The 144,179-nt window shown below is 36.1% G+C and overlaps 2 protein-coding genes and 2 long non-coding RNA genes across 53 annotated transcripts; 2 read left to right on the top strand and 2 right to left on the bottom strand.

Annotated features, from left to right (window-relative positions):
* Nucleotides 1-7,428: 7,428 nt before the first annotated feature.
* LOC127865491 (uncharacterized) lies at nt 7,429-19,732 on the top strand. Its single transcript, XM_052405346.1, has 4 exons — nt 7,429-7,987; nt 17,934-18,922; nt 19,613-19,662; nt 19,697-19,732. The coding sequence occupies exons 1-4, from the start codon at nt 7,647-7,649 to the stop codon at nt 19,730-19,732; spliced, it is 1,416 nt and encodes a 471-aa protein (XP_052261306.1). The 5' UTR covers nt 7,429-7,646.
* A 5-nt stretch (nt 19,733-19,737) lies between these two features.
* LOC127864442 (uncharacterized) lies at nt 19,738-46,908 on the top strand. Of its 50 annotated transcripts, none has more exons than XR_008041979.1 (16): nt 19,738-19,947; nt 20,564-20,621; nt 24,013-24,812; nt 27,708-27,867; nt 28,758-30,511; nt 32,326-34,245; nt 35,046-35,119; nt 36,965-37,028; nt 39,287-39,432; nt 41,801-42,010; nt 42,055-42,450; nt 42,495-42,582; nt 42,715-42,846; nt 43,067-43,110; nt 43,331-43,374; nt 43,595-46,908. It is a non-coding gene; the product is annotated as an uncharacterized LOC127864442 (long non-coding RNA). The 50 variants fall into 50 exon arrangements; XR_008041971.1 differs by lacking the exon at nt 43,331-43,374 and adding an exon at nt 43,463-43,550; XR_008041988.1 differs by having other exon boundaries at nt 42,495-42,538; nt 42,715-42,802.
* A 1,662-nt stretch (nt 46,909-48,570) lies between these two features.
* On the bottom strand, nt 48,571-50,933 carry LOC127864441 (uncharacterized). Its single transcript, XM_052404069.1, has 3 exons — nt 50,729-50,933; nt 49,468-49,686; nt 48,571-49,188 (listed from the first exon to the last, which is right to left on the bottom strand). The coding sequence occupies exons 1-3, from the start codon at nt 50,787-50,789 to the stop codon at nt 48,926-48,928; spliced, it is 543 nt and encodes a 180-aa protein (XP_052260029.1). The 5' UTR covers nt 50,790-50,933; the 3' UTR covers nt 48,571-48,925.
* A 23,995-nt stretch (nt 50,934-74,928) lies between these two features.
* Nucleotides 74,929-77,894, bottom strand: LOC127864449 (uncharacterized). Its single transcript, XR_008041995.1, has 3 exons — nt 77,730-77,894; nt 75,658-76,868; nt 74,929-75,087 (listed from the first exon to the last, which is right to left on the bottom strand). It is a non-coding gene; the product is annotated as an uncharacterized LOC127864449 (long non-coding RNA).
* Between the last annotated feature and the right edge of the window lie 66,285 nt (nt 77,895-144,179).

Here is a 144,179-nt window from a genome sequence, read left to right on the forward strand (position 1 = left end):
CATAAAACTCAGTGCCAATAACACCAGGTTAAACACACGCAAAATGTACGTTAAATGTACGTTTTGCTCACTTTTTTGAGAAGGATTTAATTCAAGTTTAAACATCAAAACATTGCCCAGCTGGAATAAAATTATAATTCGGCATACTATTCTTGTTGAACCAGGCATTTATTTGTACTATTCTTCTTAACTAAATGTATTTAATACTTCTATACTGACTGTCAGTTTAAGTTTGCTTTCCATTCAAGGCACCTTTATTCATACATTCTTTCTATTCGGGTTAAAAGTAACCTGATCCTGTAGTTGTTCTCACATGCATGACGGTTTACATAGTGACAAGGTTTACTACAATTACAAAACCTGCGGCAAAGAGCTTTTAGGATCATTGTTTGGCAAATATTTGTTTAAGATATGATTTTCTGAGTCAAGTTAGACGTTTTAAATGTTGTGTTATTGTACAAAATATAAAAGTGTGTGTCTTTATAATATGTTTCTTTATTGATGCATATTTTTCTGAATTTTAAGTGTCAAAAAGTGACTTTGTTGAAATTATTCAAAAGGTACAAAATGGCAGCAAGTGCTAAGTCTTTAGTTGATCAGAGTTCTAATGAAGTGAAGGACTATATTTTGTAATGCCTGTGAAGACCAGAATAATGCTGAGACAAGTGCTGATTTCTATTGTAAACAGTGTGAACGATTTTATTGTGGAAACTGTATTGATCCCCATGGTAAAGCATTGGCTAAACATACAGCATTTGGAAGAGTAGATATAGATAAGTGGCCAGTTTCCAAAAAAGTGGTGGATTTTCTACTAACTTGTTATGAACACAAAGACAATAAAGTTGACAAGTTCTGCACCACCCACAGTCAGCTGTGCTGCCCTCAGTGTGTATTCAATTATCACAGGTACGTAAATAGCCTTCAGTGGTTTTGTTTAGTACAAGAAAAAGAAAAACATATGGGCCATGCTCTGTGAAAAGGGGATTTATTACATGAGCAACACTTTTCGCCTAAAACTGGATTTTTGCTAAGAAGATACTTTCTTGAAACGAAAAATATAGAAGCAGAAAAGTGTCGTCCCTGATTAGCTTATGCGGACTGCACAGGCTAATTTGGGACGACACTTTATGCACCGAACCTCCTTTTCACACAGCACAGCCCATATAATATACAGAAATTAGACGTTTTCAACCCATATTTGTCATGACATAACATTCTAAACAAGAGACTTTATGACAAAGTACATGTTTATTTTCAAACCCACCAATCTGTTATTAGCTCCACTGACCAAAGGCCAGCGGGGCTTATGTCATGGTCCTGTGTCCGTTGTGTGTGCGTCCGTGCGTCGATGCGTCCGTGCGTTAACTTTTTCTTAAAAATCTTCTTCTCCTAAACTACTGCTGAAATTTCTCAGGAATATTCATGTGGTGAGCCTCTTTCAAATTTGTTCAAATTATGCTCCTGGGGTCAAATTTGACCCTGCCCGGGGGGTCAAAAAATTGAAAATTTGCTTATATAAGGCCCATTTTGTGCAAACTTTATAAATCTTCTTGTCCATAACCATTGGGCCTAGGGCTACCAAATTTAGTATGTAGTGACATCTTATATAGTCCTCTACCAAGTTTGTTCAAATTATGCCCCGGGGGTCAAATTTGACCCTGCCCCCTGGGGGTTACAAAATTTAAAAATTTATTATATAAGGCCTATTTTGTGCAAGATTGTGAAAATTTTCATGATATTATACAAAATCCTTTTAACACTCTAGAGGTCACAATTTTGATTCAGATTGTATTAATCTTGGTCATAATATTTATCAGGGTTTTTTTTTGGCCCGATTTTATAGCCAAAATTCGGCTATGTTCCCAATCCCAAAAAGTATACTTTTTTCCCAAAATGTGGCAAAAAATTTCTAATTTCCAAAAAAAAATTAAAAATATTTTTTTTAGAAAGAATTCTAATGCGTATTTTATCTCAATTTCAATTACATCTAACAAAGTATTATATGATTTTGTTCTTTTAATTTTAATGATTATAAAGAGTTGTTCCCTAATCAGTGGACTTTTCATGTGGAAAAAAAGGCTAATGAATTTATTTTCCCAATTTCATGAAAATGCCGATAAATTCCCAATTCCAAAGCCATGGGCTATCTTCCCAAAATGTGGAAAAAAAAACCTGTTTATTTTTGTAAGCACAGTGCGATGTTTGGTCATGAGAGGTCAAAATATAGGTCACCTGGTCAAATCTTACAAAAACATCTTGGCCCTCTTTTTATGTATCATTTCAGGGCTATATCTCACATACCATACACGATTCCAACATGAAACTTCATGGGTGTATAGATATCAATAAGAGAAATGCCTTGTACTAAAGAACTAAAACCATCCACTTTTTAAACAAGAGTTACATGTACATGTATTGCCCTTTGTAAATTTTGTATGATGTGCCTTTTCAGGACTATATCTCAGATATGGTACACTATTTTGACATGAACTTTCATGTGTCACTGTATGTAAATATCAATTAGAAGTGCTATGCACAAGAATCATAAACCTACACTTTCTTAAATAAGAGTTATTGACTGTGTTTGTATCATGTAACTTTTCAGACTGTGGCCAATTGTATAAATCTGGATAACTCTTATCAAGAGGATAACTTTTGGTTATCTTCAATTTTATGATAAGATAACCAAAAGTTATCCGCTGGATAAGAGTTATCCAGATTTATTCAATTGGCTGGGCAGGGCTATATTTCAGATATGATACAAGATTTAAAAATGAAACTTCAAGGGTGTGTAGAAATCAATAAGGACAATTATTGCTCTGCATGAAAAGAATTACCGTACACATAATTACTTAGTTTAAGGAGTATACTGTATATCAAGAGATAAGCACCCATCCATAAACAATCTTTTTTGTGGGGATATAAATTTAGCAAATGCACTTCTTATTTATGTCCTTGATTGGTGTACATTAAAGTAAAGAGGCTGCACAAGATTGACTTTACAACTTTCAATACATAAAAAAACTTTACATGGATAAATAATTGTTAACACAATCATTTAATGTTGCTTGATTGGTCATTGTCGGCTTGGGTACTACTTACATGTACCCCGGGTACTCTTAAGTGTACTTACATGTACCCCGGGTACGGTAAATATACTAAAAGGTACCCGGGAATTTTAAGGCTAAATCGGTCGTTGTCAGCTTAAAAAAAAAATTAATTATGTTCACATTTATGTCAATTTTCTGTTAAATTGCCTCTATATTATCGAAACTCATACTCAAAAAGCATGTTGATGCATTTTTTAAGAGAATTTTTTTAAGATAAACAATATTGTTTTAAGGTAATCGGTAGCGCGTTTTGGGCGGGAATACAATTCGGGTACAGTCTAATATCGACCGGATACGTTTAAGCATATTTACCGCACCCGGGGTACAAGTAAGTATATTTAAGAGTACCCGGGGTACATATAAGTAGTACCCGAGCCGACAATGACCAATCGAGCGTTAATGTTAGTATCAGTTAATTGTTTAAATATAAATATTTGAAGTATGATTATTAAATCAAGAAATTTAGTTGCAAACGATAATCTATCTCTTATGACCAACTCAATAGCTTAAAAAGAATTTTGCAATACAGAAATGATCCATAGAGTATATTTATTTAACATTATTATAGGTCTGTTGGAATGTTAAAGAAATGTTTAAAAGCTGAATAACAGATCTATTAACATATTTCTCTTCAGTGACTATACTTATGGCACAAAATTGACTTTGCTTAATTGATCATTTGAATTGATAACGCACTTGAATAATTAAAATGGAAATGCTATACCTTAAAATGTTTTTTGGTCCAATTATGACTTTGAAAATAATTCAGTACCCATGCTTCAATAGCTCCTACAATGAAATGACCCTACCCAGTGAATACCTGTAAATTGTAATATATATATTAGATATAATTGCTCCGCAAATCTCTTTGTGTGAGTGTAAAATCCTGTCAGGCAATTTTCTACAATCCATTGAATTGCTTGTATACCATACCTGACAAGTCACTCAAAGCCTTTGACTAGTAATGGTTTCAAAATATGAAACCAATATTTGAAAATTTCAATTCAAAATGCACTGCGATCAGCAATTAAAGGGACTTGTTCACATGTTTGGACATACATGTAAGGCAAAAGATAACTGTTGGGGTATATTGGGTAATTCACTCCCTGTTTTTGACAACAATAGGGTTTTTGTAAATTGAATAGAGTTTTAGCACAAATTTTCACCCCCTACTTTTGAGCTTAATTGGGTTTTTCGCCCCCGTTTTTTTTAACTCATTTGGGTAATTTAGCGAATGACATATATAATATAATAAAGATGTACTAAGGTTACTATATTATTTATACAAATGAAATTCAAAAAGGTACCTGTACATAACAACAAACAATTTCTGAATATCTGATCAAAGTTCATACATTTTTGCGTTGAATAAGACCGAGTTCATGAAAATCTCTTTACAATGAATGAAGTTATGGCTGTTAAAAGCGATGCTACCCGTTTTCGGGTTATTTTGAATTGAATGAATACCTTGAAAATGAAAGTAGACATCAAACGGGTCTATGAATAATTACAATAATACCCCAAAGGTTGTTAACCGCTAGAAATACTTCCTTCTTTTCTTCATAGGACGGCATATAAACTATCTGGTACAATTTGGTATGGAAAATAAGCAGTCTAAAAAATACGCCCGGTGTTCATAAGAATTGCGTTTTGTGACGCAAGGTTTTTAACAGCAATAACGTAATTATATTTGTATTTGCGTTTTTGTACGCTTTATTTTGAATTTAATTATGTTTTTGGTTATTTGAATTGCGTAATAAGGCAAATACGCTTGTTATATATAGCCCTGGGACATGTTTAGGCCCCTGAAGTAGGGCACATATTAGTCACACTGTAAGTCTATGCCTGACTTCTTGTGTGTGTGTGAGTATTCTGTCTGAAATTAATATCATTTCTGTAATTTTTTGCATTCCTAAAAAGATGTCTGTAGTTGTTTACACTGAAATATTTCATAGTGTACATGCATATTGTAGCATAGCAACTTAACATACACAACGCACACACATTTAATGTGGTATGTGATGTCAGATTTTTTTTTTGGTCCTCGATAAAAAACTGTTCAACACATGCCCCATGGGTAAAATTTGGCCATGCCCCATTACAAAGGTGAGAGATCAATGCCATTCTTTGCCCTCTTGTTTATAAAAATAAATAAATATAATGATGTTCCTTTATAAATCACTGCTTGAAAAGAGAGAATATGTATCGCTTAAATAATTTTTATGGTAAGTGAAAAATATTGTTGTTATACCCCTTTAAGCTACTGTAATCCTTTAGTTCTTAAACAATTTAAACAGGATTATGGAAAACAAATTAATGTTCTTTGGTTGAACAAGTTTCTATGATGTTTTAAAACTTATCAATATTCCGCATAAAATTTTAAATAGCTCAGCAAATGAGATACTCCTTAAAGAAAATTTCTTTGTGTGAAATAGACATGCTCAAATATCCACAACCATTAATTTGTATTATGTATCCTTTAAGCTGAAGAATTTTCAATATGATATTTAAGCAAATTAGCCAATGCATGGTTTATTTAACCCATTCCAATAAGCATTGGAAACTTATAAACATATTTTTATGTCCCCCACTATAGTAGTGGGGGACATATTGTTTTTGCCGTGTCTGTTGGTCTGTACGTTGGTCTGTTGGTCTGTACGTTGGTCTGTTTGCGCCAACTTTAACATTTTGCAATAACTTTTGCTATATTGAAGATAGCAACTTCATATTTGGCATGCATGTGTATCTCATGAAGCTGCATATTTTGAGTGGTGAAAGGTCAAGCTCAAGGTCATCCTTCAAGGTCAGAGGTCAAATATATGTGGCCAAAATCGCTCATTTTATGAATACTTTTGCCGATATTTGGCATGCATGTGTATCTCATGGAGCTGCACATTTTGAGTGGTAAAAGGTCAAGGTCAAGGTCATCCTTCAAGGTCAGAGGTCAAATATATGTGGCCCAAATCGCTTATTTTATGAATACTTTTGCAATATTGAAGATAGCAACTTGATATTTGGCATGCATGTGTATCTCATGGAGCTGCACATTTTGAGTGGTGAAAGGTCAAGGTCAAGGTCATCCTTCACAAGGTCAAGGTCATCCTTCAAGGTCAAACATCATATAGGGGGACATTGTGTTTCACAAACACATCTTGTTTTTATTACTGTTTTTGCACTTTGCATGTCAGATTTGTGTGAAATAGTAGTTTTGATATTGGCATTCTTGAATTACTTTAATTTAAATTAAAAACTTACAAAACTTTTAAAATAAATGTTGTAAAGTTCCTATATATGTATTTAAGTTTCGCTTGATTTGTCATTGTCAGCTCGGGTACTACTTACATGTACCCTGGGTACTCTTAATAATACTTAAATGTACCCTGCGTACCGGAAAATATACTAACACGTATCCGGTCAATTGAGACTGTACCCGAGATGCATTCCCGCCTAAAATCCAATGTCGTCAAAATGCTTTTTGAGCAGGAGTTTCGATAATATTAAGGTCATTTTACAGAATATTGACATAAATATGAATATAATTAATTTGAAAAAAAGCCGACAAAGACCAATTAGCGTTAGGTTACGTTTCAGTATAGTTTTCGTACCCGGGGTACATTTTAGTATACTAAGGTCAGTATCCGGGTTAATTTTAGTAGTACTCGAGCCGAAAATGACCAATGCAGCTTAAGTTTCCCTTCGAATAATTGGTTTATATATTAATGCTTGTGCACGTGCCCATCATGGGTTGATCTGTAGGTCGGTATGTAGACTATTTTTGTTCTGCTTATATCTGGTGAAAGCATTGGTGTACAATCTTGCAAATTGTTATGTTGGTTATTAGTGAAAACCTGAATGCACTTGTTAATGTTAAGGTCAACATGTCAAAGGTCAGTGTCACAAGGTTTAGTGATTTCTTTGGTGAAAAGTAATAAACATATAAAGTTTAAGGGCGGGGTCACATGATCTGGTATTATAATATTAGTTTGCACACAAAATCTAGAGAACCTGTTAATGTTAGATAATATTGAACAATATTTGTGATGTAATCAGAGAACGTGTTCATGTTAGAAAATATTGAACAATATTTGTGATGTTGGCCTTCACTTACTAGATGCCTTATACATTGTTAAATTTCTGTCCATTTATTAATATGCATTCAAACTCACTGCATTTAGTCTGGCCTATCTATCTGGTAAACATGATCTAATTTCCAATTTGGTATCTTTTTTGCCACAATTGGAAATGTAATATATTCAATACCCACGTGACCCAATAGTCCCATTACAGTTTACATAGTAACACTGTTTACTGCTTACAATTGATTGTCATTTGACAGTTTATTTGCTTTCTGTTCAGTTCAAAATACTTGATGGCTTAACCATTTTAGGTTTATCTGGATTTTTGTTCAGTACATATTTTGTGATTGCTTGACTATTTAATACAAAGATTTACATTATGTCTTTTCTGAACTAGTTATTCGTATTCACAGAGATACTGTGAAATTAAGAAATTTGCTGAACGTTTTGTTTGCTTAAAATGTCAATTATCAAAATGGCGGACTTGTCTACGTCTTCTCATGCCAAAGGCTCTGATGAGGTTAAGGATTATATTTGTTTGTCATGCAAAGAGCAAGCACATGCAGATTTTTACTGCAAAACATGTTTGAAACTTTATTGTGGGAAATGTATTCAGTTGCATGATAAGTGGTTTAAAAAACATTCAGCTTATGGAAGGAATGTCATGAAAGAATGGCCAGTTTCGAAACAGGTGGAGGAATTTCTATTGAAGTGTCAAGCGCACAAGGACAACAAAATTGAAATGTTATGTGATGACCACAGTCAGTTGTGCTGCACAAAGTGTGCCTTCAATGATCACAGGTATTTCTGAAATACTTTGGCACATAAACGTGTTTAGAAATCAATGAACTATATAATGTCACAATGTTAATGAGAGTTAAGTATTGTCAAGTTTGCAATTTTGATTTATTGTATTTTAACAAACACATTTTTTCCTGAATTTTTTGTGAAAAGAATCAAATACAATGAAATTTTACGACTACACTTTCTTTCAAATTTTTAGAAATGACTTATGAAATTAATTTGAAATTGTGTCTTTTCTGGACTTGTTATTTGTTTTGACAGAAATACTGTTTAATTAAGATATTTCCTGAACTTCTTATTCATGGGAGTTTAATATTTCCTGTGATGGCATTTATAACCTGTGTCCTTAATAACCATGCATCAGAAAAACAAGAAGTTTGAAGGTGTGTTTCAATTCAAACAGTACAGAACTAAATTTAAGTAAACAGTACAGAACTAAATTTAAGTATATATTAAATGCTCAGGTATGGGAGGTCTTTTAGCTTGGAGTTATTATAGAATAGATTTACATTATACACTGGGTTCTCTGTCCAAAGTAGAGCTCATGTTTGATGTATGATTGTTACAATTGTTTTAACTTGTAAAACAAAGTGCATTCAACACAAATTATGAGCTCTACAATCACTGTCAGACCAGTCACACTGCATGAGCAATTCTTACAAGCCTTTTAGACAAGACTACCTTTATGTGTACTAGAATTCTTGTCTAGTGTTTTGTTTCCAATATTAAATAAATCTCTATCCAGCTGCAATAAGAAATAAAGCTGTCAAGAAACTACTAATGATTACCTAGATTACTTTGATTACCTAGAAAAAGTGATTTCCTGGTTTAAGAGCCCTACATATTGTTATTGTTCGAAGAAGAGGGGGTATATTGTTTTGCACATGTCGGTCCGTATGTCCGTATTGTCCGTCCACCAGATGGTTTCCGGATGATAACTCAAGAACGCTTAGGCCTAGAATCATGAAACTTCAGAGGTACATAATGATCATGACTCGCAAATGACCCCTATTGATTTTGAGGTCACTAGGTCAAAGGTCAAGGTGACCCGAAATAGTAAAATGGTTTCCGGATGATAACTCAAGAACGCTTATGCCTAGGATCATGAAACTTCATAGGTACATTAAGCATGACTTGCAGATGACCCCTATTAATTTTTCAGGTCACTAGGTCAAAGGTCAAGGTCATGATCTTGTCATTAGTGCATATGATTTACTTTACACCCAGTGAGCATATATGTCATAGCCTTAACAGTAGTGGGTAATATAAAAACATAAATTCATTCAACATCTTTGAAAAACCCAGCTTTTACCTTAAATGACCTTTACATAACGCCAACAAACCCGAATGAATACACTCCATTCATTCCATTGGCTGATTTGAACAGAACCCCCCAGAGCATTGGCAACATAACCACGTCTGTAGTATCGGATGAAACACTCACAGAGTAGGGAAATGCTGACTTCTCTTTTCATATTCGTTTTGGCCCAGTTACAGTTAGACATTACAGATAAATTTTGTCTCCAATACGTTCAGGGTCCATGCTTGGTCAGTAAGTTGTCAGGGGAAGATGGACTGTACTATTAATAAATACCTCATTTTGATAATACAATATTGCCTTTTAAGATATCAAATAAAGATCCCATGAATTTTATGGAAATGAATTATTGAAAACCTAAAATATATTGGTAAATGTTGTTTGTCTTGCATTTGTCTTTCAATTACCAAAATAATATAGTTTGCATGCTAGATCTGAAATCATTGAATTGTCTAGCCACACAAACCTGACGTACATGTACGCACTCAGTCTGTTTGAAAATCTTTCCTGTAATCCAGAATAGGCAACTGACATTTGCCATTTTGCTATAAATAACACAGTGTGACTTCAATTTTCTATTAGAAAGTATTGTGGCTTGATGTTCCATTTACAAGATGCAGAGATTTGTAAATAACAGTGTCATGTTCAAATGGGTCTTATGCGATATGCTGCCAGCGTAGCTCCAGTCCAGCAGTCTTTTCAGGATATGCATTTTGTAGAGGATACTCAGGAGATATCACGAAATCTTGAGCTACGCTGGCCAAATATGCTATAAGACCAATATTCGCATGACGGGGATGTAATAGTGTTATTTGAATGTGTTAAAGAAAAATGTGTCTTAATCAAACATTAAATGTTGTCGCTGCAGTCCATTCCTGATCTCCAATTCAAGACGTTTATAATTAAAGCGGGTGCACGTAACCCTAAAGTCTCTTCCCATTCGTAGTAAAAACATCTATTTTTCTCTAAACGATTATTCATGACCTCTTTTCCTACGCCGTTGTTACATGTATGTCAACATGTAAAAGCCGGATCAGCAGAATCAACGGGGATCCGTACATTTTAGATATAAAAAATGGATTGTTTTGCAGATTTTTAGGAAAATATGGTATGATAAACAGAAAAACAGGTTACTGTCCCATCGTTTTGTAATATATTAGGCTCGGCACGAATAAAATAATGGCTCAGCAAGCCTCGCTGTTATATTATTCTAAGCCTCGCTTGATATATTACAAAATGATGGGACAGTAACCTGTTATTCTCTATTTATCATTGTAACCACCGCATTGATATCTGCCTGCATGATATAACGTTGCCTGATATATTTTTGTATTTTGCCACTACTGCGCATTTACGTTGGAGACGCTGACATGATCTTTTAAAGTGTTATCGGATACCCCATCCAATAACACTTTTAAGCTCTGCCCATAAAAATAATTTTTTTAACTCCGCCCACATTTGAGTTCACCATTATTTTGTGCAGCGTTCAATTTTTGCTAAGTCCCGCCCATACTGAGAACTACTTTTTTAGAGGCGTGGAATATCGCTTACGTCGTTAAAATGTAAACAAATTGAACCATTCATATTGTTTTCAGAAAATCCATAACTAGTAAGTAATAATTAAAACTTTAAGTTTATAAAACATGGAAAGCATGAAAGAAATGAGCATTCATCTATGGGAAAAATAAAGCAAATATTAATTTGGGCCTCACTTGCTTCACTTAAAAAGAACAAAAATAATACAGCATAATAAGAAACATTTAACTTAACAAAAATAAACTTAATAGGTTTTAATAAAAAAAATAAACATGACAGATTTGATCAAAAGAAGAATTCAGGACAACTTATACTTTAAAGATGCAAATGTGTTTCTTTTTTGTGTCACTCTTTCAAAATAGCAAGGCAAAAAAGTGAATATCATACACAAAAAATTAATGTCAACAGAGAAAAATTATTCAATTTTTAAGAAAAATTCTAAATAATAAAGATTCTTTCTTATAAGTCAACACCTGCCATATGATATCTAATAATACATGAACTATTCAATTTAAAGTGTCTGAAATCATAATTTTACATAAAACTGGTTCTGTCTCCACATCTTTAACAAAACAGAAAATGTTTGTGTACATTGGTAGTCTAGTACTCTAGTTAACCTGAAAATGAAATAAAGAAACCTTTATAAAAACATAATTAAGCACTCATTGCACAACTACTTTTAAAATGAAAATCTAAATCTAAAAATTATAAAATATTATTAGACTTTTTATTTGAATTAAGATCTATAACATTCAAAGATAAAACAAAAACATAAAAACACTTTACTCAATAATAAATTTGTTGAAAAAAGTTTCACCTTTCAAAAAAAAGTAATTACACTGGTTGATTTGAAGCTGTGCCGGAATGCAGCGGGGGGGGGGGGGGGGGGGGGGTATATAATGTATATCTTAAATTCTTTGAGAGGCAGAGACAGACTGAGACCGGTTAAACTGATAAGGCTTGAACTGTTTTGCCAAGAACTTGGGAGAATGGTCATGAACCATCAAAAGATGTGGTTGCAACTTTCTGCAAATAAAATGTAAAAAATATATTGTATAATTAAATCTAACAAACCCAATATTGAGACAAAATGTCAAAATAGAGATTATTAAAATAACATTTTTATACATGTAGCACAACTTGAACAAATTACAATTTAGACAGGCACACAATATCATTATAAAAAAATGATAATATAGGCATATGAAATGGCAGATAAAAAATAATTAAGAATGTCTTTAAACTGAAAACCTTTTTATAATAGACTAGGGGCTTTTTCTTCATTAGCAAATGGCTTTTTTTTGCACAAATTTGATGAATTTGTGATGCAAATGTTCAATATTTAAAAAGTAAGCGACTATTTTTTTTCACATTTTTTACAGTTTATAGCAACTAATTTTTTTTTCACAATTTTGAACAGTTTGAGACACATATTTTTACAAATTTGAAAAATGTGCAACTTATTTTTTCTCAATTTTGAACAGTAACAACTAATTTGTTTACAATTTTGAACAGTGTGCAGCTTATTTTTTCACAACTTTCAAGATGGAGCGGCTAATTTTTCACAATTTTCAACATTGCGCGACTCATTTTTCACAATACTCAACATTGCGCGACTCATTTTTTCACAATTTTCAATAGTTTGCGACTGATATTTTATGACTTTTAAACCATGCGCGACTCATGTTTTCACAATGTTGAATGGTCACCACCCATTTTTCACAACTGTGAACAGTGCGCGACTCATTTTTTCACAATAGGAACAGTGTGGGACAAATTTTTTCACAAAATGAGGGGGCAAAGATAGCTGCTCAAAGATGAGAAAAGCCCACTGCCAGAAATTTTATCCAAAAAATAGCCCCATTGCTTTTCGGAGCTAAACAACCCATTCTTTTTTCAACAAGCACACAGACCAATAACAGTAGGACTACTGCAGGGCCCTCACACTACTTTGGGGGAAGGGGTCCGCAGCCCTTAGGAGGGGGAATTTTTGCGGCGTTTCCCTTTTTGGGGGATTTTTTTACTTACTCTCTCATTATTTCATTTGTACATGTTTGCACTATATTCATTGCATTTTTCATAATATAGTATGTTTGAAAAGATTCAATTGAAATAGAATTGAGATATAATAATCATGAGACACATCTTTCTATTAAAATAAAATAAAAAAAAAAAAAAAAAAATTTTTTTTTTTTTTTTTTATAGGGGGAATTTTTCCCCCCAAAAGGGGAAAAAAGTATACTTTTCAGGTGGGGGACTGCCGCAGAAATTCGGCGGCAGATTTGATAGATTGAGGGCCCTGTACTGGCACTGACTGTTGGTTCATCAGAATGAAAATGGGTGTCAAAAATAGCAAAAATAATGAAGCATGTGTAATGTGTATGTATAACGATGAAACTTACCAACCACTCGACCAGGAAACATATGGTTGCACAGACTATGTGGGATTCAGGATGCTCTCCCACTGATATCATGCATATCATTGGTCACAATAACGTACACATCATTAATCTCAGCAATATATCTCCAACTCCAAACACACAGCTTGCAAAATCGCTGAATATTGCACAAAAGCAGCTTCCTTAGAAAGTTCAAAATCCACAAGCAGTTGCGTTCTCCACCCACTTTGACTTCCCAGCGAAACCGTTAACATCTCACTACTAAACGTATACTACGGAGATGGACAAGTTGACAAATAAATCACTCTTATCACTTCCAATTAGCGCAGTGCGTTAAAGTCCAGTTCCATTTAGTTATTGTCGTTATTGTTTGAGATTTTCACTCTACACATTCGCTTTGAAAATAGCGATTGGTGTGTACTTGGAAGTACATGTACACGTTGAATGTGTTATTATAAACAATATATTTGATATTCGTTTTTAGTGCAGAAATTGTAATTTTAAGTATCAATTTCTCGCTTCAATTTTTATGTCCCCCACCATAGTAGTGGGGGACATATTGTTTTTGCTCTGTCTGTTGGTCTGTTGGTTGGTCTGTTGGTTGGTCGGTTGGTTGGTTGGTTTGCGCCAACTTTAACATTTGCAATAACTTTTGCAATATTGAAGATAGGAACTTGATATTTGGCATGCATATGTATCTCATGGAGCTGCACATTTTGAGTGGTGAAAGGTCAAGGTCATCCTTCAAGGTCAAAGGTCAAATATATGGGTCAAAATCGCTCATTTAATGTACACTTTTGCAGTATTTCAATATTCAAGATAACAACTTGATATTTGGGATGCATGTGTATCTTATGGAGCTGCACAATTTGAGTGGTGAAAGGTCAAGGTCAAGGTCATTCTTCAAGGTCAGATGTCAAATATATGTGGCCAAAATCGCTCATTTTAGGAGTACTTTTGCAATATTGAAGATAGCAACTTGATATTTGGCATGCATGTGTATCTCATGGAGCTGCACATTTTGATTGGTGAAAGGTCAAGTTCATCCTTCAAGGTCAAATATATGGGTCAAAATTGCTCATGTAATGTCACTTCTGCAATATTGAAGCTAACAATTTTATATTTGAAATGCATGTGTATCTCATGGAGCTGCACATTTTGAGTGGTGAAGGGTCAAGGTCAAGGTCATCCTACAAGGTCAAACATCATATAGGGGGACATTGTTTTTCACAAATACATCTTGTTTTATTTTGTTAAATTATAAGCATTTAAATTTTATTGTTTGTTGCTTACTTGCGAACTATTATTTATGTGTAAATATGCATAAATGCTAGTGGATGTAATCAGGGTGCTACTAATTTGCATATTTTACTACAGTACATCAATGAAATTAAGCGGTTGTTTGTTGTTGTTTGTTTTGTTAATATTTTCTTATTTACTTCAATGTGGCATAATAAATAGAATATATGGTTGGTGACTTTTGATATCATGTGATATAAAAAGTCACCAGTCATATATTCTCTATTTATATCACGGTCAACAGGAAGTTCTTATATCAGTCATGTGTGGAGGATGGTCATATTACTCGGAATCAGCTATAAAGTAATCATTTTTAGTAAAATAGATAAGTTTCAACAAAACAAACAATTTGATACCAAGATGTCATATATTTTAAACATAAAGTGCAACACAAACAGAAAAAAACAAGACATTTTTTGCAAATATTAAGTGTGCCCGTGCTCATGACGTCATTATTAACACGTCAAATGACAAAAGTCATCTTCATTCCCGCTTAAACTGCAGCTTTTTAGCGATTTTGTCATTATTTCTTTAAAATCGGGGACGTTGAGGTATGATAAACAGAGTAACAGGTTATTTTTTATATTTACTAACACTATAATGTGATTTAAAATACATAAACTTTTTACAAACATTTCATGCGGTGGATGTTATGTGACTTTAAGGAAGAAAACAACACAACAATACTTAAACCTTTGTTTTTATTGAATAATTTAGAAAAGTAAATGAGTGTATATTTGTTGAAAATGTGCAGTCCTCTGTGTTCAATATTAAGTACACTTTTAATACTGTAAAATATGTGTGTAAAATAATCATAAACATGTTTTGTATCTTGGATTTCATTAACATTAGGAAATTAACATTTTGAATGTGAAAATAGCTTATGAACAGCGATTGGCTCTTGCTTTGGTGCCATTTAACATTTTTTTTTGGCAAATAATGCGAATACAATAAAAGTATATTTTCCACAAATTTTTAAAAAGTTATAATTTTTTGTTATGTTGTGTAGTATAAAGTAAATTGCAAAATTATTATTCATATATACATCATTGCCACTAGGCTTGCTACTGTATGGTATTTCAATATCACATATAAATAAACAATAGACCAATCTCTCAGATCCTTCTTTAAAACAATTTACAATGGCGTCTTTTCTTTTCCACACATAGATCATGTGACAACAACTAAAGCAAAGTAATGACAATAGTTAAAATAACAACACAACATATTGGGATATAGTAGACCATGAGGTTGCATGTCATAAGCCACTCATCACAGGCTAGATTGTTCATGCTGAGACTTTATGAAATAGAGGACCCTCTTTTAAGAAGCCGTGTTATTTTGGTTGGCATCTGTCCTGTGGTCCGTTTGTATATTGGTCTGTAGACAAATTGTTTCCACATGATGTCTAGGGAATACTTCGTCCTACAACCATGCAACATATTTTATGTTTACATGCAGGAAGATTAAGAGGTAAATCCATGTTTCGGTCAATAGGTCAAAAGTCACAGAAGCTTATAACATGAAGTTACATGTATAAAGGTGTCGCAGTCAGTTTACGTACCTGTTATACCAATCATAACAATATTTTAAACAGATTTTCATTATCATAAAACACTGTACATGTAGGACAATTGGACATTCTTCATATATATTACAGTACTGCCCTTATTAAATGCTTTCATTCATTGACTTTTAATCCACTTAAGACAGGTGGTTGTGAACAATAAATTGACTTTCATCTATGGCTTATTTAAAAATGTGTGGGAATATACATAAACTAAAAGTCATGCCTCTTTTCTTGCATTTGTTATTATTGATAGTGTGGTCAAGGTTTACAATATTAAAATTGAAAACAGTATAAACAACTAGAACATTGTTTTGAGTACATGGAGACCTCTACAATCCAATTTGTCCCACAACTGCACAAATGTCTTAAAATTATGAACAAATATATGGAGTTGCACAAGTTAACCTGATGATTAATATGTTACTGTAGAAGTATCCCTCTATTTGAGTAACGATTCTCACAATTGAAAAAATATCATTTGGTTAAAGGGATTGTCACATAACTCTTCTTATGTAAAAAAAAAACTTAAAAAAAATATCAAGGTGCATAATTTCACATGGTGGGTAATACTTTAAGAATAGTTAATCCCTTTTTCAGCTGTTTTCTTTGAGTTACTCACAACACAATTTTAAATGTGATTTCTTTGCTAAACAGGGGCCATAACTCTGGGTATGTTGAAAAAAGACATACCAAACTATGCATGTGGGTTAAATTACACAATGATAAATATTTATGTAAAGTGTTAGTCCTCTAGTAGCAATACTATTATGCCCCCCTTCGAAGAAGAGGGAGTATATTGTTTTGCACATGTCGGTCTGTCCATATGTCCGTCTGTCCGTCCACCAGATGGTTTCCGGATGATAACTCAAGATCGCTTAGGCCTAGGATCATGGAACTTCATAGGTACATTGATCCTGACTCGCAGATGACTTGAATTGAGGTCACAAGGTCAAAGGTCGAGGTCACGGTTACCCAAAATAGTAAAATGGTTTCCAGATGATAAATCAAGAACGCTTATGCCTAGTATCATGAAACTTCATAGGTACATTGGCCATGACTGGCAGATGACCCCTATTGATTTTCAGGTCACTAGGTCAAAGGTCAAGGTCATGTTGACCCGAAATAGTAAAATGGTTTCTGGATGATAACTCAAGAACACTTATGCCTATTATCATGAAACTTCATAGGCACATTGATCATGACTTGCAGATGACCCCTATTGATTTTCAGGTCACTAGGTCAAAGGTCAAGGTCACGGTGACTCAACTTAGAAAAATGGTTTCCGGATGTTAACTCAAGAACGCTTACGCCTAGGATCATGAAACTTCATAGGTACATTGATCATGACTCGCAGATGACCCTATTGATTTTTAGGTCACTAGGTCAAAGGTCAAGGTCACAGTGACAGAAAACGTATTCACTCAATGGCTGCCACTACAACTGACAGCCCATATGCATGTTTCACAAACAGCCCTTGTTTATTTTACACTCTTCGCATATTTTAAAATGTCATTTTTGTCTAAATAGGAGACACTACTACAATTATGATGAAAACAACATACATGTATAGAGGTGCACATTAGCTCACATGCCTGGTTACTGTACTTGTAAAGTTGCAGGAATACATATTGAGTTATATACGACAAAAAAGTCATGCAGATGGATGGAAAAGTGCAAATCTATATAGCCCCATATTAAGCCCAAGAAGCGTTTATTTATTGTCCATGTATGTTTTTATTTGACACTTTATACTTGTTTGAAGCATTACATAATATCACTGACTATTCCTTAATATGTACATGTATTAATTGTTTATTTCAGCCAGTGCAGTAAAGTGACCCAGATTTCGGAGCTGACCAACTCGCAGCCCACAGGCTTAGAGGGGCTGTCAGTGGAGCTGGAAACTGTCCTGGGGGAAATTAAAACCCTGCAAATCAGTCAGAAGGCCAGCATTCAGTCATTGCAGAGAACATACAAGGAACATAGTGCAGTTATGATAGAGCAAATGCGTGGCAATTTAAATACTTATATAGATGAATGTGATAATAATTCTGTGGGTACATCAGGCGGAAATGAGCAATATTTAAAAGAAGAGATGTGTAGGAGTGTTCTCTCTATCGTGAATGAATTTGATAATATTACTGCGAAGGAACTTAACGAGATGAAAGATGAAGTTATAAGCATTAAAGGGTCAGTTACAAGTTCTATTCATAAATGCACCAGTGTTCACAATGACTTGTCACAATTCCATGAAATTGTTCAGAAAATTGGAGATCATAAGCAGCTCTGCCTTATAGCCAGCATAAAATGTAAGCATATAATACAGCAGGCACTGACTCTGCTGGGAAAGTCAGGCAAGGCGTTTGATGTCCAGAGTAATACTAAGCACAATGTGAGAATACCAAGTGATTCAGGTGAATGTTTTATCACAGGCATATGTGTTCTTCCCGATGGGCAGGTACTGATTGTAGACTCGAAAAATCAGAAAGTCAAGCTGCTGAACCAGCAGTACCAGGTGGTGAGTCACTGGGATGTTAATGCTAGGCCAGTTGACATTTGTTTGATCACACCCAGTGAGGTTGCAGTGGCTGTGAATGACCATGATAGCAAGATACATGAGGTCCAGTTTATCACTGTCAACCAGGGAAAGCTTGTTCCTGGCAGGAAGTTTCAGTTACAACATGAATGTACAGGTATTGCCCATCACTATGAAGACCTTTTTGTCACCTCTGGTAAAGAACTGTACAAATACACGCTGAATGGCAAATTGATCTGCAGACTCTACCAAAATAGGTCATCTGTTAATACAGGTAAGAATCCTGGTGAATCCATCCTCATAACATTCCTATTATGTACAGGGATTTTTCTAGCCATTGTGGGAAATGGAGTCTAGTCAAATTGTGTTATTTTAAATCCATACAATGACAAATTTTATCAACTTAATGAACCGAATTGGGATTTATTTTTTTCAATCAACAAATATTGACCCATAAGGCCTTTATCTTTTTTTTTTAATCATATAAATTATAGTAACATGAGTAATGAAGTATTTTGACTGTCACTACATGGCATGTCTATAAATAGAAACTGTGTTCCTGGGAAAGAGACACTTTCTGACCTTGTCTTAATTTTGTGGTTGTAAAATGATTGTACATGTACAATATGTTTACCTGTTGATTGAAGTGTGCAATTGTTTCAGTATGTGTAATTATTTCCATCTGTGTAATTTTGCTCTAATTCATATCTTACTCACCAGTCGCATTTAAACTTGTCAAACGTAAACACAATAGCTCTGCTACTGAAGTTTATTGTCACACTTAACTATTAAATCATTGAAATGTATGCATATATTTTAGATGTGTAAAGGCCTCTTTATAGCAACATATGCGTAATACAATATCACTGCAGTATGTTTAATAAGATTATTTAACATTTACAGTAATTCAATATCTTGATGTTACTCTGTTTTGCAGTAAGGAAGTGTGCTGTGAGTCCCACAGGAGACAGGCTGTACATCACCAGCTACTACAAGAACAAGCTTCTCACCCTGGCCAGGGATGGCACACTCCTGGCTACATACTCAGACACATCACGAGGGTGGCCACGTGGTCTACATGTGACCCCTGCAGGCCAGGTGCTGGTCTGTGGATACTGGTCCCAAACTGTACTACAGGTGGGCTGGGAGGGAGAGAGTAAGCTGGCTAATCTTGCTACTCAGAGAGATGGAGTGATGTTGCCACGGTCAGTCTGCTACAGCAGCACCACATCATCCATCATTGTGGGACAGGAATGGAGTGACAACATCCTGGTGTTCAGAGTGGAATAGTGTGTACATGTATGTATTAGTTGTTGTAATTTGTGATTATTATTTTAATGACAATTTGTTGTTTAGCATACGAACATAGTAGTGTGTGATGTTACAATACAACATTGTTTGTGTAGTTAAAGATACAAATAATTTATGTGCACATATTGTTATCTGATTACACAATGTGAGGGTTTTTGTTTTGAACATAAGATCTAATGCATATTATGTTATGTTGTCATAACCTTTGTGTCATTATGGTCCTAAAATTTAGATCTTGTAAACTTTGCATGAAAAAACAAAGCATTTCAACTGAAAATTTAATATTTCTACATATATGCACATGAACATAGCAACTGAGGCTATTTTTAGACTTTCATTTCTATAAACACCATGCCATGTAAGAAATGTATATTGATGAATGCTTTTTTAATAAAATATGAAATTGTTTAAGTAATCTTTGGAGGAGTATATATTGATATTTTACGCAACGTTTACAGAAAGGTTACACTTGATGTGAGATTTATTAATTTGCCATATTTTATGATGTTGAACATGTCTTATTGATTGTTATTACATTTATATCAGTGTGTGCGAGTCTTAAATATACATACAAGAAATACATCAAGCTATTCTGCTGCTTCAGTTGCTGCTGGGTCGGGTCAACGATGCTGAGGATGTGGGGGACAAGCATGACGCAGAAGGTAAAAGAGACGCTTTGTCAGGCCTTTTCTTGGCCACTTTGGGAAAAAATGCAATTTTGGGATTTTGAATTTGTTTTGTGCTAAAAGTCCATTGACTTGGGAAAAACACATTTAATATAAGTTTTAATTATACTTCAAATTATAGGAATAAAATCCTATTATAATAGTTATAAACTTTGTTAGATCTAATTGAAACATAATTTAGATATAATTTTCATAAGGAACAGCATATAACACGCTTTGGGTATGGGTCCGTTAAACAGACCCATGAATACTCAAGGAAAAGTACTGCTTGTGTATTTCCTGTTTATTAAGATGAGGTGGCAAAGAATGGTATGAATTTACATAAGGTAAAATATCCTTTTAAATTGTTTGTTTATTGTAAAATCATATATATTCGTCCGCATGTTATTTCGTAATTAAAAAAAGACTTTCATGGACGTGGTAGTTAATGCATGACTTTCTCAGTTTGGAAACAATAAATATGGAATTTGTGTAAGTTATTTTCCAGTGTGTTTGTAATTAATTTGTGGATCGTTTAACCCTTAAAATCAATAAAAAATAATGTCCCGCGAATAATAGTGTTTTTGCAGTGTATAAATAATAAGTGAAGTGTACGAGAATGATATGATATGATTTCACAGAAGGTAAAATGGCGTCTATTCTTGTGTATATCGTGTTTTCAGTACAACTTATTTTACTTGATGATCAATAACTCAAACCCTTTTCCAGCTCGATGCTTTATAACTTTCCGATACAGACACCTCAGAAACACAACACCGCAATAATTTCTGTCATCCCCATGCAGGCCTTGAGTTTTTGTAAAGCTGTAAGATATTTAATTAAGCCTATTTTATTGGAATCTATTCCATCTAATGCCGTATAGAGTCTTATTGCGAGGAGGTGTTAAGTTTTTATTGAGTATACAGTGTTGTTTTTTTTAGTCAAAACAGGCCCCGTCACAAAGGAGCATGATTTACATTAAACCACCATTTTTTCACAGGATATTATGCGTTCTTGTTAGTTTCATGGAATAAATGTGTTTTGTTTAATGGAATTAATGAGTATTGAAAAGTGTAAAGAAAAATAATTAAATTGGAAAATTTGTATGGGAAAATAATTAAAACAAGCAAATTCGTTGAATTGATAGCACACGCCAATATGCTTCTGGACACAAAAGTATTATATTTGACACTCAAAACAACATTGTTTCAAGATACAAAGGGCCAAAACTCCGTTATGAACAGATGGTGTACATTGCCATTTGGCGTGCATCATCCTCTTATCCATATATATTCTCATTTCATGTTTCAATAAAATCGGCCAAAGCACTTCAAAAATATGGCTCCGGACACACAAAAAGCATTTTCAAGATACAAAGGGCCATAACTCTATTATTAACTGATGGTGTACAATGCCATTTGGCGTGGATCATCCTCTTATCCATATGCATACTCATACCAAGTTTCAATGAAATCCGCCAAAGCACTTACAAGATATGGCTCCGGACAGACGGGCGGACGGACGGAAAGACGGACGGAAGGACTGACAGACAACGCAAAACAGTATCCCTCCGCCTATGGCAGGGGATAATAAAAGTACAGAATCTCGTATTGAGCACATCTAAACTCACAAATTCGCACTGAAAGAAGCCCAAACACGTTTTAATAATATTATATTTATTCTTCGATATAGCATAAAAGAAGTTTACAGTATATTTACTGTATTCTGTTATATAAGTTAATATTATTTGCTCTTGAAAGCCCTTTATAAATTTAAGCACCGACAATGGAAGCCATATGTCTTTATCAGGCATTATTATAATAATTTTCATTGTTCAAACATTTCTACGTAAAGGATCAATCTGAAGTTTGGCATGCACATTGAGGATAGATGAAAAATGATAAGGAAGTGCATATTTTTTGCGTTTTAAACAGTTCAGGTTGTCTTATAGGTTACATTATACTAAATAATCGTTTCATGTAGGGCTGTACTGACTAAAAAAATCATATTTTACTCGAAGCCATGTTTTACACTTTAGACTGGTGTTCTGACTTTATCTCTTGGATATATTGGAAGGGAAAGAAAAGGTGCTCGGTATTTAATCCCTGACATATGATAAAGTTAGAGACTAAAGTACAAGTTTGACCTGAAAACAGTTACATTGCACTAGAAAATGGCCGCAAAATTTAAGGCGCAAAAGAAGTAGAGTTTGATTTGAGTAAAGTAAATGTTTGGTTTAACATGACATATCTTTTTTATTGCTTAAATTGATTCAGCTTAGAATGAACTTTCAGAAAAAGTATCGTTATGGTGGTCTCTATGTTCAAAATGTTGCATTTATTTTCTCTTTAAGTTGTCGCATTTACATTGAATTATATAGGGAAATCATTAAGTATATTGTGGCCTTTAACAAATTTAGCTTACACTAACAAGGGAGAGAACTGTCAATATGTACCAGCAGTGAGTTGTTGCCATTAAATTGTTTCATATTTATTAATTTGTAATATGTCTTACAACTTTTATGACATGATGGTTTACTTTGGAATTGTTGTCTAGTGTGAATTTAAACAGAGTTTAACACCAAAGACCTGTAAAGGCATGGTAAAAATGGTGTGTGTGTTTTTGTTACTTTGGGAATACATAAATATGAAGTTGTTGCCTCCCATTTATTATTATCCCCCGCCATAGGTGGAGGGATATTGTTTTGGCGTTGTCCGTCCGTCCGTCTTTTCGTCCATCCATTCGTACGGAGCCAAATCTTGGAAGTTCTTTAGCGGATTGCATCAAGATGATTTTCCTTTTGTTTTTGTTGTTATGCAGGAAAAACTGGCTAAAAACATCAATGAGCCACGCTGTGGAAAAATAGGGCTTAATGCATGTGCTTAGATTGTAGTCCCAGATTAGCCTGTGCAGTCCGCACAGGCTACTTAGGGACAACAATTACCTCTTTAAAGGTATTTTTTGTTGAAAATAAGTATCTTCTTTTGTGAAAATCCAGTATCGTCAGAAAGTGTCCTCCCTGATTTGCTTATGTGGATTTCACATGCTAATCTGGGACGAAAGCTTCTAATATTGATGAGCGGCAATTTGGATTATAAAATTACACTGAAAGTTAAGTAAGAATAATAATTATGAATTTACAGGTTATTAAAGCATTAGCCAACACTTTTAATGTTTTAATACGAAATGGTTTAATTGCATTAATTTTCATTAATTGCTATTTAGGACAAGGCACCAATTAAATTCCAAATTAGAAATTCAGATAATTATGTTTTGCTGTTGAAAACCTTCACATCCAATCAAGAGGCATATATGTAGTGTATTATGCATTGTATTATAAAAATGTGTTACAAGTTCATATCCCCCAATCTAGTGTTGTTGTTTTCAGGAGAGCACCAGCATTAATATCGAGTTGGCCAAGCAACAGCACCAGTCTGGCCTGCAGGAGCCCCAATACAGAACTATCCTTTCCTTCCCCTGATCCCTAGCTTCTCCCACTGGACCACCAGCCTCAAAGGGTCAGCATCGTTACACAAGTCTGTGCAATAAATCCTCAGCACGTCAAGTTTTCACGCGCTGTTATGAACAACCGAAATATCCGTGTCGAAATTTCCCCAAGCAAGCCCGAGTAGTTTTGTTTAGCTCTAGTGCCAGAGTGGGATGAGTGTTACAGAAGCGAGACGTTATAGCAGTACATATGGTAACGCTAACAGTTAACGCAAACAGTTAGTTCCTGCTGTGGACATCACGAAGAATCTCACGAAGGATTAAACGTTGAATAGTTTGTTTAATTCTTTATAAGACAGCTATATATTCAGCAAGGAACGAGAGAAAAAAAGGAACAATTGAAATGATTCATTCAGATGTATATCTGCTGTAGATAGTTAGGACAGTAGTAGCGTTACAGACTGTCCTCAGCGCACAATATATTCATGTGGTGCACCACAGACGCAAATTCCCCCCATTATTGAAAACAAGTTGCTAAAAGTAAACACGTCCGGTTATGTACTCCGAGCCCAAAGGGCATTGCATTGAATTGGGACTAAAGAAGGCTAAAAAACTTGACACCGGTTTTGTTGTATGCTCCAGTACACCCTTCGACTCTCAGCCCGAAGTTAATCAGAACTCAAACTCGGCCCTTAACAATATCCGCGAGGCCAGCATATCAGCTCAGCTTCTGAGCTTCAGGTGAGACCTTACAGTGTTAGTAACTTTGTCAAAGATTGGGCTTAAATTCAGCCCCATTCCTCAAAAAGTCTAATTTTGTATGCCCCCTTTCGAAGAAGAGGGGGTATATTGCTTTGCACATGTTGGTCTGTTGGTCGGTCTGTCGGTCGGTCCATCCACCAGGTGGTTTGTGGATGATAACTCAAGAACGCTTGGGCCTAGGATCATGAAACTTCATAGGTACATTGATCATGACTCGCAGATGACCCCTATTGATTTTGAGGTCTCTAGGTGAAAGGTCAAGTTCACCGTGACCCGAAATGGTTAAATGGTTTCCGGATGATAACTCAAGAACGCTTAGGCCTAGGATCTCTAAACTTGATAGGTAGATTGATCATGACTCGCAGATGACCCCTATTGATTTTGAGGTCACTAGGTCAAAGGTCAAGGTCACATTGCCCCGAAATAGTTAAATGGTTTCCGGATGATAACTCAAGAATGCTTATGCTTAGGATCATGAAACTTGATAGGTACATTGATCATGACTTGCAGATGACACCTATTGATTTTCAGGTCACTAGGTCAAAGGTCAAGGTCATGGTGACCTGAAATAGTAAAATGCTTTCCAGATGATAACTCAAGAACACTTATGCTTAGGATCATGAAACTTCATAGGTACATTGATCATTACTCACAGATGACCCCTATCGATTTTGAGGTCACTAGGTCAAAGGTTAAGGTCACCGTGACCCGAAATAGTAAAATGGTGTCCATATGATAACTGAAGAACGCTTATTCCTAGGATCATGAAACTTGATAGGTAGATTGATCATGACTCGCAGATGACCCCTATGGATTTTAAGGTCACTAGGTCAAAGGTCAAGATCATGGTGACCTGAAATAGTAAAATGGTTTCCGGATGATAACTCATGAACGCTTATGCCTAGGATCATGAAACTTCATAGGTACACTATTCATGACTGGCAGGTGACCCCTATTGATTTTCAGGTCACTAGGTCAAAGGTCAAGGGCACAGTGACAAAAAACATATTCACACAATGGCTGTCACTCCAACGGAGAGCCCATATGGGGGGCATGCATGTTTTACAAACAGCCCTTGTTTTATAAATATTTACTGGTTAAAATTTACAATGCATTATTTGCCAAAAAAAGTGTTTGATAGGTTGCAACAATGAGTTACTTGCCTTATTAAGCTGTATAAGTTGAAACTTAGTACAATCAAAATACAAATAAAAAATTATAAATTGTTAAGTATTTGTGTTCACGTATAACTGATTATGATTTTTATTTAAATTAGAAACCGGATGTTTGCAAAGACAATATCACTATACTGCTTTTATATCCTTATGCACACACTTTTAACGCCAGTGACTAAACTTTACATCTAAGGTCTGTCTTACAAAAACAATTGCATAAAATGTAGACATCAACTAGTATCGATTCAATATCACATACATATAAAAAATTTAACCAGAATAGGCTATTATTACTAGTATAATGGCCCCTGGTAGCAGAATATCATATACTTAATTCACCATAGACTTTCATCTGTTTTTGCATTTCTGTCTAATCCATAGGCAAAACGTGTGTGATCAAGTACTCATATACTTACAGTATTGTGTCTTATGACTTGTTGTATTGTCTATTGCAAGTTGTTTAGTCTCGCGTAATAAGTTGTGCACATTTTAATATGTACAGTCTCATATTTTAAGTTGTTCAGTGTCATGTTAAAAGTTGTATTATTTTACAGTTAAAGTTGCCGAGTATCAAATTAAAAATTATGTAGTCTTTCATTTTAAGTTGTTACCGGTAGGCTTATTTGGGCAGACACTTTGTGCACAATTTATAAAGCCTGGTTTCTCGGTATGAGGCTCAAAGTACATCCCCCTACAGTCTGTTACAGAGTTGTACAAGATGATACCAGGTGAGCCTTGTTATGGGAAAAGGGTGCTTAATGCATTTTATGTACCATCCACAGATTAGCCTGTGCAGTGCGCACTCTGAATTATCAGGGATAATGCTTTCCATTTTTGAGGAAATTTTCGCTTTAAAGAAATTATTTCTAAACAAAAATCATGTCTTGGTGGAAAGTGTCGTCTCAAGTTAGCCTGTGTGGACTTCACAGGCTAATGTGGTACTATACATATTCATTAAGCCCAGTTGTCCTGAATATGGCTCAAGTTTAGTCTGCTTCCAGTCTGTTGGTATTTGTAAATTCTGATTAGAACAAATATGGTATAAAAACCACTATGATTAAAAACTGGTAATTGAGACATCGGTGTACATAAAAATGCAAATTTAACATACATATTGAGCAATTCTAATAGTAGCTCAAAATTTCCCAATTTAACATAGTTTGCCATTTTTAAAGAGTTGGTTACTCATTTTTTCACAAAATTAAAAATTTTTAGTCGTATTTTGTTCACAAAATATCATATCAAACACAGTTAATGTTTTAAATAACTTGGACAAAATATTGTTTTGTTATTGGTAACTGTGAAAATATAGATTTATCAAAGTACAGGCAAACTAGTATTGTAATATGATGGTAATTAAGGGCAAATGGCCTGAAACATAATTTTTACTCCAAGGTGTATGTGTGAAAAAAACTTTTCCATCTTTATAAAGTACACGTAATAGGCACTTCCTTATATGCAAGTGGACTAATAAAATGAGCACTGAAACTGAACATTTCAACAAAAACGCATGTCAAAGAATATATTTTGATTGGATTTGTGCAATGAAGTTCCATGCAATTAAAAAGACATATAATTCTCAAATTAAAAGATAGAATTTTCCCGATGTTTGATAATATTACGCTAATTTTCCTCATTGGTGTGGTACAGATACTTTTTTGGCAAGTTCAAAAGACTATCGGCTTTCTCAATGTTACAGCAACTGCTAAGCTCAGAAGACCAAGGAGTAGTGAAAGGCTCAGCCAAGTCAAAGTCCAGCGATGTGAGGGTGAGACAGCCTTCCCATGTCCTCGTATTGCAACATGAAGGACATTTTAGCTGAAACTAACAAGGGAGAGAACTGTAGATCTGCACCAGCAGTGAGTTGTTGCCCTTAAGTTGTTTAATGTTTTATTTATTTGTATTATGTCTTACAACTTACATGTTGATTGACTTTAAGACTGTTTTCTAATGTGAATTTAAACAGATTTTAACCATCAAAGATCAGTAAAGGCAAGGTAAAATAATATGTGTGTGTGTTTTTTTGCAACGTTGGTGAGACATTAATATTATTATTAAATATTAATATTGTTGCCTCCCATTTATTGAAACATATAATAACAACAAAACATATCTTATGACATTTTAAAAGTAATGTGATTAATAGAATAAGTACAATTAAAAATATTAAATTTTTAACCAAATGGTTTTCCTTCTTTGTGTTTTGCAGCAAAAAATTGGCTAATAGATAAATAAGCTGTGATGTGGAAAAATGGGGCCTAATGCATGTGCTTAAATTGTTGTCACAGATTAGCCTGTGCAGTTTGCACAGGCTAATCACGGACAACACTTTCCTCTTAAAGGTATTTTTCATTAAACAAATAATCCTCTTTATGAAAATCCAGTCTAGTCAAAAAGTACCCTCCATTATTAGCTTATGTGAATTTCACATGCTAATCTGGGACGACACTTTCTAACATTAGTGATCCGCATATTGGTTTATGAAAATACATTTCTGGAAATGGAGTCAAGATAATAGATATAAATGTACAGATAAGTATAGCATTAGCCAACACTTTTCTTGTTTTAACACAAAATGACTTAATTGTATTTATGTTCATGCTATTAAGGACAAGGAACCAATAAAATGCCGGATTAGAAATTCATGTTGTTGAAAACCTTCACAGCCAGTCAAGAGGCATAGTTTGTTATAGATTATAATATAATTGTTACAAGTTCCTATCACCCACTGTGTTGTTGTTGTTTTCAGCAGAGCACCAGCATTGATATCGAGTTGGCCCAGCAACCGCACGAGTCCCGCCTGCAGGAGCCCCAGTCCAGAACAACCCTTCCCCTCCCCTGACTTCTAACTCCTTCCCCTTGACCTCCTGACTGAAAAACTCAGCATCGTTGAACAACTCCGTTCTGCAGGAAATTCTGAGCATGATTCTGGTCAAACGTCGAGTTGTCCACACATAAGCCTGGGTAGTTTTGTTAAGCTAGAGTTCCGCGTGGGCCTGAGAGGGACAAGTTTTACAGACACGAAAAGTTATAGCAGTAGTTATGGTAACGCTAACAGTCAGTTGTTGCTGTTGGACATCACAACAAATATCCTGAAGAACAAAAAGTTCAATAACTTGTTCCAATCTTTATGGGACAAACAGAAATTGAACGGGAGAAAATCAAGGAACAATAAAAGCGTAAGCTTTCCTAGTGGGATGCTTCTGCTGTTGATAGTTTAGACGACAGTAGGGTTACGGACTGCCCCAGATTGTCCATTCAGCGGCCAAAATATCATAATAGAACGGACTTTTGGCAATATTACCGACAAAGAAAGGCAGTAATGACTTGGTTGTGAATACCCAGAGCACGATACATCCATGCTGACACAAAAAGGCAGTAATGACTTAGTGGTGAAAACCCAGAGCATGCTACATCCATGCTGACACAGAAAGGCAGTAATGACTATGCTGTGAACACCCAGAGCATGCTACATCCATGCTGACACAGAAAGGCAGTAATGACTATGCTGTGAACACCCAGAGCATGCTACATCCATGCGGAAACAGAAAGGCAGTCACGACTATGCTGTGAACACCCAGAGCACAATATATCCATGCTGACACAGAATGGCAGTAATGACTATGCAGTGAACACCCAGAGCAAGATATATCCATGCTGACACAGAAAAGCAGTAATGACTATGCTGTGAACACCCAGAGCACAATACATCATTTGCTGACACAGAAAGGCAGTAATGACTTGGCTCTGAACACAGAGCACAATACATCCATGCTGACACAGAAAGGCAGTAATGACTTGGCTGTGAACACAGAGCAACATACATCCGTGCTGACACAGAAAGGCAGTAATGACTTGGCTGTGAACACAGAGCTTAATATATCCATGCTGACACAGAAAGGCAGTAATGACTTGACTGTGAACACAGAGCACAATACATCCATGCTGACACAGAAAGGCAATTATGACTTGGTTGTGAACACAGAGCACAATACATCCTTGTTGACACAGAAAAGCAGTAATGACTTTGCTGTGAACTCAGAGTACGATACATCCATGCTGACACAGAAAGGCAGTAATGACTTGGATGTAAACACCCAGAGCACAATACATCCATACTGACACAGAAAGACAGTAAAGACTTGGTTGTAAACACCCAGAGCACAATACATCCATGATGACACAGAAAGGCAGTAAAGACCTTGTTGTAAACACTAAGAGATCCATACATACATGGGGTGTGCCACAGCCGCAAATTACGCCAACTATTGTGAACAAGGTGCTTAAAGTGAACATGTCTGGGTTTGGTATGAGGACTTAGCACTCCAAGCCCAGAAGGCCTCGCATTGAATTGATGCAAGAGAAGGCTTTGAAAAATATTAGCAGTTTTGTTGTGTGGTCCAGTACGCCCTTCGACTCTCAACCTGAAGAAAGCAGAACTCAAACTCGGCTCTTAGCAATATCAGCAAGGCCAGCATGTCATCTCCGCTTCTTGAGCTTCAGGTGAGACCTTACAGTGTTAATTTTGTTGTTGAAATTAGGGCTGAAATTCAGCCCCATTGTTATCTCAAAAAGTCTATATCCATGATTACTGGCTTAAGTTCTCAATTCATGGTTTCCCGCAAGAAAAAGAATGTTTTGATAGGTTGCAACATTGAGTTAATCAGAACTCAAATTCAGCCTTTGGCAATATCAGCGAAGCCAGCATATCAGCTCAGCTTCTTGAGCTTCAGGTGAGATCATACAGTGTTATTCATTTTGTCGAAATTGGGGCCAAACTTGAGTCCCATTCCTAATCTTAAACAGTTTATTTTTTCCATAATTACTGGCTAAAGTTTTCAATTCAAGGTTTGACCCCAAACAATGTTTTAATGGGTTACAAATTGAGTTTGTTTCCTTATGCAGCTCTATAAGTTGAACCTTAGTGCAATTTATCTTGATAGCACTTATTCTCAATTTTTAAATTATGTTTAGCAAAAACTACAACCATTTTCCCAATTTAATTCAAAACACTATGATTTTTTACGAATTGTCCCAATCCAAAAATGGTTACAATAAACTCTGCATAGAGCTAGCCCCTAGTTATAGCACATTATAAAGTTTTTTATCAGAATAACTGGCTTAATTATACCCGCACAAACGAAGTTTAGGGGGGTATATAGGTAGTATAGGAGTGAACTAGTCTGTCGGTCTGTCTGTCGATCCGTATTTAGTGTCCGTTCTCTAATTCAAGTAGTTTTCATCCGATCTTTACCACATGATGTATAGGCCAAGTTTAAACATGGGCTTTGTCGGGTTAAAAACTCGGTCACGGTGTCACTTAGTGCATTTTAAACATTCAGCATGTTGTCCGCTCTCTAATTCAAGTAGTTTTCATCCAATCCTCACCAAACGTGGTCACAAGTTTATTCTAAATGATCTCTAGGACAAGTTTAAACATGGGCCATTCCAAGCCTAAAACTAGGTCACCGGGTCACTTTGTGCATTTTTAACATTCAGCAAGGTGTCCGCTCTCTAATTCAAGTAGTTTACATCCGATCTTCACCAAACTTGTTCAGAAGTTTTATGGAGATGATCTTAAGGCCAAGTCAGAACATGGGCCTTTCTGTGTGAAAAACTAGGTCAAGAGGTCACTATTGCGTTTTAAGAATAGAGCATGGTGTCCGCTGTTTTTTTGTGAAGACGACATGCAAAATATTATGTGTCAATGCGGCATGTGGGGGTATTCGTCACATCTGTGACAAAGCTTTAGTTTGCTTATTTCACTAAGTTTAATTACTATTTTGAACTCACATCTATTGTTTCTTATTAAATGCCAAACAGTTGTATTGTCTCACATTGAAAGTTGTTAAGTCTCAGGTATAAGTCATAAACTGTCACATTTAAAGGTGTGCAGACTCACACTTAAATATGTAGATTGAAACATTTAAAGTTGTGTTGTCACACATTTTTAATTGCTGAGAATCTCATTTAAAATTATGTAGTCTCAAATTTAAAGTTCTTTAGTCACACAATTAAAGGTGTACAGTCTCACATTCTAAACTGCTCAAGTAATGCCTGTTTTTGATTTACAAAAAATAGATATAACACCTCGCTACAAACCCAAAAATTCCAATTTCAAGTTGGTGCACGTAAAACATTGATACTACGTTATTCTGAATTCTAATTGGTGAAAAATTAATTGCAATATTTTAAATATCAATTATAGGCACGATGTTTGGCATTTAAAAAACAGGTCTGTAAGGTAAGGTGTTTCAAGGCTTATTCATGTGTCACTAAACAATCCGGTTTTAGTTTACTTTCCATTTCCTTTTCAGTGAACTTTACTAGCAAACATGACAAACGTCATTGAAATGAAAGTCGATGACAACCCCCTTCTTGCACAAATACTACAACTTGCTGAAGAAAATCAGCATGAAGACGTCTTGCGTCAGACTACCAAGCCTCCTATCAATATATCCTCCCATGTTGGCTACATCAACACTTCCAACAGCAGAGCCTTGGTGAGTTTGACTTCCGTCTCAGCATCCATGTCGCTTAGCAACAATTGAATGATGGGCGTCGACAAATTAGGCCGGACAAGTCGCTAGAACTGAAACCAACTGATCCAACAGGTAGAGCAGGCGTTGCGTGACACGTTGGTTAATGTGACTGACCTCGATATGTTGTTCTCGAATAATGTGAACCTTAGGCCTGGAGAGCAGTATGCAATTGACGCCATTCAACAACAGTTGTTGTCAGCAATTCTCAGGTTTAAGGGTGGCGACTTCGGCGTCGGGACTCACACCATCTCTGTCTATGGCCCAGTCACAGCAGCAGCAGCAGCAACAAGAACAATAAGTAGTATCTTAGCGGTGTTCTGGGATATGGGGCTTCATGTATGTGCTTAAATTGTCATTCCAGATTAGCCTGTGCAGACTGCACATGCATTAAGTCCTATTAAAGTGTCATTCCAGATTAGCCTGTGCAGACTGCACATACATTAAGTCCTATTAAAGTGTCATCCCAGATTAGCCTGTGCAGACTGCACATACATTAAGCCCTATTAAAGTGTCATTCCAGATTAGCCTGTGCAGACTGCACATACATTAAGTCCTATTAAAGTGTCATCCCAGATTAGCCTGTGCAGACTGCACATACATTAAGTCCTATTAAAGTGTCATCCCAGATTAGCCTGTGCAGACTGCACATACATTAAGCCCTATTAAAGTGTCATTCCAGATTAGCCTGTGCAGACTGCACATACATTAAGTCCTATTAAAGTGTCATCCCAGATTAGCCTGTGCAGACTGTTCATACATTAAGCCCTATTAAAGTGTCATCCCAGATTAGCCTGTGCAGACTGTTCATACATTAAGCCCTATTAAAGTGTCATCCCTGATTAGCCTGTGCAGACTGCACCTACATTAAGTCCTATTAAAGTGTCATCCCAGATTAGCCTGTGCAGACTGCACCTACATTAAGTCCTATTAAAGTGTCATCCCAGATTAGCCTGTGCAGACTGTTCATACATTAAGCCCTATTAAAGTGTCATCCCTGATTAGCCTGTGCAGACTGCACCTACATTAAGTCCTATTAAAGTGTCATCCCAGATTAGCCTGTGCAGACTGCACCTACATTAAATCCTATTAAAGTGTCATCCCAGATTAGCCTGTGCAGACTGAGCATACATTTATCTGAGAATGAGGCTCATATAGTTCACTTAACGTCAGTCCTTTTTCTGCCTGATTGAGGAAAAGTTCCTAGCATAAAATGTGAATTCTCTGATTTTAAATTTATCAAACTTGGTAAATAAAAAGCAAATAAAAGTTAATCTGATATCAGTTTTAATCAAAGGTCAGGGCATAGTTGTGTCTATTTTACTGCTGAAATTTAGCCCTTGAACAACAGTTTCTCCTTGCAATAAAAAAATCCACTTTAATTATTAAATTCTATTAAATTTAAGTAAAACAATTATTTAATGCCTTCAGCACATTATGAAATTATTATCTTCATTTATTTTCAATATTTATTTAAATTGCCGATTTTTGTTTTAAGAGCTAGTTCCTAGCAATCATAGATCGGTACCCTGCTGAAAAACAGGATCTCTGGTCAGCTGGGCCCAGATGCCCAGCAACACTTCCTGGCCCAGGACCTTGGGGCAAATGCTCAACATGTCCTAGCTGCATGGTGAAGCCAGTCTAATTCTTGGGCTCCAAACTCTCCTGATGTGGCGCCAAGTTTACCTCATCCATAAGGTACATTGGTACTGTCATTTACCATGTATAATGTTCAGTTTTTATGCCCCCGGTAGGGTGGCATATAGCAGTTGAACTGTCCGTCAGTCAGTCTGTCCGTCCGTCCGAAAACTTTAACATTGGCCATAAATTTTGCAATATTGAAGCTAGCAACTTGATATTTGACATGCATCTGTATCTCATGAAGCTGCACATTTTGAGTGATGAAAGGGCAAGGTCATCCTTCAAGGTCAAAAGTCAAAAAATACAATCCAAGGGAAGAAATAAGCTTTAAAAGGGAGATAATTTCTAAACCTGCCAAATGATATATTGAAATTGTATTTCAAAGCCGCACAATAAGGAGCATTGTGTTTCTGACGAACACATCTCTTGTCTACTTCAAATTTCAATTAAAATAGTTTGTGCTTTTCATATATTAATAAATCTCTATCATGGCTGCTAACTTAATAAAATCATTATGTTATTGTTAATATTCATAATTGCCTTGAAATGGCAAAGGGGGGTGCATACCGATTTGTCTTGCTGTTGAAGTGCACTTAATAAATATTGGTTTCAGATGGATGAAAAATGTTTGCTTCTAGTGTACAGTATATAGTAGTCTATGTTTGTATGTTTGTATGAAGTGTTTAGTGTATATCTCATTTGTATCAAGAGTTTTCAAATATAATGTATTTCTTTTTTTACTCAAACAAACTTGATTTACATCCAATGTAATTGATGACATTCCAGAATGCATTGAATTATTTGGTTTACAGGGACACATTTCTAGGATGCGCTAAGGTCCTTTTATCTGTTCACAGAGGGCTTATACTCACAAGTTCAGGCCCAGAGAACGGTGTTCCCCAACTACAACACAACCAGTACGTCTCAATAGGTAAGTCCTCTTCCCATCGCAAAAGGGGTCACTGTGCCATTGCCTAATGCTTTAGATGGAATCAAGTTTTAACAAATAAGGTTAAACCCTATGCAAACTGAGGTTTCTGCTCTTCAATTAATTTACCAGTTTATCTTAACTAAGTTTAAGGGTTCATTCACAAACTATTGTATTGTATATAGACATGTGAAGAAAATGCATAAGGTTCAAGCTTGACCCTCAAATTTGTATTTAAAATTGAACATCTTTAGCTACCATTTGAATTGTTTTCAATTATGGAACATTTAGATTGATTTAGAGCATAATCAATTCCATATGTTTTTAAGTAGCTGAAAATAAAAAACCCTTATATGTAACGATTTTGCTCTAAAGCAATTTAAATGTTCCATAATTGAAAACAAGGCAAATTCATCATTTGTTTTTAATTTCATTCACGAGATACAAAATTATGTCTTTTTTATGCCAACCTCAGCATTGTTGGGTTACTTTTGTCTATGGCAAAGTGAGTTTAATGTTTACACCAAGCCATGAATCAAAAATTAAAACAGAAATAACAAGTCGTTAAAAGGATTAGATATAACAGATTATGTTCACTTTGTGTTGTAATTATCAGAGTAATAGAAGCTTTAAAAACAGATATGAGCCTTGCGCTGGGAAACGGGTTGAATGCGTAAAGTGTTTGACTCCAATCAGGGACACCACTTACAAATTGGATTTGGCTAAGAACATATTTCTTTAAAACAAAAATTCTATAAAAGTGGAAAGTTTTATCCCTGATTGGCCTGGTTATTCCTGAAGGTTCATGTATAATAGAACAACCAGCAGCAGCGGTGACCCGAAATAGTAAAATGGTTTCCGGATGATAACTCAAGAACGAATACGCCTAAGATCATGAAACTTCATAGGTACATTGATCATGACTCGCAGATGACCCCTTTTGATTTTGAGGTCACTAGGTCAAAGTTCAAGGTCACGGTGACCCGAAATAGTAAAATGGTTTCCGGATAATAACTCAAGAACGCATATGCCTAGGATCATGAAACTCCATAGGTAGATTGATCATGACTCGCAGATGACCCCTATTGATTTTGAGGTCACTAGGTCAAAGGTCAAGGTCATGGTGACACAAAATAGTAAAATGGTTTTTGGATGATAACTCAAGAACGCATATGCCTAGGATCATGAAACTTCATAGGTAGATTGATCATGACTCGCAGATGACCTCTTTCGATTTTGAGGTCACAAGGTCAAAGGTCAAGGTCACGGTGACCCGAAATAGTTATATGCTTTCCGGATGATAACACGAGAACGCTTACGCCTAGGATCATGAAACTTCATAGGTACATTGATCATGACACGCAGATGACCCATATTGATTTTCAGGTCATTAGGTCAAAGGTCAAGGTCACGGTGACCCGAAACAGTAAAATTGTTTCTGGATGATAACGCAAGAACGCTTTTGCCTAGGATTATGACACTTTATAGGTACCTTGATCATGACACGCAGATGACCCCTATTGATTTTCAGGTCACTAGGTCAAAGGTCAAGGTCATGCTGACCTGAAACAGTAAAATTGTTTCCGGATGATAACTCAAGAACGCTTTTGCCTAGGATCATGACACTTCATAGGTACCTTGATCATGACACGCAGATGACCCCTATTGATTTTCAGGTCACTAGGTCAAAGGTCAAGGTCACAGTGACAAAAAACGTATTCACACTATGGCTGCCACTACAACGGACAGCCCATATGGGGGGCATGCATGTTTTACAAACAGCCCTTGTTTACTTTGCTTTAATTTATTGTTTTATTTTTATCATGTTGCCTCTCTTTTCCTAACCAGGTCAAGGGTCACCCCACAACGTTGAGTGCCTAGCGATGAAATCATCCACCGTTACATGTAGTTGGTCAGTAAAATGAGCGTTTTGTCTGCATATAACGTAAAAAGATTTTATCAAACAACATCTACATTTCTCACGGGATTAAATTGATACTTCAGTTGTTTGATCCCCATGAAGTATTGCTTTGATTGGTAGATGGTCATCTTGTGACAAAGCCCTAAATTATCATTGGCCAAGTCACTTTTGCACAAGATCAAATTAATATCACTGTATCTCACCACACATGGGATTCAGAGGCTGTGTAAGTTATATTCTATTCAGGGTTAATAACTAACAGATAATGTTGCAAAAACTTGTAATCCAATCCCATGCATATTTGATGCAATAAATACGTTTAAACTAACTAACATTGTGCCCACAGTTGTGTAAAGTTGTGTGAATATTTTTGTTTAAAAGAAAGAATAAAGCATTTGCATAACTTGTAAGGAAAAATACAGTGACAAAGAACAGTAACTGTTTATAGTCTTCTTCTCTAATTTCCTCGCTTTCTTTCATTTCTTTATATTTTATTCTCTACAGCATATCTCAAACACTATATAAATAATTGATCCTTAAAATATAAATGTATGGCACAGGTGCCATGTTTTACAAATATTATTCTACTCTAAAACAAATGTCATACACACAAACACATGTCGGGAGGGATTTGGTACTATTGTGATAAGCTCTTGTTTTTCTAAAAAATGCAAATGTGTGTCGAATATCAATAGGACATGGTGTTTGTTATAAATCAATTTAAAATATGAAATTAATCTACAACAGCGCACTCATTCTGACACGTTTTTTCCACCATACTTTTTGTCGGTTTTTAAGGACGCAATTAAAGAGTGTGTATCCGACTTTGCATCAGACCCCTATTAGAAGTAGCGCCCTGCCTATAAAGAGACTAATTAGTACCGACCTGTGCACATGTCTTTTGCAATAAACAAGCTGTCATACTTTCACTTGTCGTATTCTCAGATGAGTCACTATATCAATGTATTCAAGGTTAATTTTTACTTTAAAAAATAACAGTGTGTAAATGTAAACCCTGTAAATTCAAGTTATTTCAAAATAAAACACAAGTAAATTACTTTTAAACTGTTCTCACGTTAGTTTTTGTTATTGTACTGAAACATAGAAAAGTGTTGCATTTGGTAAATCTTCATATATGTATAACACTTTTTCTTGAACAAGTATATTTAAACCATTTTTTGTTTACCCGCCATGTGTATTTTATGCCCCACTTCAAAGAAGAGGGGGTATATTGTTTTGCGGGATGTTTGCTGGTCTATCGTTCGTGTTTTGGTAGACCAGTTGATTTCCTATAACTCACTCATCAACAAATTGATCTATTGGCTTCATACTTCACATGTGCATTGGTCTTGGACAGTAGATGACCTCTATTGAAATTGGGGTCACTAGTTCAAAGGTAAAGGTCACTGTCACAATAATTATGAAAATCATGTCAGATCAATAACTTGTCAATAAATTGACCAATTGGCTTGTTACTTCACATATGCATTTGCCTTGGACAGTAGATGGCCTCTATTGAAAATGGGGTCGCTAGGTCAAAGGTCACAGTCACAATACATGTGAAAATCCTTTCTGATCAATAACTCGTCAACAAATTGACCTATTGGCTTGATACTTCACATGTGCATTGGCCATGGATGGTAGATGACCCCTATTGAAATTGGGGTCACTAGGTTAATGGTCAAGGTCACTGTCGCAATTATAAGTGCGAAAATCGTGTCCAATTAATAACTTGTCAAAAAATTGACCAATTGGCTTGATACTGAACATGTGCATCGGTCTTGGACAGTAGAGGATGTCTATTGAAATTTGGGTCACTAGTTCAAAGGTCAAGGTCACTGTGACATTAGGTGATAAATTGGTATTCATTCGATATGTCATGAAAGGATTGAGTGATGGGAGTCAAAGCTCTGTTTTGGGAGGCATCTGTCTCGAACTGCGGAGCTCTTGTTTTTATTGAAACATTCTTTAAAAAAAAGTTTGGTGATAAATCAAAATGAACTTATGTTTCCTCTTTAATTATTTTAGCTTCATTGCATTGAATGCGTTTACATTTTCAAGTCGCTTTACAACTCTAGAACATCGTGGGCACAATGTAGGCTCTAGTTAAATCTTTTGACATTGCATTGTCGATATCAAAGGTCGAAACACTGACAAGTGTTTTGTTGGGTTTAAATTAGTTTTATTTGTCCTTGAAAACGCTAGTAATGTCTTTAATTTTTTTGACGCACGATTTACTTTTATTCCAGAAAACCTGGATAGCAGAGCAATGAGTATATCTCAGGAGCATTTGCAGTCACAGCAAGTGAACCAGCGGCAGTCATCGTCTCTAGATTCCGAGATCCCCTTGCTTCACAACCCTCAGTCTATGAACATCATGCATAGCAAACCTTGGGTGAGTTTTTGTGTCATATGCATGCTTTTTCGTGGCCTCACTTTCAGAGATTGGTGGGTGCATGTAGATTTACCCTTTTGTGTCCATACATCTTTCAATCCAGCTGTGTTTTTTTATGTCCCCCACTATAGTAATGGGGGACATATTGTTTTTGCCCTGTCTGTTGGTTGGTCTGTTGGTCTGTTGGTTGGTTGGTTGGTTGGTTTGCGCCAACTTTAACATTTGCAATAACTTTTGCAATATTGAAGATAGCAACTTGATATTTGGCATGCATATGTATCTCAAGGAGCTGCACGTTTTGAGTGGTAAAATGTCAAGGTCATCCTTCAAGGTCAAAGGTCAAATATATGGGTCAAAATCGCTCAATTAATGTACACTTTTGCAGTATTTCAATATTCAAGATAGCAACTTGATATTTGGCATGCATGTGTATCTCATGGAGCTGCACATTTTGAGTGGTGAAAGGTCAAGGTCATCCTTCAAGGTCAGAGGTCAAATATATGTGGCCCAAATCGCTTATTTTATGAATACTTTTGCAATTTTGAAGATAGCAACTTGATATTTGGCATGCATGTGTATCTCATGGAGCTGCACATTTTGAGTGGTGAAAGGTCAAGGCCAAGGTCATCCTTTAAGGTCAAATATATGGGTCAAAATTGCTCATGAAATGTCACTTCTGCAATATTGAAGCTAGCAATTTTATATTTGAAATGCATGTGTATCTCATGGAGCTGCACATTTTGAGTGGTGAAGGGTCAAGGTCAAGGTCATCCTTCAAGGTCAAACATCATATAGGGGTCAAGGTCATCCTTCAAGGTCAAACATCATATAGGGGGACATTGTGTTTCACAAACACATCTTGTTTTGTCATGTGTGACCTAGAAAAGTATTGCTTCTTGTGTGATAAAATCAGACATGTTTACAATCATGTGAACTTTCCTTCTTGTTTATTATACCCTACAAACGAAGTTTAGGGGTATATATAGGAGTGAGCTTGTCAGTCGGTCGGTTTGTATTAAGTGTCCACTCTCTAATTCAAATTGTTTTCATCCGATTTTCTAGATCAAGTTCGAATATGGATCATGCCGGGTCAAAAACTAGGTCACTGGATCACTAAGTGCGTTTTAAACATTAAGTATTGTGTCCGCTCTCTTATTCAAGAAGTTTTCATCAGAGCTTCACCAAACTTGGTTAGAATTTGTATCTAGATGATGTGTAGGTAAAGTTTGAACATGTGCCTTGCTGGGTCAAAATCTAGGTCACGGGGTCACTTAGTGCGTTTTAAACATTAAGGATGGTGTCCGCTGTTTTTTTGTGAAGGCAACATGCAAAATATTCAGTGTCAATGCAGCAGGTAGAGTATTAGTCACGTCTGTGACGAAGCTCTAGTTTTGGTTAATTTTTAGCTTGGCTGTTTTCTGAGAAAACCCGAGCTATTTTCATAGACAGCTCGTCGTCCGGCGTAAGCGTCGTGCTAAAACCTTAACATTGGCCTTAACTTTTTAAATATTGAAGATAGAAACTTGATATTTGGCATGCATGTGTATGTCATGAAGCTGCACATTTGAGTGGTAAAATTTCAAGGTGAACATCATCCTTCAAGGTCTAGGGTCAAAAAAACAAATCCAAGGGAAGTTATAAGCTTTATATGGACATAGTTATCTGACCTGCCAACGTATATATTTTTGTTAAATAAATCAAAGTGGCGCAGTAGGTGGCATTGTGTTTCTGACAAACACATTGTGGTAAAAGGTCAAGGTCAAGGTCATCCTTTACGGTCTACGGTAAAAAATACAAAACCAAGGGAAGTAATAAGCTTTAAAGGGCGATACCTAATCAATATTGAACATAGCAACTTGATATATTTGGCATGCATGTGTATCTCATGGATCTGCACATTTTGAGTAGTGAATCTACAGTCACGGTAGTGGCTTTTAATTATTTGCTACTAAAAATAGAGATTTGTTAGAGACAATTATTTTCAAGGGAAGTAATTTATTTAATTATAAATGTCATATTATATATTTCCTTACCAAGAATTGAAGTTCATCTCAGACAGACATCTGAAGACATCTCAGAAAAACTCTTTTTCAACATGTTTTATTTTCTATTGGCTAGTTGGCCCTTTCTAAATTGTTGTCAATGATAAGGAAATATTTTTCCAAAGGAAAAATGTATGTTTATGGAATATCATCCCATATTTCCTGATTGATGGAGAAACTTAAAGTTAGTTGATAGTAAAGTGGTTATAATTAATTTTTAATGTAACTCAATGTATAAAAGTGCTATTATTGTTCTTGTTTATCATGGGTAACACACATAAAATGAAAAACTGACATTTACTGTTATGAATCTTTCTTTATTTCAGATGTCCATTGACGAAATCAAACCGGCAAATCAGAAGGACAGCCTGTTGCTACAGTTGTTATCATATTAACCCCAGTCATACCGAAGAAGCTCAGAGATATAAATGCTGTTTAAGATGTGCTAGTTTCTGCATACTCCATGTCTGGTGTGAACATGTACAAATGAAAGTCTCTACATACCCCATGTCTGATGTGAACATGTACAAATGAAAGTCTCTACATACCCAATGTCTGATGTGAACATGTACAATTGAAGGTCGCTACATACCCCATGTCTGATGTGAACATGTACAATTGAAGGTCTCTGCATACTCCATGTCTGGTGTGAACATGTACAATTGAAAGTCTCTACATACTCCATGTTTGATGTGAACATGTACAATTGAAGGTCTCTACATACCCCATGTCTGGTGTGAACATGTACAATTGAAGGTCTCTACATACCCCATGTCTGATGTGAACATGTACAATTGAAGGTCTCTACATACCCCATGTCTGGTGTGAACATGTACAATTGAAGGACTCTAAATACCCCATGTCTGGTGTGAACATGTACAATTGAAGGTCTCTACATACCCCATGTCTGGTGTGAACATGTACAATTGAAGGTCTCTACATACCCCATGTCTGATGTGAACATGTACAATTGAAGGTCTCTTCATACCTCATGTCTGGTGTGAACATGTACAATTGAAGGTCTCTACATACCCCATGTCTGATGTGAACATGTACAATTGAAGGTATCTACATACCCCATGTCTGATGTGAACATGTACAATTGAAGGTATCTACATACCCGATGTCTGGTGTGAACATGTACAATTGAAGGTCTCTACATACCCCATGTCTGGTGTGAACATGTACAATTGAAGGACTCTAAATACCCCATGTCTGGTGTGAACATGTACAATTGAAGGTCTCTACATACCCCATGTCTGGTGTGAACATGTACAATTGAAGATCTCTACATACCCCATGTCTGGTGTGAACATGTACAATTGAAGGTCTCTACATACTCCATGTCTGGTGTGAACATGTACAATTGAAGGTCTCTACATACCTCATGTCTGATGTGAACATGTACAATTGAAGGTCTCTACATGCCCCGTGTCTGGTGTGAACATGTACAATTGAAGGTCTCTACATACCCCATGTCTGGTGTGAACATGTACACTTGAAGGTCTCTACAAACTCCATGTCTGGTGTGAACATGTACACTTGAAGGTCTCTACATATCCCTTGTCTGGTGTGACCATGTACAATTGAAGGTCTCTACATACCCCATGTCTGGTGTGAACATGTACAATTGAAGGTCTCTACATATCCCTTGTCTGGTGTGAACATGTACAATTGAAGGTCTCTACATACCCAATGTCTGGTGTGAACATGTACAATTAAAGGTCTCTACATACCCAATGTTGGGTGTGAACATGTACAATTGAAGGTCTCTACATACCCAATGTCTGGTGTGAACATGTACAATTAAAGGTCTCTACATACCTCATGTCTGGTGTGAACATGTAAAATTGAAGGTCTCTACAGACCCCATGTCTGGTGTGAACATGTACAATTGAAGGTCTCTACATACTCCATGTCAGGTGTGAACATGTACAATGGAAGGTCTCTACATACCTCATGTCTGGTGTGAACATGTACAATTGAAGGTCTCTACATACCCCATGTCTGGTGTGAACATGTACAATTGAAGATCTCTACATACCCCATGTCTGGTGTGAACATGTACAATTGAAGGTCTCTACATACCCCACGTCTTGTGTGAACATGTACAATTGAAGGTCTCTACATACTCCATGTCTGGTGTGAACATGTACAATTGAAGGTCTCTACATACCCCATGTCTGGTGTGAACATGTACAATTGAAGGTCTCTACATACCCCACGTCTTGTGTGAACATGTACAATTGAAGGTCTCATCTTTGAATTTGGGACAGGTGGAAAATTAGTGACTTGATTCAGACAAAAATCTCATAATGACAAATCCCAACAAAAAGTGGAAAGCCAGAAAGTCTTGTGGCCAGCCATGTTTTTATGTGACCATCCCAGTTGTGTTCAAGGAAAAACAAAAGTTCATGTTTTATTGGAACTATTATGTTGTCAGTCATTTTATGTTGAAGGCTTTTATTAACTATATTTAAATTTAATAAGATTAAGATTACTTGATAAAAGCAATAATGTAAGATATTATTTTAAGCGCAAAATTAGCTTTGTACTTTGTCTGTTTTGTGAAATTTTATTTTGGAAATGTTAAGGAAAATATAATGCTAGTAAATATATGTCTATGCATGTTGAATTTAACATTTGTCAAACTGTTTTAATGATGCTTGTAACTTTGACAAAATTGAAAAAAATGTATTGTTTTCATGTAATGACACATGTTTTTTTTTGCTAAACCTGTACTATAGAGGTCATAGTTACAAGAATTGTTCAGACAGGTGGAGAATGTTTATGCTATGGCTTTGATACTCTTCAGTGTGCCTATTGGTGTCAGTGTTTTTATCAATAATGTTGTTTATTGTCTTACTATTTCTTGAAAATATTGATTAATTTCAGACAAAAACATTTAATCTTCCTTAAATTGTCTATTCTGTATTTACTACCAGTTATTTAATTATTTGCTTGAACATGATTTAAAAATGACTTTTTTGTGACTTAAAATGCTTTAAATGTTTTGAAACTGAGTGTTTAAAAACGAAAATATGAGATGTGGGGATAATGGCAAAGTTATGATCTGATTGTTTTTTGTTTTTGTAAGGTTTATTATGCTTTATATGTTTGTTTATAGACGAGATTAACTTGGCCAAGAAATCTTCATCACTGTATATATTGGTCAGTACATTTGTCATTTGTATTTGTATATAGAGCGATAGCGAAATGGTTGTATTTACAATGTAAATCATGCATTTATTGTTGCCATTTTGACTTTCGCTGTAAACATTCATTTGTACAAACAATTTTCATCCTGTACATCTTTTAGATGCCAGATAATAAAAACAAACATTGCTTGTGGAGATGCTCATTTAAAACTTTCTTAATGATACAGAACAACACATTCTGAAGAGGCAAATCCTTTAGACAATAGGAACATCTTGTTACTAGTATATGTAATGCCTTTCACTAAATAAAGTCAAGCAACTATCGAAAGATTGGTTTAACTTTATTTTGCATTATCTTAAGAAAAATTAATATATTCTACTTGGAAATCAGTCAATTGCAAATCAAGCGAGAGTGATGAAATATGCTAACACTTGTCAATAATTGAATTGTCTCTCTTTGTACATAAATATAGGGATGTTGTTGCTTGAAAAACAAAGTTGTATCCGTTGTTAGATAATGCTTTTGTTTATCTCTCAACATAACAAGTACATTCATTTGTTCATCTCTCAACATAACAAGTACATTCATACAGTTATTAAAAATATGACACTCTTAATTCTCAGCCATCAGTTTGTATTGGGATGTTGTGGAATACTTAATTACTAAACTAATATACGTCTGTTTAATGAATGAATAGCTATGGTACAATATGATACTCAGTGTTACAAAACATGTGTAATAAAAATATAATGTCATTTATTTGAAATCATAAAATTTAGTTGTCCATACAATGCTTACAGTTTTGCAATTGCGATGATAAAGGAAATGTTCTGCTCAAAATGTCTTTTTAAGACATGTGAAAATTGTAGCAATCATATTGTTCTTGTATTTATATTATACATTATAAGAATTTACTTACAGCTGATGATAGCGGCAGTTTACTATTTGTGTTACAGTTTGTTCCACTCGACCATCAGACCATATTTCCTTAAAAATGTGATTGTTAATATTGAACTGTAATTGAATGCATGAAACATGATTTTTCTGTTGCTTAACAGCTGAAAATAGCTTGATGTTTGTAAAACTGTATGAAATGTTTCAAATAAATCATTTTGATTACATAAAAAAATAAAATTACATTTTGCGTTACTTTGAATGCATAACAAACAATTGTTACCATACAATCATATTAGTATTGAACTTAATTAATACTTTAACTTTAAGATGCGATTTTTACAATAATGTGTTAATATTTTCATCCATTCCAAATAAGCATTGTGCATTAGTAAATATAGGGTGTATATACACTGCTTAGATGCCTTTTTTAAATTGCTTGTGTACGTCATATTGATTAAAGACTCTTATGTATTGCATATTTGTGTGTGCCAATGTCTTACTTATTTCTTCACAGTCCTTAAATTACTGCAAATAGTACTTTAAGAATGTTAAAATATTTATCTTAACCCTTTCAGTGCGGGAACCTAATTTTGAAGGCCTTTGCAAACAGTTTGGATCCAGATGAGACGCCACAGAACGTGGCGTCTCATCAGGATCCAAACTGTTTGCTATTCTGATAGTATTCTTTGAAAAAAATCGAAGAAAATGCTAATTTTAGAAATTCAGCAGACGACATTTTAGCAGACGACAAATTTCCCAGCATGCAAAGGGTTAACTATAAACAGGTTATCTGTTAATTTAAGTTTCATACATAATATTTAGTGCTAATAAATCAGCACTATTTATTGATTTTTTATATGGGCACTTCCCATGACTTTATTCGTGAATATTTCTTTGAATGTGCGGTAGGGAAAACATTGTTTGCTTGAAGGTTAGAAACTTAATGTTGACATCTTGAAAGATGGCAGTAAACATTTAACTGCAGAGTAGCTGGGAAAAAGATTGCTGTTAAACAATGTTAGACAGAACTCCACGCAAGATATGTCATGCATGCGATATGCATGAACTATCTTTTTAAAATAATTTGGATCTGAATTATTTTTAAGAAATGGTATGGTTATGAGGGTCTCTATGTGCAAAATGTTGCATTTATTTAGTGTACAAGTTATTGCTTAAACATTGAATTTGTTGTAGAAATAATATAGTTTATGTGACTTAAAGAGATATACATGTTTATGTTAGTGATGTGTTTTTGCTGATCCAAGTCTGTTCCTGCACACTATTTAAAGTAGATTACTACAAGTTATCTCATTTAAATGGGAAAAGTATTGTACTGTGAAAAAGTGTTGTGAGTTCAAATAAAAATACTATGAACCGTTGTATTAGTACTATATTGGCTACCCTTTGAATTAGTACTATATTGGCTCCCCTATTGAAACTATGGCACACATATTGATTTTGGCCTCTCCGTCTATTAGTTCGCCGTCATACTTTGGTCGACATTGGTTATCAGTTAATATCTTAAGAACTATTCCGTTAAGAGCTTTCAAATTTCACATTGTGATTGGCGTTCTTGGAGGTTTAGTATCGTTTGATTTTGGATTCCTCAGGTAAAGTATTAAGGTTGCAGGGGTCTCTTGGGTGAAAATGGTAACAATGACGGGATTAAGACTTGAGCACACCATCGTCTTTGCATTCAGTCAATACTTGATGTAACGTTTATAAGGAAATCGCTCAAAGAGACATCACTCAGACGTATGCACACGTTTCATCATGGTGACAGAGGCGTTATTGAGACGTCGTCACACATGATAATTTTACAAAATCATGCTGGTAAAGCCTTAAATTTGATAACTGCTGCGATGCAATTTGATGCTGACGAAGTCATGTCGACAGAATATCTACATGCTTTTGGTCAAAGCAAAATTAGCAAATGCAGACTACTCTCTGTTGATAACACAGTATTGTTTTCAATATATCAAATAACACGAATTTTAGGGAAAGGGATTGATGAAAACCTATCGGTAAATGACATTTGTCGTGTATTGTGAGACAGAACTACCTAATAGTAGAGTGCCCATGATACATGTAGAAGGAAACTCGTTTAATTATCTAACCACACGTGTGACGTATGCAAGTCAAAATAGTCTACGGACATTTACCAGTTTGCTATAAACAACACAAGGTGAATTCACTATTCTATCGGCAAGTATTGTGCTTAGATGTTCTATTTATAAGACGCAATGAGATTTGTACACGGGTCATGCAAAAATCGATCTTATGCAATATGATCCCAATGTAGCTTCAGCCAGGCCTGCGCAATCGCACAGTCTTGTAAGAATATGAATACTGAATAAACTACTATAGAGTTATTACCAAACCTTGCGTGCCTTTTTTTAAAGCGAAAAGCCTAGCCATTGATGGGAAAGGGCGCAGGCTTAGCTTGAGCTACTCTGGCCGCATATGCCATAAGACCGATTTTCACATGACGCGGATGAAACAGTATTGTTTGAATATGTGGAAAAAACTGCGTCTCAAAGCCAAACAACTTATTTGGCATAGTAAATGTAAGTATCAATAAGAAACATATTTCATATATGCCATTTGGAATATATCTGGTGGTTACAAGGTAGAAATCGGTCTTTTTTGCGCTTTAAAACTTAAAAATAATCGCGTTTGTCGAAATGGAGGTATACGTCTTGAAATCCTACTTTCGGTTTTAAAAGCGGTACCGTTTAAAAGTAATAAATTACTTGCTAACTAGGCTATATATTTAATTTTATCTATGTCAATTAGAATATATCCGATGATTACAATGTATAAATCCATATTTTGTTGCGTTTTTAAACTTAACAATAATCGCGTTTGTCGAAATGGACGTATACGTCTAGAAATCCTACTTTCGGTTTGTTTTAAAAGCGGAGCCATTTGCAAAATTATAAATTACTTGCTTACTAAGCTACATATTTAATTTTATCTATGCCAATTACAATATATCTGGTGGTTACAAGGTAGAAATCCGTCTTTTTTGCACTAAATCCGTGTAGATCTTCTGCGGGCCACTCTCGCCTCGGTCGCGACGCGCACGCTCCAGCTGCTTACCGAGTTTGACCGTTCTTACGGCGGTGACTGAATTTTAAATTAGTTTTCTTTGTGTGTCTGCAACGTTTTGTACTGAATCAATGGCTTGTGTCTTGTGTCTGACGGGTTTGAAAATAACCAATTGCCATTACTTGAAGGAACGTGTGATATAGTAAGGAGTGTCTACTGTTTGTACAGCTGATTTGTATGTATATTGGTGATAGATACGGTTATCGCATTTGTTTTGTTGAATACAGTGATGTTTGCAATTTGCTAAACGTGGCTTTGAAACAGACGACAGAAAAATTGACGGTTTATGTCCCGAACAACTTTTCCCTTGAATTCTCTGTTATGGCAATACTGTTGACAACAGTGATGTCATTTTCGACGTCTCTTGGATGGAATGCCAAGGAATCGAACAGGCTGCATGTAAAGGTCGCTTTGTTGTAGTGGGCGCTGATGCAGTTCTCTGTTTTGGAACAGCTTGATGCGCAGAGAAGATTTGACAGGACCTTCGCGGAAACGTCGATTGCAGTGCCAATGTGAACATATGCTTGGAAAACCGAATAACGTGTGCCTGAAGACGAGAACATGTGAAAACGTGAACGAGCATTTGTAATAGGATTTGTTTCTTCATGTATGGCTATGTTTTGACTGCGGCATCGTCGCTATCTACTGTCTTCTAGGCACTGGTCAGTTAATACATGTGTCCTCAAAAATAAATTCACGTGTTTTTTCACGTAATGAGCCTGTTCCAATGCCGTTCAGTTGCATATACATTTTGTATTTTTCAATATGAAACCGAGAAATAAAAGTTTTATAAATATCTTAAAAATTTACTTATTACGCAACCTACCATTGGCTGCAGAGTACGGAGCATCTTCCACCTCAACCTCGCACGGAGTGAGTACCTCGTTAGGAGTGCTACGCGTAATCCGTACCCACTGTCCGTACACCGGTGTAGCTAGCTCAAACGTGCATGAAACGCCGATCTCTCCAGGGTGAAACCCTTCACGAGATTGAAAGCCGGCCTCCGATAACCCGACGTTAAGCTCGACGTCTCTAAGTCTAACACCTGAAATACGTAAAGACTTAGCGGCCTTAGACTTAGAGGTCGCAGTGGTGTAGTGGATATGGTGTCCGCCTAGCGATCGGAAGGTCATGGGTTCGATCCCCACTATGGAAGCGTTCTTTAGATTACCCCTATAAACACAAAGTACTGGTTCTTGTCCCAGATAACGCACTCGAGAGCGTTTATTACTTTGATATCAACTCGTCCAACAAACAGCTAATATTCAAACTATGGATATGCCCGATACACTGCCCTTTGATGCTTTAACGTGAGTATATTGTCCATATATTGACAATGCTTGATTCAATGCATTTTATTTAGTAGTATTTTTATATTTTATTGACACGCGCAACGATGGACAAGTCCTGAGTATAAGAATTATCACTCTATATGCAGATGCATACTCGTGACAGAAATTATGGTAACCATCCGCTTGTCTTTTATTTTAGACAAGTGACGAATGTCCTACACAACGCATATAAGAGCCGCGATCTGAGAAAACTGGGCTTAATGCATGTTCGTTAAGTGTCGTTCCAGATTAGCCTGTGCAGTCCGCACAGGCTTATAAGGGACGACACTTTACGCCTTAATTGGATTTTTGCTAAGAAAAGACTTCATTTAAACGAAAAATGACATAAAAGCGGAAAGTGTCGTCACTGATAAGCTGTGCGGACTGCACAGGCTAATCTGGGACGACACTTAACACACATGTATTATGCCCGGTTTTCTCAGAACGCGACTCATATGGTTAGGGTCTTGTTAATTGTCTATTACTAGACATGTCTGAATTCCATACGCCGAAGAGAGTTGTGTAAATATGCATTACCAAACACGGCATTGTTTGACCAAACATATTGACTTACAACACATAGAAAGATTCTGATACGAAACATTATATTTTGACAATCTTTTTATATAAACGATTGAACGGTTTTACATTTTACAATATATTTTCATAACGATTTTCCACACAAGAAATGACAACGCACGACAAACCCATTAATTATGAGTTTCACCAAATTAAAGGTTCACACTTATGTCCTACATTCCTCTTGTAAATCTTGACGCTTCGGATGAGGAATATCTGCTCGAGATTCACCCATCATGACACGTTGTGAGACGCTGTGTAGGTGCACGACTGGTCTTCAATCAAACGCGATTTCGTATTTTCGTCAACGGCACGGTCCGCCGTATATGGACGGTTGGTGTCTGTTTGGTAGGCAGGTTTACCAAAGGCAACGTTAACGGCGTCTGTCTAAAAAACATGGTTGGGTGAATGTAAATGTAGACATTACTACATTGACTTTGAAATATCGCCTTAATCGGTAAATCCTCCGTGAAAAGGTAAACGGTGAAAAAACACGCCTATGAAATATATATATATATATATATATATATATATATATATATATATATATATATATATATATACCAATACATAGTGCCAGTTACGCGGTCTCTGTAGTTTTCAGACTGTACTTACGAGGTCAATATAAAAAACGGGGTCTATATACAACCCCGCAATCTAGGCTCCTTTAATTACTATGAGGGGGGTGTAGGGGAGGTAATGCAATCAAATCTCACAATAAGGTCTTAAATCGAAAACCACAATCAGGTCTGAAATTGAAATTGTATATACCTCGCAAATAAGTTCGCTATATATTTCCTTGTATAAGACGTTAAATAAATGACGTATTTATATACAATAATAATAGTAGGTACCCCTATATACCTTAATTCGTGTTTATATCGGATAAAAAAGGGTATGGAGATACATGTATTTAAAGTGGGAACCCCATAACCTATTTCTAAATCAGAGACCCCGTAACTGGCCATATGTGTGAATATATATATATATATATATATATATATAGTCAACCCGAAAACACACATCGCTTTGAACATCCATAACTTCATCTATTGTGCATCGATTTCCATGAACTCGATCTTATTCAACACGGAAATGAATTTCCTTTCTGGAAATGTACATATCTAATGTACATGTAAATGAACGTAGGTCACGCGAATTGTGTATCGTGTTATTTCTTAAAATTTGACCCAGCATTTTTCAAAATATTACAATACATGTACATTTCCAGAAAGGGTAGTTATTTCTGCATTGAATAAGTCGTGAATCCTAAAATTTTGATTTTCTCAGGCAACCGTGTAGGTCAAGTTCACGGGCGGGTTCACACATTAGATAATTGTTATGTTTAATCTGAAATTGCAAACAAACCGTATTATCCATAATCATGAACAACTCTTGTTGGGATATTTTGACGCTTATCAATGGCCTTAGGACTTTTTAAACACGAAATGTGAACATTGAGCATGTTGATATAACGAGTTAAGATGGCAGGTTTCTATTGCAGAGTGATGTATGCCCGTGCACTCTATAACATTTAATAAGTCTATGGAAAAAAACTGTACTATAGGATTCTGGATAAAATTTAAAAAACGGGATTTATTTAAAGAAAAACGCCCAATGGTATCACGTGTCAAGTACTCGAAACGTATTAAGACGGCACCTACTCATGCCAGCGTGGTGGTACTCTTAACCCCTCGATGAATTAAGAATCTCTACCTAAGTGCGTGAATACTGGAATCGGCGGACTTCGCAAAGGAACCACCAGACGATTAACGGGCAAGAAGGTGATTCTCAGCAAGGCCTTGTGGCACGCTACGGGCACGACAAGACACAAAAGAAATCGTGGACGTCCACTACATCCGTCTCTGTCTCAAGCCGTCTCGACCCTGTTCGTCGACGAACTGCGAAAATCTTCCTCACTGAAATCTAAGTCGTCACACAAGTCATTCTGCCATCATCAACCTCGCCCCATCGATCAGAACAACAAGTGCTGTGGCGACGGGCGAACGACGAACAGGCAGATGCGGGCACTCTGGAAGCCGTAGGCGTAATCCTGCACGCAGGCGGTTTAGGTCATTGGTTCCCCCTTAAGTTACAAGGAGCAGTAGTGGAGTCCGGCAGATCCATAGACAACTGAGCAGCCCTCTTTAAGAATGCACTGCTCACTTACAGGTATGAGGAAGGGGCTAGAAAAGGTGCCCTAATAATTGCTCGCTCAAACCATCCCAAGACTGCTTATCGCGGCTGGAAGGGGGCCCTACACCAGCAGTCGGAACAAAAAGAAAACAAATAGAACGAGAACAGTTCTTCTCACATTAGAAGTATTTTACGTGCGCAAACCTGTGCGCAGGTACGATACAGACATACCACACTAGAATAGCTCTGATATAGAACGAACTCGTCAGATACGGAATTGACATCGTAGACTTCCCAGTAAGCTCCCATTTATGGAAGGAAGGAAGCATCGTACTATGCTCAGCTCCTAAGCCTTTACTCAGAAGAAGTGAAAACAAACGTCTACGCAGATCTTCATACCGTCATTACAGAGTCCTTGGGCACAATGGAGTGGGCCAATGCAACATGAATGGTCTTCTTTTGCCCCAAACATGCGCGAAGCAAGAACCGCTGATCACAAACACGATCTTCCGCCAACCAACCCGTAACTGAACGTCATGAATGCACCCTCGTTCAAAACACTGGCATCTTATTGACTATGTTTCCGTGAGAAAGAGGGATTTATACTAAAGCCACAGACACATACATATGAGCCGTGCTCTGTGAAAAGAGGTTTTAATGCATGTGCGTAAAGTGTCGTCCCAGATTGACCTGTGCAGTCCGCACAGGCTTATCAGGGAAGACACTTTCAGCTTTTATTAATATTATTAGTTTGAAGAAATTATATTCTTAGAAAAGTCCAATTTAGGCGAAAAGCGTCGTCCCTATTAGCCTGTTATGACTGCACAGGCTAATCTGGGACGACACGTTACGCACATGCATCAAACCCCTTTTTCCAGAGCACGGCCGATATGATAAATACGAAACGAAAACATACTTAAGAAATGCTTTCACAGTATTAATGGTTAAATCCCGGAAATAAGAAGGTTTTAAAAAAAACACAAAAGTTCTCATTTTGCAACAAATAATTTGTGTCAGTCTTTCCGATTATGTGCTTTAAAAATCGTTTGTAAGTTAAAGTGTTTGCTTGTAACTAACTGTTTAACCAGTTTGTTCTGTTTTGCTGACTGCCTCGTGAAGTTCGCGTTTTGCAACGCGTATTTTGTAATTTATAAATCTTTTTTTTCTGTTTTCATGACCCACATACCATTTAAATAGCATTTAAATAGCGAATGCTTATAAAATAAACAACTAAGGCTTTATTTACTGAAAACAGCAAATAGCGTACTATGTAACTGGCAATTTAAACGTTAATTTATAATAAGCTTGAATACAAGTTCAGAAGAAATAGTCCCTGAACACCGCGACACTGAAAGCTTTATACCCTTGCATATACTGTTTGTACAGTCAAAACTTGCTGAGGACTTACGCGTTTATACGATCGTATTACTATTTTTTAAATCGAAAAAACGATAATGTATTAACGACTTTAATACATTTCAAACGAAGTCGAGAATAACAACGTAACGTTTTTTTTTCAATGGCAAATAATGTTTTGCTTTCTTGTACTCAAAACAGGTACTCAGTTGTGTAAATCCAATCGATTTGTGCAAATTCGTTCATAGGAAACATGGACAAATTGTGATCAATTATATATCAAACACGAGTCAATTTGTCGGTATTGGCGTTAATTTGCTCGTGAATTTTCCATGAAGTAAGAACATAAGAAGTATTTGATGTTTTATAACATTTATCAGTCATGTTCATAAATTAATTTGATATTGCGATAATAATATGAGTCGTGTAGTGAGAAAACTGGGCTTAATGCATGTGCCTACAGTCCGCACAGGCTTATCAGGGACGACAATTTCCGCTTTAGCTAGATTTATGGTAAAAAGGGACTTCCTTTAAGCAAAAAATTCTATTAAAGCTGAAAATGTCGTCCTTGATCAGCCTGTGCGGCTACAAAGCTAATCTGGGACGACCGTTAACGCACATGCATTATGCCCAGTTTTCTCAGAACACGGCTTATATATTCACATTGCAATCGTGTAGGCATTCCTTTCGCGAGCTTGATTATTTAAACTATTTGTTTAGAGGTATGTGAAGTTGGCTGTTAGATGTTAGCTGTTCATCAGATGTTTAAAACAGAAATGCACAGCTGTGCATTGGGTGTTAATCAGATGTTTAAAACAGAAATGCACAGCTGTGCATTGGGTGTTAATCAGATGTTTAAAGTAGAAATGTACAGCTGTGCATTGGATGTTCGTCGGATGTTTAAAATACAAATGCACAGCTGTGCATTGGGTGTTCATCAGATATTTAAAAAAGAAATTCACAGCTGTGCATTGGGTGTTCGTCAGATGTTTAAATTAGAAATGCATAGCTGTGCATTAGGTGTTCGTCAGATGTTTACAATTTAAATACACAGCTGTGCATTGGGTGTTCATCAGATGTTTAATATATAAATGAATAGCTGTGCATTGGGTGTTCGCCAGATGTTAAAATAGAAACGCAAAGCTGTGCATTGGATATTCGTCATATGTTTAAAATAGAAATGCACAGCTGTGCATCGGGTGTTCATCAGATGTTAAAACAGAAATGCACAGCGGTGCATAGGGTGTTAATCGGATGTTAAAATAGAAATGCACAGCTGTGTATTGGGTGTTCGTCAGATGTTTAAAATACAAATGCACAGCTGTGCATTGAATGTTCGTCAGATGTTCAAAATACAATTCCACAGCTCTGCATTGGGTGTTCATAAGATGTTTAATATATAAATGAATAGCTGTGCATTGGATGTTCGTCAGATGTTTAAAAAAGAAATACAAAGCTGTGTATTGGGTGTCCGTCAGATGTTTAATATATAAATGCATAGCGGTGCATTGGGTGTTTATCAGATGTTTAAAATAGAAACGCAAAGTTGTGCATTGGGTGTTCGTCAGCTGTTTAAAATTTAAATGCACAGTTGTGCATTGGGTGTTCGTCAGGTGTTTAAAACAGATATGCACAGCTGTGCATTGGGTGTTTTTTAGATGTTTAAAATAGAAATGCATAGCTGCGCATCGTGTGTTCATCAGATGTTTAAAAAAGGAATGCACAGCTGTGCATTTGGTGTTCGTCAGATGTTTAAATTAGAAATGCATAGCTGTGCATTTTGTGTTGTTCAGATGCTTACAATTTAACTGCACAGCTATGCATTAGGTGTTCATCAGATGTTTAATATATAAATGCATAGCTGCACATCGGGTGTACGGCAGAAGTTTAAAGTAGAAATGCACAGCTGTGCATTGGGTGTTAATCAGATGTTTAAAATAGAAATGTACAGCTGTGCATTGGATGTTCGTCGGATGTTTAAAATACAAATGCACAGCTGTGCATTGGGTGTTCATCAGATATTTAAAAAAGAAATGCACAGCTGTGCATTGGGTGTTCGTCAGATGTTTAAATTAGAAATGCATAGCTGTGAATTGGGTGTTCGTCAGATGTTTACAATTTAAATGCACAGCTGTGCATTGGGTGTTCATCAGATGTTTAATATATAAATGCATAGCTGTGCATTGTGTGTTCGTCATATGTTTAATATATAAATGCATAGCTGTGCATTAGGTGTTTGTCAGATGTTTAAAATAGAAATGCACAGCTGTGCATTGGATGTTCGTCAGATGTTCAAAATACAATTACACAGCTCTGCATTGGGTGTTAATCAGATGTTTAAATTAGGAATGCCTAGCTGTGCATTAGGTGTTCGTCAGATGTTCACAATTTAAATGCACAGCTGTGCATTGGGTGTTCATCAGATGTTTTATATATAAATGAATAGCTGTGCATTGGGTGTTCGTCAGATGCTTAGAATAGAAATAAATAGCTGCGCATCGGGTGATCGGAAGAAGTTTAAAATAAATGCACAGCTGTGTATTGGGTGTTCATCAAATGTTTAAAATAGAAATAAATAGCTGTGAATTGGGTGTCCGTCAGATGTTAATATAGAAATGCGAAGTTGTGCATTGGGTGTTCGCAGATGTTTAAAATACAAATGCACAGCTGTGCATTGGATGTTCGTCAGATGTTTAAATATAAATGCACAGCTGTGCATTAGGTGTTCGTTAGATGTTTACAATTTAAATGCACAGCTGTTCATTCGGTGTTCATCATATGTTTAATATTAAATTGCATAGCTGTGCATTGGGTGTTCGGCAGAAGTTTAAGATAGAAATGCACAGCTGTGCATTGGGTGTTAATCAGATGTTTAAAATACAAATACACAGCTGTACATTGGATATTCGTCAGATGTTTAAAAAACAAATGCAAAGCTGTGCAATGGATGTTCGTCAGATTTTTAAAATACAAATGCACAGCTGTGCATTAGGTGTTCGTTAGATGTTTACAATTTAAATGCACAGCTGTTCATTTGGTGTTCATCAGATGTTTAATATATAAATGCATAGCTGTGAATTGGGTGTCCGTCAGATGTTAACATAGAAACGCAAAGTTGTGCATTGGGTGTTCGTCAGATGTTTAAAATACAAATGCACAGCTGTGCATTGGGTGTGCATCAGATGTTTAAAATAGAAATGCCCAGCTGTGTATTGGATGTTCGGCAGATGTTTAAAACAGAAATGAATAGCTGCGCATCGGGTGTTCGGCAGATTAAAATAGAAATGCACAGCTGTGCATTGGGTGTTAATCCGATGTTTAAAATAGAAATGCACAGCTGTGCATTGGATGTTCGTCAGATGTTAAAATACAAATGCACAGCTGTGCATTGGATGTTCGTCAGATGTTAAAATACAAATGCACAGCTGTGCATTGGGTGTTCATCAGATGTTTAAAATAGAAATGTATAGCTGCGCATCGGGTATTCGGCAGATGTTAAAATAGAAATGCACAGCTGTGCTTTTGATGTTCGTCAGATGTTTAAAATAGAAATTCATAGTTGCGCATCGGGTGATCGGCAGAAGCTTAAAATAAATGCACAGCTGTGCATTGGGTGTTCATCAGATGTTTAAAATAGAAATACAAAGCTGTGAATTGGGTGTCCGTCAGATGTTAGATAGAAACGCAAAGTTGTGCATTGGGTGTTCGTCAGATGTGTAAAATACAAATGCACAGCTGTGCATTGGGTGTTCCTCAGATGTATAAAATAGAAATGCACAGCTGCGCATTGGATGTTCGGCAGATGTTTAAAACAGATATGCACAGCTGTGCATTTGTATTTTAACATCTGACGAACATACAATGCACAGCTGTGCATCTGTATTTTAACATCTGACGAACATCCAATGCACAGCTATACATTTCTATTTTAAACATCTGATGAACACCCAATGCACAGCTGTGCATTTGTATTTTAACATCTGACGAACATCCAATGCACAGCTGTGCATTTGTATTTTAACATCTGATGAACACCCAATGCACAGCTGTGCATCTGTATTTTAACATCTGACGAACATCTAATGCACAGAAGTGCATTTCTATTTTTAGCATCTGATTAACACCCAATGCACAGCTGTGCATCTCTATTTTAATCTGCCGAACACCCGATGCACAGCTATTCATTTCTATTTTAAACATCTAAAGGACACCCAATGCACAGCTGTGCATATCTGTTTTAGACATCTGCCGAACATCCAATGCGCAGCTGTGTATTTCTATTTTAAACATCTGATGAAAACCCAACGTACAGCTGTGCATTTGTATTTTAAACATCTGACGAACACCCAATGCACAACTTTGCGTTTCTATATTAACATCTGACGGACACCCAATTCAAAGCTATGTATTTATATTTTAAACATATGATGAACACCCAATGCACAGCTATCATTTATTTTAAACTTCTGCCGATCACCCGATGCGCAACTATGAATTTCTATTTTAAACATCTGACGAACATCTAAAGCACAGCTCTGCATTTCTATTTTTAACATCTGCCGAATACCCGATGCGCAGCTATACATTTCTATTTTAAACATCTGATGAACACCCAATACACAGCTGTGCATTTGAATTTTAACATCTGACGAACATCCAATACACAGCTGTGCATTTGTATTTTAAACATCTGATGAACACCCAATGCACAGCTGTGCATTTGTATTTTAACATCTGACGAACATACAATGCACAGCTGTGCATCTGTATTTTAACATCTGACGAACATCTAATGCACAGAAGTGCATTTCTATTTTTAGCATCTGATTAACACCCAATGCACAGCTGTGCATCTCTATTTTAATCTGCCGAACACCCGATGCACAGCTATTCATTTCTATTTTAAACATCTAAAGGACACCCAATGCACAGCTGTGCATATCTGTTTTAAACATCTGCCGAACATCCAATGCGCAGCTGTGCATTTATATTTTAAACATCTGATGAACACCCAAAACACAGCTGTGCATTTATTTTAAACTTCTGCCGATCACCCGATGCGCAGCTATGCATTTCTATTTTAAACATCTGACGAACACCCAATGCACAGCTATTCATTTATATATAAAACATCTGATGAACACCCAATGCACAGCTGTGCATTAAAATTGTAAACATCTGACGAACACCTAATGCACAGCTATGCATTTCTAATTTAAACATCTGATTAACACCCAATACACAGCTGTGCATTTCTGTTTTAAACATCTGATTAACACCCTATGCATAGCTGTGCATTTCTATTTTAAACATCTGACAAACACCTAATGCACAGCTATGCATTTATATATTAAACATATGACGAACACACAATGCACAGCTATGTATTAATATATTAAACATCTGATGAACACCCAATGCACAGCTGTGCATTTAAATTATAAACATCTGACGAACACCCAATGCACAGCTGTGCATTTCTTTTTTAAATATCTGATAAACACCCAATGCACAGCTGTGCATTTGTATTTTAAACATCTGACGAACACCCAATGCACAACTTCGCATTTCTATATTAACATCTGACGGACTCCCAATTCACAGCTATTTATTTCTATGTTAAACATCTGATGAACACCCAATACACAGCTGTGCATTTATTTTAAACTTCTGCCGATCACCCGATGCGCAGCTATGCATTTCTATTTTAAACATCTGACGAACACCCAATGCACAGCTATTCATTTATATATAAAACATCTGATGAACACCCAATGCACAGCTGTGCATTAAAATTGTAAACATCTGACGAACACCTAATGCACAGCTATGCATTTCTAATTTAAACATCTGATTAACACCCAATACACAGCTGTGCATTTCTGTTTTAAACATCTGAATAACACCCTATGCATAGCTGTGCATTTCTATTTTAAACATCTGACAAACACCTAATGCACAGCTATGCATTTATATATTAAACATATGACGAACACACAATGCAGAGCTATGTATTAATATATTAAACATCTGATGAACACCCAATGCACAGCTGTGCATTTAAATTGTAAACATCTGACGAACACCCAATTCACAGGTATGCAATTCTAATTTAAACATCTGACGAACACCCAATGCACAGCTGTGCATTTCTTTTTTAAATATCTGATGAACACCCAATGCACAGCTGTGCATTTGTATCTTAAACATCCGACGAACATCCAATGCACAGCTGTACATTTCTATTTTAAACATCTGATTAACACCCAATGCACAGCTGTGCATTTCTACTTTAAACTTCTGCCGTACACCCGATGTGCAGCTATGCATTTTTATATTAAACATCTGATGAACACCCAATGCATAGCTGTGCATTTAAATTGTAAACATCTGAAGAACACACAATGCACAGCTATGCATTTCTAATTTAAACATCTGACGAACACCTTATGCACAGCTGTGCATTTCTTTTTTAAACATCTGATGAACACCCGATGCGCAGCTATGCATTTCTATTTTAAATATCTAAAGGACACCCCATGCACAGCTGTGCATATCTGTTTTAAACATCTGACGAACACCCAATGCACAGCTGTGCATTTAAATTTTAAACATCTGACGAACACCCAATGCACAACTTTGCGTTTCTATTTTAACATCTGACGGACACCCAATGCACAGCTATGTATTTCTATTTTAAACATCTGATAAACACCCAATGCACCGCTATGCATTTATATATTAAACATCTGACGGACACCCAATACACAGCTATGCATTTCTTTTTTAAACATCTGACGAACATCCAATGCACAGCTATTCATTTATATATTAAACATCTGATGAACACCCAATGCATAGCTGTGTAATTGTATTTTGAACATCTGACGAACATTCAATGCACAGCTGTGCATTTGTAGTTTGAATATCTTACGAACACCCAATACACAGCTGTGCATTTCTATTTTAACATCTGATTAACACCCTATGCACCGTTGTGCATTTCTGTTTTAAACATCTGATGAACACCCAATGCACAGCTGTGCATTTGTATTTTAACATCTGACGAACATCCAATGCACAGCTGTGCATTTGTATTTTAACATCTGATGAACACCCAATGCACAGCTGTGCATCTGTATTTTAACATCTGACGAACATCTAATGCACAGAAGTGCATTTCTATTTTTAGCATCTGATTAACACCCAATGCACAGCTGTGCATCTCTATTTTAATCTGCCGAACACCCGATGCACAGCTATTCATTTCTATTTTAAACATCTAAAGGACACCCAATGCACAGCTGTGCATATCTGTTTTAGACATCTGCCGAACATCCAATGCGCAGCTGTGTATTTCTATTTTAAACATCTGATGAAAACCCAACGTACAGCTGTGCATTTGTATTTTAAAACATCTGACGAACACCCAATGCACAACTTTGCGTTTCTATATTAACATCTGACGGACACCCAATTCAAAGCTATGTATTTATATTTTAAACATATGATGAACACCCAATGCACAGCTATCATTTATTTTAAACTTCTGCCGATCACCCGATGCGCAACTATGAATTTCTATTTTAAACATCTGACGAACATCTAAAGCACAGCTCTGCATTTCTATTTTTAACATCTGCCGAATACCCGATGCGCAGCTATACATTTCTATTTTAAACATCTGATGAACACCCAATACACAGCTGTGCATTTGAATTTTAACATCTGACGAACATCCAATACACAGCTGTGCATTTGTATTTTAAACATCTGATGAACACCCAATGCACAGCTGTGCATTTGTATTTTAACATCTGACGAACATACAATGCACAGCTGTGCATCTGTATTTTAACATCTGACGAACATCTAATGCACAGAAGTGCATTTCTATTTTTAGCATCTGATTAACACCCAATGCACAGCTGTGCATCTCTATTTTAATCTGCCGAACACCCGATGCACAGCTATTCATTTCTATTTTAAACATCTAAAGGACACCCAATGCACAGCTGTGCATATCTGTTTTAAACATCTGCCGAACATCCAATGCGCAGCTGTGCATTTATATTTTAAACATCTGATGAACACCCAAAACACAGCTGTGCATTTATTTTAAACTTCTGCCGATCACCCGATGCGCAGCTATGCATTTCTATTTTAAACATCTGACGAACACCCAATGCACAGCTATTCATTTATATATAAAACATCTGATGAACACCCAATGCACAGCTGTGCATTAAAATTGTAAACATCTGACGAACACCTAATGCACAGCTATGCATTTCTAATTTAAACATCTGATTAACACCCAATACACAGCTGTGCATTTCTGTTTTAAACATCTGATTAACACCCTATGCATAGCTGTGCATTTCTATTTTAAACATCTGACAAACACCTAATGCACAGCTATGCATTTATATATTAAACATATGACGAACACACAATGCACAGCTATGTATTAATATATTAAACATCTGATGAACACCCAATGCACAGCTGTGCATTTAAATTATAAACATCTGACGAACACCCAATGCACAGCTGTGCATTTCTTTTTTAAATATCTGATAAACACCCAATGCACAGCTGTGCATTTGTATTTTAAACATCTGACGAACACCCAATGCACAACTTCGCATTTCTATATTAACATCTGACGGACTCCCAATTCACAGCTATTTATTTCTATGTTAAACATCTGATGAACACCCAATACACAGCTGTGCATTTATTTTAAACTTCTGCCGATCACCCGATGCGCAGCTATGCATTTCTATTTTAAACATCTGACGAACACCCAATGCACAGCTATTCATTTATATATAAAACATCTGATGAACACCCAATGCACAGCTGTGCATTAAAATTGTAAACATCTGACGAACACCTAATGCACAGCTATGCATTTCTAATTTAAACATCTGATTAACACCCAATACACAGCTGTGCATTTCTGTTTTAAACATCTGAATAACACCCTATGCATAGCTGTGCATTTCTATTTTAAACATCTGACAAACACCTAATGCACAGCTATGCATTTATATATTAAACATATGACGAACACACAATGCAGAGCTATGTATTAATATATTAAACATCTGATGAACACCCAATGCACAGCTGTGCATTTAAATTGTAAACATCTGACGAACACCCAATTCACAGGTATGCAATTCTAATTTAAACATCTGACGAACACCCAATGCACAGCTGTGCATTTCTTTTTTAAATATCTGATGAACACCCAATGCACAGCTGTGCATTTGTATCTTAAACATCCGACGAACATCCAATGCACAGCTGTACATTTCTATTTTAAACATCTGATTAACACCCAATGCACAGCTGTGCATTTCTACTTTAAACTTCTGCCGTACACCCGATGTGCAGCTATGCATTTTTATATTAAACATCTGATGAACACCCAATGCATAGCTGTGCATTTAAATTGTAAACATCTGAAGAACACACAATGCACAGCTATGCATTTCTAATTTAAACATCTGACGAACACCTTATGCACAGCTGTGCATTTCTTTTTTAAACATCTGATGAACACCCGATGCGCAGCTATGCATTTCTATTTTAAATATCTAAAGGACACCCCATGCACAGCTGTGCATATCTGTTTTAAACATCTGACGAACACCCAATGCACAGCTGTGCATTTAAATTTTAAACATCTGACGAACACCCAATGCACAACTTTGCGTTTCTATTTTAACATCTGACGGACACCCAATGCACAGCTATGTATTTCTATTTTAAACATCTGATAAACACCCAATGCACCGCTATGCATTTATATATTAAACATCTGACGGACACCCAATACACAGCTATGCATTTCTTTTTTAAACATCTGACGAACATCCAATGCACAGCTATTCATTTATATATTAAACATCTGATGAACACCCAATGCATAGCTGTGTAATTGTATTTTGAACATCTGACGAACATTCAATGCACAGCTGTGCATTTGTAGTTTGAACATCTTACGAACACCCAATACACAGCTGTGCATTTCTATTTTAACATCTGATTAACACCCTATGCACCGTTGTGCATTTCTGTTTTAAACATCTGATGAACACCCAATGCACAGCTGTGCATTTGTATTTTAAACATATGACGAATATCCAATGCACAGCTTTGCGTTTCTATTGTAACATCTGGCGAACACCCAATGCATAGCTATTCATTTATATATTAAACATCTGATGAACACCCAATGCACAGCTGTGTATTTAAATTGTAAACATCTGAAGAACACCCAACGCACAGCTATGCATTTCTAATTTATTTAAACATCTGACGAACACCCAATGCACAGCTGTGAATTTCTTTTTTAAATATCTGATGAACACCCAATGCACAGCTGTGCATTTGTATTTTAAACATCCGACGAACATCCTATGCACAGCTGTACATTTCTACTTTAAACATCTGATTAACACCCAATGTACAGCTGTGCATTTCTGTTTTAAACATCTGATTAACACCCAATGCATAGCTGTGCATTTCTGTTTTAAACATCTGATTAACACCCAATGCACAGCTGTGCATTTCTGTTTCAAACATCTGATTAACACCCAATGCACAGCTGTGCATTTCTGTTTTAAACATCTGATTAACACCCAATGCACAGCTGTGCATTTCTGTTTCAAACATCTGATTTACACCCAATGCACAGCTGTGCATTTCTGTTTTAAACATCTGATTAACACCCAATGCACAGCTGTGCATTTCTGTTTTAAACATCTGATTAACACCCAATGCACAGCTGTGCATTTCTGTTTTAAACATCTGATTAACACCCAATGCACAGCTGTGCATTTCTGTTTTAAACATCTGATGAACAGCTAACATCTAACAGCCAACTTCACATACCTTTTGTTTAGAGGCACATCAACTGTGTTTTTTTTAGAAGAAGAGACTATCTGCAAACAAAAATACCGTAAAAGCGGAAAGTGTCGTCCCTGATTAGCCTGTACGGACTTCACAGGCAAATCTGGGACGACACTTTACGCACATGCATCAAACCCTCTTTTCACAGAGTACGGCCCGTATTTAATCTTTGTCAGAATGCCTTTTAAAATGTGGTCTCATTGGATCTTTCGAATGAGTCGCAGCACTTATTAGTATTGGTGTGTGCAAAATTTAAATAATCTTGTACATTTTATGTACAATTAAGTTATAAATTAACAGGACTTATAATTCAGAGCTTCTGTTATCGACATACAATTCTTATTCGGAACATCACTAACAATAAACTGCAATAATGTAGCGGTAGAAAATAGAGCTTCATTAGTAAACGAATAATTGAGCATAACATAAAAGAAAACGTATTTCGTGAAACGTATTTTGTGCCCATAATTTTGAACAGGAGGAGTGCAAACTGGTACTTTTTTTAAATCGGCGGTCGAAAATGAAAATGCGAGGAAATGAATGTGTCAACCAGATACTTCAATAACAACAAAAGTTTTGTGTTAGTAACGTTTGATGATGTCATGAGAGAAAGCTGTCGCTTTTAATAATTTAAGAAGAATCGGAAATCAAAGTTATGCTATTGAAGCATGTGGGAAGGAGAAATGCGGATACAATATCAAAGGAAGAACATTTTGTCATATGAAAATAGTGTTTACAATGAGGAGTTTAAAGCCATAGCGCAACTAAGACCACTGGGACTTTTAACCCATGTATGCCCAGTGGAATCTCCCATTATTCTAAATTGGATCAATTTCATTCCAAAATTAGGGATGTCTAGTATTTTTATTTATATATTTAGAATATTTCTTACAGAAATTCCTGTAAGCAAACAGCGCAGACCCAGTTGAGACGCCTCAAGCGGCGTCTCATCTGGGTCTGCGCTGTTTGCCAAGGCCTTTTTTCTAGACGCTAGGCATAAATGGGTTAATGCATGACATATTTTAAATACAAATAAAATAAATATTTGAACGAAAACACTTGGGTTTCACGTCATAAACAAACTGTTGTTTGTTTTTAAGAAGCTTATAGGAATTTTTATATACCGAATTAATATACGCGCCAACGTTAAAATAATGTTGTCGTTTTTTTGTTATAAAGCTGCATATACTTTTTGTATAGATGATAACTATCTTTTTTTTTTGGAAATGAGTAATGAAACTTAAAAATAAATAAGCAATTATATTAAGAGTCTTATTTCATATTTCTCGTTCTGACGTTTAACAACATAACTGTATAATAACGGCTATGTTTTATTTATGTTTGTTTTATGTGAGCAACAAAAAAGATGTAAAGAAAATTATTTGGTTTTCAGTAGTTTTAAGTTTAGGTTCTTTCAAAATCGGTATACGAATTAAATATGTGTTTATTTTCGTATTAATGTTGTCAAATTTAAGACGAAAAACGAAAATACGGTATATGGATGGACTCTGTATCCACTGACCATTGCCCATGAGTTTGCAACGACTGCATTTAATTTAACTCAGTGTTCTTTCATAAATATAATGAATATACACGGACTTTGTTTGAAACTAAATATTTTTTCTTTTATCAATGTTGTATTTGCTCTAATAATCTGAGTGCATTGTCGTCTATTTGCTTAGCGACAGCTTAGGTAGTTTGTTATATGTACTACACATGTAATTACTTCAAGTTCTAAGTGACCTACAATTTCGCTGCGTTCTCGTTCTATCATTTGGAATTCCGCTGAAAATTTATGAAAACAAAACAGGAGAAAACAAGTAGTCCATAATAGAAGTTGGTAAATAATTCTAAATTATGTCTGAAAACACTTTAAAAAAATAACAATCTTCTGTCTTCTCCTCATCCATATCACATAAAACCACACCGGGTCTCTGCGCAAAGGTAGGATTCCAAAATTTCAGAACTAATCTTTAATCTTCCGTTTTAAAATTCATTACTTATTCATGTGCAGGTAATGTAGACAGAAGATTTTATCGCTTTTAGAGACCTCTTGTGAACTATGAAAATTATCTGTAATTTCCATAAGCGGGGCGTATCAACTTTTAGTCTCCTCTAATATTCTCCTGATGATCTAACAACTACGTGATGGGTATATATATATTATTTATTCCCTTACTTATAGACTTAAATCATCCGTCCCAGTGTTAGCCTTTGAATCTTGAGCAAGTCATAGTTAAAAACAAAACCTGGCATGGGTCGGCGCCAAGGTTTCAAATAACACTCGTGGATGGCAGACCAAGAGCAGATTATAAAGGGGTCATGCTCTGTAAAAAAGGGGTTTAATGCATGTGCGTAAAGTGTCGTCCCAGATTGGGACGACACTTACGCAAATGCATTTAACCCCTTTTTCACAGATCACAGTCAATATAGTTATTTTAACAGTTCTGATAATAAGTTAACTTTTATAACCTAACGCCCATCATCAACAATCTTATGCCCTTACTTAGCCGACCAATCATAGGCAGTATTTTCAGCTCAAAAGTCAAAGTAGCATTAAAGGATCCGTCTTTTATCAATTTCCTTCGTGTGCGCTTCATTGTTTATTTCGACCAATGGTGCAAAAAGGTACCTTGTGTACTTTAAATTTAACGGTATGTGGTACCATTTTGCACCAATGGAGCGATTTGATATATACCAACAATACAATTTTTACATTGAAACCATTCAACCGATATTTCATAGTCCTGAGTAACTGGACTAAATGAGTCTGAGAAAACTGGACATAATGCATGTGCGCAAAGTGTCGTCCCAGATTAGCCTGTGCAGTCTGCACAGGCTAATCAGGGACGACACTTTCCGCCTTAATTGGATTTTTTGCTAAGAAGAGACTTCATTTTAACGAAAATGGACTGCACAGGCTGATCTGGGACGACACTTTACGCAAAAGCATTATGCCCGGTTTTCTCAGAAATAAATCTGTTAACAGGCTGATTCAGATTATAAATAAAAGTGGGATGCAATCACGTGACAGACAATTTGGCGACGTCCATTCCGAGATTCGTATTTTTCGCCATTGTATGACCTTGAATACCTTTTTTAATGCCGCTCACATTCCAGCCATGTAAGCGAGAAAGTGATAAGAACAATAGTAGATTGCAACACTATCTGATTTGAAAAAAGCAATGTATCTAACTCGGCCGAACTACAATTTGATTATTGCCAATGCGCGTGCGTGAGCATTAGGATTAGATGTTTTTAAATACTTTTTGTTACGTTAGTTTTTTTACTTGTTAAAAGCTTTTGTATTTGCTGAAGAATTCCCGTATATATCAACCACGCAGTATAATATTAAACCCTCTCCCATTCAGAAGCAATGTGAAAATGACTATGTGCAAACAGCATAAAACCAGAACAGCTTTGGAATAACTCGCAATTTGTTCAGGTTTTATGCTGTTTGCTACTCACAAGTATCTAAGTGTTGGAAAGGAAGCCTTACACACTTGAAGAAAGGCCTTTAATTTCAAAGTACTTTCTAAGGGACTACACATGCTGAAAATACGTATCTAAGTGGTAAAGGGTCAAAACACTCACATACGCATTTCAGGCCATGGTATGTTAAGCCTAGCCGATTCGATAAATTATGCAATGATAGAATAGTAACATATTCTCTGTATGAAGTGGGCATTACAACATAAAACAAGCAATAGACGAGTTTTACATTCCCAAGTTGGGGGATGATCACAACGAGGAAATCAAGTTCAGTGAGATATGCCATCGAGATTTTTTCCGCCAAACCGTGCTTTATTATTTATGAAATCGTTAAATTGTTTGATCATAGAACCACTTTATGAACATATAGTGTATACGTGTAACAAAAATTGTAAAAGTGCACGTGACAAATACGTACTCCACATGGCACCAGACACACTTTGGCGTCGTTTTATTACAATAAATATGATAACGTGATATTATTTAAGAAATAATATATTTCTATCATGGTTTGTTGTCGAATAACCCACAGTAAGGAGTATAGATGCGCATCTATACAACTTACTGTGGGTTATTCGACAACTAACCATCACAGAAAAATATAATTTCGATTCTAACACGATTCTAATTGATTTGGTTCAAGTTTTAGGACGTGAACTATATTTTTAATACTCCGCCTTTCTTAGTACAAAGTTCACTATTTAGTGACGTCATTGAATTGTACAAACAAATGACGTCGTTTTCATTTACAAATATTTTGCAAATGACGTCGCTTTCATTGAAAACAACAATCGTAGAAACTTAATGACGTCACGTTTATTGATGCTACTGGAAAGCTTACATGCTATAAATGTTTTCTGAATTACGTTTCCTAACAAATAACATTCTTTGTAGGCGTGGTTATGCCAATAATCACCAAATATACAATTAGTTGTTTCATTACACTTATATACATGCTACATTTATTACATTTCTTTTAGAGCGGGTTTTAGCACGTGCATTTTAATGCAATATTTTCTTTATTTATTCGGAACTATTTTCGAAACATTAAGCTCCGCCCATAAGTTATTGCAGAATAACCCACGCTTGATTTTCTTCTTTGTCTATAGAAAACAAGTCACGTGCCGTGTTAGAATTCAGTATATTTCTTTCTCTGCAGCTTGGAACTATAGCGAGAAGAGAGAGAAAAGAAGAGTATACCACTTTTATAAAGATCACATGATGAAACTATTTGAGCCTTGTTTTGGGATTACTGGGCTTAATGCATAAGCGTAAAGTGTTATCCCAGATTAGCCTGTGCAGTCCGCACAGACTAATCAGGGACGACACTTTGAGCCAAAACTTGATTTTCGATACGAAGGGACTTCCTTGAAACTAAAAATACCAAAAAATCGTAAAGTGTCGTCCCTGATTAGCCTGTCCAGACTGCACAGGCTAATCTCGGACGACACTTTACGCACATGCATTAAGCCCAGTTTTCTCAGAACAAGACCCATATAGTGTATACGTGTAACAAAATTGTAACATGTTACAATTAAGTATTCCACATGGTACCATGGTAATCAGTGCAGTAACTCAGGTGTCATTGTTTCGACATTGACTTCATGAAATGTGGATAAAATAATAAAATAGACATTTAAGTTAAAGGTAAATAAAACTTCACATAATATAACATAAGATTGATATTAATAAGATCAACATTACATATTTATAAAAATAGTTTCTAGAGAGCATAAAAGGCGCATGACTGTATAAAATTACAATTAACACTTTCTTGTTGAGTTGTTTGGTATAAATTGTTAAACTTATGTGTTTATCTTTGCTTTCTTATTTTATTGTTCTTACTAGTGATCTTTTAATATATTTGGACCGTGCTCTGTGAAAAAGGGGTTTAATGCATGTGCGTAAAGTGTCGTCCCAGATTAGCCTGTGCCGTCCGCATAAGCTAATCAGGGACGACACTTTCCGCTTTTATGATATTTTCGTTTAGAGAACGTCTCTCCGTGCTCAAAGTGAGCTTCTGTAATCATCCTATGTCAAGCGTCCAGCATCATTTGGTGTGCGGTATGTGTGTATCGTAATATTTCAGATCGTTAAAAATCTACAGGCCACGTTTCCCATCTTATCTTTATGGAACTTAGTTAGAAAATATTGGACTGTTTAAACATTATATAAAGATAGAATTTTAGTCACGTGTTTGAAACTAGGTCACTATGTCAAATCATAGCAAAATCGTGTAACCATTCTTGAGTCCACAATAGTGGTCTAAAACAGTGTATTCCTAAGGGCATAAGGAATATATACTGGACTATACATTCCCAGGGTATGACACGCAGAGCGTACGTAAGTGTTAATATAGTATTGTTTTGACTGTTACTATCATTTAATACGTATTTATAATATGAAATTTGACTAAACTATTATACAAAGTTTGTATTAATATTTAATTATAATTAGCATTGCACCTATCACTGCAATAATTATACGAATGCGGTACCATATTACTACAATCAGCCCGGGTATGTTTCCGCGCAAGATGTATGATACGTTGGTGGGATTTACTGCCTCTTTCCCAAAGACCAAGATCTTGTCAGTTATCAGAATGTCCAGTAGATATTTGGACAGCACAGAGAAGACCGGGCCTTTGCATCGCTCCTCGATGAAAAGGTTTAACACTAGTCCATGGGAGTGCAATGCGGCTCGAAGCCGGCGCCTCTGCAATGAAAAGAGGTTGCAGTGTAGCAGAATGTGGACAGCCGTGAAGGGCTCCCGACAACGGTTCCAGAACGATGACATACTCTCCTGCGCCACTGAGTTACAGTGTGTTTCCAATCCGAAGACGCGTCGTGGCTCTGTCAAGCGTAATGGCTCTGTTAAGCGTTATGTCTCTGTCAATCGTCGTGGCTCTGTCAAGCGTCGTGACACTGTCAAGCGTCGTGGCTCTGTCAAGCGTCGTGGCTCTGTCAAGCGTCGTGGCTCTGTCAAGCGTCTTGGCTATGTCAAACGTCTTGGCTCTGTCAAGCGCCGTGGCTCTGTCAAGCGTCGTGGCTCTGTCAAGCGTCATAGTTATGTCAAGCGTCGTTGCTCTGCCAAGCGTCGTGGCTCTGTCAAGCGTCATGGCTATGTCAAACATCGTTTTTATGTCAAGCCTTGGCTCTGTCAAGCGTCCTGGCTTGTCAAGCGTCGTGGCTCTGTCAAGCGTCGTGGCTATTTCAAGCGGCGTAGCTCTGTCAAGCGTCGTGGCTCTGTCAAGCGTCGTAGCTCTATCATGTTACAGTTCGTTCATGGAAGCATTTTGTCATTTATTTGAGTCGCGTTTTGAGAAAACTGGGCATAATGCATTTGCGTAAAGTGTCGTCCCAGATTAGCCTGTGCAGTCCGCACAGGCTAATCAGGGACGACACTTTCCTCTTTCACGACATTCTTCGTTTAAATGAAGTTTCTTCTTAGCAAAAATCCTATTTAGGCGGAAAGTATCGTCCATGATTAGCCTGTGCGGACTGCACAGGCTAATCTAGGACAACACTTGACGCACATGCATTAAGCCCATTTTTCTCAGAACGCGACTCATTTTATGACGAAAGCATTCATGTTCCCATATTGAACCGCGATTGTTTGGAATAATGATTCAAATCGAGCATATTTGTTTTGTAAATATTTCCTTAATTACCATCTCCACGGTATCAGGTTTGGTATGAATCGCATACGTATTACCTATGTATGTGACACCACATTGAAGTCTTGTCTAAGTACATGTTTAAACAGCATAGCAAGCCTAAAAATAAATGACTTGTGTGTGGACTCAAAAGGACCGTTTTTACAGATTTTGGCATGTATTGTAGTGTATCATTAAATGCTTTATATTAATAAATTTAAACATTTGATCTTAAAAGCTCCAGTTTACAATCAAGAAAGAAACAAAAAGTAACCCTCAACTGGACTCAAATCACTGACCCCCGACGTTAAAGTCTAATGCTTAGACCACTCGGCCATCCGTTCCCATACAATGAATGATGTATTTTATACTTTATATAAGCAATCCTCGTAGTGTCACAAAAAAATATATCGACAACAACAGAACTCCCCAGATTATTCAGTCGTTTCGCGTTGCAACAATTTAACATTTGCAGGTTTTTAAATCGTCAAAAGATGCATAAAAAGTATATTTCAGAGCATGGTAAATGCTCAGTACTACTGTTTCCTCACAAAGATCATAACTAAAACGAAAATTTACGAATCTGAAACATTTCTTTTTAATTTTGTCAATTAACCAAAACGTGAAAAGGTCCCTTTAAAATGCATTCCTTAATTACGTTAGTATTAAATAAAATATTGTAGAAATCGCTCCTACTGGACATTGTTTTTCAAATCAAAACAACATACGGACTCATCGCTTTTGAGAAACAATATACATGTATCATAACCCATTTATGCCTGGTGGACTCTCCCATCCTTCTAAATTGAATCAATTTATTTCCAAAATTAGGGATGTCTAGTATATTTATTTCTATATTTAGAATACTTCTTACAGAAATTCTATTAAGCAAACAGCTCAGACCCAGATGAGACGCCGCATGATGCGGCGTCTCATATGGGTCTACGCTGTTTGCAAAGGCCTTTTTTCTAGACGTTAGGCATAAATGGGTTATAGTCATGCGACAGCTTAGGGATGCCTTGTACTTTGATTGTTGTTAAACTTATGATAAAGTATTCCCTCGTAAACTAATGATGATCGTGTCGAAACACAAAAAGACATTGACTTTTGCAGTCGTTTCTGTCAAATATTGTTTTATGTTATATATCTGCTTTGCTTCTACTATAGCATGTTGTCTAAATTTCGAACTTTTAAAGACCTTGACATGATAAAGTTGGTAAGGACATTCAATGTAATGTGAATAGGACTTATCTAACTGTATAGGTCATGTGTGGTTTTAGAACTTGGTTTAATAAACCCAAATCAGTCTGTTAAAACCCAAATGAAGACCGATGCGGAATATCACGTACTTACTTTTGGTCTTATCATGTGTTTTTCAGATAAACCGGACTCAGCATGTATTCTTCTACGAGATAAACGAAACTTTTATGAACGTATCTGTTTCAATAATCTACTAGTTTTAAATGAACCGAACAAACTCTTGTCACGTGGTTGAATTAGGTGAGTGGTTATGACAAACGACCCATTGTCGCATGACGCGGCTCATAGACCAGCGCTATTATGACAATATTGCATCGTTCAAACCAATAGCGCTACTCGAAGGAGCCTGGATGTACATGTGATTGGCATCACGATTTTTTTGTTGCTTACCGGTATATTTCGTGATGTTCCATTCACAATTCTTTGGTATCCTAAATCTGTAAATTGAGACCATCTCAAGGTGAAAAAAGAATGCTTAACTGCTTCTTATTAATTGCTTTTGCTCAATAGACATTTGAAAATAATGCGTGCCAATTTCGTTGTTGCAGATATCAATCTTGAGAGTAGCGACTGCTTGATTACTTCTTGACATTCGCTTTTTGATCTATATGCAATTCGTATTTGTGCTCAAAAAGTGAATGTTGCTGACAACCGCTTTGAAATATTTACATTTATACCGTTTGAAATACAGTAATGTCGAGAACATCTTTTTATGAAATTAATATAAATTTAAATAACCAGTTATGAATTTAAATGACATGTTCATGATGCAATATTCTGAACGACATTTAACCATGTGCATCGGGAGTTAGAAAAGGATATGGGTATAAACAATATATACATATATTTATACCATATATTTATACATGTACTCACATTTGTGTTAATAAGACCTTGTAAAACATTGATCTGCCAATACCAAAGAAATCGAAATTAAAAACATCGACCGGTAATTTTAGTTTCTTTAATCGGTAAACTAACAAAGCTAACAATGGGAAAACAATCCTTAATGCATGCTTTTAAAGTATACTCCCAGATAACCATGTGCAGTTACCGCTTTTATGGAATGTTTCGTTTAAAGGAAGTCTCCTATAAACGAAAATCTATTCTATGAGGAAAGTGTAGTCCCTGATAAATCTGTGTGGGCTGCACAGGCTAATCCGGGACGACATTTTAAGCACATGCATTATGCCCCGTATTCACAAAACGCGGCTTATATATTAAGTTATAAAGGCAATCAACTAAGCGACAACGGTGCTTACATGTGTTCACATAAAATAAATATTTGTTTGAATAGAACTGAATTTCTTCAACAGATTAACATGACGAACGAGACTCATTGGTATACAACATCCGTTCAAACTTAATAGTCGATTGGTCGATAACACTTTCGTAGTCTTATAACATATGGAGCGAACACCATAAACTGATCTTGAAAACAACATTCGCAAAGTGCGCTTTATTGATAGCATATGTTATGTTAGTATGCAATGCGTACACAGAAAAAGAAACGCCGTTAACATTGAAATGTATTGTACGATATATGCCGCGAAATTCCAACGTATGTTTAATTTTGAGAGGAAAAGATACTTTCGCATCTCCTGAACGTACTGTTTGAGATCTCATACATGCGAGAGTGAGCGACAAGGTCCATCAACACTACAGGTCCAAAAACTACCGTCACTGCAGCGAGCGTTCCCGGATCGTTCACCTGTAAAACAACGATATGGGAAAGCAGGGCTTAAGGCATGTACGTAAAGTGTCGTCCCAGATTAGCCTGTGCAGTTCGCAGAGACGACACTTTCCGCCTTGACTTGATTTTCGCTAAGAATAGACCATTTTTAACGAAAAATTCCGTAAAAGCGAAAAGTGTCGTCCCTGATAAGTCTGTGCGGACTGCACAGGCTAATCTGAAATAACTCTTTACGCACATGCATTAAGCCCATTTTTCGCAGAACGGGGTTTATTTCCATTGATCACCGTTTTCAACAGTATACAAGTCATATCGTGGCGGCCAGTTAACATACACTTTAATTGTCTAGCTGATTTCTAATTAATTAGTACACATGCTTTTATCAGATCTGTTAACTGGCCTACTTGAATCAGAGGTATGGGGAGAATGGTCGTATATATATGAACACATCACTTGCGAATGTAAATGTTCGTCAAAACATTAAAAAAAAACACTGTAATACAGTTTTGAGATGTTCACTGCTTGCTACTACACTTGTACAGTACAGGTGGCATATGACATTATGTTGAGAAAGGTATAAAAACTGACCACAACTTGGTAGATCTCCTTCTTGTGTCCAGTTTTTATTATGGCGTCAATGCAGCCGTTTGTGATGTTGTACCGTTTCACGTTCTTGCCAAAACGTGACGCCACGAGGAGTTCTACAATGGAAGAATGACGTCATTGACAGAGATACAGTGGGCGGAACGGTTTCTAACACGTTCTGACCCAAATCGTTCAGTTAGCAAAATCTTTAAATCATGAATTTGATTTCTTAGTGACGCGGAATAGTAATGACACACCAATACGGAATATTTAATAACTATGTTGTGAATACTGCCACCTCCACACATGAATTGTAAAATGTAAATTAGAATTGTACGTGCGCTTCCGTTTGGTCAAGATACACACTCGTGTATCGACTACTCGACCCGGAAACACGATGCTGACGTCCATCTTTTCAAGGTCAAACAAGTAAAACTTATCGTAAATTTCTATGACCACTGATCTGTTGTCTGCTTCGTAAAACCTCATGTTTGCATTGCAGGCCACCTACTGATGAATATAACGCTTGCAAGTATGACGCACGATATTTTGTTATTTTTTGAAAAGTTTACTTAATTGGACTGTTTTGTAATCAAATTAATCATGAACGTATCTTAAGTATCGAATAATTTTCACGGGGAATGCAACATTTTACCAAAATATGGACGCTTTAAGTGTAGAAAGAATAATTACATACAAGAAACTCAATAAAAAATATTTGAAAACAAAACTGTAATTAATGGATTATTTATATGAGCCGCGTTCTGGGAAAGACTGGGCTTAACGCATTGCGTAGAGTGTGCAGTCCGCAGAGGTTAATCAGGGACGACAGTTTCCACACTGAAATTTCGTTTAAAAGAGACTTTATTTTAACGAAAAAAATCAACAAACGTGGAAATTGTCGTTCCTGATTAGCTTGTGCGGACTGCACAGGCTAATCTGGGACGACAATTTACGCACGTGAATGAACCCTGCTTTTCACAGAACGGGGCTCATATAGACGTCATCATTATATGTTGTCGAAATTCATTGAAGCAAATGGGAGCAATACACATACAATTAGCAAAGAGCGAAATAAAACCCGTCGTCTAACAAGTTCTCGGATGGCGCGGTATTCCAGTCTGCCGACATCATACACGCCGCTTTGTTCGGTGAGTCCTCTCCCGCACTGCCGGTCACGAACAACGCATCCTGGTGGCCCAGTGGAACACGTCCTGTGGAGACAGACTTTATTGAGGCTACCGGTAATTAAAGAAAAATTGTTAGTGTTCCGAATGATATTGCGGTGTATTTTACTTGATAGCGAAATTAATATTTCCAAAAAACAATAATGTGTAATATTAAACATTTAACTAATATAATTGTTATGGTGGTCCGCCGGAAAACTCTTTCTGTGTAAACAGACTTTATTGAGGCTAATTAAAGAATAATTGTTAGTTTTCTTAATGCTATTGCGGTGTATTTTTACTTTATAGCGAGGCCATTGAAATGTTTTTTTCTCTCTGCGCACACAGTCCCCGTTGTTGTTTTATTGAATAATATGTGTAACCTTTAACTAATATAATTTTTAAGTTATATAATAAGCAAATACGTTTCTCTGAAATATTTCTTTACAACAAAAATAAATATAAATAAGTTGTATGGTATTGAAGTCGCGAATGAAGAGGACTAAAACATGCGCTAAAAATAACAACTTGAACTTAATAAAATATAATAAATGACGTTAAAATTGAAACGAAACCGGAACCGAAACAGCCCTTAAAATAAGTAAAATGTAATTATATATGAGCCGCACTCTGCGAAAAAAGAGTTTAATGCATGTGCGAAAAGTGTCGCCCCAGATCGGTTTGTGAATCTGCAAAAGGCTTATTACAGACGACACTTTTCGATTGAATAGAAATTTTCGTTTAAAGGAAGTCTCTTCTAAAGTAAAACCCAGTTTAAGCGACAACTGTCGTTCCTGGTTCGCCTGTGCGGACTGCATGACCTAATCTGGGTTGACACGTTACGCAAATGAATTAATCCCCGTTTTACCAGAACGAGGCTAATATATTTTTATAATTATCGCTAGTTACTCGATCCTTTCTATTGGCGCCAGTGTCCTGGCCTGCCGATCTGTGGTCCTCTTTTTGTCCCGGGATCGAGCCCACACCCTGAGGTTGATGTCATCTGCAATCGTTACCACCGTTACCAAGTCAACGGTGCGCGCGCGGGTCAAATAATGTGTGTGTTCCAGACGATCTTCCTCCTGCCGCGAAGAGCGATGAACGATGCCGTGAAAATATGTCACATCTTGTAATCTTAATCGTTGATACAGACCAAACCATGAGTAGTTGAATAAATATCCTTTTTGTTCCTAACCAAAGTCCTATTATTAATTTATATATTTATTTATGTATGTATGTCTTTTTGTATTTATATATTTTATAAATGTTATTTGTTTATTTTTCAACGAAGAACTGAAATATTTTAAGTAACTTGTGTTTGGTAAGCCTTCTGAATTGTTACTGCATGTAAAGATTTTACATGGATAAAGATTTGTGTAAAACCCCGAAGAAGTTTCAAAGGAATAATTACCTGCAGTGTGGAAAGAGCTGACAAAGACGATGAATTCGTCGCTCATATATTAGCCTGTGCAGTTTGCACGTGCTAATCAGGGGCGCAACTAACCGCCTAAACTGAATTTTCGCTAGAAAGAGACTTCTTTTAAACGAAAAATACCGTAAAAGCGGAATGCGTCGTCCCTAATTAGTCTGTTCAGACTGCACAGTCTTATCTGGGACCACACTTTACGTACAAGCAAGAAGACCCCTTTTCTCATAGCGAGTCTCAAATACATTCTTATCTGTGTATACATATATAGTCTGTGCGGACTGCACAGTCTAATCTGGGACCACACTTTACGTACTAGCAAGAAGACCCGTTTTCCCATAGCAAATCTCTAATACATTATTTAATCCGCAAAGGCTAATCAGGGACGACACTTTCCGCCTTAACTGGATTTTCATGTAGAAGAGACTTCCTTTAAACGAAAAATACCATAAAAGCGGAAAGTGTCGTCCCTAATTAGCCTGTATTTCGTCTTGAAAAAAATGCAATAAAAAGGCATGTCCTACGAATGCAGACACGATAAAAACATCGTTTTTACAAAACATTGCTCCACAAAAGCCCCATACAACAGAAAACACACTCTACAAATAATATTTTAAGTTAGAATGCAATTGATGTCATCAAAATTCTCCAGACACATATATGATATAGGAAAAAGCCACATATTACAGGTCTAAGATTTTTAAATGTCTTTTATGCAAGAAGAGACAATAACTCTTGAGAAATTACGCACTACGAAGAGACACTCGATTTTTTAGTTCAATGTAACCTAAGATGGCGGCGTTTGACAACGCATTAAGTACACGAACATAAAACATACATTTCAGTAAAGAATATAAAACTTAAAATGTCATGACAAGGTAAATATGTGTTTCTTTCATGCGATTATCTTAAATAAATATAAATGTATGATGGTCTTATTCATACAATTTCAATTTCTGAAACAAAATTAATCGGAAATTGTACATTTTGTCAAGACAGATCATTAAAGATGAATGAGTTGCTCCCCTTCTTTAAATATCGTTCGGTCATTTAGAAATTTACATAATATTGATGATTTTGTTTACATTTATCAATGCGCTGAATGCAAAGAAGTTGTAAGTCATTGCATAATCTGAGACGCGACTCATTTTTCAAAATCAGGGTATAACTTTTTTAATACAATATTGAAATAAACACAACCCATTCAAATTTGGAAAAAGTGTGTATAGGTTACAGTAGTGCCTATTTCTAAAGAGTTCCTTTTCTCTTCGGTATCAAAAGCATTTTAGTTATCGCAACCATGCTTTTTGTGATTATTTCCTGCATCCTGTGTGTGTCTGCAACATTTTGGCGCATTTCATTGGGGATAGCTAAAGAAACTTCAGCGTACAGTTTATATAGTATTGACAGACCTGTACGCTGAAGCTAACCCCGTATCGAAAGTCAACCAGAGTCGTAACATATTTATGTCACGCTATAAATCAAAGAAAGCTCATTTTCTTGGATACATTTCTACATATATTGGTGAATGAAAATAAATTACTGCATCGAGGAATATTTTAAGGTTCAAATGTTTCAAATGCATCTTACAATAAATGAAAATAACTCTCATCAGTCTGAAATTCACAATTTTGACGCCATTGTCGCTTTGTCACGTGACGAGTTTTCATTTGGATACTTTCGGATAAACCTTGACATGTTACTGGTCATGTACGTAATTCCGGCCTGTACGTAAAAAATCGGCCACCTGTGTAAAATCATTTTCATGATCTTAACGCACATATTTTGTTTTTATTCAGAAAAATCAACATGAAAACCATCCCCACTCTCAATATTTTGCAAATGTAAGAACCATATCACTGTAAACTTTTGTGTTAAAATGTCACAAATATAGCAGGAAATATTTGGCTCATGGGGAAAGTGATGTCATCATTACTTGCAACAATTATATTGATATAAGAAACAAATATATTTGATAAAATTATTTTTATTTTATCTAATATACTTTAATTAAAGTTTTACCAATTAATTGTACAAAAACTTATATTCAAAACATACAAATCAGAACCTAAATATAAATTTGTAATATATGAATTACCTCCCTTTATAAGAATATTACTAGATTACATGTTTTAATATTATATATAAGCGTTTACTAATAATCAACACTGAAGTCAACTTTTCAAACAAAATGTGTTTACTTTTTTAGCTATGTTTGAAAAAAATTATTAAACACATTAAAAACAAATATTTTTTTATGAATTAGCAGTTTCCCATTGTTTATATTTATTAAAATAGGTAGGGGGAGTAACTGGTATAATAATTTCGCATTTATTTTAAATTTCAAGTCAAAAATCTTAATAGTATAAACATTGATTAATACTCTGAAATTGAGGACATTTGTCAAAAGATGTTGCTTTGTAATTTTATCTGCAGATCAAACTGAAAAGTGGCCGATTTTTTAGGTACATTTAACCTACGAAAATGGATAGTTTACATGTCATCATTTTCTGTTCATTAAGTAACATTCACCGATCTAATTCTATTTAAATGTTCATGCTAGGTGAGTTTTGAACCCAGGATTATATATGTGAAGTTTAGTTTCAACCAGTTGCCTAACACTTAAGATTTTTCTTAAATAGTCCCAAAAGTGGCCGGAATTACGTACATGACCAGTATGCTGAAATTGTAAACGTTTCTTTCGTTTTCTGAAATCTATTATTTGTGATTAACAACTTACGTCTGGTGGATTATAAGACTGATTTCATTGTGAATCAGGTAATTTTATATAATATTTACTTTGACTTTGTATTGACACTACAATTTGTTTACAAAATAAGCCAGAATAATTAAAATACCGGGAAATGTCATTCTGAATTTGAAAACACCTGAGCACATGGTTTGTTACTAAAAATAGAAATAACGTCATATGACCGTGAAATCTCGGGAGATTCGCATTTCAAGAAAGTCTGTCAGATTGCTGTTTTTCTCGATATGTAAGAGCAGAATAGATACATTTTAAATGTTTAAGATAGTATTTTGTGAAAGAATATATCAGTTAAATGTGAAAAATGTCAATCTTTCCAATCAAGTGCTTGATTTGGGCCAACAACTGCATTAAAAAGCTGTTTTGGACCGGTCTTTGTTAATTGTCAACTTTTCGGGAATTTCTGGTTGACTTTCCTAATGGGGTTGGTCCATAACTATAAAGTCGCGCCAGTCAAAAATCATAAAAATCGACATTTAAAGTTATGGAAGCCAGAACTACATTTGGGATTACGTTGAAAGATAACTGTTTGGGGTGCATTTATTGAATGCGGGGATTTTGTCGAAATTTCACTTTCGAAACTCTGTTTTCCGAGGGTGCTTGCCTTTGGGCAAATATTACTTTCTTAGAAGTTGCGAGACCATATATTTTTGACTGCATTTATTGAAAGAGTACAGATTTATCTTTAAAATGATACCGGTCTTGCAAAATTTGATGTATAGGAGATACAAGAAAAATGCTTTGAAAGTTGCCAGTTTTATAATGGGACCCAATGGGAAATGGATTCAGTGTAATATAACCTATACATAGTTCCCGAGATAATAACAGGTGCGCGCTAACAGGAAATGTCCGCCATTTTGTTTGGCCAATACACACAATCGATAGCGCTTTCTACATCTACATCTGATTAATTTTCGTGAATTGTCGTCTTTCTAGAAAAATACTGACTAAGTAGAACTTATTTAATGCTAAAATGGCAGATAAGCAATCATAAAACTTGTACAAGGATCACATAGAAGGAAAGGAAAGGAAAAGATACGAGGAAAAAACATCCTTGATAGGCAGAAGAGACCCGTACGCTTTGAGTAAGGGTGATCTCGTCAGTGACAATAAATGTCTGCCATCAGTCACATACATTGACATTGTGAATTATTCAATTATCACTAAAAGTGCATATACATTTGAGCAGCTGAAAGCGTACAAATCTATGGAAGCAATCAACCAGTTGAGCTGTGGTTGGGTTCGTGACGTACAGAGCATGACTGTAAATGACAATGTTTTGGTCAGAGCTCCAGATAATAATTTGGTCAAATTCTTATTTACTCCCTATATTAAAAATTAATTCTTATTTTACCCCCTATTTATAAAATTAATTCTTAACAATATGTTACCAAATTATTTTTAGCTCATCTATTTTTTGAAAAAAAATTATGAGCTATTGTCATCACCTTGGTGCGGTGTCGGCGTCTGCGTCTGCGTCGGCGTCCGGTTAAGTTTTGCGTTTAGGTCCACTTTTCTCAGAAAGTATCAATGCTGTTGCATTCAAACTTGGTACACTTACTAACTATCATGAGCAGAGCTACAGATAAGCTGCGTATTTGCGTAAATACGCAATAAAAAATAGGTGGATACACAATTTTTTTTTAATCTGTGCGTACCGGTACGCAAAACAAATCGCCGATACCCAATTCGAGCTGCCTTCTATGCGTAATGAAAAATCCCGTTTTGTTTTGGCCGTCTTGAATCGAGTCTTAATCGACAAGCGCTTGTTTTTATCTGGTAACGTATCATTCTATACATAGATGGTGACGTCACTACGTTATTATCACAGACCGGTGTGGCACAATGGGTAACGTATTTACCGATCGTTTAGATGATAACAAATGCGAGTCAAACAAAATGGCGTCTCGAGACAGACGAAAAGTTTCTCAAAAAAATACAAAAACATTTAGATTCCTTTGTCATGGTAAATCAATCTAAATATAAAACAATTGCAAAGGGCATAGTTGATAACTATAATGAATTTTGTTTGGGGCATTTTCGGTCAAAATACACTATATCATACTACCACAATACCGTTCCAAACCCCTATGATGGGGTGTGTTGGGTTTCTAAAACAAAAGTACTGGCCCATATTATTGGAACAAAAACAAGTAGAAACACATTCGATGAGTGTGTTGAGAAATTCCCTTGTCTTCAGATTGTTGAATCTGATAGCAGAAAGATGGAACAACCTATACTGCGATTGAATACATAACAGTGACTTTATGTAGGTACGGTTTTGAGAAGCTAAATTCACGTTTTATTGCAAATACCCAATTCACTTGTTTGTTTTGGTACAAATACCCAATTATTTTTCTATATGAACGGGCATCATACTTTTGGATACCCAATCACGTTTTCCATTACCCAATTCATTCTTATTTTGAAGGGTATTACCCAATTACCCCAAAAAGCTTATCTGTAGCTCTGATCATGAGGGGACTGGGCTGGCAAAGTTAGATAAATCTGGCGTGCATTTTGACTGAATTATGTGCCCCTTTATACTTAGAAAATTGAAAATTTTGGTTAAGTTTTGCGTTTAGGTCCACTTTTTTCAGAAAGTATCAATGCTATTGCATTCAAACTTGGTACACTTACTTACTATCATGAGGGGACTGGGCAGGCAAAGTTAAATAACTCTGGCATGCATTTTGACAGAATTATGTGCCCTTTTTATACTTAGAAAATTGAAAATTTTGGTTAAGTTTTGTGTTTAGATCCATTTTATTCCTTAAGTATCAAAGCTATTGCTTTCATACTTGCAACACTTACTAACTATCATAAGGGGACTGTGCAGGCAAAGTAATGTAACTCTGACTGGCATTTTGACAGAATTATGTGCCCTTTTTATACTTAGAAAATTGAAAATTTGGTTATGTTTTGTGTTTAGGTCCACTTTATTCCTACAGTATCAAAGCTATTGCTTTCATACTTGCAACACTTATTAACTATCGTAAGGGGACTGTGCAGGCAAAGTTATGTAACTCTGACTGGCATTTGGACGGAATTATGGGCCCTTTATACTTAGAAATTTGAAAGTTTGGTTAAGTTTTGTGTTTTGGTCCACTTTACCCCTAAAGTATCATAGATATAGATTTCATACTTGGAACACTCGCAAACTATCATAAGGTTACAGTAAAAGGACAAGTTGCATAACTCTAGTTGTCATTTTTACGGAATTATGGCCCTTTTTTGACTTAGTAACTTTGAATATATGGTTAAATTTTGTGTTTCGATCCACTTAACTTCTTAAGTATCAAGGCTATTGCTTTCAAACTTCAAATACTTTCATGCTATCATGAGGTTACTGTACCTGGCAAGTTGAATTTTACCTTGACCTTTGAATGACCTTGACTCTCAAATTATTAAATTTTGCTAAAATTGCCATAACTTCTTTATTTATGATTAGATTTGATTGATACTTTGACAAAACTACTCTTACCTGACATACCACAATAGACTCCACCCAAACCATCGCCCGTGCCCCCCCACCCCCCCCCCTCCCCGAATCCCGCCCCCCCTATATTTTTTTTTTTTTTTTTTTTTTTAAGATCATCTCACAAATGACCACCACACCCTCAAACTATACCCCCCACCTCACCCACACATTTTTTTTGAAAAGGTTAAAAAACACAAATATTTATTTTTATTATTTTATGTTTGAAATACCGTCCAACCATCGCACCCAAGAATCCCCACCCCCACCCCCCACCCCCCACCCCCCGATTTTTTTTTCCTTTTTTTCGCATTTTTGGAAGATAATGTAATAAATGTCTACACCCCCACACAATGCACCCCTCTTCACTTCACCCCTCCCTCCTTTGTGATTGAAAATGAGAGTCCCTTCACCTTAAAAAAAAAATAGATGAGCGGTCTGCACCCGCAAGGCGGTGCTCTTGATTATTCATTGTTTTTGACACATCAACAATTCAACATTCTGGTTTATAGTCTTGGAAAATCCTGGCTTTCCTTCTCCATTTCTTGCTTTCGCATAATCGGACAGCTTTTTCCGGTCTAAACCTCAATGTTTTTTTGTGCTTTAGATTCACAGTCATTTACGCCAGAGCTTACAAGTTGATCAATTATTGACGAAACCATGCTTTGAGTATTTGATTCTAATTGAAAGAATGCATGCAGCATGGACTTTAGACACTGAAATGGCTTTTTTTTTGCCTTCCACGCTTCGATACATCACTTCGGTCGGCCATTTTGATTTTTTTATGTAAAATGGTCACTGACACTTCGGCTAAGGTCATAATGACCTTTTGGTCGCCGTTAAAGTGATATCAAAAACTATATTGAACATTTAATTTTCATGACATATTGAATAGGTATACAGTATATTACTTGAGTATAAAAATTACGATAAGTGTAATTAAAAAGGTACAATAAACAGTAATGACTCGCCTGTAATACTAGGAGAACAGAATCAAGACCGTTTGGCCTTTCGACCGTTCTTAGGTGTGGCTCCTCCGCACAGCAAACGCTTGAGTGGCGTTGACTTAAAGTTGTAGTTTCAATTGAGCGTCTAGACGAGTCAGAACCGGGATGAAATGTTTACCGTATATAATTTGCTACTGAAAGTTTTACGCACGTTTGAAAATTTCGAATTCGTGTTTTATTTTTTCAATGCTTGACTTTACGCAAAGATTTTAAATCTAAATCGTTATTTAAGAAATTCAATTCGTTTTTACGCATATACGCATGTTATCTGGAGCACTGGTTTTGGTGACTGCAAAGGTAAGTAAACTCTATACAATTGTCGTGTTAATATATCTAGATCTAGCATCAAATAAAAATATGAATTTGTCAAAATTTAAGTAAATAGTTTTAACCTGGAAAATCGCATATTTAGTCATTACATAAAAGGAATTAAATGGGAAAAGATAATAGCTTGAGGGGTCCAGGAAATATACCAGTGCCTTGATGGCCCGGTAGTATAGTGTCCGCTTCATATGCAGGCTAAAGGTTGTGGGATCGGTCCCTTGCCAAGGCATACCAATATTATACTAGTGGCTCACAAGCAAATACCATGTATGTCGCAATATATTTATAGCTGTAACTGTACAGCTAATCAAACCTAATCTTTATTCTTATTTGTTATTTGTTTGTTACATTAATAAAAGCTTCTTTATCTTTTAATTTAATTTCTTACAGAATACATTATATTGTGAAGGTATACTGAAACCAATGAAATATATATGGGGATCAGTTTCTGTTTACCTCCTGGTGTTCTTTTTCTGTATATTATTATAGGTTATGAGTTATTATTATATACATTCATTTCAATCTCACTTAGGTTCGACACTCCCAGCAGATGAATGCAACACCACTTCATCCCTGGGTCATAGCCAAAAAAGATGGTATGGTAGAGGCAGCACATTGCGACTGCAAGGCTGGTCTCAGGGAGACATGTAGCCATGTCGGAGCCTTGCTTTTCCACATAGAGGCTTTACATCGCCTCATGTCCCGCAGAACTGTGACACAGGAAAAGGCTTACTGGTCCATGCCTAAAGCAGTCGACAAGGTGCCCTATCGGGAAATTCGGGATATCGATTTAACGTCTGTGTCAACCAAAAAAAGGCGTCTTGACAGTGTTATTAATGGTATGTATATATACTAATTATGAGTGGCGTTATACACCTTTAGCAAGGCTTATTTAACTAAGAGACTGTAAGGAACACTTTCACTTTAGTGGCCCATATAATAATGGGCTGATAAGAGACGTAACTTTCTTTCTTTAAAAGTTATGTGTTTCAGGGGGCTGCAGTGACACACCCTTGCTTTGGCCTTGTACCAAAACTAGCGCATAACTTTGTATATGTATATACTATATAATTATGAGCCGCCTCACTGGTAAAGGCACCGTAGGCAATCGCGATCAGTTCAGACCCAGGTCAGCCTGCACTAGAATGTGCAGTCTGATCAGAATCGTGACTGTTCGCTATTCAAGTTATTAATTCTCAGGATGTTAAACAAAAAGTTTAGATCTTTTTTGAAAGCATGTGTTATCTGGATCTAGACTGGTCACAATTATATTGAGGTCCTTTTTCTTATTTGGGCTGTGACATGGCACATATGTGTTTCATTGTACAATTGAATATCTTTGTACATTTTTTTATTGATGGGCACTGTTGTATTTCAGGTGAGGACGTTCAACAAGAGCGACAACCTTTGAAATTGCCATATGTACCTGAACCGACCGCACTAGAAAGGTGGGAGTTGTTGCGAGATTTGCATGCCGCAAACACACATTCGTCGGTTCTAACTGTCTCGTCTGGATTCCAGGATGAATTTATACCGCATATTCTTCAAGATGGAAATCTACCTCAGCCCCTTGTGGATCTACGGGATGACAGGTATTTAGATATGTCCCCGGAAGCTCTGAGAGCGCACTGTATTGAGCTCAGTAGAACTTTAACCGTGACTGAAGAGCAGGCAATAAATGCCAAAAGGCTCACTCGATACCAGAGCAAATGTAAAAAGTGGTCTCGCTTTCGGTTAGAAAGAATAACTGCTTCCATCATGAAATCTGTGTGTACAACAAGCTGCGAGAATCCTGCCTTATCAACTGTCTTGGCTTAATGCAGTACCAAGCGCTTCAGATCGAAAGCCACTGACTATGGGATTAAACAGGAAAACATTGCTCTGAAGGAATATGAAAAAGGAATGAGGACAGAACACGAGAACTTTACCATAACAAGATGTGGACTGTGTATCAACTCAGAGTACCCTTACATTGGTGCAAGCCCGGATGGTTTTGTGAAATGTGATTGTTGTGGTGAAGGTCTGGTTGAAATAAAGTGCCCCTTTTACTGCAAAGGACCATGGCCTTGCTAATATTCTATATCTATGTGATGGCAAGCTTAAGGACAGTCACAAGTACGCGTACCAAGTGCAGACACAGCTCCTTGATTATTGTGATTTTGTTGTATGGTCTCCATCGGATATATTTGTTCAAAGGATTGAACCCGATATTAAACTGGGTGATGAAATTGTAGAAAAATCACAGGCCTTTTTCACTCATGCTGTTTTACCTGAACTGACAGGAAGTCTGATTTCCAGAGAAAGGCTGCATAAGCAAACTCCGCGGACAGGAACATTGTTCAGTGATGTGTGCCCAAATGGTTCGCAAAGTGCTAATCAACATCCCAAAGCTGCTCAGCCCCTTTCCCCGGTGAAAATAAGTACCCAATCCATGTGTAATTCCTCTGTAAAAAGTGACGAGAACATCAGTCAGTTCGACGGAGCTTCTCAAGAATTACGTTGTGTTTGTGGTGATATTGCAGATAAAAACACTGAATGTACTGTGAAATGTGCAAATGAAAACTGTCCACATGGTTTCCTGCATTTTAAATGCATTTCAATCAAAAGAAAACCCAAACCCTCATATTACTGTCCATCATGCAGACATAAGATGTGGAAGTAATATCCACTTGTGATACTTAACTGTGATTGATACAGATACAAGTTTTTGTTGAGGATGACCATGGCATTGATATTTCTGAAAACATCTCGGAAGCAGACCAGACGTAATGAAACACAGCATCTGGTCTGTTTCCTAGCTGTTTACCATTCAGACAATATTTCTTTATGAAAATAAATGGGGCATAAAATATGCATTGTAGTATTATAAATTGTTTCTTTGATACTTAAATAATATATCTTTCCTTTTTATAATTTTCATGAAAGAATGTAAATTATAAAAATAACTGTGTTTTAGGTAGTCATTAAATCAGGTTTTAAATTTAAGAATTTCTATTAAATCAGTAATGTATTATACTTATTCTTTTACTTCTGAACATTTTTAAGCTAAAAAGATTGTACATTATTAGAATAATTTACAAACCACTACTATAAAGTTTTACTTTCATTTATACATGTATGCAAGGGACTTTATACTAATTAACAGCTTCAGTTTTAATCAGTTTTAGTTGCTTCCCACTTCATGATAACTGTGATATAACAAATATTTGGTATGTGTTATTTATGCATGTAATAACTGGTATGATATCTTGAAAGTGCAGTCTGATCAGGATCCAAACTGTTTGCTATTCAGTCAGTAAAACAAAGATGTTAATCCAATAGTCTGGATTTTTATAAGACTGTGTTTTTATAAGCAGGCTGATATGGATCAAAACTGGTAGCATTTGCCACAGGGTCTCTTTTCCCGTGACACTGTATGTCATGATATGCACATGTATGCCTGTCTCATCATTAATTAAATGTGCTTTTCTTGCAAAGCTAAGGCCACATCAAATTGTTTACTTGTTTTTTTTTAAACAAATATGTATTTTTTTCTGAAGCAAGCAAAAAAAAAAAAAAATTTAGTTTTAATAATTTTTATATTTATGCCATCAACAAGATTTATCCTCCGCTACAGATGCCAGAAATTCTATCGAAATTAAGCAACATATATGAACAGAAGCAAGCAAACAAATACTATATACATGCATAAGAACATTCTGTTTTCCTTTTCCGAATAAATTAGAGCGAGAACTTGTTATCAATTCGATGTGGCTGTCGTCTAATATATTATTCCTTTCATATAGCATGTGCTACTGTTTGCCTTAGTGCTATCAGCTTATGGTTTGCATGTTTGATGTTAAATAAATCTTGAATATTTTATGTTGTTGGTGTTACTTGTAAAGTATGCGTCCAGTCATATAAAATTAGCTGCTTACGGCGATTGTGACCGATTTGGATTCGAAACCAGATCTGCCTCCACTTAAAAGCGTAGTCTCGCTACTAGTCAGAATCCAAACTGTTCGCCATTCAGTCAATAAAAAAAATCACAGATCCAATCTGTTTGTTATTCAGTCAATAAAGGCTGATCTGGATCAAAACTGGTCACAATCACCTTAAGGTCCATTTTCCTGTGATGTGACTCATAAAGTTCTGAAATGTCTCAAGCACTGCACAAGAAAGAAAAATTGTGTTTATATATTTTATTAAGTGACAGAAATAAATAAATATACATTACATAATCATTCTTTGAATATGTTACCACTAGTATGTAAAATTGATTCAGGTCGCCGCATAACCAAGCCTGGCATTTCAAGATGGTGTTATTTTAAAAATTATTTTTGCATTCATTCAAAATTATACAATATATACACGTTTCAATCGAAATGCAATATAAAGACGAAGCATAATCTTCTGTCACTTTAGACTTTTTCTTATGATATCTAGACAGTAATATATATCAGGTAGCACATACATTTCATATGATCCTTTAGATGTCACTTTCATGTTGTTTTGACAGTTACCTTCATAAAAAAACTTATAAATTGAACCCAACTACAGATTCATTCATGTTGGTTAACGCACAACAAACAGTAGCTATTTTATCAATTGCGGGAACACTTCCGTTTTGGTTCATGAAGTAGTCTATGGGAAGTTTATCTTGTAAGATGGTATATTTGCTGCGGACAAGACCTATGACTTTTTCAACATGGATTCTCACATGCGCAATTTTCCGAGTTGTTTCAACATCTATGGCTGACAACTGGGCCTTACCACGCAAAAATGCTGGTATATTTATTTCCGCACAATGAACACCGACACTGTCTGCAATGTCAAAATCACGATCTGCTAAAACTAAATCACCTGGCAGAAGCTTGCCTAAAATACCACAACCTTCAGTTATAGACTTTTCAGAGGCCCTGCCGCCCCACCCTGAAGAAAGAAATGAAATAGATCCTTGGGGTGTTATTCCAATCAAGAATTTAAAGGGGCCTTTTCACAGATTTTGGCATTTTTTAACTTATTCATTAAATGTTTTATATTGATAAATGTAAACATTGGATCGTAAAAGCTCCAGTAAAAAATCAAGAATAAAATTAAAAAACGGAAAAGAACATTGCCCGGAGCAGGTTTCGAACCAGTGACCCCTGGAGTCCTGCCAGAGTCCTGAAGTAAAAACGCTTTAACCTACTGAGCTATTCCGCCGGGTACACATGCTAAACGTATTTTATACCTTATATAAGCAATCTTCGTAGTTTCACAAAATTTCACGACAAAAACAGAACTCTCCAAATTATTCAATCGTTTCGCGTTGCAACGCTTTATAATTTTTAGGTTTTAAAATCGTCAAAAGATGCATATAATGGCTATATTAGAGCATGGTAAATGTTCAGTATTACTGTTTCCTCACAAATATCATAACCAAAACGAAAATTTGCGAATCTGAAACAACTTTTTTCAATTTTGTCAATTTACCAAAGCGTGAAAAGATCCCTTTAACAGTATTGTTATGTTTGTTATTGCTCCAAGTCTGAGCTCTTGCCATAAGTCCTTTAGGTCTTTGAATAAATATTTCAAAACAGTCAATTATGACAGCAGTTTTTTTGGAGAAGTGTGTTCTGAATTCCATTGGCATTGTCTTCTGTAACTCCTCTCTCTCTGGCCAGTAAATCAAGTGTTTCAGTCTGATGTACAGAATGTGTATCATGACTAGAAAAATCCTAGACACTGTTGATGTGGAGACACCAAACCTGTAAGCTAAGTCTTGCACCGGCATATTGAGTTTAAGGCGCATCAATGTCATTAAAATATCCCCAAGCCTATATTTTTTGTACAGATGAATGGAGTTACTATGTTGAGCACTATCACAAGGACGCGGAAGTTCGGCAGACCTGTATAGTATTTAACCTTTTCATTGTCATGTTCAAAACTTTCCTTTGACAGCTGATGTGCTTGCAATTCAGCTTTCAGGTGCATGTTCTCAGAGATCAGTCTTTGTATTTCACTATCTACCTGACTCTGTGTTACTCATGGAGTAGATGGGCTCTCCAGAAGTTCACTTTCGACAGAGTGATTAGGGGGCTTGGAAGTACTCTCAGAGGCAAGTGGCACGGCTGTGAATATTTCATGAATCTCAGGCGATTCAGACTGTAACTCAATAAGTGCTCTGGCCACATGGTGCTTCTCTTGAACCTCATCCCTATCCAACTTCCTCTGTTATCTGAAATTAAACAGCATACTACAAATAACATGTACTTAGTATAGAGACAGACCAACTTACCAACACTGAGACTCACTGACTCTTGTACAATTCCAGTTTGAACCCATCAAATCCAGATGGCAGATTGGATAGTCATTTTTCATGCATTTTCAGATCAAACCACATTTATCATACATGTATAGTGTACCTTTTTTTGTTAGTTTCTATCTTCTTCTCTTTCTTCAAAGATTTACTTGGTGTCAGGTCTTCTCCAAGAAGAAGTGTTGGGGCCCAATCAGGATTGGATCTTTCATACATACTAGACGGTTTGCCTGAAAAACAGAGTGTCATTAAAATTGAACTATCAAATAAGCATACGAGATGTTAATATTCTTAGTGCATTGTCATAGAAAAATGTACACTTGTTCAGAATCTGATCTATGCAAAGAAATATGCGTTGACTGCACTTTACCGCTGCATGAGGTCTGAGCCAGCCTAACAATAACAATAACAGCCTAACATATCTATAAATAGAAAGCGCAGGCTTTAACTTGTAAAATAGAACATCAATATATCCATTTCAATTACCGTTTATGAAATGATCGGAGCAGATTTTCGAGTATTTTGTCGGCGCATCTTTCCGGTTGATATTTGCCAGCCACAGTCGTTGCCGATCTTCGCTCAAAGTTTTTGTGAAATCGCCTTCATTTTCTCTGACAGTTGGAATTGAATAGAAATCTCGTCTTACTGAATTATCTGCTCCATTGCAGCAACCTTTAACCCAACATGACACACCCATATTTTACTAAAAATAGATGAATTCGTCATCTGTAGTAGGTCAAGCGTAAGTGCGTTTGTTTGCCAAACAAAATGGCGGCGGTGTAAAAAGTACCTGGATGTGTGACGTCACATGAAAAATATGTATTTAAAGGGGCCGTTCAACATATTGGTAAATTGACAAAATTTAAAAAAAGTTCTTTCAGATTCGCAAATTTACGTTTTTGTTATGCCCCCCCTCGAAGAAGAGGGTGTATATTGTTTTGCACATGTCGGTCGGTCTGTCCGTCCGTCAGTCCATCCACCAGATGGTTTCCGGATGATAACTCAAGAATGCTTAGGCCTAGGATCATGAAACTTCATGGGTACATTGATCATGACTGGCTGATGACCCCTATTGATTTTCAGGTCACTAGGTCAAAGGTCAAGGTCACAGTTACTCGAAACAGTAAAATGGATTCCTGATGATAACTCAAGAATTATTAGGCCTAGGATCATGGAACTTCATAGGTACATTGATCATGACTGGCAGATGACCCCTATTGATTTTCATGTCACTAGGTCAAAGGTTGAGGTCACAGTGACTAAAAACGTATTCACACACTGGCTGCCACTACAAATGACAGCCCATATGGGGGGCATGCATGTTTTACAAAACAACCCTTGTTATGATCTTTTTGAGGAAATAGTAATACTGACAATTCACCATGCTCTTAAATATCCATTATATGCATCTTTTGACGATTTGAAAACCTGAAAATTATAAAGCGTCATGTGACGCAAAACGATTGAATAATTTGGAAAGTTTTGTTGTTGTAGTTATTTTTTGGGAAACTACAAGGATTGCTTATATAGGTAAAAAATACATCTGGTCTAAGCATGAGCATGGATGGTCTAGTGGTTTAGGTGGGAGACTTTTTACTCCAGGACTCCAGGGGTCAGTGGTTCAAGCCCTGTTGAGGGTTACTTTTTTTCCTTTTTTTAAATTGTATTGTTTTTTTACTGGAGATGTTTAGGTCAAATGTTTAAATTTATTAATATAAAGCATTTAATGACATGTTTCTAGACATGCCAAAATCTGTTGGACGGCCCCTTTAAGCAAGGTTTGTGTGTGCTCTGTTTATCCTTTTTAAGTTATAGAGATAAATTAGACACACAAAAAACAACAAAATGTCTTTTTAGACGTTCTGAAAGCATAGAAAACATGATGAAATGGTATTTATCCCACTTTTACAGCGAAATCGGTTGATTAAAGCCCCGTTGATTAAATTTCATCTATAATCAACGGCAAGGCTATAATCAATGGCACGAAATGACGTCATCAACTGCCGAACCGGGACTACTTTTTCCCACGCACCTCGTCACCTGTGTTTGCCAAGTGCATCAATAATAAAAACAATCTCAAATGTTTGTCAATCTTAATGACCTTAAAACAGAGGAAAGTAGCAAAAAAACTTTTTTTTTGTCATTTATTTTTATTAAAACCTCAAGTATTAGGTAAATTTAACACTATGCATATCGGTTCTGTTGTTGTTGCTCCCCTTTGAAGAAGTCAGTGCGAGTTGCTCCCCTTTGACCGTAGAAAACAATCGTCTGGACCAAGAAATCCTGTGTTAATTTACAAGCTGTACTCGGATATGCATCCATCTGATTTTCTTCAAAGCATCTTTTCTACCAGGCAATACGCACAAATGACACTGCATCCCGGTGATTCTTGCGTCAACAATTGGGTGTCAACAAGTTAGGTCAGATGCTGAAGGCCATGGCAAAAGACTCCGGCTTTCTCAAGCACAAGAGAATAACGAACCACTCAGTTCGCAAATTCCTGGTCCAAAAATTTCGAAATACAAATATCCACCCACTGAAACCATGGCAATAACAGGGCACAAAAATGTCCAGTCCTTAACCAATTATTCCAACATATCTGTTGAACAGCTGCAAAAGTGTTCATTCTTGCTCAGTCCAGTAAATGTAACAATCCAACAGTTCCTCTTGTACACCTTCACGCACCAAAACTATGGCCGAAATGCAGCCCAGACAACCACTGTCTACCGTCGAACAAGTTGATCTTGATGTTCGCCCCACCCAGTCACTTCACGGTTCACCAGCGTTCGAACAACTTTGCCTCACAATTCTTTGGTGCCACTTTAACATCAAAATGTTAATGTATATAATTAGCTTAAATCCAAGTAATCTTTGTTATTTCGTCACGAAAAAACCACATATTATAACAAAGAAGCAAATAATGTGCACCTCGTGATCGACTCGATAGTTTGATATCGAAAGTGAATTGTGTGTGGTGTTAGGCTACGTTGTAAACAAATGTAGTTCCTTGTATATAACAACTTAATGTCATATTGATGTCATAAAACTTAAAGATTTGCAATTCAATATGATTAAAATTGTAATTAATAACGCTCGACACTTTGTTACAGAACGATATTCTGATTTAAAAAAATAATTATTTGATCAGCGGTTATTTTTGGAACGCGGAGTAATACACTGACCTTGGTTACACTACAGTCATTATCAAAGTACGACAAACACTCGTGAAAACTTATTTTGTTTAAATAAAAAAAGTTTACTGAATAAAAAGTGGGATAAATAGAATAATAGGTCAGTGTTGATTATAGATCAGGTTTATCATGCTCGGCACGAAAACGAAAAAGCACTCGCCAAGGCTCGTGCTTTTTGTTTTCTAAGCCTCGCATGATAAACCTGATCTATAATCAACACTAACCTATTATTCTCTATATAATGAGATTCAGTTTATATCGAATACAATTTGCAATCACAGTTATATGACATGAACATTTTTGGAATATTGATGATACCTATCCCACTAAGAATATAATTTTATGAAAAAAAATCCCCTTAGAAAACTTTTATCTTTTTGACGCCTTAAACAAAGTTGAAATAAACAAGAAAATAATTGATTAAAATAAATAAAAATAAATTTGCAAGCAATACTTTTTACCCATGAATTAGGTAGTTATTAAGACAGCGCTATGGAACCGTACTTGGTTGTTGATGCATTACTTGTTACAGTTTATACGGTGTCAACAAGTCTCTGACTTTAACATCAGCATAGACTAATGCTGCAGGGACGCCTCCGGCATTCACCGGGGCTCCGCCGGCATTCACCGGGGCTCCGCCTGGGCATTACCAGCGATGACTGGGGTTAAACTGTAGCTCTGCTGGGGTCTGATGCCAGTATAGCCCCTTTGAGTGCCTGTGGAGTTACGGTATATCGGGGCTCTGCCAGGACACTGCCGGCTTTCACCGGGGCTCCACCTGGGCATTAACAGCGACAACCGGGGCTCTGCCAGGGCGGCGCTGGGAAATAGTGTGATCGTATAAACAAATTTCTACGCATCATCCCGGTTCTCACCAGTCAACCGGCATGAGCAAACCGGGATGGACCGGGGCTCTACCGGAAGTAGTGAGACTTGGGCTTAAAGTAGAAATTATATTTCACTTTTTTGCATCAATTAAATGTTCAAACACTCAATTTCACTGATTTTTAATCATCATTTTTTTTCTCTTGCCAACTGTCTTTCTTAACTTTAAGCATTTAATTTTTGTTTCTTATCTGAACAAATATTATTTTAATAAAACTCAGCGAATCATTTGTGCTGTCTGACATTGGATAGCTTATGACAAGGGTGATTGTGTTGCAAAGCACGCTTTGTACACTACGTTTTCATAATTATGCTCTGGACATAAAGTATGAAAAGAAACAAAGTGAATTATCTTAAAAGCAATAGGGCCACTGATAAATGCAATATTTATAGGGCTCTTTAATAGCCAAGGACACACAAAACACACTTATTTTCTCAAGCTTCATTTTTTTTAAATTTTAAAACATCGCAAGTTTACCCTTTTCTTTACTTCTACATCCTTTATCCTTGATGTATATTGTAAATCAGACATAGCAACCTACATTGTATGTGATTGAGATAAATATTATTTGATTTCAGTTTTATAATAAGATATAATTAACCTTTAATAAAACATTGAAATATATCGGTGGCCATGATAAAAGTACTCCCCGCACACTCCTGAACAAAATCAGGTAGCAATTTCGGTTAGTTGATTTAAATTAGATGTTTTTTTTACACATAATTTTAGAATCTAATAAGGTGTTTGGTGGCTGAACAGGTATTAAGACATGAATAATATGTATTCACAGAGTTGTGTTATCTTATTGGGAAATAATGAATGAGCTAATTATGTTTCTGTTTTGAATACACAGTTGATGTACAGAGGGCACTTTGGCAAGCAAGGGGCTTAAGCATTTTACGCAAGAGAAATAGAACTTGAGTCCAACTTGGACATTCACGGACATCCCTCCTGTCTAGTTGGAAGTGACAGAAATGTTACTCAAGCTAAACACTTGAAACTATTCTGGCCCCCTCCTGTTCAGGTGGAAGTGACAGTTGTTGGGATAGTTATCTAGTGAGCAGCAGAAACGGAACTTAAGCCAAACCCAGGACATGTACTGACCTCCCTCCTGTTGAGTTGGAAGTGAAAGTGGTTGTCTAGTGAGCAGCAGAAATAAAGTTACAGCCATACACTGGACCTGAACTGACCTCCCTCCTGTTTTGGTGATAGTGACTGTGCCTCGGATAGTTGTCAAGTCAAGAATCACATGCCAAGTTGTGTCAGGTAAGATTACATTTATATCAATAATAGCCGCAGCCTTAGTGGCATGCAGCCCAATCATAGATTGTGTGTTCAACTGAGGTTCAAATGCTATGTTGGTCAGTCATTGTCTGGTGTCAAATGTGTGTTGCCTGTCATTTTTAGATGGTCGCTTTAGCGACCGTCTAATGTGCTTGATGTAAAATTCAGGTCGATACGGCCTGGGTATGATTAGCCCAATTCCCGCTTACACTACGCGCGAAGAAAGAGTTGTATAATTTATGCAAGAGGTTTGAGTTCTCCAATTATGTTTATTCACAAATGGAAACATTATATTAATATCGTGTTAAATGCAATAGTTTCGAATGGTGTTTTATAGAAAAGAATAAAAAAAACAATGATCGTATTGCACGTGTCGCGGAGGAGATTGTTTATGAATGATTAAAATAGTCCACTTTCTGCTGCGTCTGCGTGACGTAGTAGTTTCGCTCATCTCATTCATAAATCTGAGGCTGGCGATAAACAAAGGGGAGTCCGGGTGAGAATTACGCACTAGTATAAGGTTACGCTTGTTTATATTCACAGGTCTCAATTAATAACACGTTGACCACGAGTTCAACAATTATTACCGGGATACGATAGACAACATAAAAATGATTCATTATCGCTGAAACTGTTAAAAAACATTTAAATATAACAAGAATATTCTCTAAAAAATGTAGTCTTGCTGTTTTGAAATAAGGTTTGGAACATTGGTTTCTAAATAACTTAATTAAAAACAAAAGTTTAATTATAGTGTTTTTTACTTTTAGTCGCATATTTACCGCATTATAATGTGTGTTATAATAGGCAAACCGTACATTAGTAAAATTCAATCTGCCTTCGCACATAGAAGGAATGGGTCAATTAGGTGCTGCGTTTCCTTTGCTTACTTCAGTTAGAGGTCAATTCTTTACGTAAAAGCAATCACAAGGCCCCGGCTTCAGAGGAATTGCGGAGCGTTCTTACATAATTAAAGTCGTAGTCGCATGGTATTTGCGTTTAGCGTCCTATTTGGTCACGTGGTTCTTTTTCGCGGGTGTTTTGGCATTCATGATATGAGGCTATTAATAGATGCGCCTGTCGATAAACAAAGGAAAGTTTACGGGCGATAACAACGCAATAGGTTACGCTCTCACATACAATTCAATGACGTAGTACAGGTCGTAAATTGAGAGATTTGGGAAAAAGTTGACGCTTATTTATATTCTCAATTTATAAAACGTTGAACATAAGTTCAACAATAACTTCAGCGATATGATAGACTAAAAAAAATCATAATCGCTTAACCCGAATATAACAAATAATTTATAATAATAATACGAATGACCTGTTTCATAACCTCGTTGAAGCTACTACATCGGGTATTTCTGGAAAGCGTTCTTAGTTCTCAACACATAGCGGCGATCTTTTGTATTTACGGGTGCTAGCAACGCAATAGTAGAAGCTTAGTAGAAGGGTTAGCTTGTTTATATTCACAGTTCTCAATACATTGACAGTTGGATATGAGTTCATCAATTACTCAGGTATACTATAGGCAACCTCGAAAATGCTTTATAATCGCTAAAACCGAAAACAACTAAATATATTATATTAAATATATTTATAACAATACATGTCTTTTAAAAATGTAGTCGGCGTATACGCCGACTTTGAAATAAAGTTAGCAATTTACTTTTCTAAATAATTGAATTCAATTAAACAAAAGTTAAACTATTGTGTTGTGTTTTTCACTTGTAAGCTGCATATTCACCGCATGAAATGTGTGTTAGCATTGTCAAACCACACATTAGTGTGAGTAAATAAAAAATATACTACGGGAGAGCACTTCATATGTGTCCTCATATGCCTTGTTATGAGTATCTTTCTTCATTATCGAAATATATCGTATGTTTATATTTGATTTAAACGCAGTTTTCTTTCGTCACATTTAAATCACACGTCAATAGCGCTGTCATGCGAAAATGGGTCTTATGCGTTTCGGCAAGCGTTTGTTAAACCCAACATGTGCTCTTGCGCAGTCAGGCCATAGGCGACGCTGTTCGCTTTAAAATCACTCAATATGTTATGTTCTCCTTACCAGAAGGAGGGATAGCTGAGTGGGCTATTTATATGATGGGCGCATATGGAATAAGACCCATTTTCGTATGACGAGGGTCATTACAAATCTCATTGCGAATTGAAAATCCCACATTTAAAAACAATGCTTTTTGATACAAAATTGAATTCAAAATAGCAAACTTGTTAATAATGGCAGCCTATCGACGCATTAAGGAATGATTTCCAGACGTGCTGACCAAGTACGGCAAACATTGTGGTATGATAATTAAACGATTTTCTCTTATCGTGACACTATACTATTTCGCTAATGATTGTTTTCTCATCTTGGAGGCGAAATTGAAATTCTGCGAGATGGATTGTAACGCGTAATTGTAACAGGGCCACAATTTGTGTCGTTTGAGCATACAGAGAGTAGTCCGGAATTCCTTACACTGAACAGTGCTACATCCTTTGAATTGAGCACATACGCAGTGATGTAGCAAAAATTCAGAGGTTGTATCTCAAATCAGCTTATTAAATATTCGAAAATATTCATGCGTGTCTGTTGGCGTTATGTTAAAGTCACTAAGATGAAAACTGAAACAGCTTCGCCTAAAAGCGCATTAGTGCTCTATACCTATGTTTATGTTAGCGTTGTTGACACCGTGTGAACTGCTCGGGTAACAAGTAAAGCATAAACAGCAATGTTTATATACTTTTATTCCTCCATATACAAGATACGAAGATTATTGTATATTTTAAATTTGTATATGGTGTCAAAAATCAAAAGTTTTGTACACGGAACTTTCATTATGAATTTATATTCTTGGTGAGATAGTCATTTGATATTAGAAAAAATATTCCTTTAATATGATGGTGACTGCAAATTTTCTTTATATTAAGTTCTCATTACCATTTTCATCATACTTTCTTTGCTTTCAGAACTTCCAAAAAAGCATGCTGTTTTTATTTTGTCTTAGTTATTTCTATGAAATAATAAGGATGATAAAAAGTGCACACAAAACTCGACCCGTGCGCTATGACACACACTTTTTAAAGTTGAATGGCGTGTGTTCATTTCAAACTTGCGATTGATTATGAAAAATGAATTGCGTGTTAAATTATGCAATAGCGAACATCTTCAGTGCCTTCAGCGCTTTGATAAGTTTAATTGTTTGGTGTCTTCATTGAAGCCACAGGAAAGACGTTAAAAACATTGGAATAGTGTCACAAGTCCTAACCCAATTAAGAAGAAATCCATATTTGATACTGTGTCACACAGTGTAAACTGTTGTCAATTCATTGCAGTCAATATTAAGTTGTTCTAAGCAATTATCAAGTCATTATGACATTATCTATTTATTACTTGTATCAATTTAGTAAAATTATTTTTGATTGTGTTTCATAAATTTCATTAATTAATTGTAACATTAAAGCATGTATATGACATGTTCATGTCTTTAGTTCATGTCTAAAAGTATATGCAATATGTATTTTAGTTTATGAAGACATTGCAATAATAAAGACCCTATAAAGGTGACAAATCCATTTATAATGCGTTTAAACTGGTTTAATTTATAAAGGTTTTCAGTTACTCTTGCATAAAAAGCTAATAACACTGCTTAGGTGCAAAGTTGTCAAGAATTATGGAAGATATACCAGTTTCATAATTGGATGAAATGTTTACAACTGTTCAACTAACGTGATGTGTAGCCTCAAAGCGGTGACTAATGCTAAAATAGCTGAAAGAAAATTCAATTTTAATTATATTTTAAACAACTTTTTTCAGAAAGTAACTTATTAGATCACTACAAACGTTTTAAACCATTTAGAAGAGACCTGCTTTGTGAGTGATATCAGAAAACGTTGAAAATTAACGATATATTTTTGGTGACCTGAGTCACTTTCACTTTCCCGAGTAAACAGCGTTGTAAATAAACTGGTTGTTTGTAAACACAATTGACTTGGAGGACACGGTATTTTGAGCTCAAAACAAGTTATATTGCTCTTCTTATGGTAATGTCCAATAGCACACACACATATATATATATATATATATATATATATATATATATATATATATATTGTTTTTGATAACCTTTATAAATAAGATATGAAAAGAAATATTTAAAAATCAGTAAATAATTACAGATCGCCACCTTTATCAGGCCTTTAAGAACTTTTAAAATTCAATGAAGTGAATTTACTTATAATTCCTGGACAAACAGAGAAGTTTGGTACAATTTTAAAATTTTAGTTGTCTCCCTTGGACTTTCGTTACTGGTATATCTCACTTCCATTTTCAATGGTAAAGGTTGGTACAATTTTAAATTTTGAGTTGTCCCACTTGGACTGTCATTACTCGTATATCACACTTCCATTTCCAGTTGTAAAATATTGTAGCCAATCCCTGAGTAATGTGAATATGCCATGATGTTTGATCTATATCCCACTCAGACAAGATTATGTAATATACCCTTTCATTTTCACCCTGGTGTGTGTGATGTAAATCAGATTAAAGGTAGACAAAAATATTACTCCCAAGAGGGATTGGCAGGATTGTTAAATATTGAGAAACATGCTGATAACCATGCATTGTTTAACCCCTTGAAAGAGATCTATGTTAGTTAAAGTGGCTGTGTTATGAAATAGAATGATCATAATCATATATTATGTGCGTGTATTTTGAAGTTTATGTGGTCCTTCTGGGCCAGGGCGTCATTATGTGAAGGCCCAGAGGGTGTCCCAGCACTCTTCATTATGTGAAGACCCAGAGGGTGTCCCAGCACTCGTCATTATGTGAAGACCCAGAGTGTGTCCCTGCACTCCTACCTACAGAGGCTGTATTATGTGAAGACCCAGAGTGTGTCCCAGCACTCGTGATTATGTAAAGACCCAGAGTGTGTCCCAGCACTCCTACCTACAGAGGCTGTATTATGTGAAGACCCAGAGTGTGTCCCAGCACTCGTCATTATGTGAAGACCCAGAGTGTGTCCCAGCACTCGTGATTATGTGAGACCCAGAGTGTGTCCCAGCACTCCTACCTACAGAGGCTGTATTATGTGAAGACCCAGAGTGTGTCCCAGCACTCGTCATTATGTGAAGACCCAGAGTGTGTCCTAGCACTCGTCATTATGTGAAGACCCAGAGTGTGTCCCAGCACTCGTCATTATGTGAAGACCCAGAGTGTGTCCCAGCACTCGTCATTATGTGAAGACCCAGAGTGTGTCCCAGCACTCGTCATTATGTAAAGACCCAGAGTGTGTCCCAGCACTGGTCATTATGTGAAGGCCCAGAGTGTGTCCCAGCACTCGTCATTATGTGGAGACCCAGAGTGTGTCCCAGCACTCGTCATTATGTGAAGGCCCAGAGTGTGTCCCAGCACTAGTCATTATGTGAAGGCCCAGAGTGTGTCCCAGCACTCGTCATTATGTGGAGACCCAGAGTGTGTCCCAGCACTCGTCATTATTCGAAGACCCAGTGTGTGTCCCAGCACTCGTGATTATGTGAAGGCCCAGAGGGTGTCCCAGCACTCCTACCTACAGAGGCTGTATTATGTGAAGACCCAGAGTGTGTCCCAGCACTCGTCATTATGTGAAGACCCAGAGTATGTCCCAGCACTCGTCATTATGTGAAGACCCAGAGTGTGTCCTAGCACTCGTCATTATGTGAAGACCCAGAGTGTGTCCCAGCACTCGTCATTATGTGAAGACCCAGAGTGTGTCCCAGCACTCGTCATTATGTGAAGACCCAGAGTGTGTCCCAGCACTCGTCATTATGTGAAGACCCAGAGTGTGTCCCAACACTGGTCATTATGTGAAGACCCACAGTGTGTCCCAGCACTGGTCATTATGTGAAGACCCAGAGTGTGTCCCAGCACTCCGACCTAATTTGATTACTAGACTCACGACAGTTGAAACGAATTTTGATTTAAAGCTATTAACAGACATTTTAAAAGGCAATTAGAATAATATTTATTATTTTATTATTTCCTGCACCATTCAGTATGTTATATTGAGATATTTAATATCAGATAAGAGATTAGCCCTCCCCCTAATTAAATCAATTTTGCATCTTAAACATTAAACCCTATCAGCGCTCTATCTAGGCCTAAAAAATGGGGGCAGCACTATGTCGACCACTGTCCCCCCACCCTAGTCCCCCCTCCCTTGGACCAACAGTATGCCCTTGATTTTATATCATCACATTATTATAAAGGAAGTTGTATTTGAAGTTTCAATAAATTAATCAACATTTTCACTCTGAAACTAGTTTTATTTATTATAAAATGAAAATACAAAATAAGTTAATAATTTTTGAATGTGGATACAGAAATTCCTTTCCATTCAGAACTGCAGGCTGTCAAGCGGTCATACTTTTTCCTACTTTTTCCTACTATTTCCTACTTTTTCATCAGGATCCTACTTTTTCCTTTTTTTTTACCAAATCTTCCTACTATTCCTACTTTTTCATTTTAAATTGAGAATATTTTTTTTAAAGAGTTTATTTAGTAAACTTGCAGGATGAATGAATCAATGGCATGACTGTATCCCTGGTAATGTGCATTCATCTAGATGAGACCTGACAATTAACCCATGCTGACTGTCTTCTAGCACCTCTTCAGGAAGCATAAATATTTATTTCTTATGTAACTTTTGAAAATATTGACATTTTTTAGCTCATCTATTTTTTGAAAAAAAAATATGAGCTATTGTCATCACCTTGGCGTCGGCGTCGGCGTTGGCGTTGGCGTCGGCGTCCGGTTAAGTTTTGCGTTTAGGTCCACTTTTCTCAGAAAGTATCAATGCTATTGCATTCAAACTTGGTACACTTACTTACTATCATGAGGGGACTGGGCAGGCAAAGTTAGATAACTCTGGCATGCATTTTGACAGAATTATGTGCCCTTTTTATACTTAAAAAATTGAAAATTTTGGTTAAGTTTTGCGTTTAGTTCCACTATTCTCAGTAAGTATCAATGCTATTGCATTCAAACTTGGTACACTTACTAACTATCATGAGGGGACTGGGCAGGCAAAGTTAGATAACTCTGGCATGCATTTTGACAGAATTATGTGCCCTTTTTATACTTAGAAAATTGACAATTTTGGTTAAGTTTTGTGTTTAGGTCCATTTTATTCCTTAAGCATCAAAGCTATTGCTTTCATACTTGCAACACTTACTAACTATCATAAGGGGACTGTGCAGGCAAAGTAATGTAACTCTGACTGGCATTTTGACAGAATTATGTGCCCTTTTTATACTTAGAAAATTGAAAATTTGATTTAGTTTTGTGTTTAGGTCCACTTTATTCCTACAGTATCAAAGCTATTGCTTTCATACTTGCAAGATTTATGAACTATCATAAGGGGACGGTGCAGGCAAAGTTATGTAACTCTGACTGGCATTTGGACAGAATTATGGGCCCTTTATACTTAGAAAATTGAAAATTTGGTTAAGATTTATGTTTTGGTCCACTTTACCCCTAAAGTATCATAGATATTGCTTTCATACTTGGAACACTCACAAACTATCATAAGGGTACAGTAAAAGGACAAGTTGCATAACTCTGGTTGTCATTGTTACGGAATTATGGCCCTTTTTTGACTTAGTAGCTTTTAATATATGGTTAAATTTTGTGTTTCGATCCACTCGAAGTATCAAGGCTATTGCTTTCAAACTTCAAATACTTACATGCTATCATGAGGTTACTGTACCTGGCAACTTGAATTTTACTTTGACCTTTGAATGACCTTGACTCTCAAGGTCAAATTATTAAATTTTGCTAAAATTGCCATCACTTCTTTATTTATGATTAGATTTGATTGATACTTCGATGAAACTACTCTTACCTGACATACCACAATAGACTTCACCCAAACCATCCCCCATGCCCTCCCCCCCCTCCCCCCCCTCCCCCCTCCCCCCCCCCCCTAATTTTTTTTTTTTTTTTTTTTTTTTAAGATCATCTCACAAATGACCACCACAGACCCTCACACTATACCCCCCACCCCACCCCCCCCCCAATTTTTTTTTATTATTATTATTTTTTCTTTCTTTAAGATCATCTCACAAATTATCACCACACCCTCACACTATAACCCCCCCCCCATTTTTTTTTTAAACGGTTATGTTTGAAATACCGTCCGACCATCGCACCCAAACCACCCCCCCCCCCCCCCCCCCCCCCCCCCCCCCCCCCCCCCCCCGATTTATTATTTTTTTTTTTTTTTCGCTTTTTTGGAAGATAATGTAATAAATGTCCACAACCCCACACTATACACCCCTCTTCACTCCACTCCTCCCTCCTTTGTGATTGAAAATGAGAGTCCCTTCACCTTTGAAAAGAAAATAGATGAGCGGTCTGCACCCGCAAGGCGTTGCTCTTGTTTTAAGTAACAATAGTGCCTTGTTTACTTCCTTAGCATTTGTACACTGCAGACTTCACATACCTTACACAGTTCCCGGTGATGCAAGAGCTGAGGGCACCCATTGTTTATTCCAGTTTTATTTTGTCTCTATTGACAACAATTTGACCAAACCTTATGCATATTTACATGATATTGCTGTTTGGAATGTAGAGATATAGAGATACCATGTATTGTATGAGTGGTTATGAAATATGGAATTTATTACACAAGTTATTGGAAAAAGATAAAACTGATGCTTTGCTGAGTTTTCATCATTTACAAATATAATGTAATAAATTCTGTATTACATGACAACAGATATGATGTTCTATTGATATCATAGGTACATCATGTTTAGTAATTAAAGATAAATGCACAGAGCCTAAATGTCCTGATACATTTTTATGCTCCCGGTAGGGTGGCATATAGCAGTTTTTTTTTTTTCTTTTTCATAAAATTTCATATAGCAGTTGTACTGTCAGTCCGTTTGTCTGTCTGTCTGTCTGTCTGTCTGTCTGTCTGTCTGTGTGTCTGTCCGAAAACTTTAATATGGGCCATAACTTTTGCAATATTGAAGATAGCAACTTGATATTTGGCATGCATGTGTATATCATGTAGCTGAACATTTTGAGTGGTGAAAGGTGAAGGTCATCCTTCAAGGTCAAAAGTAAAAAAGTACAATCCAAGGGAAGTAATAAGCTTTTAAAGGGAGATATTTTCTAAACCTGCCAAATGATATATTGAAATTTTATTTCAAAGCGGCGCAATAGTGGGCATTGTGTTTCTGACAAACACAATTCTTGTCTAATGATGCCATAGCTAGTGAGGTAACTTCAAGGTGTTACAGCGTAGTATTAAAATTATTTAACGGCATTATTACACTCCGGCGAAGTAATCAATAATGTAAAAACCATTATTTGAAACTGGAATAAACAATGTAGTGCAACTGTTTCATTGCCCAATCAATGATGTCATAAAAGATGTCAGGTGATAAGGTCCTATCTCCAGTTGCATAATCTGCTCTGCAATGACCAGTCATTTTGAATGTAACTTAAGTTATTATAACTGCACCCTATTGTCAATTTAAAGGTTTCACAATGTAGCTGTAGCAGAGCATTGACACTGCTTTATATACTAGTATTAATCTTGTACAACAAGTTGGTGTATCACTAAATAAATTTGGTCTTCTGCTTAAGGATATAACATGCACAATATATTACCATTTTTATATCCATACACAGAAGACCTCAAACCACTTAATTATTTGATGAGACACCAAAATGAACAGCATCTTATTATACTTCTTTATCAGGGTAGCTTTGCTTGAAACTTAATTATCATAGATACACTATAAGTGCTAAAATGCCTAGTGGGAAAACAAAGTTTAACCCTTCATGGATGGAGAAGTTGGACAACAGTGGAAAAACACTTGGATCATGGTGCAAGAGAGATACCAGCAATGAGTTTGCAAGATATTTTACTGTCTAAATGAAGTCCATCTTGTTGTAATTCTGGTGCTAATCAACTGATAAGTCATGCAAATGGATAAAAACACAAGGAAAACATGAAATACATGCATGATTATTCACAAAAGCGTGGAAGTGCCCCAAAGCCAAGCAGCTCTCAGGGTGGTGGGGATAAATCTATCTGTATGCAAGTGCAACCATCACACAAGGAACAGATACAAAAGGCTGAAATCTTCTGGGCCCTTAAGGTAGCTTCAAGTGGGTATCTATACAGAACATGTGATGGCACTCCTGCTCTGTTTCAAGCTATGTTTCCTGGACCTGTGTCTAAAAAATTAGTATTATGTATTTCTACTTATGAGGGAAAAGTTCCTACTTTTTCCTACTTTTTTCCTACTTTTCTTGCAAAAGTAGTTCCTATTTTTTCCTACTTTTTGAAAAAAGGTCACTTGACAGCCTGGAACTGGTGCAAGAATCTGTTCTGGGTTTATAATCAGGGCTAGCGCTGGCCAAAAATTTCTTTGAGCCAATCTGTTTTGGTTTTTCAGCGCGCGAAAACTGGTTTTAAAATAATATATACTATCAATTTGTTTATATTTTTTTAATGACAACAAGGGCATTTTCACATATCATAATATGACATGCAGTTTTCAATATAAAAATAATGATTATGGTACTTGTCAAAGTACACATTTATTTTATTAGTTATTTTAAACATGTTACATTTAATAGTGGTGTCGATTGTCCCAAATTTGAAATCCTGAAAATTAGGCCATGGGTCTTGGAACTGCAGCCGTAGGAACCCAACAGGAATAAAGGGCAGAGCCCTCCACCCACCCAGATCCCTTACTAATTGTTCTTTTTTTGTAGTCTTTCCAATTGCAATTTCGGGAGAATACAATTCAAAATATTATAAACCACATTGTCCGTATCACCACATGTGTATTCGGCATTCTATTTCTTCTATAAGGAGCTTCAAAAATAAATTATTATCGACGAAAAATAATGTATCCGAAAACGACAGTCCGAAAAACTGTACGCGTTTGACAATTGATATTAAAATGTGCACATCGTTTGATTGCAGAAAATGAAAACCAGTAACCTAGCAAATACGCAATTGATATACAATTTGGTTGACGTATTGCTTTACAATAGCATAGTTTGTGAGTAAAAAACAACTTAATTATCAACTTTTAATTTCAAACGATAATCGGCAGAAAGGCGTAACATCATCGACATGGATCTATTTATTTTATTATCTATCATTCTTTCGTTCAGATCGATAGTCGATAGAAAGTGATCAGCTTAGAAATAATTTATTTATTGTTACGCTTCTTTTCACTTGTTTATCTTTAAATACGATGTTTGCCATCAGCCGCTATTTTGTTGGCAGACGACAATATCAACTGTGTATTTCAAGAATACAGTGTCTGCGCATGAATGACCCAATATTATGTGTTAGCGAACTCAATGTTGATTGGCCAGCTACCACGTGCGCTTCAATAACAATAAGGTCAAGCGATATCTCATGTTCTGTTGCAGACTCGTTTTTGTTTGTTAAAATTGCGAATACTTTCATTGAAACAAAGAGAAAAATATAGAAAACCAGTCTGGATTTAAATGGCGGATGTTTTCAATGCAATTTTACGAGATTTTAGCATTTTCGCAAATCAAATTTTTCTTGAGCCAAATTCTCAATTATAAATGGCTCAAATGGCGAACGACAGTGCGAGCCCTGATAATTATTAGCTGATATAAAAGCGTTTGTGTTTCACTTTGAATCACTAATTCAATATTAAATAAATTCTAAGTACAATCATATGTCTAGAATACTTTGGATTTTTTGGCTTGTAAACTACATATTTATAAACAATTTATTAGTTAGAACAAAACTCTCATTGAACATTTTTAAAGTTTCTTTGGAGTAATTAGTTGGTAGACCAGCTAATGTTGTTACTCAAAATTTCAAGTCGGTTCGGCTTATCTACGGACCCACCACACATGCCGTTTCTGCGCGAGAAAGAGTTGTATAATTTATGCAAGAGGTTTGAGTTCTCCAACTATATTCATTCACAAATGGAAACATTATATGAATATCATGTTAAATGTAATAGTTTTGAACGGAGCTTATATACAAAAGAATCAATAAACAATGATTTTATTATACGTGTCGCGTAAGAGATTGTTTATGAATGATTAAAATAGTCCACTTTCTGCTGCGTCTTAATGACGTAGTACAGGTCATTCATAATCTGAGGTTATTAATAGAATTGGGAAAACAACGCAATCGTATAAGGTTACGCTTGTTTATATTTTCAATTTATAAAACGTTGAACATGAGTTTAATAATAACTTCAGGGGTACGATAGACAACATAAAACCAAATATAACAAACAATTAATATAACACGAATGATCTGTTTCGTAACCGTGTTCATGCTTCTACAGCGGGATTTCTGGGAAACGTTCTTTTGTTCTCAACAGATAGCTGCGATCTACGGGTGCTAAAAACGCAATAGTAGAAGGTTAAGCTTGTTTGTATTCACAGTTCTCAATTTATAAAATGTTGGACATGAGTTCACCAATTACTACAGGCACACTGTTGACAGCCTCAAAAATGCTTTATAATCGCTAAAACCGAAAACAACTAAATATAACAAGAAATATCTTTTAAAAATATAACAAGAAATATCTTTTTAAGAAATATCTTTAAAATGTAGTTGGCGTAAACGCTGACTTAAATAAAGTTTGCAATTTACTTAAATGTCTAAATAAATAAATAAAATGAAAACAAAAGTTTAACTTTGTGTTTTTTTTTCACTTGTAAGTTGCATATTCACCGCATGAAATGTGTGTTAGTATTGTCAAACAACACATTAGTGTAAGTAGATAAAAAATATACTACGGGAGTGCACATTATTTGTGTCCTCACATGCCTTATTATGAGTATATTTCTTCACTATCGAAATATATTGTATGTTAATATTTGATTTAAACGCAGTTTTCTTTCCACACATTTAAATCACACTTTCATAGCCGCGTCATGTGAAAATGGGTCTTATGCGTTTCGGCCAGCGTTTCTTAAACCCAACATGTGCATTTGCACAGTCTGGTCAGAGGCGATGCTGTTTGCTATAAAATCACTCAATATGTTATGGTCTCATTATATATCTCCTGACCAGACTGAGAGATGCCCAGGCTGAGTGGGCTTTATATATGATGGGCGCATATGGAATAAGACCTATTTTCACATGAACGAGGGTCATTAAAAATCTCATTGCGAATTGTAAATAGCAAACTTGTAAATAAGGGCAGCCTATTCAGGCTTTCAGGAACGATTTCCAGACGTGCTTACCAAGTACGGCAAACATTGTGGTTGGATAATTAAACGACTTTCCTCTTATCGTGACACTAAACTATTTAGGTAATGATTGTTTTCTCATCTTGAAAGCAAAATTGAAATTCTGCGAGATGGATATTAACGCGTAATTGTAACTGGGTCACAATTTGTGTCGTTTGAACATACAGAGAGTAGTCCGGAATTCCTTACACTGAACAGTGCTACATCCTTTGCGCTGAGCACAGACACAGTGATATGGCCAAAGTTCAGAGGTTGTATCTCAAATCAGCCTATGAAAACATTCGAAAATATTAATGCGTGTCTGCTGGCTTTATGTAAAAGTCATTAAGATAAAAAGCTGAGTAAAACAGCTACAACGAAAAAACGCATTAGTGCTCTATACCTATGTTTAGGTCAGAGTTGTTGACACCGTGTGAACTGCTCGGGTAACAAATAATGCATAAACATCAATGTACAGGTCAACAGGGCTGTCTTGATGACTACCTAATTCGTGAGTAAAAAGTATTGCTCGCAGATATATTTTTTATTTATTTTCATCAATGATCTTATAATGTATATTTTGAATTTGTATATGGTGTAAAAAATCAAAAGTTTTGTACAGGGAATTGTCATCATGAAATTATAATCTTAGTGAGATAGGTATTTGATATTCCAACAATATTCATTTAATATGATGGTGGTTACAAATTGTCTTTATATTCAGTTCTGATTACCATTTTCATCATACTTTCTATGCTTTCAGAACGTACAAAAAGGGCCATGTTGTTGTTATTTTGTTATCTCTATGAAATAAATAGGATGATAAAAAGTGCACACAAAGCTCAACCTGTGCGTTATGACACTCTCTTTATAAATTTGAATGGCATGTGTTCATTTCAAACTTGCAATTAATTTTGAAAAATAAATTGCGTCTTAATTATGCAATAGCGAACAACTTCAGTGCTTTCAGCGCTTTGATTTTTTTTTTGCAATAACCTGTTTTGAAATTCATGACTACTTCATTAACTTGGACAATCTTTCAGTTAACTGAATTTTGTATGTTGATTAATTATCTACATTGTAAACAGAATTGTAAATATCTGTTACAAGTACATGTATGACATGAAGGAAGTCAGGTATTTTGTTACCCCTCTAAACGTGCAGATTAAAATGAATAATCTGACATTTGATTCAGCACATCCTGCTCTGTTTCAGTACTTAATTTCTTTGTGAATACAGATTAATGTAATTTTATATGAATAATGTTAATTTATGCGGTTTTGAAGTCAATTGCTTAGATATGGTATGCAGTATGAAATTGAAGTAAGTGGAATGTCAGTGTGAAGTTTTTTTTAAATAATTGCAATGTATCACATGTCTGGGTTCCTAAAATGTATTCTTCCTTTGTATTATTTATTAATAATTTCAGCAATCTTCTACAGATAAATGACAAAAAAACTTTGTCCCACAGCATATCTTTTACAGGTCTTTTAAGAAATAATTTAAACTAGAAATGGCGCGGCAGAGGCCGACGCGTATCCCCACGCCGAATGTTTGACCTAGGTGTGCCCCAGGGTTGGTAATGGGGCCATGCATAGCTGAGATTGACCGTATTGTCATAAGAGAAGTTCATCATCAATTAGAAGTGAATTGGTGTAGAAATGAAGAAGTTATAGTAAAAGGCAATTTTGGGTGGGTGTGACATATGTGGGCAGGGCGCCCCAGGGTTGGTAATTGTGCCATGCATAGTTGAGATTGACCGTATTGTCATAAGAAAAGTTCAGTATCAATTTGAAGTGAATCGGTGTAGAAATGAAGAAATTATAGTAAAAGGCAATTTTGGGCGGGTGTGGTCTATGTGGGCGGGGCCCCAGGGTTGGTAATGGGGCCATGCATAGTTGAGATTGACCATATTGTCATTAGAGAGGTTCAGTATCAATTTGAAGTGAATCGGTGTAGAAATGAAGAAATTATAGTAAAAGGCAATTTTGGGTGGGTGTGGTCTATGTGGGCGGGGCGCCCCAGGGTTGGTAATGGGGCCATGCATAGTTGAGATTGACTGTATTGTCATAAGAGAAGTTCAATATCAATTTGAAGTGAATCGGTGTAGAAATGAAGAAATTATAGTAAAGGCAATTTTGGGTGGGTGTGGTCTATGTGGGCGGGGCCCAGGGTTGGTTATGGGGCCATGCATAGTTGAGATTGACCCTAATGTCATAAGAGAAGTTCAGTATCAATTTGAAGTGAATCCATGTAGAAATGAAAAAATTATAGTAAATGGAATTTTTTGGTGGGTGTGGCCTATGTGGGCGGGCGCCCCAGGGTTGGGATTGGGGCCATGCATAGTTGAGATTGACCCTAATGTCATAACAAAAGTTCAGTATCAATTTGAAGTGAATCCGTGTAGAAATGAAAAAATTATAGTAAATGGAAATTTTTGGTGGGTGTGGCCTATGTGGGCGGGGCGCCCCAGGGTTGGGAATGGGGCCATGCATGGTTGAGATTGACCGTATTGTCATAAGAGAGGTCCAGTATCAATTTGAAGTGAATCGGTGTAGAAATAAAGAAGTAAATGTAAAATAACCTAAAAAAATGAGTGATAATTTCTGACGCGGCCCCACCCCAACCGCTATAACTTTTGACCCAGGGGTCAGATCAAAATTCCAAATAGTGCAGGGTCGCACATATGCTCATAGCTACCATGTGTGTAAGTTTCAAGGTTCTAGTGCTTTTAGTGTAGGAGGAGATAGTGGCCAGGACGGACGGACGGACGGACAGACGGACGGACGGACGGACGGACGGACGGCGGAGATAACCACAATATCCCCACCTTCTTTTCAAAAAGCGTGGGGATAATAATTCTGAAATAAAGTGGGTGACATTTTAAAATTAAAATTTGAGATCAGTCTTTTCAATGCGGCATAAAAAAACTAATATCCATTTTATGTGTTTTGCAATTAAAACACATTTTTATGTTCACTTGTTTTATAACAATCAGTTTCATACTATTGTATCAGTAACTTGAAAATTGGTAAACACGGTTGAAAGAGGGATGTTGACTAGTTTTGGTTTACAGGCTTGGCGAAAGTGGAAAAAAGCTGCCGGTCATCCGGACAGGCATTTCAGAAAATGTGCCGGTCCGGACAAAATTGAGCCGGACCGAAAAAAAACAACTAGAAAATTCAAAGATGGCAGCGATCACATCTTGATCGTTTTATTCAACCGTCCCTTAAACCGATTTTAATCGCTTAGAGGTTAAACGACACCGGCAGCTAATTGGTGTTAATATGTTGTGTAATGTCAATAAAGGTGCGAAAAATTCGCGTGTCAGTGTTTATTACATGCACAATGTATTCCCTATCAGCGGTTCGGTGCGCTAATTTCAATAACGTAAGTGCAAGCCGAATAATTATCAAATTATAATTATTCAAAACGATTAAAACATTATTGCATGTACTTTGATGAAATTGCAGTTTGGAGCAGACCGGCTGTTAAATATGCTGCGCACAGTATAAAACAAGTTTCCTGACATTTAATTATCATTTTAGTATAAAGGCATTACTTTTTCAGAACGTGTACGAGAAATTAATTAAATAATCAAGATGATTCATTTACATGCTAACGCAGTGTAATTGTTAACAGAGATTCATTTTCATTTTTGCCTGGTATCAGAAAGTCCCCGGGAAGCACGATTTTTACATGACACTGTGTATGATGCAATATAACAGTTCTTTGTACATGTAACGTATTGCATTCAATCTAAATTTAAATTCGCTCGTCCAATGAAAGCTCTGCCCCATAATGCACTGTTCTCTTTACACTTCTGAAAAATGGCGTTTGCAAATGGTTGTGTTATCACTAGAACATTGTTTATACTTAATAAACAACCTTTTTAAAAGCCATGCTTCATAAAGAATTTTTATATTTTATGATATTTTAATGTCCTTATCTACTCGAAAAATATGTCAAAGCTATCAAGATCTTTTTTGTTAGAAGGCAGTTGCCGATTTTTCGACTGAGTTTGAAGTAGGTGTTGTGTAACCAATTGGATTTGCTAATTGTACGTAACAAACCTTTTGCAAACATCAAAACAATGAGCGATTTCATTTTCATGATGTAGTAAGGGGTTTGCTCTTCGAATTTTCAACTTTGAAAAAAAAAGATTTGTTTGTAGTCATTTCACATTTTGCCGGTCGCCAGGACCGGCATTCTTGTTAATCCTGCCGGACCAAATGAAAATCTGCCGGTCAGGACCGGCGGACCGGCAATTTCGCCAAGCCTGGGTTTAGATTTAAAACATATATGAAAACAAAAATTATTCTCTTTGTTCAAATACTTATGAATCAGGCAATACAATAATTATGAAATCACAATAAATATCCAAAAAACCATATCTTCAATGTCAATAAAGTACATTAAAGTACAGTCTGTTTTACAAAACTCATTCCGTAATGCAACAGATAGAAAATAACACAAACATGTACATGTAAAGCAGGTCAACAGATAAGGATCGATATATTGTTTTTACGATTTGTATTTGACTTAAAACAAATACAAATAAATAATCAATCATAACTAAACGATCAGGAAAATCGGAAAACAAAATGCAATTGATTCATGGTATTCGTAAAAAGTTTATATAGACACAGGTTCGGGCTGGTGTCTATTAAAAAATTAGCTTCCATTGTAAAATGCTGAAAAATGTCGGCTGCTGAGGGCAGACAGGCTAGGAATCTTCCATTATGGGCATTGGCGCCCAATATTTAACCAGGTTTTCCGAAGGAAAAAACTGGTTATTAGATTGGCGAATGCGGGCGGGCTGGCTGGCTGGCTGGCTGGCTGGCGGGCTGGCTGGCTGGCTGGCTGGTGGGCTGGCGGGCGGAACATTATCTTAGCTTGTCCGGGCCATAACTATGTCATTCATTGTGAGATTTTAAAATCATTTGGCACATTTACGTCGATATCTCCAAGGTCAAGGTCACACTTTGAGTTCAAAGGTCAAAAATGGCCATAAATTAGCTTGTCCTGGCCATAACTATGTCATTCATTGTGAGATTTTAAAATCAAATGGCACATTTGTTCACCATCATGGGACGGTGTGTCGCACGAAAGAATCACGTCAATATCTCCAATGTAAAATTAAAAAAAAAAAAAAATTACAAAGGGGGTTAATTTTTTTTGTTCATTTCAAAAGTTCAGTTTGAGTTTTCTCCCTTTATCAGATTTTTTTTTCACAATGAAAACCTGGTTTTGTGACAATCAGAGCTCTAGATAAGGATTTGTGAAATTAGTACCGGTACTGCCACTGACAGAAAGAAAAGGAGTAACGCTGAAAATCAATTAGTACCTGTACTACCATATCCAAAAATACAGGTAGTACTGTACTACCTGTGTTCTTGGATATTGAAGGGTGTATAACTGACTTTTCAGAAACATTTGCAACAATTATAATAAACATATTTAGCTTCTTTAATTATGATGAAAATACAAAACACATTAAAACTCATAACTTAATACTATTTCTTCATTTTTATTGACAAAAATACAAGCCAACACGTAAACTAAGTAATAGAAGACTTATATCACTGTCAGAAAAGCTTAAGCAAACACTTCAACTGTAATGCAGTCAATCTGATATTAACATGTTTTAGCCTTTTTCCTTGGTTTATATGCTTCACGAAGTCTTTTCTTCCTCCTTTTCTTGTCACTTAACCATTTTTTTACTGCTGGCACTGGATCAAACTGCTGCAGCTAAATACTGATTTTAAGAAGAACATCAAGTTTATCTGTACTTAAAGAAGCTCTGTATTTAACATTAAGTCTTTTCTGGGCACTAAAAGTACGTTCGCATTCTACGCTAGACACTGCCATAACAAGTGCAATAGATGCTAAAATGAATCCTCAACAGTTTTGGTTCGGATACGGTTCCCATCATGCTTTCTTCCTTTTTTGCCACCAATGCAATTAAATTGTCCAATATCGGGGCGACAATGTCATTTTCTGAGCTAGCACATTGGATTTCATGATGGTTAGACGACCTTATGTAGCCTAATAAAGTGTTTTTTTTAACAGAAAGCGGCTTAGCTGGCCTCCCCTTGCGCATAGCCATATTGTTTTTGACGGGTTTACGAGTATCGAAAATGACGCGACGGAATAAACATACATATCAAAGCCCAGTCTCAAACTTTTCGGTAATTTTAATTAACGAAAAGCGCCGTTAGGTTAAAGACCAACCAATCTCGCCGCGCTGACGCGGACGTATCAATACGGCCAGATGTTTTTCGTAAATGCGTAAAAGGGATATTGAAGTCGTAATTGTACGGCCAGTTTATAAAAATAAATGCGTAAACCTTCATTAAAAAGCCGTATGTACGGCTGTACGGCTGTTATCTAGAGCTCTGGACAATTTTGTCCCTTGTTTTAATTTGTTATGAGACTCGAACCGTCCGGTAAAGGACATTGTAAAGAGTATGCTTTCAGTTTTAATTGTGCGGGTGGTGATACACTCTTAAATATTCGGTTCAAAACACTGCAAGGATGATAAAATGGGGAAAAGGATTAAATGTTATAAAAAGCTTGAAGTGAAAACTAATTGACATGAAATCTGATATGTTTCCCTGTAAAGGTCATGTTGTATCTCGGATCAACTTGTATTGACAGCATATCTTGGTATGATAGTTTTTAACTCTGTTCCCCTACCTGAGGCTAACGCGTCTGTAATATTATACATCACTATGATTGACATTTAAGTTGTAAATTAAGGAATATTTTATCCTCATCAAGTATTAGAGGATAGAACCATACATAGTTCCGAAAATTCATGGCGATATATATATAAATTATATATAATGTATAAAAATAAAATTTAAGGTGAGTATTATAACAGTGACATGATGAGGCTTAGCAATGGAGGCAAGGCTTTTCTAGCGCTTAAAATACAATTCTCACTTTATATTTAACTTAAAATATCATTTTAGTCTTAAAATATCATTTTACACGCAGATATATCAAACGATGCCAACAGGATCTTGGAATCCCAGTTAAGCACTGGTGTTTTTATGCCCCAGAAGGAGGGCATATAGTGATCGGACCGTCTGTCTGTCCGTCTGTCCTTCCGTCACACTTTGTGTTTAGATTTCTCATAAATTATTAAATTCTCATAACTTCTATGTTGCTTCAGATGTAACCTTCATATTTGGTATGCATATGCACAAAAATTTTGACCCCCGTGACCTTGACCTTAGGGTCCGCGTTTAGGTTTCGAGATCTGCGTTTAGGTTGCGGAAAATGCTCATAACTTCTATGTCCCTTGAGATATAACCTTCATATTTGGTATGCATGTGTATATGGACAAGGCTTTTCCATAGGCACAAAAATGTTCACCCCTGTGACCTTGACCTTGAACTTAGGGTCCGCGTTTAGGTTTCGAAATCTGCGTTTAGGTTTCGAAAAATGCTCATAACTTCTATGTCCGTTGAGATATAACCTTCATATTTGGTATGCATGTGTATATGGACAAGGCCTTTCCATATGCACACAAATTTTGACCCCTGTGACCTTGATCTTAAACTTAGGGTCTGCGTTTAGGTTTCGAAATCTGCATTTACGTTTAAAAAAATGCTCATAACTTCTATGTCCATTGAGATATAACCTTCATATTTGGTATGCATGTGTATATGGACAAGGCCTTTCCATACGCAAACAAATATTCACCCCTGTGACCTTGACCTTGAACTTAAGGTCCGCGTTTAGGTTTCGAAATCTGCGTTTAGGTGTGGAAAAATGCTCATAACTTCTATGTCCCTTGAGATACATGTATAACCTTCATATTTGGTTTGCATGTGTATATGGACAAGGCCTTTCCATTAACGCATACAAATTTTCACCCCTGTGACCTTGACCTTGAACTTAGGGTCCGCATTAAGGTTTCAAAATCTGCGTTTAGGTTTTGAAAAATGCTCATATCTTCTATGTCCCTTGAGATATAACCTTCATATTTGGTATGCATGTATATATGGACAAGGCTTTTCCATATGCACAAACATTTTCACCCCTTTGACGTTGACCTTTAACTTAGGGACCGCTTTTAGGTTTCAAAATCTGCATTTAGGTTTCGAAAAATGCTCATATCTTCTATCAAAGCGTTAATAGGAGGCATATGTCATTCTATGGTGACAGCTCTTGTTTACAGATTAAATTGTATATGCAAAGCATAATACCATTGTTTTGCGCAAATACCTTACTTAAAGTCAGTAATAATAAGTCTACACAATAATTATAACTTCAGACTTGAGTATGATCAGTTATAATAACCAGTTAGCCAGACACATACAAATGTGGGGTATAATACATAGGTTTATTCCTATTAGATATTTATAAAACGATACAATTGTATTTTGAATGTTTATAAAAGATTTCTGTATGAAAAGTGTAACTAAGAAGCCAATTGAAATATTAAAGGGATTTGTTCACTTTTTGGGGCATTTTTTGAAGTGTGTCAATGGATGCCTTAAATTGCTTGGTTTTAACCATGGAACTGTAGATATCGTTTATAATGAAATTTTGGAGAGAAAAGCATTTCTTCCCAGCTGTGCTCAAACCTTTGTCCATTGGAAATTATATAGCCTAAACCACCTAACCATACTCGGTACTGACTGTTACATACCGGTATTTGTAAACATGTTACTGCATACCTAGGACAATAATCAGGAGATTCCACGAAACCTTGCATGCTTTTTTATAGCCGAAAGCGTTGCCTCTGACCAGACTAAGCAAGTGCGCAGGCAGGGCTTTAGCTACACAGGTCGCATATGCCATAAGACCAATTTTCATATGACGCGAATGAAACAGTGTTATTTGCATGTGTGTAAAAAAACTGCGTTTTAATCAAATATCAAATGTTTCGATGCAATTCTTGAACCCTTAAACCTTTAAGTATGGGCATAAAACAACTGATCCAGCATTATAATTTATATGAGGAAGATTTAAATAACTTGAAATCATAAATATAAATGTTGCTGTAAGGCAGATCATTAGCTGTTGTATGTTTAGGTCAGTACTTATCATATATGTTTGAATTAAGATGCTGCAAAAAATCACTATTGTGCTTCATGCAACTCCTGTGTCCTTAGCAGAGCTACAGATAAGCTTTTTGGGGTAATTGGGTAATACCCTTCAAAATAAGAATGAATTGGGTAATGGAAAACGTGATTGGGTATCCAAAAGTATGATGCCCGCTCATATAGAAAAATAATTGGGTATTTGTACCAAAACAAACAAGTGAATTGGGTATTTGCAATAAAACGTGAATTTAGCTTCTCAAAACCGTACCTACATAAAGTCACTGTTATGTATTCAATCGCAGTATAGGTTGTTCCATCTTTCTGCTATCAGATTCAACAATCTGAAGACAAGGGAATTTCTCAACACACTCATCGAATGTGTTTCTACTTGTTTTTGTTCCAATAATATGGGCCAGTACTTTTGTTTTAGAAACCCAACACACCCCATCATAGGGGTTTGGAACGTAATTGTGGTAGTATGATATAGTGTATTTTGACCGAAAATGCCCCAAACAAAATTCATTATAGTTATCAACTATGCCCTTTGCAATTGTTTTATATTTAGATTGATTTACCATGACAAAGGAATCTAAATGTTTTTGTATTTTTTTGAGAAACTTTTCGTCTGTCTCGAGACGCCATTTTGTTTGACTCACATTTGTTATCATCTAAACGATCGGTAAATACGTTACCCATTGTGCCACACCGGTCTGTGATAATAACGTAGTGACGTCACCATCTATGTATAGAATGATACGTTACCAGATAAAAACAAGCGCTTGCCGATTAAGACTCGATTCAAGACGGCCAAAACAAAACGGGATTTTTCATTACGCATAGAAGGCAGCTCGAATTGGGTATCGGCGATTTGTTTTGCGTACCGGTACGCACAGATTAAAAAAAAATTGCGTATCCACCTATTTTTTATTGCGTATTTACGCAAATACGCAGCTTATCTGTAGCTCTGGTCCTTAGAGTTAATGTACAAGTCAAACTAACATAGGTAAAATATTTGCATGAGTTTGTTCAAGGCATTTTAATATTAAGACAATTAACAAAACATGTATGATGACCCTAACATTTCGATGATATACTCTTTGTAGTGTCCAAACATATGTCATCAGTGCATAGGTGATATATTTTACATGATAGTTAACATCATGCAAATATTTGCTGTTGTTTTTAGCTCACCTCAGCACAATGGGAGCTATTGTGTTTGCCTGTTGTCTGTCGTCCATTGTGCGTTGTGTGTCGTGCAGCGTTAACATTTGCCTTGTTTACACTCTAGAAGCCAAATGTATTGTCCGATCTTTATGAAATTTTATAAAAAGATTTGTGCCAAGTATATCTTGGACAAGTTTGAAAATGGTTTGGGTTGGTTGACAAACATGGCCGCAAGCGGGCGCTGTATTTTTTCCTTATATGGCTTTAGTAAAACCTTGTTAACACTCAAGAGGCCACATTTATTCTCCAATCATCATGAAACTCGGTTTGAATATTTATGTCAATGATATCTTGGACAAGTTTGGAAATGGTTTCGGTTGGTTGAAAAACATGACCACAAGGGGGCGCTATAACTTTTCCTGATATGGCTATTGTAAAACCTTGTTAACACTCTAGAGGCCACATTTATTGTCCGATCATCATGAAACTAGGTTAGAATATTTGAGTCAATGATATCGTGGACGAGTTTGTAAATGGTTTTGGATGGTTGAAAAACATGGCCGCAAGGGGGCGCCATATTTTTTCCTCTTATGGCTTTTGTAAAACCTTGTTAACACTCTAGAGGCCACATTTATTGTCCGATCGTCATGAAACTTTGTTAGAAGATTTGTCCCAATGATATCTTGGATGAGTTTGAAAAAGGTTCCTGTTGCTCGAAAAACATAGCCGCAAGGGGCAGGGCATTTTTCCTTATATGGCTATTTATGGATACAGTAAAACCTTGTTTACACTCTTGAGGCCACATTTACTGTCCGATCTTCATGCAACTTGGTCAGAAGATATGTTCCAATGATACCTTGGACGAGATCGATAACGATTCTGATTGATTGAAAAACATTTGTGAGGCATTTTTCATCATATGCCTATAGTAAAATCTTTAAACTTTTAAAGTCACAAACTTCATGAAACTTGGTATGAAAATTTGTTTTAATGATGAATATAAAAATGTTTCTTGTCTGTTCAAAAACATGGCTGCCAGGGGAGAGCAATTTATAATTATATAGCTATAGTAAAGCCTTGTTAACGCTCTAAATGTTTCATGTATAGTTCACTCTTCATGACACTTGTCAGAACATGTGGTCTTATGTTGTCTTGGGCCGCACTGAACAGGTCAGTTTCTTTGTATTTTAGGTGAGAGACTTTTAGGATTTTCAGGCTCTCTTGTTGTAATTATTTTAATTTTGATACACAATGGTTTGTAAAGCATAGCAAAACATTGCGAGACATGAAGTAAGAGAGCCTGTTGTTCGCAACTGTCCTACAGGTGCTGGCGTCTCCAGTTCCTGTTTAAACCATTTATTTTGGTACATCCTTCTTAGATTACATGATTCAAAAGCAGCCATGTCTAGATTCCTTTGCTGATATGTAAATGTGTGTAATATAAGCACCAAACTTGTTATTTTGTAAGCTGTCTGGGTGACACACAATGCTACATGGATAATATATTGAAATAATTGCATGCCAAAAGCCAGTAAAAAAGTGCTTAACTTGCTTTTATAAAAAGGTATATATGGTAAACATGTAAACAGATATGATGAACCTTATTTTATGCGGGATAATATATTCAATGTTTGATTTTAGTCAAACGCAGGTGTTCATTGTCCATGAAGGGGCCTTGCGTGTCATTAAAAGCATGATAACATACAAACATGCCAAGTTCACAATTTTATAGCTCATTTCCTTTTTTATAGAGCTTATAAGAATGACATTGATTATTTTTTAAATTGGTATTTCATTTAATGTATCCATGTTTGCAGTTTAATCATTTAACTCTAATCTCTTTACGAGAAACACTGTCTGCAAGAAGAGAAAATACAATGTTGTACTGCTGTTGATACCTGACAAATACAATATTCAAAATGTTAATTATAATACTCTTATATTTTTTCTAAATTGTGTAATATATATTTGGTGGGTAAGGGTTAGGGTGCAAAGTACTTGGCGCAAATAATGACTTGCCTTGAAAGGGCTTTAATGGAGCTGATGGAGTCTTTTAATTTGGGTTATCAGTGCAAAGTTCTGTTTATCCTGCACAATACATCTAGGTTGTGGAATGTCAATCCTCCAAACCATTACAAACAACAGCTAATAGATTTATGCATGAACTAATAACAGGAACCTGTTTTACCTGCTTGTAATGCTAATTGTTGGCGACTAGCAGTATATATAGATAGATACTATGCTTTTTATGCATTTCTAAGATAAATGCAGTTATAATACTCTATTCCAGTAATGTAATGAATAATTAAATAAAACTTATCAGTGATTTTTATGTCCCCCACTATAGTAGTGTGGGACATATTGTTTTTGCCCTGTCTGTTGGTTGGTTGGTCTGTTGGTTGGTTGGTCTGTCTATTGGTTGGTTGGTCTGTTGGTTGGTTTCCGCCAACTTTAACATTTCGCAATAACTTTTGCTATATTGAAGATAGCAACTTCATATTTGGCATGCATGTGTTTCTCATGGAGCTGCACATTTTGAGTGGTGAAAGGTCAAGGTCATCCTTCAAGGTCAGAGGTCAAATATATGTGGCCCAAATCGCTTATTTTATAAATACTTTTGCAATATTGAAGATAGCAACTTTATATTTGGCATGCACGTGTATCTCATGGAGCTGCACATTTTGAGTGGTACAAGGTCAAGGTCAAAGTCATCCTTCAAGGTCAGAGGTCAAATATATGTGGCCCAAATCACTTATTTTATGAATACTTTTGCAATATTGAAGATAGCAACTTGATTTTTGGCATGCATGTGTATCTCATGGAGCTGCACATTTTGAGTGGTGAAAGGTCTAGGTCATCCTTCAAGGTCAAATATATGGGTCAATATTGCTCATGTAATGTCACTTCTGCAATATTGAAGTTAGCAATTTTATATTTGAAATGCGTGTGTATCTCAAGGAGCTGCACATTTTGAGTGGTGAAGGGTCAGGTCAAGGTCATCCTTCAAGGTCAAAGTCATATAGGGGGACATTGTGTTTCACAAACACATCTTGTTTTCGTTCCAATTCGGGTCTGGCTCTGTAAGTTGAACTTTAGTTAACATTATATTCAAATCACTTGTAGGCCCAATTTAAGAGAATTTTTCCCAATCCAAAGGGGCCAGGCCCCATTCCCAAAGTGGTGAAAACAAAACACTGCTTATTTTTGCCACAAAAAGTGGGGACATTGTAATAATGAAAAGAAAATATTTGTTTTACCAAATTTATGAGCATGTTATTATGTTATTTAAAAGGAATGTTTATTTTGTGATTTGTTGTTAAGTTGTTATTTAATGCTCATTTAACCTTTTTTGTGAAGTTTCTTCAGTTGCCGTTATTGACACCAAAAATTAGCGGTTAAAGTTGTGATTGTTAGGCAAAAGTTTAATTGCCCATTTGGAAATATTTATTTCATTATCATAAATAATCATAATAGCCGCCATTTTTTCATTTGATAAAAACTGCCCGCTATAATCCTACAGGCTGAAGGTAATCACTTTTTCACAAAAATTAATATGTTTGAACAAGATGTGCACAAATGTGTTTGTCTTTGTGTTTGTGCACTTCTACATTGACAGCTTATGTTGGGCTGTTGTAAACATAAAGGTTTCCCCCAAAAAATGTTTGTTTATAAATCCTTTTCAATATTGGGTGTATCTCTCTTAGGCTTTCAAAGTTGAATAGTCTAATAGTGTTTTTCTCAGGCCGTTTTGCCCCTTTCTAAGCCATTTAGCGCCACGCTGCCCTTTCCAAAGGTCACCACCCTGCCTTTTCATGACATGAGCACCTGCTGTTTTCCGCACCCTTATTGATATTATCTTAATTGCCCTTTGTCCAAACTACTTCGCTGACTAGTATCTGAGTATGGTCCTAAGGCCGCGAAGATTCCCTCGGTTGTAAATTAGTCATGCGTAAATAACCCCGTTTCAATATTTATTGATAATTTCAGTGGCTATACCAAGCACACTAATTGGTCGGTAATCTGTACTCGTTCACAATAAAATCATGGACAGTTACTTAGGAAAATTCTATTGAAAACCTAGATTTTCCTCGTGGAAAATGTGCATTTCATGCATTATACAGTATATCAAAACATTTATTTCAGATTTAGATAATTAATTATTGAAAGATTTTTTTTTTAACTTTAAATACATAAGTTAACCTTATCCAATGTAGAAAATATAACATATTGCATAATAAAATTATCTGTTGCCTTGAATTTGTTTAAAAAAACAGCAAAATATGTTAAATTGATTATTTAAGTCTTTCCTTATTTTCCCCAAAATCCGGCATTTCGCGTGATTTTTTCCCCCCAAATCAGGCATTTGAGCGCTTTTTTTCCCCTCAAAAAAGGCCATGCCCATTCCCCAAAATCAGATAAAAAACCCTGGCCTTAAAAAACTGTGGTGCCTGGTATACCATGATATACCAAGAATCTTCTCAAGTATGATATATTATTGTTAAATGCCCATTAAACATTGCATGGGTATTCTTGGTATTTAAAAAAGCCCGTACCTGATCACAAAACAAACGGACCTGAAACTTGCTCAGAACATATTTTCTTATATCATCTGAGCTGAGTTTGAAAATGGTCCTGGTTCATTGAAAAACATGGCAGCCAGGAGCAGGTTAGTTTCCCTTATATGGCTATAATAAAACCTTGTTTACACTTTGGAAGCCAACTTTATTTTCAAATCTTCATGAAAAACTTGGGCAGATTATTTGTTTAAATGATATCTCAGGCAAGTTTTTTGTCTGTTTAAAAGCATGGTCGCCATGGGCCGGGGCAGTTTTCCTTTTATGGCTATAGTGAAACATGTATTTATTGTCTAATCTTCTTGAAACTTGGTCAGAACATTTGCCCAATGAAATTTTGGCTTCAGAGTTTAAAACCAATTACATGGCATCATTAAGGTCAATTAAAAAAAAATCTTGTTAGCAATCTACAAGTAACTTTTTATGCTCCCCATATATATATATCGGGAGCATATAGTTGCCAGTTTGTCCTTCCGCACTTCTGTTCGGTCACACTTTTGTTACAGTTTCTCATAGCACCTTTAATACTTTACAGATCTCTTTCATATTTGGCATGTAGATACCTTGCATGGACCGCTACCTTTTAATGACGTTTGAGGTCATTGGGGTCAAGGTCAAGGTCACCAAGGCTAATAATAGACTTTTGTTACAGTTTCTCATAGCACCTTCAATACTTTACTGATCTCTTTCATATTTGGCATGTAGATACCTTGCATGGACCTCTCTCTTTTGATGACGTTTGAGATCACTGGGGTCAAGGTCAAGGTCACCAAGGCTAATAATAGATTTTTCCGTCACACTTTTGTTACAGTTTCTCATAGCACCTTCAATACTTTACTGATCTCTTTCATATTTGGCATGGTGGTACCTTGCATGGACCTCTACCTAATTTGATGAGGTTTGAGGTCACTGGGGTCAAGGTCACTGAGGCTAATATTAGATTTTCTCAAGGTCTCACTTTTTTCCACACAATAACCCATATATATCGACAAGGCATAATTGGGGAGTTTTACTGATATCCTTGTTTGAAAAATATTCCTGAAACTTGGTCACAACATTTGTTCTAATGATATCTCAGCTCGAAAATAAAAATGTGCCAAGAAATTAATGTTTTATTAATTACTTTGATTATTCTTAACAACACCTCATAATATATGGTTCCTGGATTTCAGGTGAGCACTTTTTGGCCCATGGTCCTCTTGTTTTCTAGTACATGTATTAGTATTCATTATGAAATGTCTCATTTCTTATATTAACCATGACATATTATAAGCATCTTGAATTCACTTGTCCTTGTATTTCCCCTATTGTCAGTTTATGTCCAGAGACTGGCCAGTTTTTAATATCCATATTGCCAGACATGACTTCACTGCAGATTCTGTATATGGTGATATTTTACGCAATGGACAATATATCTTTTGTCGGCCATAGACCCCATTTTTTTCATGCGCTTTAATTGTCTCTATAATCTGATTTTCATAGCTTTATAGAGTTTGGTGCAGATTTGTGCGTGACTTCAGTGAGCATAATTATTCTCGCTTGTGTAGTTTGACAAGCAATAACTCCACTTGCCCGCTTCAAGATTTTCAGGTTCATTTCGCCTGTCACCCTTGACAACTGACATGCCAGCTGTCAATCAAATTGTTCTGGGTTATCATATCAGCCAATCATTGCTGAGGCAGCTGGATACACGCCCTCCACACAGAGGTGTATCCAATAACTGTGCATGTCACAGATCAAAACCGACTGTAGATACTGCTTAAACAACAAAAGCAAAATTATAGAAAAGGTTTCCACATTTCAAAATGAATTCACCACAAATTATCAAAAAAGTTTTCCAAAAAACAACATTTAGAGTATTTTCCTATGCAGGATAGTTAAAAAAATTTTTATGAAACTGATAATCCATTTATTTGGCATGGGCCATGGTTTTAGACTTGATTCAGATAGAAAGTTGGTAAAAAGCATTATTCCTACTTCATACGTTGTGGGGGTAAATTTATACTGTATAGTTTTAGTTTTATTCATTGAAATTCCACAGGATAAGGCTAGAGTATCATAATATTAACCCTGTATTATGCAGTCTTTTAATAAGGCATAATTGTCTAAACATATTTCTGTTTCTGTATTTCACATATATGAACATCCAAACACTTGTCATAAATGTACATCCACCTTTTTACATTCTCTACATATTTTCTAAATATGTGTGCACATGTTGCATGTTAACTGCTTATTCATGACCTCTGGGGTAGTGGTTTTGTACATAACTTGATGAAGTTAGAAATAGCCATGCTGAGGGATCATAATGTTTTCTATTAATAAAGAAACGTCTTGAAGGCTGACATAGTAATAATTGTTCAACGGTCATTTGAGAATAAGGGTCAATTGCAGTCAGTCTGGATCCCCCCCCACGAAAATCATTCTATAATACACTTGAGAAATAACGGTCAATTGTCCATAGCGGCCAACGGCCAGTATAAAATTATTTCACTTCGAAAGTCATGTTTAAACTGAAAACAACGGTCACAGGACAGTCGCTTCGAGTCGCAAAAATGAAGAACACAAATGAAACAGGTGCAATAACAATAAAAATGTGCATTCATATCGCAAAAGCATTAGCGCGTGACAAATTCAATAGATCTTTATCTCTGATAAGATGTAAAAGACAACACTAAGCTGGCGAGTGCTGGTATAAGAAGATAATAAAAGCATTAGTGATCGTTCAGGAAAATATACATTTAATTGCAACTTTTATAACAAACTAAATATTTTTAAGTAAGTTTGTGAACACTCTAGCAGTCACATGGTTTGCCTTATTTTCATGAAACTTGCTCAGGCCATCATTCTGTTCTAATGCTGAATTCAAAAATGGTTCTGGTCCATTGAAAAACATGGCTGCCAGAGGGGCGGTCAGTTTTCCTTATACAGCTTTTGCTAACACTAAGAACACTCTAGAAGTCATATTGTTTGCCCAATCATCATGAAATATACTCGGAGGTTCTTTTTAGGATATCATGGCACATATTTTAAATGGATGCGCTCCATTTTAAAGCATGCCCTCAAGAGGGCTTTGCAGGTTTCCTTATCTGGCTATGGTTAAACGGTGTAAAAACTAACGAAGTCTCCTGAAGTAGATTTATATTTGATTTATGTATTAATTTCAAAATCACATTCATGAACATGAATCTACCTAAAGAAGGAGTTTACATGCTGGGTTTCAGTACACTGCTGCTCATTGGCTGTTTAACTTCGGTATTTTAATACACTATTTCTAATTGGTCGGAGTTAAAAACCATCCTGGAAAGGAAAATTGAAAGATACCAGTTTTTAAATTGTACACATTTATATCAGATTAAAAATAGTTTTGATATAAAAAATTTGCAAGAAAATTTTTAATTAGAAAATCGAAGGTCAAAGGTCGAATGCATATTAAAAAGTTGTGCAATTTTCACACGAAAAACCTCAGATATTGATAAACTGGAACTCTTTTATAACAGAGCCAATTTGGTCCAAGCTGCGAACCCTAGTTATAAACGGAACTGTAAAATGAGTATGGCAGTTACTGGGATGGATATTTAGGACGTTTATAAACATAAAGGTCAAAGGTTTTTGATAATTATGTACTGTTGGCGATCGTATTAAAACTGTAGTTTGGTTGTTAATGTGAAGAGATATGCAATCCAGGTTTGAACTTTTTTAATAACGTTAAAATGTATAACTGACATTAATAAACAACAATAATAATGATGACGTCAACTTAATTTCACTATTCAAGGCGACGTGGCAGGATGTTCCGCCAAAATCACAACATGTGGAGATGCTTTGACCTTTGAAATTCGTATACACAAAAGTTACGTAAAAGTCTATACAGACTGCGAACAGATTATATATAGAATAAAATATACAATTTTTTTTTTGAATCTGTTCAGAAAATATTCGGCATCCTTATAAAATTAGTTGGACCAGATTTTTATTTATATATTTTTTTATGTATAATAAAATTTGCACAGAACTAATTCTGTACCAAAAAATGTAGCTCAAAGTAAAGTAAAATACTGTCAATATTAAACATTTTTATTAGCTCATCTGTATTTTGAAAAAAAAAGAGCTATAAGTTTTTTTTTATCACCTGAGCGTCTGCGTTGGCGTCCGGTTAAGTTTTGTGTTTAGGTCCTTTTTTCTCAAAAAGTATCAAAGCTATTGCATTCAAACTTGGTACACTTACTAACTATCATGAGGGGACTGGGTAGGCAAAGTTAGATAACTCTGGCTGGCATTTTGACAGAATTATGAGCCCTTTTTATACTTAGAAAATTGAAAATTTGTTTAAGTTTTGTGTTTTGACGGAGTTATGTCCCTTTTTTGACTTAGTAACTTTGAATATATGGTAAAATTATGTGTTTAGATCAACTTTACTTTTGAAGTATCAAGGCTATTGCTTTCAAACTTCAAATACTTTCATACTACCATAGGGTACTGTACCTGGCAAGTAGAACTTGACCTTGACCTTTGAATGACCTTGACTCTCAAGGTCAAATTATTAAAATTTGCTTAATCCCCATGACTTCTTTATTTATGATCAGATTTGATTCATACTTTGACAAAACAACACTTACCTGACAAACCACAATAGACTCCACCCAAACCATCCCCCACGCTCCACCCCAGAATATCCCCCCTCCAATTTTTTTCCCCCTTTTTTTTCTTATTTTTGAAAGATCATCTAATAAATTACCACACCATCTAACTATACCCCCTTTTCAACCTTCCCCCCGATCTCACCCTGACCTTCCCACCACCCAAAAAATTCTTTTTTATTCCCCCTAAGGAGGGAATATAGTGATCGGACCGTCAGTCCGCCTGTCTTTCCGTCACACTTTGCATTTAGGTTTCACGTTTATGTTTAGAAAAATGCTCATAACTTCGTTGTCGCTTAAGATAGCAATTTGATATTAGGCATGCATGTGTATCTCATGGAGCTGCACATTTTTGTGGCACTTCTGTCCTTATGTTATCTATTGGTTCTCAAAGTTCGTTTTAAGTCGCGTTGTGTAATTTTTTGTTATGACTTAAATGTCCCAGGTTCGTAAATTACTCATCAGTTTGCAAAATAAGGCAACAAGTCTTTTTCTTGCATATAAAAACTTTTATTCTTGATTAAATGTTCGTATATATATTGTATTGTAAACGTATCTTATTCTTATTAGTATGTAATTCTTCTTTAAGAAATTGAGACAAGAAATAATCAGTAAAGAAATAAACGAGATACTCCAACACAAAATATAATCCATCCAGAAAAACAAATGTCCAAATGTCCGTCTCTCTTGCACTATCCCGTGAAGCCAGAAATTGGGATGTTCATTGTGCGCTACCACAAAAGGCTCGGCTCGAGGCTCTAACACGGTCCGTTTTATACAAAAATAGTTACCTTGGCGTTGACCCACTTGTTTTAAGGAGTAAACAGCCTTATCCATCACTTTGACATAAGCTCATAACCATAAAAAATATAACTATAAACGGGTTATAACAATGTCCATCACTTTCTGGTTGTTAAATTATTTCTTACTATTTAGGCTTATTTAACCTGTTTATATAAGCTGTTTATATAAGCAGTTCGTGTATAATTAACCCTATGTTCACAGCCAGATATGGTCGAATGTACGTCATTGTTGTCTACTATGTATTTCGCCAGTGACCATGCATCTCTAGTTACTAGGACAATGATGACTAAACAGAAAAAGTGTCACATTTTCAGTAGTGAAAGGTCAAGGTCAAGGTCATCCTGAAAGGTCAAAGGTCAAAGATATATTATTTTTGGAAGATACTGTAAAAAATGACCACAACCCCACACTATTCACCTATACACCCCTCTCCACCCCTACCCCTCTTATTTTTTTTGATTTAAGTATTGAGATAGGCCCTTCCACTTTAAAAAGAAAAATAGATAAGCAGTCTGCACCCGCTAGGTGGTGCTCTTGTTTAATGATATTATGACATGTTATATATATATATATATATATATATATATATATATATATATATATATATATATATATAAATAGTTACAGCAGGGCTTGAACTAAGTGGCATACGGCCGTATATTACACCCGATAATTGTTTCCATACGCTGATAACAAAACCCCATAACGTCGACTGTACTTCCAAAAAATTGGTCATATGCTGAAAATAGCAAACCGTGACATAAGCTGTCGATTTAAATAATGCTTCAATCAACACTGCTTTCTGCAGACTCGATGTGTTTTGCACCGATGATTTTTTCCCGCAGGCGATAAGCAAGTTTATTGTTTGTTGTTTAAATAACGGTTACACAATTTACCCCCGCACAGATCGCAAATTGACCGTGACAAAGCAGTCCCTTAATATTGGTTGCTATAACGATACACTCGTGCCTTTTAGCGCATGCCGTTAGTTGTCTAATGATTACGTGATAATTGATTGACCATCTGATAATTGCAGGTTTTTGGCATACATCACGATTAAAGAAAGTCGGCAAAAATAATTAAAGAAAAACTAAATTGATCAAAGGTCTTTTAATTACGTAGATCCACTACCCACTACTGTATTAAGTCCAGTGAGTTTTGTCAGTTTGTTAATCCATCGATAATTACGAGTAACACCCATCGTATATAGACTGGAATCACAGTTAATTTTTTATATTAACAAGTCACAATACTACACATTAACATTGAGAAATTATCCGAGTAGAATTAAATTGCAACGTCATGACCTTCGACATAAATGCAAATGGCAGACATATTTCAATATTCAACCTGCGTTCAATTCAAAGCTGGCGATTCAAATTGCAAGCAATTGTCATTAAATAATGGAGAAAGCATTAACTGGATTTAACAAACATTTGATAAGGTTTCTTAACCCTTTGCATGCTGGGTAATTTGTCGTCTGCTAAAATGTCGTCTGCTGAATTTCTAAAATTAGCATTTTCTTCGATTTGTTTTCAAAGAATACTATCAGAATAGCAAACAGTTTGGATCCAGATGAGACGCCACGTTCTGTGGCGTCTCGTCTGGATCAAAACTGTTTGCAAAGGCCTTCACAACTCGGTTCCCGCACTGTAAGGGTTAAACCAGATAACAACAAGGACAATTTGGATTATTAAAGTTAAACAGGTAAGGCATTATTAAGTGTACATATTTCAGATATGTATAGTATTCGGATAAACAGTAGTAGATTTACTAGATCTGATAGATCTTCAGAAAATCTTTCAGAAAAAGGAGAAGTCATTTCTTCCTATTGGTAAGGCCTAGGGTAATCTTTTCAAAACGTATATTAGAAATTGATGAAAATGAATCTAATCAGAAAACAAAAAGCCCAAAAGCAATTGAACCACCGCATTGTGCGATTCATTGTGACTTTGTTGTTGACTATTTTAATTGTTTGTGAATAAAGCAAAATAAAATTCATCCCTTGTATGATATATCTAGTGACTTTCACAGATGTACAGTTACCCAAAATGGATTTGAAGAGTCTGTGATCATTTACACAGTTGACATTCCTTTAACATCACCATTTAAGTTGTTTGGACCAACATTTCTGATCAAATAGTTTTCATCTGATCTTCATCAAACTAATGGTCAGAAGTTGTTTCTAGACAATATCTAGGTCAAGTTCGAATATGGGTCATGCTGGGTCAAAAACTAGGTCACGGGGTCACTTACTGCATTTCAAGGATTTAGCATGGTGTCTGCTCTCTAATTGAAGTAGTTTCCATCTGATCTTCACCAAATTTGGTCAGAAGTTGTGTCTAGATGTTATGTAGGTCTGACAAGTACAAATATGGGTCAAGGTAAAGTTATCAAGTTGCACAAAACCTTCAAACGGGTGTATCGTGTGACAGTTTGGCACTCTTGTTTAAAACTATTTTATGTTATCCTGTTGTAAGCATCCACTTAAAGTGATAAAATTGAAATCAATTTATAATAATATTGCATTTCACCATTTCCACGTGCAAATGGATGAAACCATTCACACCCCATGTGCTAAAGCGTTTGATCTTCAAGGATGAATGATTTCACAGTGAGCTTGCTCAGAAAGTATTATAATCATCACATGTAAAACTTAAAATCAAATTCTTAACAAATTACTGAGATATTCAAGTTTGGAAAGTGTTGCGTTAGAAAAGTCTCCAAGTGTATATTACTTACAAAAACACATAATATCTGGCCTATATAGACGAAAAATGTGCAGTGATTCATTTTGAAACCTACATCAGTGTGTCCCTGGGACTCCAATATTTTGAAACAATGGGTCCAAACTGAAAACAATGGGTTCCAGATTGTGTCTTTGTAAATTTGTTACAAATAATCTACTTAACATGATACGCCTAAGCCAGGGGCTCTTTGTGCAATTTTAGAGCTTAAAATATAGGTTTATAACAAGTACAGGGCTCTATCTTGGCTCAGTTTTAGGGAGAAGTCACTTCTCCCTCAGCTCACAGTAGGGAGAAGTTTTTAAAAATAGGGAGAAGTTTTCAGAATCCGGTGGAAATGTAACGATCGGTCCTAAATGGGACTTATTCTAGCAGATGACTAAAACATAAGGTTTTGTTAAGGCTGTTAATAACTTTTAAAGACAATCAGTCAGTTGTTTCATTATAAACTAAAAAAGAAAAACAATAGAGAAACAAATTTTCATTATCACTTTTATCTTCAGTGGATAATATTGATATGCGCTGCATATCAGGACAATGACCATGAACTTTAAAACCAAACACTAACTTTTAACATGATCTGTTAACTGTTAACTTTTAATCTGTTGTGCATCTGTATAATTCCTTTTTATTCACCTGAGCATTTACACACGGCATATGACAGCCAAAACATATCATATATGCATTACGGCCCGTATTATTCACAGCCATTTTACACATAAACAATATTCTGGTTGTACGCCAGTGGATTTTTAAATTTCGTATCCGAATTACTTGTCCGAATTCGAGTGCTGTCACCTGCCTTGTGATTTTCACTGTTGTTAACGATGCATATTTATGCCCCCCTTCGAAGAAGAGGGGGTATATTGCTTTGCTCAGGTCGGTCTGTCGGTCGGTCGGTCTGTCTGTCCATCCACCAGGTGGTTGTCAGACGATAACTCAAGAACGCTTCGGCCTAGGATCATGAAACTTCATAGGTTCATTGATCATGTGTCGCAGATGACCTCTATTGATTTTGAGGTCACTAGGTCAAAGGTCAAGGTCACGGTGACCAGAAATAGTAAAATGGTTTTTAAATGATAACTCAAGAACGCATACGCCTAGGATCATGAAACTTCATGGGTAGAGTTTTTGAATGATAACTCAAGAACGCATACGCCTAGGATCATGAAACTTCATGGGTAGATTGATCATGACTTGCAGATGACCCCTATTGATTTTGAGGTCACTAGGTCAAAGGTCAAGGTCACGGTGACCTGAAATAGTAAAATGGTTTCCGGATGATAACTCAAGAACGCATATGCCTAGGATCATGAAACTTCATGGGTAGATTGATCATGACTTGCAGATGACCCCTATTGATTTTGAGGTAACAAATTCAAAGGTCAAGGTCACGGTGACCCGAAATAGTAAAATGATTTTCGGATGATAACTCAAGAACGCTTGTGCCTAGGATCATGACACTTCTTAGGTACATTGATCGTGACTTGCAGATGACCCCTATTGATTTTCAGTTCACTAGGTCAAAGGTCAAGGTCACAGTGACAAAAATCGTATTCACACAATGGCTGCCACTACAACGGACAGCCCATATGGGGGGCATGCATGTTTTACAAACAGCCCTTGTTATATTTTAAGCTCATCTTCAGTACTATGTAAAACATTTATATGTATATTAGATTACTGCATAGTAATAATGACCAGTTACATATTAACAGTTATTTTACGATAAAACATCACTTGTCCATGAGACGCCAGTTCATTGTAAGCCATTTGACGCAGTGGTTCAGGGCTCGCGCTAGGGGGCAACGTGAGCAACTAAGTCGCTTTCTTACGCCAAACGTCGCCTACAATTTCAGAAATTGTAGATAAAAAGCCACTTCCAGTCTTTCTCTTATAGAAATTTGTTTACATCCGGTTTTCTCGATGTCAAGGTCTGACTCAATTTTCCAATATACTGTCGCAGCCTGGATTGAGCGACAGGTAATTTGAGGTAAACCCCGCCCCGATTCTCCCAACCTCCAAACTTATGGAATCGGCGATCGATATTGGTCAAGTCAGCATTCAAGTCACATGGTAGCTGTCCAATCAACATTGAGTTCGCTCACACATAATAATTCATGCGCAGATACTGTATACTTGGAAATACACAGTTGATATTGTCTTCTACCAACGCTATATAGCGGCCGATGGCAAACGTCGTATTTAAAGATAAACAAATAAAAAGGAGCCTAACAATAAAAAAAGATAATTCTCAGTTGATCAAATTACATTTCTACCGACTATTGATCTGAATTAACAAAAGGATGATAATTAAATAATAAGATCTATGTCGATGATGTTACGCCTTTCTGCCGATTATCGTTTGAAATTAAAAGGTGATAAGTTTTACCCACAAACTATGCTATCGTAAAGCAATGTGTCAATTAAATTGTATATTAATTACGTATTTGCTAGGTTTCCGGGTTTCATTATTTTCCTGTCAAACAATATGCTCAAATTGTTTCATGTGCATAACGCGTACAATTTTTCGGACTGTCGTTTTCGGATACATTATTTTTCGTCGATTATAATTTAATTTTGAAGTTCTTTAAAGAAAAAATAGAATGAAGAATACAGATGGGGTGATGCGGACGGTGTGGTTTATCATATTTCAAATTGTTTTCAGATGAAATTGCAATTGGAAAGACTATAAAAAATAACAAATAATTATTAAGAAAGCATATGCTAAATGTCATTTTTCAAACATAAATATTTATCTGGTCTGACAGTTTTATTAAGCTTATGTTATCTATTAAACATTTCCCATCATTTGAATAGGAGAAATTCATTACCTCTAGGGCATTTTGAGTTATGTGCTTTCTTCTCATATAATGAATAATGGAATGTATAACACAAGTTGGCTGTTTTTTACGCCCATGGTGATGTCAAAATGGTGTGGTTTATCATATTTCGAATTGTATTCACGTGAAATTGCAATTGGAAAGACTATAAAAAATACCAAATAATTATTAAGAAAGCATGATATGCTAAATGTCATATTTCAAACATAAATATTTATCTGGTCTGACAGTTTTATTAAGCTTATGTTATCTACTGCTTCATAAACATATTATCTTTGAAATACTTTAGTCAATATAATATGATATTAACATCAAAATGGATTGAATATAGAGCTAGTAAAATGTTATGTATCTGTCGTGCCTATTATTACTTGGTTAATTAGAACTGCTGGAAAAATTAAGATACACAAAAGAAATATAATTATGTGTACTACAGTGGTATACTTCAATAATGTGATACACATGTATGTGTGTTGTAACGCCCTACATGCAAACCCCTGTGTCCAAGTCTTTCCACTTCTCCCTAGAGTCTCCTCACTTCTTCCTAAATCAGTGTCCAGAGAGAAGTCACTAAAATTTGATCCCAGCGTGAGCCGTGCTTGATACTGTATTTTGGAATGCATTATGCGGTTATGTGTTCTAGATTGTAAAATTCTTGTCTTTATTTTATTGTTGACCTATGATCCTTAAATGGCGGGCATAATTTGATATCAGCACAGAGTGTCATAAGATTTGGTATGTGGCATCCATCAACAATGCTTATTTATTATAAATGACACTGAACTGCGAAGTATCCGTCTACAGTATGCGACAGGCTCAACAGTGCTCGACAAGCGCCGTGAATGGGCTTTAGCAATCATAGCTGCTGCAATGAAACACTGCTAACATGGGCATTGGTGCAACCAACCAAAACTTTTTTAAAAAGTCGTCATTCTTATCATCGTAATGTATACCAGTTTCACCTATTTATATCACCTGCTGGTACTCAAAAGGTTGTATAACATTAAATGATTAAAAGAAATAATAAAAAAAAGTTACATAGGGACTGTTTTTAGCAAAAAGTTTTTAGTGGTTCAAAAAAGTTTTTTCGAAGGATTCGAGAATTTATTGAAATTTAATTTTTTTCTGCAGGGTGGGGAGTTTATGTCTGGATTAAAATGGGATTGTAAATAGATACCTTGGATGTTATGTTTGGGCGAGGCGTGTAATCAGACCATCTAATATTTCTATTGAAGATGTTAAATAAGACTAGATAGTGAATTGTTGAAGAATGTCTTCTTCTTTTTTGCGCCTCAATTTCGTCAAGGTGTGACATTTATCATTGCTTAGTCTCATGTTAATGTGAAATTTGGTAATAAATAAAATATTTTCGTGTCTCAGTACTATTAAAGTGGAAACTATTTGATAGAAAATGTATTTTTCTAATATTTATTTGATAGACATGCTATAGTAATTTCCCCAAGTTATGCTTGCTATTTGGTTTTATTGTGTTTATGAAACTTATAACATGTTTATTTTTTTGCATAAAGTAAAGCAATGTCTCTGTCTTTTATTTTTTTGAAATTTTCAACAATCTTTGATGTTCGATCATCTATCAGTTGCTGGCATCCCTCTCTGCACAGCATCATTAGTGCTGTCAATGTGTCGTGTGATAGACAGTTCCGATTGTTTGTGCAAAGATTGTTCATTAGACTGAACACCCTTTCCACAGAGGCAAGGTTACAAACCGACGTAAAACAGTACGCTGGCTGCCTGACAAAAGAACCAGAAACAGTAACAACTCTATTGATTGCACGCGCTGAATAATAAAACCCGAAATTAATCGAGCGCGTGGTTACACACAACTATACGATTTTCTTTGTTCGCTCGCCGAAAGTTGGGTTTTGTTACGAAACTTTCGGTTGTTTGAGAAAAAATTCGGACGTCTATTGGGATTTTTTCAGATGCCGATTAGGAATTTGGAAATTTTCGCTCGATTGGGAAAGTACCGTTTACCGGTACTTTATAAAGAAGGAGGAAAATCACTGCTCTGTGATGGCATGCTCAATGATGCTGAATCTTTATTAAAAGTAGTATTGGATTGTAGGTTACAATTTAGTATTGGATTGTAGGCTTATTTGAGCATTGCTCTCGGAAAACAGGGTTGAATGCATATGCTTAAGGTGTCGTCCCAGATCACCTTGTGCAGTCCACACAAGCTAATCAGGGACAACACTTTCTGCTTTTATGGTATTTTTTATTTAAAGGAAGTTCCTCCTAAGCAAAAATCCAGATTTGGCAGAAAGTGTCGTCCCTGATTAGCCTATACAGACTGCACAGACTAATCTGGGACTGCATTTAACTTACATGCATTTTCCCAGAGCACGGTTAATTTATTTGTTGAATTTGATTTGTCTCCCTTTAAACCTAACATTGAACATGATAAAGAGTTGAAGTAAGAACACGACTTTTTATGCCCCCAACGGGCGGCATATAGTTTTCACATTGTCGGTCTGTCTGTTTGTCTGTCTGTATGTCTGTCCGGCACACTTTTCGTGTCCGCTCTCTGCTTCAAGTTTTCAAGTAGTTATCATCCAATCTTCACTAAACTTGGTCAGAAGTTGTACTAGATAATGTCTAGACCAAGTTCAAACATGAGTCATGCTGGGCCAAAAACTAGGTCACGGGGTCACTTAGTGCGTTTCAAACATTCATCATGGTATCCGCTCTCTGTTTCAAGTAGTTCTCATCCAATCTTCCCCAAACTTGGTCAGAAGTTGTATCTAGGTAATGTCTATGCCAGTTCGAACATGGGCCATGCCGGGCCAAAAACAAGGTCACGGGGTCACTTAGTGTGTTTTAAACATTCAGCATGGTGTCCGCTCTCTAATTCAAGTAGTTTTCATCCGATCTTCACCAAACTTGGTCATAAGTTTTATCTAGATGATCTCTAGGCCAAGTTCGACATGGGCCATGCCAGGCCAAAAACTAGTAAGTATAAGAAAAAAAAATTCTACAGTTGACAAGATACGTGCATTCCTGTTAATTGCATGCAAAGAATTGGCAGAAAAAAACATCTACAAACTGCAACAGATAACATATGTAACAAACAACAAAATTTAATTATTGAACATCTGTTATGCAGCAATTAATAGTTTAATAAAATTAAGGCGATTTATATCTCAAAAACATATACCGGTACACAGTTATGCTTTTATGTAGTGACAAAGTTACAGTTGGGGCATCCGTGTCGTGGGGACACATTTCTTGTTGTTTTAATATCTTGTTAAATGGTTTTTGGTTGTATAAAATAAAGATTGTCTCTGATGATGCATTACTTGTTTGATTCATCAATATAAATCATATTATGTTAATAGCTTGGCTTTGTTAATGATTGCGTAGTAAGTAGATAGGCCATAAAAGCTTTCTTTTAATCATCAATCTCAATAAGTGATCATTTCTTCAAAACATTATGATTGGTGTTGTCTATTGTACAAATTATGTATTAATCACTCACATTTATACACATGTATGTGGACATTTTATTCATATATAGATACTACTTTCTTGCATCACTTTCATTCAGCTATTAATTATGCCCCCCTTCGAAGAAGAGGGGGTATATTGCTTTGCTCGTGTCTGTCGGTCAGTAGGTCGGTCCGTCCGTCCACCAGATGGTTGTCAGACGATAACTCAAGAACGCTTGGGCCTAGGATCATGAAACTTTATGGTACATTGATCATGACTCGCAGATGACCCCTATTGATTTTGAGGTCACTAGGTCACAGGTCAAGGTCACGGTGACCCGAAATAGTAAAATTGTTTCCGGATGATAACTCAAGAACGCATACGCCTAGGATCATGAAACTTCATGGGTAGATTGATCATGACTTGCAGATGACCCCTATTGAATTTGAGGTCACTAGGTCAAAGGTCAAGGTCACGGTGATTCGAAATAGTAAAATGGTTTCCGCATGATAACTCAAGAACGCATACGCCTAGGATCATGAAACTTCATGTGTAGATTGATCATGACTCGCAGATGATCCCTATTGATTTTCAGGTCACTAGGTCAAAGGTCAAGGTCACGGTGACCCGAAATAGTAAAATGGTTTCCGGATGATAACTCAAGAACGCATACGCCTAGGATCTTGAAACTTTATGGGTAGATTGATCATGACTTGCAGATGACCCCTATTGATTTTCAGGTCACTAGGTCAAAGGTCAAGGTCACGGTGACCCAAATATAGTAAAATGTTTTTCCGATTATAACTCAAGAACGCATACGCCTCGGATCATGAAACTTCATGGGTAGATTGATCATGACTCGCAGATGACCCCTATTGATTTTCAGGTCACTAGGTTAAAGGTCAAGGTCACGGTGACCTGAAATAGTAAAATGGTTTCCGGATGATAACTCAAGAACGCAAACGCCTAGGATCATGAAACTTCATGGGTAGATTGATCATGACTGGCAGATGACCCCTCCCAATTATTTTTTTTAATCTAATAAATTACCGCACCCCACATTATTACCCCCTCTCACCCCCGACTCCACCTACCCCCCCCCCCCCCATTTTTTTAAACATTTTATAAATAACCCCACCCCACATTATTATCGCCTGTCATCCTCCACCCCCCCTACCCCCCCCCACCCCCCAAGATTTGGTCAGGGAAAAGTCAGTGAAAAGTCAGGGAATTTTATTTCATCAGGTTGGTGGCAACCCTGATAAACTACATAGCAACTTCATATTTGGCTTACTGGGGGGCATTGTGTTTCTCAAAGAAATCTTGTTATAATTTATTCGAATGGAATTCATTTTATAAGGGTAACTGTAGAAGGTGCGGAATATACATGCATTCATGGAGTCTTTGTTTTTATGTCCCCCACTATAGTAGTGGGGGACATATTGTTTTTGCCTTTTCTGTTGGTCTGTTGGTCTGTTTGCGCCAACTTTAACATTTTGCAATAACCTTTGCTGTATTGAAGATAGCAACTTTATATTTAGCATGCATGTGTATCTTATGAAGCTGCACATTTTGAGAGGTGAAAGGTCAAGGTCAAGGTCATCCTTCAAGGTCAGAGGTCAAATATATGTGGCCAAAATTGCTCATTTTATGAATACTTTTGCAATATTGAAGACAGCAACTTGATATTTGGCATGCATGTGTATCTCATGGAGCTGCACATTTTGAGTGGTGAAAGGGCAAGGTCAAGGTCATTCTTCAAGGTCAGAGGTCAAATATATGTGGCCCAAATCGCTTATTTTATAAATACTTTTGCAATACTGAAGATAGCAACTTGATATTTGGCATGCATGTGCATCTCATGGAGCTATACATTTTGAGTGGTGAAAGGTCAAGGTCAAGGTCATCCTCCAAGGTCAGAGGTCAAATGTATGTGGCCCAAATCGCTTATTTTATGAATACTTTTGCAATATTGAAGATAGCAACTTGATATTTGGCATGCATGTGTATCTCATGGAGCTGAACATTTTGAGTGGTGAAAGGTCAAGGTCATCCTTCACAAGGTCAAGGTCATCCTTCAAGGTCAAACATCATATAGGGGGACATAAACACATCTTGTTTTTTTATATTTCTTATGCAAAGCATATCTATTGGTATTTATTAGATTATAATAAAATTGCATATACCAATAACATACATGCCATACGTCCCGATCTCGGCGGGACAGTCCCGCTTTTGGGCCCTTTGTCCCGCCGTCCCGATATGAGACGATTTGTCCCGACATTTGTAAAAAACGATGTAAGGTCTATAGGTTCCCAATAAAATTCGCTATTCAAGCTGTTTCGCTAACACCTACCCCTGCTAATCCCTTTATTGCCCCCAATTAACAATCCGATTCTACTTATCGTGTGTACCAGTGTTGTTTATGACACCTTGTCAGCGATTTATCGGCTAATTATTGATTTTATCAGGCATTCACACCATGGTGGTCTTCAAGATAGTGGTCGCTTATTGCTATCGGTAGTTGTATTATAATGAAATAAATGTTGAAAATGTGTTTATTTTTGTATTTGTTTGAAACGGTTTACAAAACAATTGTTTTGTAAAATTAACTCTACGTAATTAATGAGTCTTTTACATTCAATGTTTAGTTCATAAATAGCGGGATAATCCGAATGTGCAATATACGAAAATCGCAACAAACAGTCCAATAAGTGATACCCATCCTGTCTAGTGTAATTGGGTGTAATTGTAATAAAAACAACAAGGTGCTATGCATGACAGTTTGACCCTACTCCAATTAAGCTAAAAACCACGAGGTGCTATGCATGACAGTTTGACCCTACTCCAATTAAGCCGCGACAATTGACAAGTAACAAACTGCGCATGGATACATGCTTAAAAAAACATCGCAACAAACAGTAAAAGTGGTACCCATCTTGTCTTGTGTTATTGTAATAAAAACAATGTGTTGTTATTCATGACAGTTTGACGCTACCCCAATACAGCGCCTGACAATTCACAATTCAGTTTAATCTGTGTATATAAGAAGAAAACAAAATATGATTATTAACATTAGAGAAAAAAAATTCGAGTAAAGCAGCCATAGACTTCTTTTGTGCTTTTGTTTTTGTTGGTGTAAAAACGGTTGAGGCGTTGTTGAGAGGTAAAATAAACACAAAGACGGTTTGCTTCCACCAAAAACCTACCTCTGATATGTGTACGGCCGCGCAATCCGTGTGTAACTGATGTAATTGTTCGGTAGATAGTTTACTGTAACCCGTACTTTCAGTGTACTGGATAGCCTCCCCTGCGTTAATGTTTGCCATTGAAATTAATATCATGAGTATTGTTGTCGTAATGTTCTAGATTTTGTACTCTAAAAAGATGAATATTTTCCTCGTTGTTTGCTATTGTCTTATTTTATAAAACTGTTATTGTTATGTTTTAGATTCCATGCTTCACATCAGATGTTTTATGTCTTGAATAAAAGTATCATGAGTTTTTGTTAGTACTATACTGACTACAGTAAAGTTGGGATGATAAATCATTTTAGGTGTCCTGCTTTTGGGTCAAATGTCCCGACAATTTTTTATGGAATGTCCCGCTTTGGACCTAAAAAATTATGGCATGTATGACCAATAATGAAAATTGAGAATTATGTTTTTCAATAAATAATTATAACGGTGAAGGGGGGAGGGGGGTTGAAGGAGGATGACAACTTTTTTTTGTCATTTATTAATAGAAAAATAAATGATAGTTACCATAATTGTGTGATTTTGTAACTTCCAAGAATACTTAAATACAAATTTAATGACCAAGAAGCAATGTCATCATGATCATCAACAACAACGACAATTATAATAATAATAATTGCAAAATCTCATGGTAATAGCTTGCATGTAGAAAACTAAAGAAAAAAATGTTTTGTAAGTGATATTTATGTGAGGTCTAACTCTTTCAGTGCTGGAACCGAATTTTGAAGGCCTTTGCAAACAGTTTGGATCCAGATGAGACGCCACAAAACGTGGCGTCTCATCATGATCCAAACTGTTTGCTATTCTGATAGTATTCTTTGAAAAAAATCTAAGAAAATGCTAGTTTTAGAAATTCAGCAGACGGCATTTTAGCAGACGACAAATTTCCCAGCATGCAAAGGGCTAAAGTGATAGAGGACAGAAAT

Source organism: Dreissena polymorpha, chromosome 1 (assembly GCF_020536995.1).
Source record: "Dreissena polymorpha isolate Duluth1 chromosome 1, UMN_Dpol_1.0, whole genome shotgun sequence".
Lineage (NCBI taxonomy): Eukaryota > Metazoa > Mollusca > Bivalvia > Myida > Dreissenidae > Dreissena > Dreissena polymorpha.

Bases quoted from the DNA above. Each gene is read 5' to 3' on its own strand.
- LOC127864441 (XM_052404069.1), bottom strand. From the start codon at position 50,789: ATGATGGGTGAATCTCGAGCAGATATTCCTCATCCGAAGCGTCAAGAT. The intron at 49,687-50,728 runs GTAGGACATAAG...TACGTATTTCAG, and splicing joins TCAAGATTTACAAGAGGAAT to GTGTTAGACTTAGAGACGTC. The intron at 49,189-49,467 runs GTAGGTTGCGTA...TCTCGTCTTCAG, and splicing joins TCCGTACTCTGCAGCCAATG to GCACACGTTATTCGGTTTTC.
- LOC127865491 (XM_052405346.1), top strand. From the start codon at position 7,647: ATGTCAATTATCAAAATGGCGGACTTGTCTACGTCTTCTCATGCCAAA. The intron at 7,988-17,933 runs GTATTTCTGAAA...TGTTTATTTCAG, and splicing joins TGTGCCTTCAATGATCACAG to CCAGTGCAGTAAAGTGACCC. The intron at 18,923-19,612 runs GTAAGAATCCTG...TGAGTCCCACAG, and splicing joins TAGGTCATCTGTTAATACAG to GAGACAGGCTGTACATCACC.